Consider the following 144179-nt stretch of genomic DNA (forward strand, 5'->3'; position numbering starts at 1 on the left):
TAATGTAGAGACTACAACCTTAACAAACAAAAATAGCTTCAATTTGCAGTAGCGCTAAAATTTATTGTTGTAGTATCTGCCATTTGAAGAAGAATAAAATTCCTGACAAAGTATGCCAAAAATTTTATAATTTAAGACAAAATAACCCATTTAAAGCTCAAAACAAAGCACCAGGTTTGTATCTGCAACCAGTTTCTTGTTTGCGCTTTCAGAGGAATTATATGTTTTTATGTCTGTGTATAAACCCTAGGTGCTGCTAAACAGTCAACAGGTATAGCAACACAGGTATAGCAACACAGGTATAGCAACACAGGTATAGCAACACAGGTATAGCAACACAGTGGCTAGCTGCAATATTCATTTAAATACCATACCTGCCTGTCTTTAAATTGTCCGTCTCTGCACGGTATCAGCTCAAGTAAGAGCAAAGCGTCAATCGCAATTAAGGTGGTGTCTCAAAAAGTTTTGAATATATATTGCGATACAAATTAATTACAAAAAATACCAAAACTAGAAACGAACAGCTCAGAGTTTAATTCCTTTTCGCACTACTGCTGCGGTCTCTCCCATAGGGATTACCTGTATATAAGATTAGTTTGTGTGGCCTGTTTGTTTCGAAACTAGCAAGCTCCATATGCACTTACACTTGTCATGCAACTCTCTCATACACAGTGCTGGTTTCAACGTATTTACCTTATCGATGTTGCTTTATAAAAACAGAAAACAAAACGCGAGTAAGATGCTTTGTCTACAAACTGTGAAAACTCATTGACTTTGTGTAAGACATGCGTAGCAATAAATTCTCCATTGATGATGCATCTCAGTTTTGGCTCAGATCATGTTAAATCTTTCACAGTTTAGGTTGCAAATTATGTTTTATTATTAACTTGATATAGAAAAGGCTATCAGCATATCGCAACTTGGATATTGGTTAGATAACAACAATGGGTCATATGTGTTTTTGAAGAAAAGTGTTGCACAGAATTCCTCTGTGCCCACACATTCATCAGTGTTAAATTTGCAGCTTATTCCATTTTTGACTAAGTTCAGTTTGTGTGATTTTGTTAGGCTGTATGAACTAATTGGTTAGTATTGGTTCAGCCACTAGCGAAAGTTTCAAATTATAATTAATACTAATATTTACCAGTAAAAGATACGTTCTTATTTTTACAAGTATTACAGGCAAAAAATAGCCAACTAAAGTTACATCTTTTCACCAGTTCTTTGCAGAGCTCCCAGAGTCAGATGATAGTAAAGGAGTGCCGTGACTATCTTAATCCTGTTATCTTTTACAGCGGTTCCTTTTAGTGTAAGAGGTGTTTGGGTACTCAGGGTACTCAGGTTACAGTCGTTGTTGTTAGTTCTTGTAGGTAGATGGCTACAAATGTTGTAAGTAGATGGCTGCTGAACAAAGATCGACTCAAATATGTCAGGTAGCCAAACATAGAGCAAGTTAAGAAGGATTTTGTTCTCTTGGAAATTTTTCCTTTATCTGATAGTCTGGTGCTGGCATATGTGATGAGAGATGCTCTGATCGATGTTCTATAAACGTGTACACTTACATGAATTGGCGTGAAGAAACAGAAGAGTGTCCGTCTTTCATTACATTTCCATATACCCTCCCCATACTGCCTTATACTACCTAATCTACTAGCTTTACCCACTAGCTTTATGCACTCACCGTAATTACCAAGACCACCTGTACAACCTTGAGCTCAGACACCAATATATCCTGAGCCTAACAAATCCCATAATACGACATGCCCTTTCTTTTTTTCTTTTTGTTTTGGACCACTCCATCACTACCAACAAGCAGACGTAGTAACTTACCTTACTTGTGTTGCTCGTTACCTGACTCCGTTAGGGCAGTCTCCATAGGCTATGCCTCTGGCTTGTCTGACCCTGTGCCACCGTCAACAATACTCTCCTCATTACTGCCAGCTCCATTGCCAGTCTGTACTCACTTTTTTATCACCCTGACCTCCGCGCTACCAATACTTTACCCGTGACCACTGTCACTACTTTCACCAACACCTCCAACACTACTTCCACTAACACTGACTAGCCCAGAGTCTTTTGGTTGGGTCAGTAATGATTCCTCAACCTCATCTCCATCTTTTCCGACTTTACCTCGCTCTCCCCAATAAGAGGCAGGCTCGACAGGCATCCTGTAGGAAGTCTCCACCTAGGCCGTAATCGGCTGCACAGGTGGTGGCACCACAGAGCTGAGAGTTGGCATAGGCCCAGATCTATCTAGCTTGACTTCACCTGCCACCAGTGCAGGTCTACTACCAGCAATTCTCCTCTGAACCTCGGTTAACTCCTGCACAGCTACTCTGAATGCCTTGACATTTTCCAACTCCATGACTGCTGCCTCACGTATGGCTTTTAGCTTAGCTAATTTCTCCTTCGACTTCCTTTGCACCTTCTTGTCCTCTCTTTCAATCTCGGCTACCTTTCTCCCATGACTATCTCTGTCTAACATTCCATTGCTGGATACCTCAGCTGAAAAAGAGCAAACCTTTTCCATTACAGATACTGGTTCAGCTACTTTCTTAGCACCTTCGCTTACATCAGCGTGATTGTGTTTCCTGTTATGTCCCATAGACACTTTTATCTCTCTGGTGCTTTGGGCTGTCCTCCCTTGACTACGAATTTCTCCACCACTGTGCTTGAGCTGGTTTTCGGTAAATATTTCTATTACTGCGCATCCACTACTCGTCACTCCCTTGGCTTGACCTGTGTGACCTTTCTTAACTTCGCTCTCTCTGTCAGACTTATTTGTCAGGTTTTGCAACTTGACATCATCTGAAACAGAACTTGACCCAGCAATAATGATTCTCGACGAAAATGGCTTAACTGGCTTAATACTTCTACACTCCTTAACAAGCTCAAACTTGCTTTTGCATCATGCAATTACAACAGCAAATAATTTTAGCTGCTTCAACTCAGTTATGCCCAAAAAGTTCCTTCTCAATCCTTTCACCGCATGAACTTCAGCATCCATGTGCCTGTGTTTACTTTCTAAAGGAACTACCACACTTCCAACCACTTTTAACTCACTACCATCAGCAGTTTCTAAAACTGTCGACGGTTTCTTTAACCGTAGGTTCAACTTATTGGCTGTTGCCTCTGTTACTATTGACACCTCAGCCCCGGTATCAAACGTAAACTCCACATTTACTCCATTAACTTCTAAATACTGCACAAATCTCTGGCCTAGTCATTGATCTTTACCATATTTATCTCTATAGCCAGCAAATCTTGCACTTTTACCCCTGCTACTGTCACTGTACTTTTCATCATGCCTATCCATTTCTCGCTTCTCAAACCAACTGTCTCTCTCATACCTGTTCATACTGTAATCTCTAGGTCTATTCCATTTATCCCTTACATCATGAGGACTTTCTCCGCCCCAATACCTTTCCCTACTGCTATCTCAACTGCCATACCTCACTTCTCTACCCTTATCCCCGCAATATCGGAATACGTGTTTTCGTTGCCCACAAGAAAAACATTTAATGGAGGGACAACTCCGCATCTCATGGCCACTACGCTTGCGACTACACCATCTTCACTACTTTCTCTACTATTTGCTTTATATCTAGAGACATGCCTCTCCCTGCTATTGTCTCTATACTTCCTACTGTCCCTGCTATACTCTCCACTTCTTGCCCATACCTACTGACATCATGTTCACCACTACTATCCCCATAATACTTTTTACCACTCCTAAGACTGCTTCTAGGAGAATATCTACCTTCTGAGTCATATTTTCTATCCCTACAACCACTCCGGTACTGCGCACGGCTGTGGCACTCTGATACCCTTGCTACCTCTTTTTTAATCTCACTTTTTAAATCACTACCCCTACTACCTGCTCTCACAAACCTGTCTGAATGATTCGCCATCTCACGCGCCCTCTATGCCTCATTCAACATCACCCAGGTCAAATTGGCATTCTTCATCAAGTCTCTACTCACTTCTCTATCTCTTAACCTGTTGACTGCCACTATAAGAGCAAACCTTACTCTCTCAGCATTATTTGCTACCCCAGCATATCTGCTTAAACTCTCAACTCGTAACAAGAACTTTCTATCACTTTCACCAAGTGCCTGTCTAGCCATCAAAAACTTATGCCCCTTCACAAGCACGCTTTCCTGTCTACCATAATATTCCTGAAAAATATCCACTGCCTCTTAATAAGTTGAATTTGCACAATCTACATCAAACCCTGCATTTTTTAATACTTCTCTACCACTGTGCCCAATAGCTCTCAGTAATGGCCTCAACTTAGCTCTACCTCTCGCAGGTGAAGGTGGCAATAAGACGTCTATTGCCAACTTCACCTTCGTAACCTTTTTTCTCAACTGCACTATCAATACATAAATTCATTTCCTCTATAAATCTCTCCCACGAACAATCACCATGCTCACCAAACACCAGCTTCGGATAACCAATCTCCATCGCGACACGATATATTTAACACCACCACCCCACTCAACACCTCTCCTTTTATTTTGTTAATTCTCAACTTCTCCTGCCCCTTAACGAATAAGCAATTTCTGAGCCTCTCCAACATCGACACTTCATCGCTCCAACACCTCACAGCCTCACAACTCGTCTGCACGACACTACTCTACCACACGTCACCTCACCTGCACGCCCGTGAAAGGGTCCTATCAAGCATTAAACTTACACCGAAACCAGAAAATTAGCACTTAACAATAACACACAAAAAATCTAGAGCTTCCGTCACCTGCACCATGTTGTATAAACGTGTACACTTAGATGTATTGATGTGAAAAAGCAGAAGAGTGTCTGTCTTTCATTACACTTCCATATATCCTCCCCATACTGCCTTATACTACCTAATCTACTAGCTTTACCCACTAGCTTTATCCAGCTTTATTCACTCACCGTAATTACCAAGACCCCTTGTACTGCCTTGTGCTCAGACACCAATATAGCCTGAGCCTAACAAATCCCATAATACAACAATCGAAGAGGGAAAATTATGTCTTGTTGTTTAATTACACCTGGCTTGGGTTGGTACTGATGGTCTCTAATAGTTTTCAATAAGCTTGGTGTTGTGCTGAGCTCCTCTTGTAATGGATCATTTTTAAGTCTATTTTTATATGCTGTCTTAAAGTTTTAAGACTCTGAAAATGGTATAAGCAATATGTGACTTCTACAGTTCAGGCTCTCTTATCTCTAGTATTAGGTTTTCCTGATACACGCACGTGAATGTATATTATCATGGAAGTAGCTGGCCACACACCGATGCTAGCCAGCCAAGCAAACTACATTCTCAGAGTGCATTGCTGGCCGCACATCAGCCAGCTAAGCAAGGAAATGGGTGAGTGCTTAACACAGGTTGGTTGGTGGAATTCTGCCAGTCCTGTCACCTGTCAAGAGCTAACAGTGCCTGCCTTAAAAGTGTCGGCACAGATTACCCCAGAACTGAGTCGAGCTACTGGCTTACAAAACCAGCCGTCTATTGACCTGAAACTACAAAAGCCATTTTCCATCAAAGCAACTCTCCTAAGATGGCGATAGTGATAGACAAAGCCAGTCAGCCACTCGCCGGCTGGAAATAAGAAAAATCATTCACACCTTCCGGTACGCATTTGCAGGTTTTGCTATGGATCAAATTGCTACAGCCCTCAAAAAGCATAAGGGCTGGTGTGATATCTGCAAATACATGATAAGAGCCACAAGAAAAGCAGGGCACACGTGCAACAGCATTCTCAGCACGTGTTCCGAGGCCAAACCATGCTCTATTTGACCGCATGTCCTGGAGATGGGTATGACCCAGTCATCTACTTGGTGGACTGGACCGAGTAAGTCCCGTTCTTAACTGAGATGAGCCTTTGTAACCCTTCCTCGCGACTATGCATATGTTACAGCAGAGTTAGCAGAAGCGTCCTGCCCCCGCCTCCAATATAGAAAAAGGTGAACTGGCTAGACCCTAATCTATACGACGACCCAAAGCCAGAAGGACAGCCTTTGCTCCTTACCAGATAACTTACGGAGTTACTAGAATGACCGTCTGCCAACATTTGTTTTCAGGAGGGTCGATGTAGAAGAGCGCACCAACTGCAGAGCGACAGCGATATGGACAGTGCGTCACAAGCTACTTGAGACACTGCTAGCCAAACGAGCCTTAGCTCAGCTGATAGGGACATTTTGGCCTAGGAGGTGGTTCAGCTAGAGCATGGCGCCAAGCAACACACTATCTGGTGCAAGCAGACTCTTCCTCTAATAGATGGACCTTGAAGGAGCCAGCCTCCTTAATGGGAGGAAGTGTGCAGTGAAAGTATTCAGGCCACCCCTGAGGCCAGCCAGCCAAGCGGACTGCATTCTCCGAAGTAGCTCTCCGGAGTAACTGTGCTCATGTTTCACTCTGGTGTTTATATTATGAGTAGGCCTATACTTGTATACACATATCTCACAGTACAACTATGACCTGTTATGGCAGTTGAGTTGTTATGGCATATAGAGTTGGTGACAACAAGTAAAGCACTTAGACTTCCAATCGGCCAAATCGCAAACTGGCAAGAATCTAAGCTTCTTTTACAAATCACTTTTAGCAGTTTGGCAATGCTAATGGATAAAAACATAGATATATAAACCTAGATTGGCCAATAGAGAAAAAGCCTGTCAGACTTAAATAGCATGATGTTACGTCATTGTATTGTACCTAATGCTTGACTGCACTGTTGTTTACAATGGAGCTAATAAGGAGAAAGTGACAAAATCACATTTATTTTCACATCAAAACCTTCTTGGATACATAATCCAGTGAACCAAAGCGATTCTGTGATAATATCTAATAACCACCATAGATTAAAACTATAAAATTATAAAATGTTGCACACAAGTCATGAGCCATCAGGGCTTTATTTGCCACCCCCTCTCCTATTCCCCTTCTCACTTTTCCCCTTCCCCTAAGAAAAAGGGAGAAGGGGCAAAGAGAGAAGGGGGGAGGAAGAAGACGGGGGGGGGGGGCAAATAGCCCACCCATCCGAAGAGCTACACCCTGGCTAGGTAAAATATTGATATCATGCTGAACTAAACATGACTAAATATGTGACTAAATATGATGAGCCTGTGAAGTTCTGATCTGATCAGGGAAGTGGAATCAGTGGCTTTTTTAGCTAGAGCTGGAATGAGACCAAGGAATGCAGGGTTGGGCCAGACTCAGGGTCAGCAATGAGCAATGAGGGCCAAGATCGAATCAGACCGGGTCAGCGTGCGCGACTTTTTTATTCATTTAAGGTTAAGAGATAGTTCTATTACAGCCTAATGTTGTGACATCAATAACCTAAGATAAAAGATCCCATTATCACACCAATCATTATATTTTATAGCTTGGTTTATAAATGCAATTTACAATTTATGGCTAGGCATTGGTGGATCAATGCTATTCAATGGGTAATAGATTAATGGCATGATTTGGCTAGTGTTTTTATTACAGATCTTATTTTCAACTGTTATTATAATCAATAAGAAGACATTGTTTAAGAAATACATGTACTTTGCAAATATAGAAATAGATAGCCCAGCATAGTGGAAAGCAAAAATCTATCACTTCCCTAAAACTTCTGGTATTAGTGAAATAAACTAAAAGTAAAATAAATTTGCTGGATTGATGGTCCTTAGACACGCTTTTAAGTTCCTCAGGATGCCCTCGTTGTAAATGCCTCAAAAGAATTGAGGTGAACCCTTCTTTGTAACTTAACTTGCTTTCGCATATTGTACAAATAACTTGGTATTTCCCTTTCTTGACCGGCTTCTTCATGAACTCCCAGACCACCGACATGTTGATTATTTCTTGCCGAAAAACGTTGTGAAACCTATAGTCCAAAGACTATTGTCGCAGACGTAAAAATATAGTCTGAACTCACCTTGTTTTATTTCGCCTGGTCCTTTTGCGCTAGGACTATACGCGACTCTATTTCAATCGCACTTAAAAAGCGATACACAATCGCTCTCATTTAGCCATAAACCTACACGTGTCTTTGTATAAGAAGACATGAGGGTCGGGTGGCCCGACCAGGGCACCTCTGACCCGATGGGTCAAGACCAGACGAGCTACTCGTGCCAGCTCTATTCTTAGCTTCATAATGTGCCCTAATCGAAATATATATTTTTGCTATCTCACGAGCTAGGCTACTAGCATGAAAATTACACTTAAACAATAGCATGATGTTGAACCTCAGCAACCTCTCCATGGTGGCAATTAGTGCTAACCTGGTTTGTCACCAACCCAGCACTACTAAGCAACTCTCATCGCTTTCTCACTGTGGTTGCAAACCTCAATCACCACAGGCGAAGACAAAGTCAAGCCATTCTTAACTGTGATTAGGGAATTCGTTGCTTGGTTGACATCATAGTTGGTAACATCCACGATGCTAGTGATACAATCATTACACTTCAGCTTTAGTGACCGAGATACATAGCCAGTTGTAAAATAATCATTATGTCTCATTTTTGACTTAAGACATACTTGCATACTCATCATATTTAGTCATGTTTAGTTCAGCATGATATTAGCCTATTTACCTAGCCAGGGTCTGGCTCTTCGGGTGAGTGGGCTATTTGCCCCCATCTCTTTTCCCTCTTCTCTCTTTTCCCCTTCCCCCTTCCTCTTGGGAGACAAGGGAAGGCAAAAAGAGAGAAGGGGGATAGGAGAGTGGGTGGCAAATAAAGCCCTGATGGCTCATGACTTGTGTGCAACATTTTATAGTTTTAATCTATGGTGGTTATCAGATATTATCACAGAATCGCTTTGGCTTACTGGATTATGTATCCAAGAAGGTTTTGATGTGAAAATAAATGTGATTTTGTCATTTTCTCCTCATTAGCTCCATTGTAAACAACAGTGCAGTCAAGCATTAGGTACAATACAATGACGTAACGTCATGCTATTTATGTCTGACAAGGCAACCAATGGGAATAGTTATTATTGGCCAATCTAGGTTTATATTTCTATGGATAAAAACCATACATAAAATCATTTTTGACAGAAATGATAAAAATCTAATATTAGAATTTTTTTATCATTGGTGAAACAGCTCTGCAACAAAAGATAACAGGTCTTATCTCTGCTCCAGACCACGGACTATAAGCTTCAATATTGGTGTTGCAGCTAAGCTCAGTAGCCTTTGATTAGCTAACATGCGACTGGTGGCTTAGTTGTCATGGCTGATCCGCTGTATCCTTTAAGTCATGCATGGGCAACCTACGGCCTGCAGGCCAAATCCGGCCCGCAAAGGCTTTTCATCCGGCCCGCGGAGACCTTTGATAAATATAATTTCTATTCTTAAATTAAAAAAGTAAAAAAGAATGATCTCACAAATAAAATTTCCCTTAATGACAATTCTCCCTCTATGAGAATCTCATCAACCTCTGCATTCACGAGAAATAATCATAAATAAATAAAAATCCTCCTTTAGCATCCATATCCTGACGTCAACATGACGTTTTGTTAAGTAATTTTCAGCAGTCAAGGACGATTTAGCGCGAAATCGCTACCAGTTTTCCACAATGAAACAAATCTATATTTCTGATACATTTTTTTGTTTTAAATTTCTTGAATGCATCCAACCCAAAATGTCGTCATCAAAAAAGAGGAAAGTGGATAATGAATCTCGAGTGTTAAAAAAAAGTGGATCAATGACTATTTTTTCGAACAAATCAAAGAAAAACCAATGTGTTTATTGTGTTCAGAGTCAGTTTCTGTCATGAAAGAATATAATGTGAAAAGACACAACATTTCCAAACACTCATCTGTGTACGATAGTTTTCAAGGTGAACGTAGAAAACAAAAAGTCGAAAAACTGATGAAAGAATTGAAAGAGCAGCAGATAATTTTCATCAAGAAACGTGATGATGCTGACAATGTTATTTGTGCTAGTTACTTTGTTAGTGAGAAGATCGCAAAACATTCGAAAAACTATTCCGATGGCGAATTTGTGAAGGAGTGTCTACAAGCAGTAGTTGATATTTTGTGTCTAGGTGGAAAAAAAAAGATAATATTAGTTTGTCTTGTAGAACTGTAACAAGACGGATTGACGAACTTGCTACCAATATAGAAACAAGCTTGAAAGAACTTGCTTCGAAATTTAAGTATTTTTCCTTGGCTATTGATGAAAGTACTGACGTGGCAAACACTGCAGTTTTTGTATGTGGAGTTGATGCCGATTTCAATATCACAGAAGATATGCTTGGTCTTCAAGCAATGAAAGACACTACTACTGGAGAGGATATTTTCTAAGAACTGAAAATATTAATGGCTAAATTTAATCTTCGTTTTGATAAACTTCATGGTATATCAACAGATGGTGCGCACCAGCAATGGTTGGTAATAAAGTTGGCTTAACTTCTAAAATTAAGATGGAGTTAACTTCTATGAACATAGACACAGAAGATTATTATGTGTTTCACTGCATAATTCACTAAAAGAATTTGTGCGCCAAGTCCCTCAAATTTGAGCACATCATGTCTAAAGTAGTTTCGAGTATCAATTTTATTAAATCTCGAGCATTAAACCACCGCCAGTTTAAAGAATTCCTTGAAGATATCGAGGCAGAACATGAAGATCTGGTTTACTACTGTGAGGTGCGATAGTTGAGCAAAGGAAAAATGTTAAAACTATTTTATGATCTGAGTGAAATTTTCACAATTATGGAAATGAAAGGCAAGTCTATGCCTGAGTTAAGCAATGATGGCTGGGTGCGGGATTTCGCTTTTCTTGTTGACTTTACTTCATATCTGAACGAGTTGAATTCAAAACTGCAAGGAAAGGACCAATTTGTTCATCAGTTGTACAGTCATATCAGGTCATTTCAAAACAAAATTCAACTGTGGGAAAAACAGCTGAGAAGTGGTAATACTTTCCATTTTCCTACATTGGCAAATCATTGCAAAGCAGACTGTACTTCCTATGCTGATGAGCTTGTATTAATTCACAAAGAATTCATTAGTAGATTTCAAGATTTCAAATCACTAGAAGCTAATCTACGTATCTTCTCTTCTCCATTTGATGTCAATGTTGAAGCGGCTCCCGAAGAATTGCAGATGGAATTGATTGAACTCCAAGGAAATGAAGACTTAAGACGAGGAATGAGAGATTATTAGTTACTGGAATTTTATAAAAATCTATGTAAAGAAGCTTTCCCCAGGATCACATACTTTGCAAGAAAGAAAATGTCACTATTTGGGAGTACTTACGTATGTGAGCAGCTGTTTACGAAAATGAAACACGCAAAATCAAAAACAAAAACAAGGCTGACAGATAATCACCTTGAAAATAACCATAGGGTATCCGCCTCCAGCATCTCACCAAACATTGAGGCACTGGTGAAAAAAAAACCAAGCCCAAATTTCCCATTAGAATAAGGTTTTGTTACAATTTTTCTCATTCGTAATTACAAGATTAATAAACTATGTGCTTCAATATTTTTTTCTCATTTGTAATTATAAGATTAATAAACTGTGTTTCCATAAATTGTTTTACTAAATAAATAATAAATATTTTAATAAATATTTAGATAATAATAATTTAAACTATTATTTATAATAAATAATAGTTTAATAAATATTTTTAGCTTTTACAATTCTTGTTTCCTTACCCTTTCTATGTAAAGTATTAGATAAATGAATAAAAAAATCAGTAGTTTAATATATGTTTATCTGCATAGTATATATGAAATTATAAGCATATATGTATACATATATTGCAATTCTATAATTAGGACTCCTGGCCCGTGGCCAGTCTTGGAAAACATAATCTGGCCCACATGTGAACAAAGGTTGCCCATGCATGGTTTATTATCATGAAAATTTGAAGTTGTCATCCATTGAAATGTTAAATATGTGAAATTAGTCTCAGATATAACAATCATCACTTGAACGAACATAAAAATATCAAAATCTAAAACTACTTCTGAGGAAACCTAGCTAAGCTTAAAATATGTCTTAATATTTTAAAGTACAATCGAAACTTTATCAAAACTGTCAAAAAGATTTGTGACATTTATAGGGGCTAATGAAATGTCACTGGTTTGAAATTGAACCGATCTAAACCAACTGGTAAAACCTCAACTTGGCCAACTACATCCAAAAATGTCTTCATGGAACTATCAACCAATAAACACATGGGTAATGTAAAAACCCAACTGTGTTATAAAGATTTGCATGTTGGAATTATCCTCTTGTTACGGTCACATGACCAAGATTATCAACCTCTGGTCAAATACTTTTTATCGTCTGCGCTTAGATTAAGAATTGAACAATAAATCTGCTAATGACTAAACTTAAAGGTTGACTTGCAACAAAAATCACATTACAGTTATTTGGTATCAAAATATTCACCAGGTCTTACTCTGTTGTGTTGTAAGTGCCAAATATGTGGAAATGTGATTACAAGCTCTTAAAAGCTCAAAAACGAAAAGCCGCCATATATTAGAATCTCTTTATTTCGATGACGTAACCACGAAATTTGGTTATCGTCTTGTCACGTATGTTCTCACGTGAATTGAAAGGCCAATACAAAGCTCAATATAAAACTTATCATAGTACTAGTTTATGACAAACACTTCGGGTTTTACCGAAGACCCCGCATCAAATATAGATGCTCGCTACTTTACAGTTTTGTTTCGGCCTGGTCTAATTGGCAAGTCGTAATCTGATCATGTGACCCAACACTTCGCAAATAATTTTTGCAGCACTTTTTGATTATCACAGGTGACCAACAGGCTTGTCATGATTATCAGACAATGATATGTACTCCTTCAAGGTAAGGTTAAAATGTTTAATGAATTTTTACGGTAAGTTATAAGATATCACTGCTAAAAGTGACAGCATTACGATGACGATAAAATAGATGCATAAGAACAATAGACATAGTTTTATTGAATGTGTGAAGTATATTTGTGAAAATATTTCAACGAATAAGATTGCATGAAAGTGTAAACAGAAACCATCTCTCACAACTGCATCACATTTGAGCCGTTTTGGAAAGGGAATCCAAACTATGGCGGTCTCGTGGGGCTGCGATTTTCTGTTCACTTTTTAACTTTTAAGAGCTTGTAATCACCTTTCCACATATTTTGCACCTACAACACAACAGAGTAAGACATGGGGAATCTTTTCATATCAAATAACTGTAATGTGAATTTTGTTGCAAGTCAACCTTTAAATCTGGAACTGTGTATTATTAAAAATGACTAGATTTGACACTAATAATAACATAACCAATACAATAAACCAAGTAAGATTTTGAACAGAAACATGTGCGATGAAAATGACTCCAAGTGCAACAGGTAAAAATCTTCGAAGTTGAACACTTTTACACGGCTGTCAACTAATCGAAGCAAAAATAATTTACTTCTCTCCAGAAATGGGCAGAGTTCTCTGTTATTCTCTACATGACATTGAAAGAACTAACCTCTAAAGTACAGCCGTGCTCCTATTATGACAAGCACTGTGTCATTGGTGTGTATGAATTCATGGTCTTTCTGCTGGAACGCTTGCTTTTCCTTGTCAACCTAGTGTCACATCTCTGGCAACCTGCCAGGTTACATTTCTCCACTTTCCATCCACGACCTTCGATTCGCTTTTCACAATGATCTTTAAAATGAATCGAGTATTAGAATCATTCCTGTGATCGTTTACTACTTGGTATACTTCAGAAAATTATTTTATTTTATAAAAACTGAAAATGTTAAAAGGCTGTTTGTAATGACACGTATAGAAACAGTATTTTTATTTAAATAATTTTAAGAGATGTTTATAAACGAATTTGCATGAATGGTCAGAGAAGAACCGGCCGGCGTATCAAGAAAAACTGTTATTACTATCTGCCTAATTAAAAATCACGTTCTTCTCTATTTCAGTAAATACGAGTACTATAGGAAAAGCAGACTTAAAACTCTGTAACACATAAATCTAAAGATAGTTTAGTTTTGTGATGATAAGGTAAACCAGAGACATTTTCTGAGAAAATTGACTATTTTGAACTATGAAACACCGAAATATATATGCATTCATTTGTGCGACAACATTAAATATATAATAAAAATAACTTCATACTTAAATGTAAATATAAAGTGTCTCCTAAATTCTGGTGTAAAATACTTTAGAATGATGTGAACAGGTTTGTAGATGTAATATAAGTGGATACCGCTGTCGTTATGTTACAAGTTGCCATTAGAAACGATTCGACACCAAATCAACAACTGATAAACAGTAATCACAACCATTCATAGTAGCCTTAGGACCAAGTATCACACTTGATATAGCTTAATATTTCTTTGTTGAGACTACACATTTACCCAACTTGGCGAACTTAAATTAAATTTATTTTTTCGAAATCTATGAGTGACAGAGATAGAGTGAGCTCCTCAGAAAGCTATCACCATAAAAAGTATAACATAAAGCTGAAGATACCTGACTGAGAGGAAGACAGGCTAAGTTGAACACTGCCCTCAGAATTTATTTTTATGATTAGAGCGTAGGAGAGTCTATATTGTCCATGGAGAAGTTCTGAACTTCTGGTTCTGAACCTAAGCTTCCCCTCTAACACAACAGGATGGAGAAATGGGTTGATTCCTATTGTCACTGCACTAATCCTTCCATTGAATGTTACTGCCACAGCTGGAGCGATCAATCAAACTCTAGTAACACGTCATAATTAAATTAAGAGACTGTATACATCAGCATTGTATTTGAATACCAACATGTTCCTGAGCTGAAGCTGCCCACTCTTTTTGTCGCACCGTAAGCTCAGCGAAAGACTAGACGCAGACATTTGACAATCAAATGCATGTATCCTGTTCATAATTATATGAACACAAATGATTGCGCACAGATTCTAAAAATAATAACCAACTCTTCGAATAGAAAAACACAGTATAAATGCTTACTAAGATTTGCTATATTTTTGCAACTTTGATAAAACCTGATGAATTATTTTTCAATAACCAGAAAATTATCAACAAAAATCTTTTAAAAACTAAAACAGTGAGCATTTTACAGTTGCAAAAACTTTGTAGCTATGCCAAAAACTAATACAATCAAAGTATGAAGTTATGCTCCAAGTTTCGACAATTTTTTCACGACAATTTGAACTCCAAATTACCAACCATGGCACAGATTACCGGCTTCGAGCTCCTCTAAACAACCAACATGACCATCTGATGGTCACTCTATAGTCATCTACATACCTACTTTATGATGGTTTAACCCAAAACTGCATGAATAAAAATCCTAGATTCTTCCAACAATCTTAATAATTTTCAATAATTTAGTTCTCACTTTCTGAACACGCGTCGCCTGTATAAAGGTCGCTGCAAATACATTCAAATCTATCCCATAAGCCTCTGCAGGATGCACCGTTTTGACATGGACCCAGCATGCATAAATCTTCTCTGGTACAAGGAGACGGAGGTTGAGAACTAAGAGTTCTGGCTTGATGAAAACACTGGAGTTCATCACTGATGGTGAGATTAGTTAAATTCTACTGCAACCATCAAATCCAGACAATAGAATGAAATCAGCTATCAAACAAAAACAAGGCACAGATAAAGCTACATAAGTATGACTAACATGCAAAAGAATTAGAACCATTGCAAGCTGTTAATGCAGTTCGCCTTAGGCCAGTAAGTTTAGGTCAGAAGGTTTGACAACGTGTTCAAGTTACACAACGTCTAGATGAGAGATCTTACATAGTACAGCCAGAGGAAGAAGCTCCTGTTCGAAGGAACATATTGCGCATTAGGAAGATCTCTCATTCAACAATGCCTAGACTAAAAACATCTACTCTTGAAGTAACAACTTCATCAGAACCAGTGAACGAGAACTCAATGTCTACAGATGCCAAAGAAATTAAGGTACAAAATGCAATGCGCATCAGAACCATAGGCTAATAATAGGTGGATAATAGGCTAACAGGTGGATAATCAATGTTGCGCCGTTGGTAGGCTACTGAGTGTTGTGAGCTGTTAATTAACACCATTAACAATCCTACATACTACTTATGATACTTACATAGCTTCATGTTATATCAATACTCACATTCTACCCAATATTTTACTCATTACTCATATGAACAATCAACCATGAACAGTTGTATAACAGTCTATACAATGATATACAGCCCCCCTCCCCCCCCCCCCCCCGCACTGTGGGGCTGTATATCATTGGTCTACATAACAATATGAGTCAACAGATTACAAAGAGATGGATGTTATCAGCTACTATCAACACTGATGTAAACTATATTTTGCAAAAAAGCAAAAGCCCATGCTGAATAACATGTTATACATTAATCAAACTGTTCGAAATGCTTCAACTACATCGACTTGAGGCTTTTTAGCAAGCTTTGTCAAAATTAGTATGTAATTCTTTTTCCATTTTTTTCAGATTTTGCTTTTATTATCAGTATATATTTTGCCATATTATTTATGGTATCTACAATTATTGTAATCTAACTCCAAGATATGTCACCAAGGATTTATTTTTGTTGCAAAAAAGAGCATTTGGACTCATTGCAAATCTACATCATATTCCTGCATATATTATTCCAACGAATGATCTTTCCAAATCTTTGTCTCTTCTTACTCTGCCTATGCTACATGTTTATTTTACTTCAATTCAATGTTTCAAGATTTTTCAGGGTTTGTGTCCTCATTTTTTACATGACAATTACAGGTTCTCAACTCATTTCAACTTACGTGATATGAACAAATTGCATACAATCACTAACAATTATTTTGAAAATATCATTGCCAGCTGCTTTAACAATCGTCTACCTAATATCTGTTTTCTTAGCAGAGAAATGCATTTTAAACACTATTTGTCAGACTGTTTATTCAATTTTTTCCCTTTTTGTTTTACTATTGTTGCATGGCATAATCTATCAAACATTTCTATTTGTGAAATGAAACTATTGCCAATAAAGTACTATATATATATATATATATATATGCTGTAACGCTCTAAATTGTCTTATTACACTTGATTGAGGCTTTTTAGCAAATCCCACTATCATCGCACCCCCTCTCTCTGCCCTCCCTTCCCCACCGCCTCTTCCTCCACCCCTCTCAGTCTTCCCCACCCCTCTCAGTCTTCCCCCACCCCTCTCACATTTTCCACCCCTTACTCCCTCTTTTCCCGCTTTCCCCTCTTCTTCTTCTCCCCCTCTTTCCCCGTTCTGCACCCTTTCCCTTTTGCCCCTTCCTTGCCTCCACCCTCACCCCTTTTTCTCCACTCTCTCTTCCCCTTTTTTTTCATTTCTTCCTCCTCTCCTCTATTTCCTTTTTCACCTCCCCTCTCTCCATTTTCTCCCTCTTCTCTCGCCCTGCTCCCCTCTCTCCTTCCGTCTCCTACTCTCTTGCGAATAACACCTACATTTTTATCAAGTCATCAACAAGCACTTACATAATAATTATGCAAATAATACCTTTAAACCCAATTCTTTTGTGGACTGGGTGTGAAAATAATGGGTGCAGTAAATGATCTCTTCCTTGATACTCTCACTGCTCAACAAGTATCAGAAATCTGCTCTTCTTACAATAAACATGGCGTGTGTTAATGTGTAATGTGCACTTTAATATAGGTTAAAATAAGAAATGCATTATGGAATTACGCAGAGTGTTATGGAGAATCAAACCAGATATGTCATAAGATCAACAGCTGCCAAGGTGATATGAAATGCATATACGCTTTTAAAACAACTAGGAAAGCCTCTCTCCCTAGAAGCTATAAAAAATAAAGTAGTTATGAAAGAATCTAAAAACCAATCAGCAATTGCATCATATGACAGACTTTCAAATTAGTGGCTATTAATATAACAAAAAATTGGTACCAAAAAGAGATTCAAGAACATGATATGATTTGTGACTTCTGGAGAAATTGAAATGTGCATTTGCTGTGATGACCTTACTCAGTAGCCTTGCAGCTCAGGTATGTTTGCGAAGAGATCAAGTGATTGAGGATTGGAAAAAGCAGCTCGATGGGATACAGCTTTTCCAGCTACCACATCCCTGACAGCGAGTTCCACTTTCTTTCCACTTAATGTGTACTGAAATAATTACAAAAGCTTCAAAATATACATGAATATCTGTTTACAGAAGGACAAGACTGCCAAAGTGATCTGTGAAATAATGATTTAGCTTTTTGCGCACTACAGCTAAGGAATGTATAATTAGGTTGAGGCACTGCTATGAACTGTAATATTCACAATGTTGATGTACTGATATAAACTGTAATATTCACAATGTTGATGTACTGTTATGAACTGTAATGTTTACAATGTTCAGGTAATACTATACACTGTACCGTTTGCAATTTTTGTCACATGCAGAATCAAGGTTTTCAAGAATCAACTAGTTCCAATATTTGGAAAACATATGTCACCCTTGATGCGACATGCCAACACCTGCAACGCGTCCATAAAATAGCCCTCCAGCACATAACTTAAGCACTATTGAAATGAACTGCAACATCTTTCCATGTTTCAATGTTTGAAGGCCTTGTCGTATGTTGCAAACAGAGCTGTTACAGTTAACCCTTGGCCTACACGACTTACCATCTTTCCCCATGATATCTTTAATATCTATCAAAAGTTTCAGTAAATATTTCTAATTCCAACATATGTCTAAATTTTCTCAAAAAATCATGACCATAGAAGTACATGTACATAAGATTATAAAAATCATGACCATAGAAGTACATGTACATAAAATTATAAAAATTGTGACTATAGAAGTGCATGTGCATAAGATTATAAAAATCATGACTATAGAAATACATGTACATAAGATTATAAACATCATGACTATAGAAATACATGTACATAAGATTATAAAAATCATGACTATAGAAGTACATGTACATAAGATTATAAAAATCATGACTATAGAAGTACATGTACATAAGATTATAAACATCATGACTATAGAAGTACATGTACATAAGATTATATATAAGGTGTATATGAGCTAAAGTAACAATAAAAACCACTCTTCACTGATTGCTATTTATCCATTTAATTTTCACATATAAATTAGGTTTTCACATCAAGCTTTTTTATAGTGTAAAATAATTCATTTGTTTTAATGCTATATGTATTTACTTTAAGGGTTTATCATTACCCTTTGGTCTCCGAAATAAATATGAACAGTATGTACATGCATGCCGCAAATTGGACTGCGCATAAACAATGAAATCGTGTCAACGGAACCAAGCTTTCCAAAATGTTCGAATGAATTACTGTATGTTTGCCACAAAAAGAAAACTGTCAATAAGAGGATAACTACCGGAATTTCAGCAGTCGAAAGCACGACAGCAGGCACATGTCTAGCAGACAGCTTCTGTCTAATAGTGCTTTGTATCAATTTGACTAGCAGCGCACTGAACTCCACGCCTTTCCAAAGCTTGACAAAGAGGACAACCCTCTCCTCACTATTATCTTTCTTACGCTGTGCTATACAGACACTGTCTTGCACCTCCTTCAATTCTTCAACTAAAATGGAAACGGTAGAATGGAAAACACGGTAAAACTTTCATAGAGAACAGAAAGAATGCTATAAAGCTGACAAACTTTAGAGAAAACTTACTTATAGCAGACTTACTTATAGCAGACTTACTTATAGCAGACTTACTTATAGCAGACTTACTTATAGCAGACTTACTTATAGCAGACTTACTTATAGCAGACTTACTTATAGCAGACTTACTTATAGCAGACTTACTTATAGCAGACTTACTTATAGCAGACTCACTTATAGCAGACTCACTTATAGCAGACTCACTTATAGCAGACTCACTTATAGCAGACTCACTTATAGCAGACTCACTTATAGCAGACTCACTTATAGCAGACTCACTTATAGCAGACTCACTTATAGCAGACTCACTTATAGCAGACTCACTTATAGCAGACTCACTTATAGCAGACTCACTTATAGCAGACTCACTTATAGCAGACTCACTTATAGCAGACTCACTTATAGCAGACTCACTTATAGCAGACTCACTTATAGCAGACTCACTTATAGCAGACTCACTTATAGCAGACTTACTTATAGCAGACTTACTTATAGCAGACTTACTTATAGCAGACTTACGTTACCGACTCACGTTACAATGAAGATAACTTGATGAGTTGGAGGTTTAGAAAGTGATATCTATAATTATTTACGGAGCTGCTCGTCTTTTATGACAATCCAATTCATCGGTTAGATGATGTCAAAGAGAAGAACAGTCTGGCTATATCTTTTTATAGATTTTCTTAAAAGGTTGACTTGCAACAAAATTCACATTACAGTTATTCGGTATCAAAAGGTTCACCATGTCTTACTCTGTTGTGTTGAAAGTGCAAAATATGTGGAAATGTGTTTACAAGCTCTTAAAAGCTCAAAAACGAACAATTAATCGCAGCCATCACGAAAACGCCATAGTTTGGAATATCTTTATTTCGATGGCGTGCTCAAACATTGTGGTTATTGTTTTGACATGTGATGTTATCCTAGGAAATTAAAGGGCAATAAAAGGCTCAATATAAAGCGTTTCGTAGCAATAATTCATGACAAACACTTCGGGTTCTACCGGAAAGCCCTTATCAAATATAGGTGCTTGCTACTTTACAGTTTCGTTTTAGCCTGGTCTAATGATCTAGTCGTAACCTGATCATGTGACCCATACTTCCTGCCAAATATCGCCAACAACTGCTGCAGAATCTTTTGAATATCACAGGTGACCAGCAGGCTTCTCATGCTTATTAGAGAATGATATGCACTCTTCCGAGCTGAGGTTAAAAAATTAAATGAATTTTTATGGTAGGTTATAAGATATCAGTGCTGTAAGTAACAGCATTACAATGATAACGAAAAAGACGCTCGAAAAAATGATGACAATAGACATGGTTTTATTGTATGCGTGAAGTATATTTGTGAAAATATTTTGACGAATGACATTGCATGAAAATGTAAACAGAAGCCATCGTGTTCAAGTATGTCCTATTTGAGCTGTTTTGGAAAGAGATTCCAAACTACGACGGTTTCGTGATGGCTGCGATCAACTGTTCGTTTTTGAGCTTTTAAGAGCTTGTAAACACATTTCCACATATTTTGCACCTACAACACAGCAGAGTAAGACATAGCGAATCTTTTCATATCAAATAACTGTAATGTGAATTTTGTTGCAAATCAACCTTTAAAGAAAACAAAAACCTATTTCATTTTTATTAAATGTTACAGAAGCCGTCAAAGACTCCAAATTTGAAAAAAAATGCTATAGATGAACCAGCCTTCACTATGCTTGAACACCATCAGTATAATGTATACAGCATATGTCCTCACCAATGCTGTAGATTTCTGCACTCCCAAATCGCACTCCATTCGGGTTGAGAATACCATCGCTGCAAGTTCAATGAGAATTTATTATACGACTGGCTTTATTATCCCTGACTGGTTTTATTATCCCTGACTGGCTTTATTATCCCTGACTGGCTTTATTATCCCTGACTGGTTTTATTATCCCTGACTGGCTTTATTATCCCTGACTGGCTTTATTATCCCTGACTGGCTTTATTATCCCTGACTGGCTTTATTATCCCTGACTGGCTTTATTATCCCTGACTGGCTTTATTATCCCTGACTGGCTTTATTATCCCTGACTAGTCTCCCTGCCTGGTTTCCCTGACTGGTCCAATGTGTCAGCACACAAGCCAACATATTGAGAAGCAACGAGAATATTCCTATGATGAGTTCATTCATTGGCCAGAATCAAATTGCAATTGTTGCACTATAGAATTGTAATGGATTATATTACCTGTAATGAGGACACAAATACGAAATACCTACATAAAGAAAGACCGACTTCTATTAAGGCAACACTGGTGACGTAAATTAGATATAATATCTATTTTTTGTAATTAACCCCTTTTGGTAGTTTTATGAGTCATGGAGTAGTTAGTATTGTATGGCTACCTTGGATGAACACGCTCAAGTCTACCTTGGATGAACACACTCAAGTCTACCTTGGATGAACACACTCAAGTCTACCTTGGATGAACAAACTACAAAACTCTCTTAACTGGCAACTGACAGAGCAAAGTCTACACAAATACATAAACCTTCATCGTCACACAAGCTTGATAACAATTCTCAGTTTTTGTTATTTCCTGCAGCAGACTTGAAAGACTCAAACTTATTTTTTTGCTTTTAAAATTCTCCAGTTAATGAAATTATAATTACACTAGATTTGTTCAAGCATGATCGGGCTTTGATTCATCCCTTGGACAGCATTTCCTTGGCAGAACTGCTGGCTGTTGAGATCATAGCAGCGTGTTTGTAAATGGTTCGTATTGTTTTCCGTGTGTGACATTCTGGCCCCCTTTTGAGGTCTGGCCTATGCTGCTTTTGGGAAGTCTTCAAACTGTTGTTTAGTCTTTAGCCTGTTTCCTTTGCAAACTCTCAAGATCTTTTCAAGTTGCCGCATTTATGATCATTATTGCATTTGTTTGAGTTGATCAAATTTGATGAAAGTATTAATTTGTTAATCAAGTGCCAGCGTCTCAATCTTCTTGAGGCAGAGCAATAACAATTTGAGAGTACAAAAACATGGTAATCGTTCCAACATGGCCAATTTTGGAAATAACAAGTTTTCAAGGTGTCCGCAGTGAATGAAGTAAGGAATGCAGCAATTTTACCAATGACCGATATCAATTGAAGAAACAAATGATGAGACAATAATATTATAGAAAGCATGAAGTAAAGAGACCATTAGATTGCAGAATACATGTGGTATTTTACGAATGCTCAATATCTAAACTTATGATTAAATTAATATATCATTAAATTTAATAATAAATCACCCAATTACCTTTTTGGAGAAAAAATGAAAAATTCAACTCAACTATGGCAGAATTACTTGGAAAAGATTCTTTTGCTATTTGAATGTAAACAAAGGCAAGCGGATTGACAGACAATAGCTAATATAAATCAAACTGAGCAAAATAGCTTAGACACTTGACCTAGACACACGCTCAGTTTAGCTCTAAGCTGCGTGTAGTGACTCTGAAATATCTGTCCACATACCTGCGACCTAACATCTTGATTCCTCCTGTTACAGAACTGATCTGACAAAAATCTCCATGGCTCCAGATACCTGTAACACACCAGACACCTGTAACACACCTGTAACACACCAACATTCCAGACACCTGTAACACACCAGACACCTGTAACACACCTGTAACACACCAGACACCTGTAACACACCTGTAACACACCAGACACCTGTAACACACCAACACTCCAGATACCTGTGACACACCAGATACATGTAACACACCTGCCACCTGTAACACACTTGTAACACACCAACTTTGGTGAGCAGAAAAAATTAACTAGCAAAAGCTGTACAAAATTGTTCTGCTCTCCTTAAGAAGCAGCAAATCTGTCGATATCTTACCGGGATACTTTTTGAAGTAAGCGCTCTGGTAACGGGAGCCATCTTGGTCATTCCAGAAAAAGACAGGCATGGAAGGAAATGGTTTGGTAATAACCAACTCCCCACTCTGGTCTAACACGGCCTCCCCTGTGACATTTCAACAATCAACAATCTTTAGCCCGTCTTTAGCCCGCATTAACCATTTATCAGACATGTTGATATATTTTACTCGAGTATTAACAACATAAACAACAACATAAAATTATATAACAGTTTCATTGACAAGTTCTATGGATTCTAAAATGAAATTCTTATCGATTGATCGAAAATTCACATCTCCGGGAACTGAATTGAGAAGGAAAACGAAGTACACGTAGTTTGATAATATTAAATAGATCGAGAACGCTGATAAAATAGACATCTACCATTCTCATCCCAGCATTCCATGGCGCAGCCAAGGTTTCTCGACTGTATCTCTCCTTTATATACAGGCACAGTCCAATTCTGTGCAGCAAAACAGCCAACTATATCAGTGCCACCTGTAAGAGTTGGAAATATAACAGTGTGGAGATGATGACACTTACAGAGTCTTATTATGTAAAACAAGACTACATATATTATATAACAATCTGGAGATGATGACACTCACAGAGTCTTATTATGTAAAACAAGACTACATATATTATATAACAGTCTGGAGATGATGACACTTACAGAGTCTCATTATGTAAAACAAGACTACATATATTATAGAACAATCTGGAGATGATGACCTTTACAGAGTCTTATTATGTAAAACAAGACTACATATATTATATAACAATATGGAGATGATGACACTCACAGAGTCTTATTATGTAAAACAAGACTACATATACTATATAACAATCTGGAGATGATGACACTTACAGAGTCTCATTATGTAAAACAAGACTACATATATTACATAACACTCTAGAGATGATGACACTTACAGAGTCTCATTATGTAAAACAAGACTACATATATTACATAACACTCTAGAGATGATGACACTTACAGAGTCTCATTATGTAAAACAAGACTACATATATTATATAAAAATCTGGAGATGATGACACTAACAGAGTCTTATTATGTAAAACAAGACTACATATATTATATAACAATCTGTAGATGATGACACTTACAGAGTCTCATCATGTAAAACAAGACTACATATATTATATAACAATCTGGAGATGATGACATTTACAGAGTCTTATTATGTAAAACAAGACTACTGTATTATATAACTAACTTACCATGTTACATATAGGGAGTGCATTCGCAAGGCATGCCAGGGCTGCAGCCAGCAGATCTCTGACCAAGTAATAATTAGGAAAAACTTAATAGGATAAAAAAACAACAAAAATCATATAAAGACTCATATAAAGACTACCATATAAAGACTATCATATAAAGACTACCATATAAAGACTACCATATAAAGACTACCATATAAAGACTACCATATAAAGACTATCATATAAAGACTACCATATAAAGATTATCATATAAAGAATATCATATAAAGACTATCATATAAAGACTACCATATAAAGACTATCATATAAAGACTACCACATAAAGACTATCATATAAAGACTATCATATAAAGAATATCATATAAAGACTATCATATAAAGACTATCATATAAAGACTACCACATAAAGACTATCATATAAAGACTATCATTTAAAGAATATCATATAAAGACTATCATATAAAGACTACCATATAAAGACTATCATATAAAGACTATCGTATAAAGACTACCACGTAAAGACTATCATATAAAGACTATCGTATAAAGACTATCATATAAAGACTACCATATAAAGACTATCACATAAAGACTACCATATAAAGACTATCATATAAAGCCTACCATATAAAGACTATTATATAAAGACTATCATATAAAGACTATCATATAAAGACTACCATATAAAGACTACCATATAAAGACTATCATATAAAGACTATCATATAAAGACTACCATATAAAGACTACCATATAAAGACTACCATATAAAGACTACCATATAAAGACTATCATATAAAGACTACCATATAAAGATTATCATATAAAGAATATCATATAAAGACTATCATATAAAGACTACCATATAAAGACTATCATATAAAGAATATCATATAAAGAATATCATATAAAGACTTATATAAAAACTATCATATAAAGACTACCACATAAAGACTATCATATAAAGACTATCATTTAAAGAATATCATATAAAGACTATCATATAAAGACTACCATATAAAGACTATCATATAAAGACTATCGTATAAAGACTACCACATAAAGACTATCATATAAAGACTATCGTATAAAGACTATCATATAAAGACTACCATATAAAGACTATCACATAAAGACTACCATATAAAGACTATCATATAAAGCCTACCATATAAAGACTATTATATAAAGACTATCATATAAAGACTATCATTTAAAGACTACCATATAAAGACTACCATATAAAGACTACCATATAAAGACTATCATATAAAGACTATCATATAAAGACTACCATATAAAGACTATCATATAAAGACTACCATATAAAGACTATCATATAAAGACTATCATATAAAGACTATCATATAAAGACTGTCATATAAAGACTATCATATAAAGACTATCATATAACGATTATCATATAAGCAACATCATATAAAGTCTACCATATTATGACCTGAATGCAGACCTGTAATTGAGCCAAGCAGAACGTCAGATTTAATGTTTCGGTAGACATACTCGTAAGACTCTGGTTTTAGGGGAGATCCTGTGGAAAGGATGCTGTGCAGGCTGGTGAGCTTGTGTGTCTCTTCTTGAAATAAGCAGACAAATACTTAAGTTTTCCTAAGGTAATGAATCAGCTCAAATGAGAAAAGCATCAATTTGTAGCATGGTTAAAGTCAAAACTTTCACTATGTAAAAAGAGAAACAGCTATCTGGTAGAATAAGTAACACGCTTATAGACTGTCTCAATATATATCTAACATAATCTTTAGAAATGTCATAAAAAGTATGGCCCTAAAGCTCTAGTCTGGTCCCTAAACACCTCTAGATAGAGAGCATATGCAGTATATTTAAACACCTTTATATAGAGGGCAAAAAGCGAATCTAGACATCATTAGGTAGAAAGAGCAATAGGTAGATATACCATTAGGTAAAAATACCGTTAGGTAGAGAGACAATTGGGTAGTGAGACCATTAGGTAGATAGACCATTAGGTAGATAGACCATTAGGTAGATAGACCATTAGGTATAGAGACCATTAGATAGATAGACCATTAGGTAGATAGACCATTAGGTAGAGAGACCATTAGGTAGTGAGACCATTAGGTAGAGAGACTATTAGGTAAAGTGACTATTAGGTAAAAATACCGTTAGGTAGTGAGACCATTAGGTAGATAGACCATTAGGTGAAAGACCATTAGGTAGTGAGACCATTAGGTAGAGAGGCCTTTAGGTGAAAGACCATTAGGTAATGAGACCATTAGGTAGAGAGACCATTAGGTAGTGAGACCATTGGGTAAAGAGGCCTTTAGATAGAGAGACCATTAGGTAGAGGCCTTTAGGTAAAGAGACCATCAGGTAGTGAGACCATTAGGTAGTGAGACCAGCAGGTAGATAGACCATTAGGTAGATAGACCATTAGGTAGATAGACCATTAGGTAGTGAGACCTAATATTCGGTAGTGAGACCTAATATTAGGTAGTGAGACCTAATATTAGGTAGTGAGACCTAATATTAGGTAGTGAGGCCTAATATTAGGTAGTGAGACCTAATATTAGGTAGTGAGACCTAATATTAGGTAGTGAGACCTAATATTAGGTAGTGAGACCTAATATTAGGTAGTGAGACCTAATATTAGGTAGTGAGACCTAATATTAGGTAGTGAGACCTAATATTAGGTAGTGAGACCTAATATTAGGTAGTGAGACCTAATATTAGGTAGTGAGACCTAATATTAGGTAGTGAGACCTAATATTAGGTAGTGAGACCTAATATTAGGTAGTGAGACCTAATATTAGGTAGTGAGACCTAATATTAGGTAGAGACCATTAGGTATAGAGACCATTAGGTATAGAGACCATTAGGTATAGAGACCATTAGGTAGTGAGACTATTAGGTAGTGAGACCATTAGGTAGTGAGACCATTAGGTAATGAGACCATTAGGTAGTGAAACCATTAGGTAGTGAGACCATTAGGTAGTGAGACCATTAGGTAGTGAGTCCAATAGGTAGATAAACCATTAGGTAGATAGACCGTTAGGTAGAGAAGAGGCTATAATTTGAATGTGATCAGTAACATAGGAACAAAGGAATAATAAATTATATATAAATATAATAAATTGATATAAAATGCTGTGTTTTGTCATAACATGAGTTCTGTAATAGAGCCCAAAATTACAGTGTTTAGAACTATAATTGATGGAGAGCAAATGGTCCGTTTATCCTTTCCTGAAATCAAGTATTGTAAAACCTTGCACTTTAACTCATTCGCATCCAGGCGCGAGTTAACTCGCTTATTTATAACGTTGCTAGGCACACATCGCGAGTTAACTCGCGCCTGAAATTTATCAACTCCTGGCATCATTATTTTTAAATTATAAAATAATATTTTTGATTAGTTAGAAAGGAAAATTTCTGGCCAATCAGACAAACTTTAAAATATGCCTCTATGACGTCCCTGGCAAAAGTTATAACCAAGTTAGTGCACCCACCTCAATATCTCCCAAAACCGGAAATCATCATGCCGACTTGAAATTTTATCGTTCGCGATAATCTTTTTTCAACTTCAGAAGTAAATGTGCAGATTCAGAAGTGATAAGACATTGAAAGACTGCATAAATCAAATTAAAACATTATTTTCAAGGTTTCAAAGTTTTTATTAACTTTTAATTTTGCCAATTTGAATCATTATGCTCAAATAAAAATGCACTCTTTAGACTGCCAGTTTCGATAGGATCATATTGATTCTTAGAGTTGTCTATGAAGTCTGAAAAGTCAAGAACATAGTTATTGAACATATTTTTATTATTTGAAACATTTTCATGACGTTTTATTTGAGTTATATTGGCATATAGATTTGCTATGCTTTTGTTTGAAGGATGATACTCGTGAGGAAAAGCTCACAGTTAGAGTTTCATGATTTTCATGTTCATGACTAACTGCATATGTATAAATAATATTCATAACTATGTATTGTATGTAATAAATAAGTAATTTCAGTCAAACTTTGTATATTTCACAATTTTTATGATGAAAATCTAACTTTGTTTCAGCAAATGATATTTTTTTCAAAATTGGAAATTTCCTGAAACTACCTTCTTTGAGGCATGGATCTACATAAAAGAGATATGAGTTGTCTATATGGATGTAATATATTTTGAAAGAAGAGACTTGGCTGGTTCTTGTGAAATTTGAATGAGTAAATTATCTAAAGTCTGTCTCCTGTAGTAGTAATTTGAATTATGGCAACTTCCTGAAAAATTAGCGGTATTTGGGGCTAATTGCCTAGAAATTAGTCGGGTGCGAATGAGTTAAACAGTGAATAGAGTGTAGTCTGAAAACTAGGGGTATATTTGTAAGGATATCAGTCTCTATATGAGCTAATGGCCAATTCGTACCATAGTACCTTCAGAGTATCAATCACATACTTGGTCTCACTCCACGATCTTCTAAAACTGACAGCCATTTGGCCCCTGTGCCTAGAACCGTTATCTTTAGTTCATCTACGAGGTTCCAGAGAACATCTGCTGAGGGCACAAGAGGGGATCCATCGTAGAGAACGCATGTTGCACCTACAGGCAACAGCCCCAACAGCCAGTTCCACATCATCCAACCAGTCTACAGTAAACAATGGCACCCGCATACTCCTTGCTTTGAAATGACCTCAGTAAAACGATTCCTTTCTTTTTAATGAGTTTTGGCATAATCAAAACTGATTGACAAACTGGCAATCCTATTATGTCAAGCAGTGCTGGTCATGAAATAAGTCAGATCACGCCAAACAAAAGTTGCTAATGCTAAGCTGCTAACTCCTAACCAAATTTGTACGCGGGCAAACGGAAGCCGTTTTTATTGATACTTGAGGATTAATGTTACTTTAGAGGCCATGATCTATGCTCAATGAGTAAGGATTCGGTTTGTGCGCACGGTGTTTAACACAGGCAAAGAAAGCGAACAACTCTACTCAGGTGAGCTGATGATCAAATCGTTTCCGCTGCATGTATGAATTTTTTTGAGTTCATCTAAACTTTTGCTCACAGCTTTCCAGTTCCCATACCAATAACAAGAACATCAATTTGAACCAATCACACTGCACACGCTCTATGACAAAAGCAAAACAAACCAAAAGTCTAATGCTCAAAGAAAGAGGTAAATGCTGACCGTAGTGTAATAGAGCATGCTGTCCAACCGGGTTGTGTTTCCCTGAAGTACGTGTTCTTCTAGGTGCTTCAACAGAACCCCCTGAAAAACTCAAGAATCTTATTAAAAGGTCAGTGTTGAATTCCTTGCAGTCAACATTTAATCATAACCAACAAATTTAACCTTGGACATTCAGGCATTAGGACATGATTTCAGAACATTCCTTCAGCATAAGAATAAGTGTAAGATCTGGAATGGTGAAGGCAACTGCACTATCAGATTGTAAAATGCGTTGTTAACCTTATGATGGCACGAAAACAGAAAATAATGAAAGACTTTGAAGTTGAGTGAAAATCAACTGATGCTCTTATGCTAGCATATAAAAAACTTTCATAACTACCTTCCTATATGGTATGTCTTATGCAAATCCTATCTTATTGGCTAACTCTGAATATTGTTTCATTAGTTACCTGCCACATACCTGTCTGTGAGTACTGTCTCATTAGTAACCTGCCCACTGTGAGCACTGTCTCATTAGTAACCTGCCCACTGTGAGTATTGTCTCATTAGTTACCTGCCCACTGTGAGTACTGTCTCATTAGTAACCTGCCCACTGTGAGTACTGTCTAATTAGTAACCTGCCCATGGTGAGTACTGTCTCATTAGTTACCTGCCCACTGTGAGTACTGTCTCATTAGTTACCTGCCCACTGTGAGTACTGTCTCATTAGTTATCTACCCACTGTGAGTACTGTCTCATTAGTTACCTGCCCACTGTGAGTACTGTCTCATTAGTTACCTGCCCACTGTGAGTACTGTCTCATTAGTTACCTGCCCACTGTGAGTACTGTCTCATTAGTAACCTGCCCAATGGGAGATTATTTTATTGGGTAAACACCTTTTATAGTTTTTTCATCCACTGCAAGACCTGTATTATTGGTGAGTCATGTCTAATTGCTTTTTGGCCAAAGTTGCCTCTTATTACTTATTGCCTATTCATTTGCAACACGCCCCATCAGACTGGTTATTACCCTCATATTAGCGGTCATCGTTTATTAACACTCTCGGTCATCATTTATTAACACTCACGGTCATCATTTATTAACACTCTCGGTCATCATTTATTAACACTCACGGTCATCATTTATTAACACTCACGGTCATCATTTATTAACACTCACAGTCATCATTTATTAACACTCTCGGTTAATAAATGACGACACATTCAACTCCGACTGACTGAAATTAAAACTATTTTTCTAATGGTTTCACTATAAACAGTCTACGATACACTTATGACGGCGAACATTCACTTCGAGACAGCTGTTTTATGAAGTTTGAGACATGTTATCACTCATATGCTATAGAAATTGTAGTGAAAGCCATTTAAGTGTGATGTTTTTTTTGTTTTGAATATGAAAACTGGTGAGAGCAGCTGTTACCTCAATGCTCTGACCAGCCCCATTAGATTTTAATAGTGAATAATAATAAGATATTTGATTGCAATTTGGGTTATTATAAATGGTAAGAAGATAAGGTAAAACATTCAACTTACACCCTGAGAATGAACAATACACTTGGGAGTCCCTGTGGTACCTGACGAATACATTATAAAAAGTGGATGGGAGAAAGGAAGTTGTTCAAACGTGAGAGGAGTTCCTTCCTCTCCACAATCTATTTTGATAAACTCTTCCAACCAGATGCTGAAATCGGATCAAACATTGGTTACAGCAATAAATAGGAATGAGGAAAAAAAGGAGGTGATTACCACAGTCAAGATTTCACAGTACTATGATAGAACAGAACTAACCAATAAGGTGATGCATAACCAATTTAAATCTCAGCAACTTTGCAGGAAAAAATTGTATGGGACCTAATTTAAGTTCAGCCATGAATTGCATAGAATGTAGGTGAGACAATTTTCACTGGCTAACAACTTACATATGCATTCAAACTTCCTAGAGAAGTTTGCATAACGGAATATAAAATTTTTTTATTATAGAATCATAGAAGTAGACAACCAATAAGCATTCATTTACAACAATGCATATCTATAAGCTGAGGAGTTATCCTCGACTGCGCATTACCATTGCCGCATTGCAGCGCTGCTCAACTGGCAAGGTAATTACTCTACTAATGATCAATAGATGAATCCAGTAAAACACCTTAGCATACATGAAAAGTATTTGTTAAGAGGAAAGCATTCAGTTATTGTAGCCAACAAACAGTAAATACTTATAAATATCCCAGACTACAACTGTTAATCATGCATCTACATCTACGTGTAGATTATCTACTTTAAAGAGCACCTTTACCTTGATAGGGCTACCTTTGTGTAGCACATTCAAAGCAAAAACAACACTAAGTCTCCTAACATTGAAATCGGGTAAAGAATGTGAGAAACTGGGAAACACCTTAATTATCTGATAACGACTGATCCGAGCAAACCAAACATATTGTGTAGCCAATAGATTTAGAACAGTGGAACAACTACTAACCTGTTAGTGATCTGAGAAAGGTCAGCGTGCTCTCCATCAACATAATTGATCACCACAACCTTTTCTACACAAGGGAGCTCTACATATACAAATAGAAAAGAGACTATATCAAGGTTAACTTATGATATTAGTCTGTTAACAATATCATTTGTTATGAGATTGTGGCTCATCGTGCGCAGTAGGTATGGTAATGGGTAATCTAATGTAAGTTGTTTTCTATTATCCAATTAGAAACAAATGATGACATCATCAGAAGGTGTTACAATCTGTCGGTAAAATTAGATAATGCTGCTAAGTGTCCTGTGGTTGTATGATGAAAACGACATGTTTTTTTCTGATTTATTGATGATGAATTACTTTAAGCTATTAACCTATTTAGCAGTGAATAATAACCAAGTGCACATTTTGACCCAAACATTTGCCAGTGCTAGGTTTCATGCAAGAAATTCCTTCATATCTCAAGACAAACATGTGGTCACAGTGTTTATTGTACATCACGTAAGTTGAGATGATCAACATTATGTCATGGTTTGACTTTATCTCATAGCACCTATAAAATGATATTTTAATCAATGAAAGAATAACAAGTTCGCACAGGGGCCTCAGAGGATTTGTTCTAAGATGAAGTGATGTTCATCCAGGCACAAAATGTTCATCATTTCTTGTTGATAGTTTGCCTTTTGTCACAAAGAGCTGTTGAGCTACAGTAACTTCTACAGTGATTATATATCAGTTGAGCTACAGTAACTTCTACAGTGATTATATATCAGTTGTGCTATAGTAACTTCTACAGTGATTATATATCAGTTGAGCTACAGTAACTTCTACAGTGATTATATATCAGTTGAGCTACAGTAACTTCTACAGTGATTATATATCAGTTGAGCTACAGTAACTTCTACAGTGATTATATATCAGTTGAGCTACAGTAACTTCTACAGTGATTATATATCAGTTGAGCTACAGTAACTTCTACAGTGATTATATATCAGTTGAGCTACAGTAACTTCTACAGTGATTATATATCAGTTGAGCTACAGTAACTTCTACAGTGATTATATATCAGTTGTGCTACAGTAACTTCTACAGTGATTATATATCAGTTGAGCTACAGTAACTTCTACAGTGATTATATATCAGTTGAGCTACAGTAACTTCTACAGTGATTATATATCAGTTGAGCTACAGTAACTTCTACAGTGATTATATATCAGTTGAGCTACAGTAACTTCTACAGTGATTATATATCAGTTGAGCTACAGTAACTTCTACAGTGATTATATATCAGTTGTGCTACAGTAACTTCTACAGTGATTATATATCAGTTGAGCTACAGTAACTTCTACAGTGATTATATATCAGTTGAGCTACAGTAACTTCTACAGTGATTATATATCAGTTGAGCTACAGTAACTTCTACAGTGATTATATATCAGTTGTGCTACAGTAACTTCTACAGTGATTATATATCAGTTGAGCTACAGTAACTTCTACAGTGATTATATATCAGTTGAGCTACAGTAACTTCTACAGTGATTATATATCAGTTGTGCTACAGTAACTTCTACAGTGATTATATATCAGTTGAGCTACAGTAACTTCTACAGTGATTATATATCAGTTGAGCTACAGTAACTTCTACAGTGATTATATATCAGTTGAGCTACAGTAACTTCTACAGTGATTATATATCAGTTGAGCTACAGTAACTTCTACAGTGATTATATATCAGTTGAGCTACAGTAACTTCTACAGTGATTATATATCAGTTGAGCTACAGTAACTTCTACAGTGATTATATATCAGTTGAGCTACAGTAACTTCTACAGTGATTATATATCAGTTGTGCTACAGTAACTTCTACAGTGATTATATATCAGTTGAGCTACAGTAACTTCTACAGTGATTATATATCAGTTGAGCTACAGTAACTTCTACAGTGATTATATATCAGTTGAGCTACAGTAACTTCTACAGTGATTATATATCAGTTGTGCTACAGTAACTTCTACAGTGATTATATATCAGTTGTGCTACAGTAACTTCTACAGTGATTATATATCAGTTGTGCTACAGTAACTTCTACAGTGATTATATATCAGTTGTGCTACAGTAACTTCTACAGTGATTATATATCAGTTGTGCTACAGTAACTTCTACAGTGATTATATATCAGTTGAGCTACAGTAACTTCTACAGTGATTATATATCAGTTGTGCTACAGTAACTTCTACAGTGATTATATATCAGTTGTGCTACAGTAACTTCTACAGTGATTATATATCAGTTGTGCTACAGTAACTTCTACAGTGATTATATACCAGTTGAGCTACAGTAACTTCTACAGTGATTATATATCAGTTGAGCTACAGTAACTTCTACAGTGATTATATATCAGTTGAGCTACAGTAACTTCTACAGTGATTATATATCAGTTGTGCTACAGTAACTTCTACAGTGATTATATATCAGTAGTGCTACAGTAACTTCTACAGTGATTATATATCAGTTGAGCTACAGTAACTTCTACAGTGATTATATATCAGTTGTGCTACAGTAACTTCTACAGTGATTATATATCAGTTGAGCTACAGTAACTTCTACAGTGATTATATATCAGTTGAGCTATAGTAACTTCTACAGTGATTATATATCAGTTGAGCTACAGTAACTTCTACAGTGATTATATATCAGTTGAGCTACAGTAACTTCTACAGTGATTATATATCAGTTGAGCTACAGTAACTTCTACAGTGATTATATATCAGTTGAGCTACAGTAACTTCTACAGTGATTATATATCAGTTGAGCTACAGTAACTTCTACAGTGATTATATATCAGTTGAGCTACAGTAACTTCTACAGTGATTATATATCAGTTGAGCTACAGTAACTTCTACAGTGATTATATATCAGTTGTGCTACAGTAACTTCTACAGTGATTATATATCAGTTGAGCTACAGTAACTTCTACAGTGATTATATATCAGTTGAGCTACAGTAACTTCTACAGTGATTATATATCAGTTGAGCTACAGTAACTTCTACAGTGATTATATATCAGTTGTGCTACAGTAACTTCTACAGTGATTATATATCAGTTGAGCTACAGTAACTTCTACAGTGATTATATATCAGTTGTGCTACAGTAACTTCTACAGTGATTATATATCAGTTGAGCTACAGTAACTTCTACAGTGATTATATATCAGTTGAGCTACAGTAACTTCTACAGTGATTATATATCAGTTGAGCTACAGTAACTTCTACAGTGATTATATATCAGTTGAGCTACAGTAACTTCTACAGTGATTATATATCAGTTGAGCTACAGTAACTTCTACAGTGATTATATATCAGTTGAGCTACAGTAACTTCTACAGTGATTATATATCAGTTGAGCTACAGTAACTTCTACAGTGATTATATATCAGTTGTGCTACAGTAACTTCTACAGTGATTATATATCAGTTGAGCTACAGTAACTTCTACAGTGATTATATATCAGTTGAGCTACAGTAACTTCTACAGTGATTATATATCAGTTGAGCTACAGTAACTTCTACAGTGATTATATATCAGTTGTGCTACAGTAACTTCTACAGTGATTATATATCAGTTGAGCTACAGTAACTTCTACAGTGATTATATATCAGTTGTGCTACAGTAACTTCTACAGTGATTATATATCAGTTGTGCTACAGTAACTTCTACAGTGATTATATATCAGTTGAGCTACAGTAACTTCTACAGTGATTATATATCAGTTGAGCTATAGTAACTTCTACAGTGATTATATATCAGTTGAGCTACAGTAACTTCTACAGTGATTATATATCAGTTGAGCTACAGTAACTTCTACAGTGATTATATATCAGTTGTGCTACAGTAACTTCTACAGTGATTATATATCAGTTGAGCTACAGTAACTTCTACAGTGATTATATATCAGTTGAGCTACAGTAACTTCTACAGTGATTATATATCAGTTGAGCTACAGTAACTTCTACAGTGATTATATATCAGTTGAGCTACAGTAACTTCTACAGTGATTATATATCAGTTGAGCTACAGTAACTTCTACAGTGATTATATATCAGTTGTGCTACAGTAACTTCTACAGTGATTATATATCAGTTGTGCTACAGTAACTTCTACAGTGATTATATATCAGTTGTGCTACAGTAACTTCTACAGTGATTATATACCAGTTGAGCTACAGTAACTTCTACAGTGATTATATATCAGTTGAGCTACAGTAACTTCTACAGTGATTATATATCAGTTGAGCTACAGTAACTTCTACAGTGATTATATATCAGTTGTGCTACAGTAACTTCTACAGTGATTATATATCAGTAGTGCTACAGTAACTTCTACAGTGATTATATATCAGTTGAGCTACAGTAACTTCTACAGTGATTATATATCAGTTGTGCTACAGTAACTTCTACAGTGATTATATATCAGTTGAGCTACAGTAACTTCTACAGTGATTATATATCAGTTGAGCTATAGTAACTTCTACAGTGATTATATATCAGTTGAGCTACAGTAACTTCTACAGTGATTATATATCAGTTGAGCTACAGTAACTTCTACAGTGATTATATATCAGTTGAGCTACAGTAACTTCTACAGTGATTATATATCAGTTGAGCTACAGTAACTTCTACAGTGATTATATATCAGTTGAGCTACAGTAACTTCTACAGTGATTATATATCAGTTGAGCTACAGTAACTTCTACAGTGATTATATATCAGTTGAGCTACAGTAACTTCTACAGTGATTATATATCAGTTGTGCTACAGTAACTTCTACAGTGATTATATATCAGTTGAGCTACAGTAACTTCTACAGTGATTATATATCAGTTGAGCTACAGTAACTTCTACAGTGATTATATATCAGTTGAGCTACAGTAACTTCTACAGTGATTATATATCAGTTGTGCTACAGTAACTTCTACAGTGATTATATATCAGTTGAGCTACAGTAACTTCTACAGTGATTATATATCAGTTGAGCTACAGTAACTTCTACAGTGATTATATATCAGTAGTGCTACAGTAACTTCTACAGTGATTATATATCAGTTGAGCTACAGTAACTTCTACAGTGATTATATATCAGTTGTGCTACAGTAACTTCTACAGTGATTATATATCAGTTGAGCTACAGTAACTTCTACAGTGATTATATATCAGTTGAGCTATAGTAACTTCTACAGTGATTATATATCAGTTGAGCTACAGTAACTTCTACAGTGATTATATATCAGTTGAGCTACAGTAACTTCTACAGTGATTATATATCAGTTGAGCTACAGTAACTTCTACAGTGATTATATATCAGTTGAGCTACAGTAACTTCTACAGTGATTATATATCAGTTGAGCTACAGTAACTTCTACAGTGATTATATATCAGTTGTGCTACAGTAACTTCTACAGTGATTATATATCAGTTGTGCTACAGTAACTTCTACAGTGATTATATATCAGTTGTGCTACAGTAACTTCTACAGTGATTATATACCAGTTGAGCTACAGTAACTTCTACAGTGATTATATATCAGTTGAGCTACAGTAACTTCTACAGTGATTATATATCAGTTGAGCTACAGTAACTTCTACAGTGATTATATATCAGTTGAGCTACAGTAACTTCTACAGTGATTATATATCAGTTGAGCTACAGTAACTTCTACAGTGATTATATATCAGTTGAGCTACAGTAACTTCTACAGTGATTATATATCAGTTGTGCTACAGTAACTTCTACAGTGATTATATATCAGTTGAGCTACAGTAACTTCTACAGTGATTATATATCAGTTGAGCTACAGTAACTTCTACAGTGATTATATATCAGTTGAGCTACAGTAACTTCTACAGTGATTATATATCAGTTGTGCTACAGTAACTTCTACAGTGATTATATATCAGTTGAGCTACAGTAACTTCTACAGTGATTATATATCAGTTGAGCTACAGTAACTTCTACAGTGATTATATATCAGTAGTGCTACAGTAACTTCTACAGTGATTATATATCAGTTGAGCTACAGTAACTTCTACAGTGATTATATATCAGTTGTGCTACAGTAACTTCTACAGTGATTATATATCAGTTGAGCTACAGTAACTTCTACAGTGATTATATATCAGTTGAGCTATAGTAACTTCTACAGTGACTATATATCAGTTGAGCTACAGTAACTTCTACAGTGATTATATATCAGTTGAGCTACAGTAACTTCTACAGTGATTATATATCAGTTGAGCTACAGTAACTTCTACAGTGATTATATATCAGTTGAGCTACAGTAACTTCTACAGTGATTATATATCAGTTGAGCTACAGTAACTTCTACAGTGATTATATATCAGTTGAGCTACAGTAACTTCTACAGTGATTATATATCAGTTGAGCTACAGTAACTTCTACAGTGATTATATATCAGTTGAGCTACAGTAACTTCTACAGTGATTATATATCAGTTGTGCTACAGTAACTTCTACAGTGATTATATATCAGTTGAGCTACAGTAACTTCTACAGTGATTATATATCAGTTGAGCTACAGTAACTTCTACAGTGATTATATATCAGTTGAGCTACAGTAACTTCTACAGTGATTATATATCAGTTGTGCTACAGTAACTTCTACAGTGATTATATATCAGTTGAGCTACAGTAACTTCTACAGTGATTATATATCAGTTGAGCTACAGTAACTTCTACAGTGATTATATATCAGTTGTGCTACAGTAACTTCTACAGTGATTATATATCAGTTGTGCTACAGTAACTTCTACAGTGATTATATATCAGTTGAGCTACAGTAACTTCTACAGTGATTATATATCAGTTGAGCTACAGTAACTTCTACAGTGATTATATATCAGTTGTGCTACAGTAACTTCTACAGTGATTATATATCAGTTGAGCTACAGTAACTTCTACAGTGATTATATATCAGTTGTGCTACAGTAACTTCTACAGTGATTATATATCAGTTGAGCTACAGTAACTTCTACAGTGATTATATATCAGTTGAGCTACAGTAACTTCTACAGTGATTATATATCAGTTGAGCTACAGTAACTTCTACAGTGATTATATATCAGTTGTGCTACAGTAACTTCTACAGTGATTATATATCAGTTGAGCTACAGTAACTTCTACAGTGATTATATATCAGTTGAGCTACAGTAACTTCTACAGTGATTATATATCAGTTGTGCTACAGTAACTTCTACAGTGATTATATATCAGTTGTGCTACAGTAACTTCTACAGTGATTATATATCAGTTGAGCTACAGTAACTTCTACAGTGATTATATATCAGTTGTGCTACAGTAACTTCTACAGTGATTATATATCAGTTGAGCTACAGTAACTTCTACAGTGATTATATACCAGTTGTGCTACAGTAACTTCTACAGTGATTATATATCAGTTGTGCTACAGTAACTTCTACAGTGATTATATATCAGTTGTGCTAGAGTAACTTCTACAGTGATTATATATCAGTCGAGCTACAGTAACTTCTACAGTGATTATATATCAGTTGTGCTACAGTAACTTCTACAGTGATTATATATCAGTTGAGCTACAGTAACTTCTACAGTGATTATATACCAGTTGTGCTACAGTAACTTCTACAGTGATTATATATCAGTTGTGCTACAGTAACTTCTACAGTGATTATATATCAGTTGTGCTACAGTAACTTCTACAGTGATTATATATCAGTTGTGCTACAGTAACTTCTACAGTGATTATATATCAGTTGAGCTACAGTAACTTCTACAGTGATTATATATCAGTTGAGCTACAGTAACTTCTACAGTGATTATATATCAGTCGAGCTACAGTAACTTCTACAGTGATTATATATCAGTTGTGCTACAGTAACTTCTACAGTGATTATATATCAGTTGAGCTACAGTAACTTCTACAGTGATTATATATCAGTTGAGCTACAGTAACTTCTACAGTGATTATATATCAGTTGAGCTACAGTAACTTCTACAGTGATTATATATCAGTTGAGCTACAGTAACTTCTACAGTGATTATATATCAGTTGAGCTACAGTAACTTCTACAGTGATTATATATCAGTTGTGCTACAGTAACTTCTACAGTGATTATATATCAGTTGAGCTACAGTAACTTCTACAGTGATTATATATCAGTTGAGCTACAGTAACTTCTACAGTGATTATATACCAGTTGAGCTACAGTAACTTCTACAGTGATTATATATCAGTTGAGCTACAGTAACTTCTACAGTGATTATATATCAGTTGTGCTACAGTAACTTCTACAGTGATTATATATCAGTTGTGCTACAGTAACTTCTACAGTGATTATATATCAGTTGTGCTACAGTAACTTCTACAGTGATTATATATCAGTTGTGCTACAGTAACTTCTACAGTGATTATATACCAGTTGAGCTACAGTAACTTCTACAGAGATTATATATCAGTTGGGCTACAGTAACTTCTACAGTGATTATATATCAGTTGTGCTACAGTAACTTCTACAGTGATTATATATCAGTTGTGCTACAGTAACTTCTACAGTGATTATATATCAGTTGTGCTACAGTAACTTCTACAGTGATTATATATCAGTTGTGCTACAGTAACTTCTACAGTGATTATATATCAGTTGTGCTACAGTAACTTCTACAGTGATTATATATCAGTTGTGCTACAGTAACTTCTACAGTGATTATATATCAGTTGTGCTACAGTAACTTCTACAGTGATTATATATCAGTTGAGCTACAGTAACTTCTACAGTGATTATATATCAGTTGTGCTACAGTAACTTCTACAGTGATTATATATCAGTTGAGCTACAGTAACTTCTACAGTGATTATATATCAGTTGAGCTACAGTAACTTCTACAGTGATTATATATCAGTTGAGCTACAGTAACTTCTACAGTGATTATATATCAGTTGTGCTACAGTAACTTCTACAGTGATTATATATCAGTTGAGCTACAGTAACTTCTACAGTGATTATATATCAGTTGAGCTACAGTAACTTCTACAGTGATTATATATCAGTTGAGCTACAGTAACTTCTACAGTGATTATATATCAGTTGTGCTACAGTAACTTCTACAGTGATTATATATCAGTTGTGCTACAGTAACTTCTACAGTGATTATATATCAGTTGAGCTACAGTAACTTCTACAGTGATTATATATCAGTTGAGCTACAGTAACTTCTACAGTGATTATATATCAGTTGTGCTACAGTAACTTCTACAGTGATTATATATCAGTTGAGCTACAGTAACTTCTACAGTGATTATATATCAGTTGTGCTACAGTAACTTCTACAGTGATTATATATCAGTTGAGCTACAGTAACTTCTACAGTGATTATATATCAGTTGTGCTACAGTAACTTCTACAGTGATTATATATCAGTTGAGCTACAGTAACTTCTACAGTGATTATATATCAGTTGTGCTACAGTAACTTCTACAGTGATTATATATCAGTTGAGCTACAGTAACTTCTACAGTGATTATATATCAGTTGAGCTACAGTAACTTCTACAGTGATTATATATCAGTTGAGCTACAGTAACTTCTACAGTGATTATATATCAGTTGTGCTACAGTAACTTCTACAGTGATTATATATCAGTTGTGCTACAGTAACTTCTACAGTGATTATATATCAGTTGTGCTACAGTAACTTCTACAGTGATTATATATCAGTTGTGCTACAGTAACTTCTACAGTGATTATATATCAGTTGTGCTACAGTAACTTCTACAGTGATTATATATCAGTTGTGCTACAGTAACTTCTACAGTGATTATATATCAGTTGTGCTACAGTAACTTCTACAGTGATTATATATCAGTTGAGCTACAGTAACTTCTACAGTGATTATATATCAGTTGAGCTACAGTAACTTCTACAGTGATTATATATCAGTTGAGCTACAGTAACTTCTACAGTGATTATATATCAGTTGAGCTACAGTAACTTCTACAGTGATTATATATCAGTTGTGCTACAGTAACTTCTACAGTGATTATATACCAGTTGAGCTACAGTAACTTCTACAGTGATTATATATCAGTTGAGCTACAGTAACTTCTACAGTGATTATATATCAGTTGTGCTACAGTAACTTCTACAGTGATTATATATCAGTTGTGCTACAGTAACTTCTACAGTGATTATATATCAGTTGTGCTACAGTAACTTCTACAGTGATTATATATCAGTTGTGCTACAGTATCTTCTACAGTGATTATATACCAGTTGAGCTACAGTAACTTCTACAGAGATTATATATCAGTTGAGCTACAGTAACTTCTACAGTGATTATATATCAGTTGTGCTACAGTAACTTCTACAGTGATTATATATCAGTTGTGCTACAGTAACTTCTACAGTGATTATATATCAGTTGTGCTACAGTAACTTCTACAGTGATTATATATCAGTTGTGCTACAGTAACTTCTACAGTGATTATATATCAGTTGAGCTACAGTAACTTCTACAGTGATTATATATCAGTTGAGCTACAGTAACTTCTACAGTGATTATATATCAGTTGTGCTACAGTAACTTCTACAGTGATTATATATCAGTTGAGCTACAGTAACTTCTACAGTGATTATATATCAGTTGTGCTACAGTAACTTCTACAGTGATTATATATCAGTTGTGCTACAGTAACTTCTACAGTGATTATATATCAGTTGAGCTACAGTAACTTCTACAGTGATTATATATCAGTTGAGCTACAGTAACTTCTACAGTGATTATATATCAGTTGTGCTACAGTAACTTCTACAGTGATTATATATCAGTTGAGCTACAGTAACTTCTACAGTGATTATATATCAGTTGTGCTACAGTAACTTCTACAGTGATTATATATCAGTTGAGCTACAGTAACTTCTACAGTGATTATATATCAGTTGTGCTACAGTAACTTCTACAGTGATTATATATCAGTTGAGCTACAGTAACTTCTACAGTGATTATATATCAGTTGTGCTACAGTAACTTCTACAGTGATTATATATCAGTTGAGCTACAGTAACTTCTACAGTGATTATATATCAGTTGAGCTACAGTAACTTCTACAGTGATTATATATCAGTTGAGCTACAGTAACTTCTACAGTGATTATATATCAGTTGTGCTACAGTAACTTCTACAGTGATTATATATCAGTTGTGCTACAGTAACTTCTACAGTGATTATATATCAGTTGTGCTACAGTAACTTCTACAGTGATTATATATCAGTTGTGCTACAGTAACTTCTACAGTGATTATATATCAGTTGTGCTACAGTAACTTCTACAGTGATTATATATCAGTTGAGCTACAGTAACTTCTACAGTGATTATATATCAGTTGTGCTACAGTAACTTCTACAGTGATTATATATCAGTTGTGCTACAGTAACTTCTACAGTGATTATATATCAGTTGAGCTACAGTAACTTCTACAGTGATTATATATCAGTTGAGCTACAGTAACTTCTACAGTGATTATATATCAGTTGAGCTACAGTAACTTCTACAGTGATTATATATCAGTTGTGCTACAGTAACTTCTACAGTGATTATATATCAGTTGAGCTACAGTAACTTCTACAGTGATTATATATCAGTTGAGCTACAGTAACTTCTACAGTGATTATATATCAGTTGAGCTACAGTAACTTCTACAGTGATTATATATCAGTTGTGCTACAGTAACTTCTACAGTGATTATATATCAGTTGTGCTACAGTAACTTCTACAGTGATTATATATCAGTTGAGCTACAGTAACTTCTACAGTGATTATATATCAGTTGAGCTACAGTAACTTCTACAGTGATTATATATCAGTTGTGCTACAGTAACTTCTACAGTGATTATATATCAGTTGAGCTACAGTAACTTCTACAGTGATTATATATCAGTTGTGCTACAGTAACTTCTACAGTGATTATATATCAGTTGAGCTACAGTAACTTCTACAGTGATTATATATCAGTTGTGCTACAGTAACTTCTACAGTGATTATATATCAGTTGAGCTACAGTAACTTCTACAGTGATTATATATCAGTTGTGCTACAGTAACTTCTACAGTGATTATATATCAGTTGAGCTACAGTAACTTCTACAGTGATTATATATCAGTTGAGCTACAGTAACTTCTACAGTGATTATATATCAGTTGAGCTACAGTAACTTCTACAGTGATTATATATCAGTTGAGCTACAGTAACTTCTACAGTGATTATATATCAGTTGTGCTACAGTAACTTCTACAGTGATTATATATCAGTTGTGCTACAGTAACTTCTACAGTGATTATATATCAGTTGTGCTACAGTAACTTCTACAGTGATTATATATCAGTTGTGCTACAGTAACTTCTACAGAGATTATATATCAGTTGAGCTACAGTAACTTCTACAGTGATTATATATCAGTTGTGCTACAGTAACTTCTACAGTGATTATATATCAGTTGTGCTACAGTAACTTCTACAGTGATTATATATTAGTTGTGCTACAGTAACTTCTACAGTGATTATATACCAGTTGAGCTACAGTAACTTCTACAGTGATTATATATCAGTTGAGCTACAGTAACTTCTACAGTGATTATATATCAGTTGAGCTACAGTAACTTCTACAGTGATTATATATCAGTTGAGCTACAGTAACTTCTACAGTGATTATATATCAGTTGTGCTACAGTAACTTCTACAGTGATTATATATCAGTTGTGCTACAGTAACTTCTACAGTGATTATATACCAGTTGTGCTACAGTAACTTCTACAGTGATTATATATCAGTTGAGCTACAGTAACTTCTACAGTGATTATATATCAGTTGAGCTACAGTAACTTCTACAGTGATTATATATCAGTTGAGCTACAGTAACTTCTACAGTGATTATATATCAGTTGAGCTACAGTAACTTCTACAGTGATTATATATCAGTTGAGCTACAGTAACTTCTACAGTGATTATATATCAGTTGAGCTACAGTAACTTCTACAGTGATTATATATCAGTTGAGCTACAGTAACTTCTACAGTGATTATATATCAGTTGAGCTACAGTAACTTCTACAGTGATTATATATCAGTTGTGCTACAGTAACTTCTACAGTGATTATATATCAGTTGTGCTACAGTAACTTCTACAGTGATTATATATCAGTTGAGCTACAGTAACTTCTACAGTGATTATATATCAGTTGTGCTACAGTAACTTCTACAGTGATTATATATCAGTTGAGCTACAGTAACTTCTACAGTGATTATATATCAGTTGTGCTACAGTAACTTCTACAGTGATTATATATCAGTTGAGCTACAGTAACTTCTACAGTGATTATATATCAGTTGTGCTACAGTAACTTCTACAGTGATTATATATCAGTTGAGCTACAGTAACTTCTACAGTGATTATATATCAGTTGTGCTACAGTAACTTCTACAGTGATTATATATCAGTTGTGCTACAGTAACTTCTACAGTGATTATATACCAGTTGTGCTACAGTAACTTCTACAGTGATTATATATCAGTTGAGCTACAGTAACTTCTACAGTGATTATATATCAGTTGTGCTACAGTAATTTCTACAGTGATTATATATCAGTTGAGCTACAGTAACTTCTACAGTGATTATATATCAGTTGAGCTACAGTAACTTCTACAGTGATTATATATCAGTTGTGCTACAGTAACTTCTACAGTGATTATATATCAGTTGAGCTACAGTAACTTCTACAGTGATTATATATCAGTTGAGCTACAGTAACTTCTACAGTGATTATATATCAGTTGAGCTACAGTAACTTCTACAGTGATTATATATCAGTTGTGCTACAGTAACTTCTACAGTGATTATATATCAGTTGTGCTACAGTAACTTCTACAGTGATTATATATCAGTTGAGCTACAGTAACTTCTACAGTGATTATATATCAGTTGTGCTACAGTAACTTCTACAGTGATTATATATCAGTTGAGCTACAGTAACTTCTACAGTGATTATATATCAGTTGTGCTACAGTAACTTCTACAGTGATTATATATCAGTTGAGCTACAGTAACTTCTACAGTGATTATATATCAGTTGAGCTACAGTAACTTCTACAGTGATTATATATCAGTTGTGCTACAGTAACTTCTACAGTGATTATATATCAGTTGTGCTACAGTAACTTCTACAGTGATTATATATCAGTTGAGCTACAGTAACTTCTACAGTGATTATATATCAGTTGAGCTACAGTAACTTCTACAGTGATTATATATCAGTTGAGCTACAGTAACTTCTACAGTGATTATATATCAGTTGTGCTACAGTAACTTCTACAGTGATTATATATCAGTTGAGCTACAGTAACTTCTACAGTGATTATATATCAGTTGTGCTACAGTAACTTCTCCAGTGATTATATATCAGTTGAGCTACAGTAACTTCTACAGTGATTATATATCAGTTGTGCTACAGTAACTTCTACAGTGATTATATATCAGTTGTGCTACAGTAACTTCTACAGTGATTATATATCAGTTGTGCTACAGTAACTTCTACAGTGATTATATACCAGTTGAGCTACAGTAACTTCTACAGTGATTATATATCAGTTGAGCTACAGTAACTTCTACAGTGATTATATATCAGTTGAGCTACAGTAACTTCTACAGTGATTATATATCAGTTGAGCTACAGTAACTTCTACAGTGATTATATATCAGTTGTGCTACAGTAACTTCTACAGTGATTATATATCAGTTGTGCTACAGTAACTTCTACAGTGATTATATACCAGTTGTGCTACAGTAACTTCTACAGTGATTATATATCAGTTGAGCTACAGTAACTTCTACAGTGATTATATATCAGTTGAGCTACAGTAACTTCTACAGTGATTATATATCAGTTGAGCTACAGTAACTTCTACAGTGATTATATATCAGTTGAGCTACAGTAACTTCTACAGTGATTATATATCAGTTGAGCTACAGTAACTTCTACAGTGATTATATATCAGTTGAGCTACAGTAACTTCTACAGTGATTATATATCAGTTGAGCTACAGTAACTTCTACAGTGATTATATATCAGTTGAGCTACAGTAACGGTGCGTTTACACTGGCCAACACCGACTCCGATTAGGTGCCAATACCCTGACTCAGACAGGTACCTCAGACATTTCACATATGGGTGCCGACACCGACTCCCCCTTTACATTGCAACGATCGAACTATTTTTGTCAGTACCAACAGCCAATCACAGCGCTTCGCCGTTCTGACCTTCACCCGACCACGCGAAGACGAGTACACATAAAAATCAAGAACTGTACATACAGTTCTTTCGTCCGAGTAATTATAATAAATAAAATGAATAATGAAGAAGATTGAATGGTGAATGTATATTAGTGGTAGTAGTAGTGTGGTGGATGCCGGGCCAATACTTTACACTTCTTGTAATTATATGTTTGTATATATTTTATATGTCTGTAAATATTTTATTATATGTGTTGTCCTTTTTATTATAGCCTTGTTACTCGTCATGCTATCAATTGTCGTCATTTATGTTGTCATATCAACGCACTAGCGGGCCTAATTATTGGCCATTTAAACATTGTTAGCCGGTGTTCCTACTCGGTCCCGTTAGCCGGAACGGGCAATTTTATTGTATATAAGAGAGCAACGCTCACTTAGTAGTCAGAGCAAATGGCCGTACGCTCCTCGGCTAGTGAATTTCCTTCGCTAATAAAACATTGAATGAAATCACACGCAATTTATTTCTGTATGAAATAATCTAGATCGTGCCAAGTAAGGGCCGGCAAATTCCTTTACAGTAGTACTAGTAGTAGAACTAGTAGTAGTACTAGTAGTAGTCATACAACTGGCTATTCACTTTTAATTAATTTAAATTAAAGAACTAACTTCATTTTTTGGTACTCTCGCGTTTACATCGTTGCTAGCCATGCTGGTTCACTATCAGAAAGAGCACGAGGGAAAGTTTAATGACAGTCTCCTAGCCTCTCATTAAACCTAGCCCTTTCGTTTCATAAACTTAGCACTGTCATTAAAGCCTAGGCTCATTTAATCAGAGGCTCCTAGCTTCTGATTGGCTGATGAGCGTCCGATTTGTTGGTGCAACTGGGCACTGCTGGGTTTCACCGACACCGACTTTCAGATCGGTGCCGACCCCGATCTCTCTGTTCACACCTACCGACCCCGACTCATCAAATTTGTCTGTGCTCGACAAAATCGGTGACAAAATCGGCCAGTGTAAACGCACCATTACTATTACAGCGATTATATAACAGGGACGTCTTGGTCTTGTTATGTAACCATAATTTCTTCAAGTACACATTGCTAAGGGATTTAGGTCTATCATGCGCTGTTGCTAATCATCCCTACTAATATTATCTCATTACCAAACACGAGTGAAGCGATTGTTTGGGAGCTTTATGATAAATCCATATGCACACACAACTCCCGAAAAATTATCCGTCACGGCCGTAGCCAAACCTTTGTACTGAAAACCCATCAAAACATTTAACCATTTTTGTGTAGAGTCGTTTAAGTATAATAATGATATAAAACACATATAAACCTATTTAAATATGTTACCAAGTCTTTGAAAAGTTGAGACAACATCTTAAAACTTACCCATCTGATCGGACGATACATAACTAAACAGATTAATTTGGCCTATAATCGCCATTAAAACCTGACAAGCCCTTTTTAATCAAAATTAAAACCGACAAACAAAACGCCAATAAAGCCATGGGAGAGAGAGTAGAACTATTAAGTCGTGCGCATTTCACGAGAAAAACGTGCACATTTCACCAGTCTATGACATTGTCCAATTGCCGAAGGTTTTTGTAATAAACGTACAAGTACTGAAAAGTAATCGTTTCTTTTTTGCCGATTCTACTGGACTCTGACATTTTGGACACTTATAATAATGAGTACTTTGGTATTCCAACTGATGTCCAAAGCAGTGAAAGTAAAAGAAATGACGATGATATTTTTCTTACGGTTCTTATAAGATTATTACAGTATTTCATTGTAAGAATAATTATTCGATTTTAAAAGATTATTATAAGATTTAGTTATAAGAATAATCATTCGAATTTACAAGATCGAAGTACGTAGTGACCGATGGTGTGCAATATGTTACTGTTATTATTTTTCTAAAGATTTTGTTGATGATACTGCGGCTGTGCCAAATATCGCGGCACTGCCAAGCCGTTTTCAATATCTGCAAGATTAAGTAATAGGCCTACATTTTCTTATAGATTTACATATATGTCTATGACAACCAGCTAAAATCGGTTTAGATTTTTAAATTCAGCATAATTTTTTAGATAGAAATACAAGAATCTAGATACATATCACAACTTCTTGATATTGGTTGCTATGACCATGATATACAGACCCCCCAGCCTGTGTATATTACACAGCAGCTTGCCATTGTCCATTTTACTTCTAATATTGCATTTCTCCTATTGCAGGGGAGAGAAATAAACATATAATATTCTCCTTTCATTATTACTGTTGTACATAATAACACCCATTACATTACAGCTACCATTGCAGCTACCATTGCAGTTCTCCTATTGCACTGCAGTGCCATTTGACTGCTAATATTGCATTTCTCAACCAGCAGTACCGTTTATTTTTCCATTATCACTTTGGTCATGGACTGTATGACAGGGGAATTTCTAGCAATATAATACTAATCATTAATACTAATACTATATAATAGTTAATGCCATATTTTATAAGTCACCAAGCTTCACCTATAATGATATTTCGTAAGAAAATTTAAATCTCATAAAAGAAAGTACAAAAGTTTGTAGTTTTCGCTGCATTAGAAATCATACATTGTTCAATATACACTGATATCTGTTCAAGCTTGCTGAGGGCAGAAGGGAGACAAGTATAAAATAGCTGCTTCTGCAATGCTTGGGCCATCTTCAAACCAAGGAGAAAGCCGGATATAATACATCATAAGATATGGCTGGCTCCTACTAGTATATAAATAGCTGGCAGTTAGGCTAAGTACCTTGCACAACTTGCTGTAACTTATCGAGGTGGTTGAAGAGTTTCCCATTGTATCGAATGGCATTCACAGAGAAGAGAACTTTAGGCGAAATTTGTCTGAATCTGTCAAGAACACCCTGCAAGATGATTGTACATTAATCATGTACAGTCTACTATACATACGGCGTTAATAATCTATATACATTCCAATTCCTTGTACTATTAATAATCAATATATATTCCAATCCCTTGTATTGTTAATAAACTATATATATTCCAATTCCTTGTACTGTTAATAAACTATATATATATTCTAATTCCTTATACTTAATAATCTATATATATTCCAATTCCTTGTACTGTTAATAAACTATATATATATTCTAATTCCTCATACTTAATAATCTATATATATTCCAATTCTTTGTACTGTTAATAATCTATATATATTCCAGTTCCTTGTACTGTTAATAAACTATATACATGTATATTCCAATTCCTTATAATGTTAATAAACTATATATATATTCCAATTCCTTATAATGTTAATAAACTATATATATTCCAATCCCTTGTACTGTTAATAAACTATATATATTCCAATCCCTTGTACTGTTAATAAACTATATATATTCCAATTCCTTATAATGTTAATAATCTATATATATATTCTAATTCCTTATACTTAATAATCTATATATATTCCAATTCTTTGTACTGTTAATAATCTATATATATTCCAATTCTTTGTACTGTTAATTAACTATATATATTCCAATTCCTTATAATGTTAATAAACTATATATATATTCCAATTCCTTATAATGTTAATAAACTATACATATTCCAATCCCTTGTACTGTTAATAAACTATATATATTCCAATTCCTTATAATGTTAATAATCTACATATATATATTCTAATTCCTTATACTTAATAATCTATATATATTCCAATTCTTTGTACTGTTAATAATCTATATATATTCCAGTTCCTTGTACTGCTAATAAACTATATATATTCCAATTCCTTATAATGTTAATAAACTAAATATATATTCCAATTCCTTATAATGTTAATAAACTATATATATTCCAATCCCTTGTACTGTTAATAAACTATATATATTCCAATTCCTTATACTGTTAATAATCTATATATATTCCAATTCCTTGTACTGTTAATAAACTATATATATTCCAATTCCTTATAATGTTAATAGACTATATATATTTTCCAATTCCTTATAATGTTACTAAACTATACATATTCCAATTCCTTGTACTGTTAATAATCTATATATATTCCAATTCCTTGTACTGTTAATAAACTATATATATTCCAATTCCTTATAATGTTAATAATCTATATATATATTCCAATTCCGTATACTGTTAATAATCTATATATATTCCAATTCTTTGTACTGTTAATAATCTATATATATTCCAGTTCCTTGTACTGTTAATAAACTATATATATTCCAATTCCTTGTACTGTTAATAAACTATATATATATTCCAATTCCTTATACTGTTAATAATCTATATATATTCCAATTTTTTGTACTGTTAATAATCTATATATATTCCAATTCCTTGTACTGTTAATAAACTAAATATATTCCAATTCCTTATGATGTTAATAAACTATATATATATTCCAATTCCTTATAATGTTAATAAACTATACATATTCCAATTCCTTGTACTGTTAATAATCTATATATATATATTCCAATTCCTTGTACTGTTAATAAACTATATATATTCCAATTCCTTATACTGTTAATAATCTATATATATTCCAATTCCTTGTACTGTTAATAAACCAGAGCTGTATTGTTCATTTTTAGGATACCTCTGCCAATATTTTGAGTAGACCCCTTAGGCGACTTGTGAGGGCTGTAGGCCCGAGCTGCCGGCGGGGTGGGTTCGAGAGGGGTGCAAAACCCTTCCGAATATCAAAAAAATTTTACAGAGCACACACAAGAAACCCTATCTGAGAACAGTTTTAATTGTATTACTGCAACTTATACAAGCAAGCATAATACTAAAAAAATCTCTCAAAAATCATGAAGATCGCTGTGTATCACCATCCGTGCGAATTATTGAATACATGTCATGTGTTATATAAACTTGTGCCAGGGGTAAGAAAGAAAAATATTATGATTATTGATTAAGATTTGATAATAAACTCTAACCATCAAATTTATAAATAAAAAACTAAAGATTATTTAAAATTGAATATTAGAAGGTTTGTTATTTTGCTGAAAAGAATTAACGGTAGAACAATAAAACTAACTTATACCATCTAGATCTATAATAAGAGCACCAGTCACTGAGTGACTCAAAGTTCAATGTGATATCAGAGTACTTTCCTAAAGATTATTTAAATTTGAAGATGGTAGATTTTGAATTTAACAAAGTTAGAGATTCTTCTCACGTTTTGGGTGATCAGGTTCGGAGCTGATGGTACTACCCTTACCCGTTGATAAACAGGTTCAACGAGTGGCCTTAAAATAAAAACTATACAAAAAATATTTCTATGCAAATATAGATAACATAGCTCATTAAACAAACAAATTATAGACATATAATACGTGATTAAAGCTTGCCAAGCAGATATTAAAAATAGAAAAACACAAAATTACGAAAAGTTTAAATCGGCTGTTACGTGCATGCAGCCTGAGTTGATTTCCTTGCAATGAAGTAGATGTTTTCACATGAAGATAGTGTCAAAAATTATCAAGCATACTCGATGTATGAGCAATAAGAAGAAGGCTTGTAGTGGCCATAGGCTTGTAAGTTGTACTAGATTTATTTTCGTAGAACTGCAATAAAAAAAAAGTAGACATAAAGATGGAACAAATATTAAAACTCAAATACAAATACACAGAACAAATAACAAATACACAAAACTTAGTATTCAGGAGTTAACAAACACAAATATTAAACAAATCTATAATAAACAAATTGCTAACCTTATTGGACTGGTAGCCTACTCCACTAATACAACTGTCTATCAGACACCGAGGATTTGAACTGACCACTTGGTCCAGTCCTGGATGCAACGCAAGGCAAGCTGACGGCTAATCCTCAAAGCCCATAAGCGTCAGTCCAGCCCTAAGCTGTTGGCTATCCAAGCCGCAACACTCCTCCCCCCAAACCGCCAGTCGAAAGCTACCACCAGAACAAGACAACAGACAAAACATGAAAACCCAGACAAGACCTAAAACCTATCCAAAAAAAGACAACCCAAGTTAACTGTTGCATTAATTTTCTAACAATAACACCATCTTATGGATTGGTCTCTCCAAGACTGTACCTCCTTGAGAACTGGATTTGGAAACTCGCACATTAGCCTTCCATACTCGACCATCCTTACTCGGTAGGAGTTGGACTATTTTGGCCATACTCCAGTCAGATCGACAGACTGACTCATCTTTGAGCAAGACAATATCTCCTACCTTCAGGTTTCGTTTTGTCTCTTGCCATTTAGACCGGCTCTGCAGAGCCTGCAAATACTCAGATTTCCAGCGAAACTAAAATAGGTCGGCCAAGTGTTGTACACGTCTCCAACGTTTTCGAGCATACATGTCAGCACTAGTGAACACCCCTGGTGGGGGTTGCACCATTTTCGGCTTAATCATAAGTGGATGGTTTGGTGTGAGAGGTTCAACATCCTCTTCAATGCTAGAAATAGGACAACTGTTCACAATGGACATGGCCTCATAAAATAGGGTCCTAATTGATGCACTATCTAGCTTGTCGTGACTCTGCAGAAGAGTTCCACTGATTACATTTCTGAACACCCTGATCAGTTTTTCCTAGACTCCACTCATATGACTTGCACTAGGAGAATTGAAGACAAAGTCACAGCATCTGTCAAGAAGGACGCTCTTAATATGATCTTGGCTCATTTTTTTGAAAGCTTTGGCTAGCTCATTTGCCGCTCCAACAAAGTTTGAGCCTCTATCACATCGTATATGAGATACATTGCCACGTAAAGCAATAAAGCATCTTAAAGAGTTAATAAAGGCATCTGTCGACATATCATCCACTAATTCCACGTGCACTGCACGACTCTGAAGACAAACAAATATGACACCATACTTCTTCAGAGACTTCCTGCCTTCCTTTACAAGAAAGGGACCAAAGCAGTCCAGTCCTACCTGCATGAAGGGTGAAGATGGGTCTGTTCTGTCAGAGGGCAGGCAAATATGCCATCTTTTGCACTTCAGTGTTTCGTCTAAGACGACGACATGCGACACAATTGTGAATGACCGCCGAGACTACCGATCTGCTGGAGATTGTCCAGTATCCAGCAGACCGGATGGCTGCCATTGTTGTAGTCCTAGTGTGCAGTAATTAGTTTGGTAATATGTCCTTCTCTTGGTAAAACAATAGGATGTTTCTCTCCATAGAGCGTAGAAGAGAATTTCATTCTACCACCAACACAAATGACTCCATTCTCATCAATGAAAGGATCTAATCTCCACATTGAGCCTGATCATTCGACCATCTAATCCATTGCTAGTTTGTCATAGTCCTTTTGCATGGTAACTCGTTGCACTGAACTTATCAGCCATATTTTGGTACGTTCCAGTAACTCAACATTGAGATGAACACGATATTTAAATCTACTTTTAATGGTACCATAAACTAAGGCAGCACAGCGAACCACTAAGTCCATCATGAGAATTTCTCAACAGTGTTGAGCATGGCAGGTTGAGTGTCAGAGTTGATCACATGAAGGTATACTGGATTTTTTAACTTTACTTCCAGATCATCATCATGAACCAAGAACTCTGCAGGATTCTTGCTGAAAAATTTTCTCGCAATAGGAATTCCGGCCCCGACAACCAGAAAGACCTTAGAAATGAAGAGGCTTCAAGACCTCGAGAAGCAAAATCAGCAGGGTTGAATTGGCTTTCAACCCAGTTCCATTGAGTGGTAGGGGTAAGTTGTCAGATTTGGGCGATTCTGTTTGCAACAAAAACATGGAAGCGCTTTGACTCATTCGTTAGGTAACCTAATACAATCTTAGAGTCAGTCCACAAAAAACCCTCACAGCGCAAAACATCAAGCTCTGCCTGAAGATATGCATGTTGCTTGGCAGCAAGCAGTGCTGCTTGTAGCTCAAGGCGTGGTATGGTGGTTACCTTGAGAGGTGCTACTCTAGATTTGCCCATGAGAAAGGAACAGCAGACAATTTTAAACCTGTCCTTCTGCCTCAAATAGGAACAAGCGCCATGCCCAATAGAACTAACATCTGCAAATGTGTGTATTTGAGACAAAATGACACTCCCGCTGAGACTGGCTGGTTTGAGACACCTGGGAATTGAGATTCCGGATACAGAGTTGAACTGACCTCTCCATTTCTTCCAGTTATCTTCAAGAGTTTTAGGTAACTCTTGATCCCATCCCAGCTTTTCTTTGCAAGCTAGCTGGAGAATGTACTTTCCTTTTAACAATAATGGAGAGAGAACACCAATGGGGTCAAAGATAGTCGCAATGCTGGATAGGACATTCCGTCTAGTGCAAGAACAGTCATCAATTTTGAAGTCAAATTGAAATGTTTCTGTGTCTGGACACCATTGAATACCAAAGGTTCTCTTTATTGCAGGAAGCAGTGAGTATGATGAATTGGGTTCACTGGCCCAATCTTCCTTGGGAAAGGCATGCATCACCTGTCTCTCATTTGAAAGAAGTTTATGAACTCGAACGTTTCCCTTCGAGCAAATAGACTGAGTTGCCTTGACTAGGTTGATGGCTTCAGAAATAGTGGGTACACTTATCAAGCCATCGTCTACATAGAAGTTTCTATGAATGAAAGATCCAGCAGAAGAGTCTTTTCCTGCATAGTCAGAAGATAATTGCTTAAGAGAAAATTTGGCTACTGCAGGGGAGGAACGTGCTCCAAATAAGTGCACACACATTCTGTAGACTACTATCTTGGTAGGATCAGTGGGACTAAACCGCAGGAATATCAAATAGTCCCGATACTTATGCAACACCCTGAAACGATGATACATTTTCTCTATATCACAAGCTACAGCCACGTGTTCTAACCTAAATCTTGTTAGTACTCCGAGTAGATCATTGTTCAAGTCAGGGCCCTGCAAAAGGTACTCATTCAAGCTGATACCTTGATACTCCGCACTACAGTCAAATACTACGCGTAGTTTGTTTTTCTTTTTGTGATATACACCATGATGTGGTATATACCAGCATGGACCAGCTGCAGAACTCGGAGCGATTTCAGCTTCCCCATGAGAAATTATGCCGTTCATGAACTCTTTGTATTCTCTTTCGAAGGACGCTGATTTGGCAAATTTTGGACTGAAGACAGTTGAGTCTGCGCAGAACGACCTTGTAGTTATGGGAACTAAATTAACCCCTTGTTTTAAGGGAAGGGGTAAGTAGTAGTAGCCATCGTTAAGCTGCACCACTTCTTCATTTATTATCGACAGAAAAGCCATATCTTCCTGTGAAACAAAATCATCTTTGACAGGCACCCTGAAATCACCCTCTAATTTCTTCAGAAGAAGTTAATTCCTCCGAGCTTATTCGGTGTGAGAGGGTCGAGTGAATGGACTTTGGTTGTTTCCGAGTGCTGGGTGTAAAGGAACCTACTAAGCACCAACCTAGGGCTGTCTTTAATGCATATGGTAAATTTCCTTTGGCTGGTATGAATTCAACTGGAGATAGAGCTCTGCTACAATTATAGCCTATCAGTAAACCAACACCGCAATCTAGAAGTGGTGGTATTTGATCTGCAATGCGATGTAGGTGTGGTATCCCTTGAGCTAATTCATTAGTTGGTATGTGATCAATGTTATGTGGAATTGAATCCCTAGTGTAACATGTAGAGATATCAATGCTTTCTTTAGAGGTATATCCTCTGATAATTATATCAGTAAGTTTGTTACATTTTACATTTGAGCCTTGGCTTGTCATAGTTGATATTTTCAAAGTCGTAGGAGTAATACTGTTTGATTTGAGCTGCCTAGCGACTTCATTCGTTACAAATGTAACATCAGATTTAGTGTCTAACAATGCATATGTCAGATGTTTTTTGCTGGGGTTTGAAAGTGTGGAAACCCACATTGGAATTATCATGGTACAGAGTCCTGTGTTTTGCATGCTGCTTGCGGCTGAAATGCAGTGTGCATTATTAACATGCTGATTGTTGTTCACAATTTCCTGAGTTTTTGTCGTGCTTCTATGTAGTATGGTCGCATGCCTTCCACCACATTGGTCGCATAACCTATTTACTCTGCACTGGTTAGCAAAGTGATTCTGTGCCAAACTCACAAAGCATAATCTTTTGCTAGTCACTAAAGAATACTTGTCATCTATCGGCAGTCGCTCAAACTTGGGACACTGTGCCAATTTGTGAGATTTTGAGTTGCACATTGCACATGGTTCGGCATCTGGCAGACTGTTGTCCCGGTGGGTCACGGCAGCAGATGCCAGAGCACGGTGACACCTTTGATCAGTATTGTGGCCTCTTGGTTGTGGTGCTGGCCTGAGAGACTGTAGTGAGGTAACAGGATTGCAGGCTATATCTGCTTCTAACCTAATGAAATTTTCAAACTCCGAAAATGGAGGAAAACAATTGTGTGCAATCTGGTATTTTGAAGCGTTACGATTCCACAAATTAACAAGCCAATCTGGCAGTAGACACAACATCTTTCGGTTTTCTCGGTTGTCATCTAGAGGTTTTAGCTCAAGTATCTCAAACATAGCAGCTTTACACTGTCCAAGGAAGTCAGAAAATCTGCAAAGTGCTGTAGCGTCTCGTGCAGAAATCTTTGGCCAGTTTTCCAGCCTTGTACGGAAAGCCTCCGATATAACAAAGCTATTCCCATAGCGCCTATCTAGCACTGCCTGGGCATCTGAGCATGCACTTCTTGAATCTAAGGTAAAATAACCGCTGATAGCCTCAGCAGCTTCACCTGAGACATACTTTTGAAATTAGAATAGGTTTTCACTGTCTGACAAACCTCTATCCACAATCATAGCATTAAAAGCCTTTTTCCGGTCCTTGTATTTAATGGTTTCTCCTATGAAAACAGGTGGTTCGGGGGTGGGCAATTTTGACATTGCTAGCGACTGAGTAAAGGCTTTAATCATATCACTAAGCTATATATTAGTGGCTTCTGTACCACTATTATTGATGCAATTGGAAGAATAACAACTTATTGCTTGACTGTTCTGATCATTATCTGGTACATTTCTGTTGTTTGAAAGGTCATGACCTAATTGACTGCTAAATCTAGTTAATGACTTTCTAGGAGCCGGTTTTTGTGCTACATTAGGTGAACTAGACTTATGAGAGTTGTCAGAACTAGTTATAGGCAAGTACACACTTTGTCTAGGGACAGGCGTTGGTTTGTTTATTTTGCCATGGTCAGCAAGAGTAAGTTCCATTGGAATGTTTGTCATGCTGTTTTCACTTTCCCTTATGAGATCGCTATCAGTAGTAGACTGTGTTAAGAATTTGACTGATGGTTGTTCGATTTTTCTAACAAATATACCACTAGGTGTCTTATTTGGCTGCGCACCACGCTGCGGTGTTGATGTCATATTTTTTGTGGGTTTAATATTGCTGTGTAGTCTAGTCATTTCAAGTTCAATTTTTGATATTTCAATTTTAGCAGTTTTAATTTGGTTATCAATTTCACATTTGGTATTATAAAGAGCTATCCTTTGTATTCCTTTGACAAAGTTCTTTTTTTCTTGAAAGTTTCAAGATAATTTTAAATTCTAATTCTGTTTCGCGCAGCGTCGATATAAAATAATAATAAAGAAAATATTTCAAATATCATTTGCAAATTGTAATCAGTCAAGTGTCTAGCGTCAGAATAGTTCGTAAAACTGCAATAAGGCTAGTAAAACCAACCAAGAGTTATTCTACATGATTCCGTAAATAATTGGCTTCCCATAACTATCAAAATATTCATCTTGAGTGGAAGTAAATGTTTTGAAAGTTCAGAATTTATGGTAGTAGTCTGCAGCACTTTTCGATTATCACAAGTGACCAACAGGCTCGTCATGATTATCAGACAATGATATGTAATCCTTCGAGCTAAGGCTAAAAAATTAAATGAATTTTTATGGTAAGTTATAAGATATCACTGCTAAGAGTGACAGCTTACGATGACGATAAAACAGACGCGTAAGAACAATAGACACGGTTTTATTGAATGCGTGAAGTATATTTGTGAAAATATTTCAACGAATAAGGTTGAATGAAAGTGTAAACAGAAGCCATCTCTCACAACCACGTCACATTTGAGCCGTTTTGGAAAGAGAATCCAAACTACAGCGGTCTCGTGTGGCTGCGATTAACTGTTCGTTTTTGAGCTTTGAAAAGCTTGTAATCACCTTTCCACATATTTTGCACCTACAATACAACAGAGTAAGACATGGCGAATCTTTTCATATCAAATAACTGTAATGTGAATTTTGCTGCAAGTCAACCTTAAATAATTATCATTAAATATGTGAATCCAGAACAGACAAAACCGAAACGTCTGTTTTCCATTCGTTCCTCAGCGGTAAAAAAATGGTGTTGAAATGGATTCGCTAGGTTTGTAACCACCAGTAATATCCTGAAAACGGGCTCTGCACGATACGTTCGCACCTTTCGTCCGAGCATTGTCGACACTAAACAACAAGAAAGTCACCGTTTGGCTGTTCTGGGTGTTGAAATTTTGCCTCTGCACAGGAGAGGCTGCCTCATAGAACAATACGGTCCTGTAATAAGCTATATATATTCCAATTCCTTGTACTGTTAATAAACTATATATTTATATTCCAATTCCTTGTACTGTTAATAAACTATATATATTCCAATCCCTTGTACTGTTAATAAACTATATATATTCCAATCCCTTGTACTGTTAATAAACTATATATATTCCAATCCCTTGTACTGTTAATAAACTATATATATTCCAATCCCTTGTACTGTTAATAAACTATATATATTCCAATCCCTTGTACTGTTAATAAACTATATATATTTCAATCCCTTGTACTGTTAATAAACTATATATATTCCAATCCCTTGTACTGTTAATAAACTATGTATATTCCAATTCATTGTACTGTTAATAAACTATATATATTCCAATTCTTTGTACTGTTAATAATCTATATATATTCCAATTCCTTGTACTGTTAATAAACTATATATATTCCAATCCCTTATAATGTTAATAATCTAAGGAGATTTATTTTATCCTTTCTTGGCAAGGAAACATATCTACGAGTATTAGGCCTACCAATGGCCGCATTTTTGATTAACAGAACTTCCTCGATCGGAACTCCCTAATATTATTTTTTCTAGAGGTTTGAACAAGCCCTTGTAATATGGTGGCCCTGAAGATAGCTGTTGGGGTCAGGAAATCAGATTTTAGGATTTAGTGGGCTAATCCTACAGCGCGTGACTTTTGGCAACCTTCTTAAAATTTGATTTACAATTAGCAATACGAATCGTTTTCCTTATAGTCTAAGCATTCCATAGATAAATAAATATCCAGTGTATTTGGATGAGAGACAACAAATATGTTGAGAGAATAAATTTGGTCTGAATTGCATCCCAAATGATTTGGCCCGCACTGTATGTAAACGATTAGATTTATGAAATAATCGTCAATGGGCAGAGCAGTCAACTTCTACTTTATTTTAGAGATTTGTCAAGCCAATTACTTATTGCATTTTGAAAACGCAGAATTTAAAAAGTTTTTATATGCAGGTTGCACATAGTTCGCAACAAAATATTTTAAAATGATTTTGATAAAATCAATTAGTAGATTTGAAAGCCTGCTTAAGACCATTTGTCCAACAGACTAAGCAGAATGAGTCTGACACGCAATCCTAACTGGCTAAGCATTCAACCTCTGAGACTGAGAAGCCACATGGGAAGCTACATGGGAACTTTTTACATAATTAATAAAATATTTCACATTTTTAGCCTATGAAGTTACGAGAGCCAATCACATTTGAAAGGGGCACTAAAGAAGGTCTCCGTAACATCTGTAGCATCCACGCGCTATGGACTGAGTAGTCTCACTATAAAACACCCAGAAGGTGTACACATGAGAAATATCGTGCATATAATAAAATACAGTTGGGTACCCCAAGAGCACCCTTCACCATGAACATGTTCTGCGTAACCACACTCCCTGATAGGAAGTTGTACAATGATATTGATCTATTTATTAATCCAAACTACAATCAAACTAGGTCCTGTCTCCATCACTGGTAAACAGAACGTGACAGAAAACCTATTAAAAATTTTTTAACATTTGTTGGCTTGGAACTGCAATAACTGCCATCATTGATTACCAACGACTTGATGAGCAAGAGAACACAAATCATACAATCTCGCACAAATTCTGAAGGTTATATAAACATCAAAAGCAATAACTAAAGACAATAGCTAGTAGGTGATTCTAAAGACGGAACTTTATTTAAGTTCAAATAGCAGGGCTGGCAAGTGGCAGGGCTGGCAAGTGACACATGAAGTTAAGATAGCAGGAACAAGTGGCAGGCCTGGCAAGTGACACATGAAGTTAAGATAGCAGGAACAAGTGGCAGACCTGGCAAGTGAAACATAAAGTTAAGATAGCAGGAACAAGTGGCAGGCCTGGCAAGTGAAACATGAAGTTAAGATAGCAGGAACAAGTGGCAGGCCTGGCAAGTGAAACATGAAGTTAAGATAGCAGGAACAAGTGGCAGGCCTGGCAAGTGACACATGAAGTTAAGATGTGAAAAATATGGAGATGCAAAAAAATTTATAATGCTGTAGAGAACCACAAACAAAGTGTGAAGATTAAGTGCTAAATTAAGTGAGGCCATTTTGACAAACAACATTCTAAAAACCTACCGAAGCACCGAAATCAGGTGATGCGCAGCTCCAGATTGCTCCAATACTAGACGCTGACAACATAGCTGCCACAGCTTCAACACAGTTTGGAATGTAACCTTCAAGTAAGGCAGATGATGTAGCAGCAAGAGCCAGGACAGAATAACATATAAAAAGTAGTGAGCCTGACCCCAAGGTCAGACAGCCAAACCAAATATTATAACTGTCATATAATATTTGGTTTGGCTGGACATCATTATGTAAGCAAGGGCATTGGAAAGATTAATGGCTTTATATACAAGTATATGCACTGAGTGACTTTGAGTTCAAGGATGGTAGCAGAATGTGAAAAAAAAACAAACATAGGGAGCGAACCGATGAAACTCACCTACAACCCTGTCCCCTGTTATTACCCCAGCCTTTCTCAACGCTGACGCATACTTCCGCACGAGTCTCCTCAGCTCAGCATATGTGACCCTCTCAACCGCTCCTACGCCCTCTCCTATAACACCGATATAATAAACTGTACATGTACAACCACTGCTTCAATGCCCTCTCCTATCACACCAATATAATATACTTTTCATGCAATGATTTGCTTCCAAACTAGCGAAGTAAAGGAAGCTGTTTCAACTATATTATTGTATGACCAAAGTGGAGCTTACAGCAAGTGCTCTAAGTGTCCACTTCTAGAGTTGACCTTAGAACACTTAGTATGTAAGAGAGCAAAGCTTGCAAAGTTGTTTTTGTGAGACTGTAAATTCTTATCAACCTTCTCTAAACATCCCCTACAAGCTCCATCCACAATTTATGTTGTCATTCAAAACCATTTTATTATTGCTACTTCGTCTAGCATTTGGTGACAAGTTACCAGTTGGACAACCAATAAAACCTTTCCATATAGAAGACAATCAGCTATAAAAGCTAATCAATTATAAACTAGAAATTCCCCTGTCATACAGCCCATGACCAAAGTGATAATGGAAAAAGAAAGGGTACTGCTCATTGAGAAATGCAATATTAGCAGTCAAATGACACTGCAGTGCAATAGGAGAACTGCAATGGTAGTGGTAATGTACTGGGTGTTATAATGTACAACAAACAGCAAGAATGAAAGGAAAAGATGATGCTTAATTTAAAAATCTAAACAGATTTTAGGTGGTCATCATAGAAATAGATGTATATCTATAAGAAAATGTAGGCCTATTACTTAATTTTGCAGATATCAAAAACGGCTTGGCAGTGCAGCGATATTGGGCACAGCCGAAGTATCATCAATAAGATCTTTAGAAAAATAACAACAGTGCCAACAGTAACATATTGCACACCATTGGTCACTATATACTTCAATATTGTAAATTCGAATGAATATTCTTATAATTAAATTTTACAATAATCTTATAAAATTGAATAATTATTCTTATAATTAAATTTATATTTTTGCAAGATATTAAAAACGGTTTGGCAATACCGCGATATTGGGCACTGCCATAGGCAAGCATCAATTAGGTTACATATTAGGTTACATATTAGGTTACATATTAGGTTATATATTAGGCTATATAATAGGCTATACATTAGGTTATATATTAGGTTATACAATGTATATTAGGCTATATATTAGGCTATATATTAGGTTATATATTAGGTTATATATTAGTTATATATAAGGCTATATATTAGGTTACATACTTTTATACAGCAAGCTTTATAAAATTACTTGGTGTTTCGATAGGCAAGATTCTTACTGGCATAGCTGAACACTCTCACAGCCATAAACGGTCTACTACCATTACTGTTATTGTACATACTCTGGCAGCAACAAGAACACTTACTGGCAAAGTAGAGAGCCACGTGATCATCATTCCAGTGCAGAGCATTCTCAGCATAGTTGAGCCTGCTGCCTTCAAACCACCGTGGAAGGCTAGTGATGGGTGCCTCTGGTGGCAGCACCTACCATGACACAAATCCTTGTAGGCAGCTTGTATTCTGTCCAACTACCTTGTGATAATGTCTACTGTCTCACAAGCTGTTTTACCTTACTTTGTGATCATGCCTACAGTCTCACAAGCTGTCCTACATGACCTTGTGATCGTGTCTATGGTCTCCCAAGCTTTCCTTCCGTACCTTGTGATCACGTCTACGTGGTCACAAGCTTTCTAACCTTACCTTGTGATCATGTCTACAGTCTCACATCACCTTGTGATCACGTCTATGGTCTCCCAAGCTCTACCTTACCTTGCGATCATGTCTATGGTATCACAAGCTCTCCTACCTTACCTTGGGATCATGTCTACAGTCGAAATTGTTGGACAAGAAGTAATTCAATGGACAATAACTGACTCATAGATGAGGTCAATGTTTACATGAGCCACAAGTCATCAATGTGGTTTCTTGACTTTACTTGAACCCAGGTTAATCTGTTATTGTCAAACTATTGTTTTTACATCCGATGTGTATATATATTCTGGTAGAATTGCAAATAAATCAGTTAGTCAGCATATACCTGAGAAGATATTTCCAACAGGTTATGGGCCCAGTCATAGTGGCTTATTAAATTTACTACTTTACTATTTATTACTGAACTGCATCAAGCATGGCGACTGGTGAAGAAAAGTTAAGTTTGGACAAGCTGACAAGGAACAATTCCAGCACATGGAAGTTTAAACTAAGACACCTGCTGATAGCTAAAGAGCTATGGGAATAAGTGGATGGGTCTGCTGAAGAACCGACAGAAGCAACAGCCAAAGCAACCTTTGTGAAAAAGACTAATCAGGCTATGTCGCTGATGGTGCTCTCGGTAAGCGATGATCTGCTATACTTAATCACTACCTGTGATGAGCCAAAACAAGTGTGGGACACCCTACAAAAACATTTTGCGCGGGATACTTTAGCAAACAAACTATTCCTCAAAAAACAATACTTTCGAGCGTTAATGAAAGAGCGCTCTGTTATGATGTGCACCTGTTTTATGTGCATCTGTTTTATATGTATCTGTATTATGTGCACCTGTTTGAGAGCACTTGTTTGAGTGCAGGACAATTGTATATTTGTCATATTGCATAATGTCCATATCTTCAGTTCAGCTTCAGCTGCCAATAAAGCAAGTCACAATTCGTAAGCCTAAAGCAAACCAGTGTTTCAAATGCTCAACATATAACAATTTGGCGATGAGGATTAAAGGAACTTTGTAATGGCTTCTGCTTCTGACAGTACTGTTAAACCGTTTTTTGTGTCTACTGAGCCCTTGGTTGTTGGTTCGAGGTGGAAGAAATGGAGGAGATCTCTGCAGTATCACATTGAGGCGCGTGGTGTAACAAATGCCGAGCGAAAGCGTGCCATTCTGTTGGACTGTGCTGGGGAGGAAGTACAGGATATATACGATACTCTCCAGGTAGGAACAGACGGTGATGCATATACTAAGGCTATGGCAGCTCTTGACTTATATTCCACACCGAAGACGAACATACCGTATGAACGGTCTGGATTTAACTCCGGTGAAACTGTTGCCTCATGTCACTAGGTTGAAACAATTACCTGTTACCTGTGAGTTTCAAGAAAGAGACACGATGATTAGGGACCAGGTAATTGAGAAATGCTCTTCGCTAACGCTTCGGAGAAAGTTGTTGAAGAGAGGATCAACACTAGACTTGGACACTGTATTAGCTTTAGCAAGCACGGAAGAGTCTGTAGTTAAACAGGCAGATGAAATCCAGGCACAAAAAAATAGTGCTATTTCCAGTAGTGGTGGTAACAATACTGTGAATAGAATTTTTAGTAAATCTGGTAAAAACCATAAAAAGCGTGTTCAATCTCGACAACAATTTTCTGGTTCGGCTAGTAGTGATGGTAACAGAATATGCTACAGATGCAAGTCTCCAAAGCATCTTGCATCATCGAAAGACTGTCCAGCGAGAGACCGAATTTGCAAGACGTGCAAAAAGAAAGGACATTACACCGGCTCTAAATTTTGTGGGCAAGAGAAAAAAAGATTGTAAATAGCATTTCTGAGGAATCGTCTACACAACAAGAAGAAAATTATTATACAGAAACTTTGTTTGCTGTTACTGACACTAATATCAACACAACTGGTGAGGTGTTTCCACTTAATTCTGTGTCTGGTAAGGTTTCAGTCAAATTAAATGTGGCTGTGCAAGCACTTGTAGACTCGGGTGCTTCTTGTAACCTGATGGACCAATGCACAGCAAAGTCAGTAAATGCTAAGACAGTTCAGACAAACAAGAAACTGTACGCTTATGGTAGTAGTTCTAAGCATCTTGATTTACTTGGTCAGGCTAACATTGATGTTTTTGTTCCTGCTAATGGCAATTTTACTCTTGCTGTATTTTACATTTTCAATGGTAATGCTGCCACACTAATAAGCAAACGCTCAGCTGAATGTTTGGGCTTGTTGAGAGTTGGTCCTTTGGCTGGTGGGGTGAACAGTTGCAGTTCAGGCGGCTCTACTGGCCTGGGTGTAGAGCCATAGATTAACAGGTACCCTCAATGTTTTGCGAGTGTTGGTTGTCTAAGGGATTTTAAGGTTTCATTGCACATAGACACAACGGTGAAACCTGTTGCACAACCTGTAAGGCGCATGCCATTTGGACATAGAGATTTAGCCCGAGTTAAGATAGATGAGCTTTTGGCTTCTGATATTATTGAGAGGGTAGAAGGTCCCATTCTCTGGGTTATTCTTATTGTCACAGTGCCAAAAGACAACAATGACATTCGTTTGTGTGTAGACATGAGGCAAGCCAACAAGGCAATTGTGAGGGAAAGGCATCCTATTCCAACCATACAAGAGTTACTGTTTAATATTAATGGGGCTAAAGTGTTCAGTAAGGCTGATTTGAAATTGGCCTTTCATCAGTTTGAACTAGATGACCAGTCTAAAAGTATCACCACATTTGTCACTCCTTTTGGTTTGTTCCGGTATAAAAGACTAATGTTTAGAATTACCTCAGCCCCGGAAATAGATCAGTATCAAATACAAAAAGCTATATCTGGCTTGGCAGGCTGCCAGAACTACGCTGATGATAATATAATTTATGACTAGGGTAAAGAAGAACATGATGAGCGGTTACACAAATTCTTGCAGAGAGTAAAGCAACTTGAGTTGACTTTAAATGCTAGCAAATGTCAGTTTGGCTTAGACGAAGCTTCCTATGTAGGTTATAATATTTCAAGCCAAGGTGTGAAAATTTGCCCAAAGAAATTGAAATCTATTGCAGATGCTAGAGTGCCTAAAGATGTATCTGAGCTAAGAAGCTTTCTAGGGCTAGCCAATTTTGTGGAGAAATTTGTGCTACAGCTATCTACACATGCCGAACCTTTGCTGCGGTTGACCATGAAAAATACAGCTGTTATTTGGGGAAAAGAGCAAAATGCTGCCTTTTGCAAGATTAAAGCACTTATGGCTGACAGCAAAACACTTGCTTTCTTTGATGCTAATGCTAAGACCAGCATAACTGCTGATGTGAGTCCTTATGGCCTGGAGGCAGTTCTCAGTCAAAATGTAGATGGAATGGAAAGGGTAATTGCTTATGGTCCCAGAAGTCTCACAAAAACAGAGAGACGCTATTTACAAACAGAGCGCAAAGCCCTGGCGCTGGTTTGGGCTTGTGAACATTTTGCATTGTATTTACTTGGCATCAAATTTTGTCTCATAACGGATCATAAGCCTTTGCAATTTATTTTTAACAGATCTACATCTCAGCCTACTCCGCGCATAGAGAGATGGGTTCTTAGGTTACAAGCGTTCAATTATGAAGTGGTGTATAAACCAGGTAGTCAGAACATAGCTGACCCCCTTTCTAGACTGTCTGTAGGTATAGACAATGAGCATTCCGTTGCTAAAGTTGCTGACTTGTACATAATGATGATGGCTAACGAATCAGTTCCAGTGGCATTGACTTTTTATCAAATTAAAGCAAAGCTAATGAGTGTCCTCAAACGAAATTAGTAAGGCAGGCTTTGCTAGATGGTCGCTGGGACAAATGTTTACCTATATACAAAGCAGTGTCACCAGAGCTAAGCCAGTGTGATGGAGTCATTTTGCATGGTAATAGGCTTGTGATTCCAACAACAATGAGAACTTCGGTAGTTAGCTTAGCTCATGAAGGTCACCTAGGCTTGACTAAGACAAAAGCAGCGCTTGCGGTCCAAAGTTTGGTGGCCATCTATGGATAAGGATGTGGAAAAGATTTGTAATCAATGTTTTGAATGCTTGTTGGTGTCCATGCCGAATAAACCTGTGCCAATTTCTTGTACTAAATTGTCTGACCAACCGTGACAACACACTGCATGTGATCTTCTAGGGCCATTACCCAATGGTGAAAGTATATTTGTTATTGTCGACTATTACAGCAGGTATTTTGAGATCTGCTTCTTGATGTCTACCACTGCAGCCAAGATTATAGAGGCATGTGAGGACATATTTAGCAGGTGGGGTCTTCCTTTATCTGTGAGAACCGACAATGGCCCACAGTTTGGTAGCGAGTTTCAAACATATTTGAAACAGAATGGAGTGTTCTGGGTTTCAACTACTCCAAACTGGCTTGCTGCTAATGGGAGGTAGAAAGGCAAAACCGTTCTCTTTTGAAGTCTCTTAAAATTGCTCAAAATTCTGGCCATAATTTCAAGAGCTTCGAAAATTTCTCATGGCTTACAGATCAACGCCTCACTCTGTTACCGGTGTGTCACTAGCAGAACTAATGACTGGTAGGCAAATGCGTACTAAAGTTCCATGCTTAGAGCGTTGTGAACCTAATCTAGATGGAGAAGTCCGGGATAGGCAGGTTTTGGCTAAAATGAAATCTAGAGAGTACATAGATGCTAAACGCCGTGCTCAGAATAATGACATTGCTGTCGGTGATACTGTCTTGGTAAAAGCCGAGATAACAAACAAGCTCAGTCCAACTTTCAGCCCAGAAAGGTATCAAATTGTGTCTAGACAGGAGTCAGAGGTTGTTGTGAACAGTGAGAAAAATGGAAGACAGTTTCGTAGAAATGTAACTGAGGTTACAAAATTCCCTAAATCACAAACAGAATCTGACATAACCCAACATCAAGAGTGTGAGAATGACGAGAGAAATGTAACTGATGCTAATTTGAAGGCAGAGAGATCCATAAGGGAGAAAAAGCCTCCTTTGAGGTTTGGCTGTCCTGTTGCCCACTAAATGGTCCTTAGCCAGTAGCTCAGTAATTTGAACTCTTTGAAATAAGTATTGTCTTGCTTAGTGGTGGAGCAGGGGATTCTTTGTTCATGTGCTAGAGTTTATGCTAGAGAATGCTTTGTGCATTCAAAGAGTTTACCGAGTTTGGAAAGCCTCAGAAGGTAAGCCTTGGAGACGGCCATCAGCTGGATGCAGTCGGCATTGGTAAGGTGGAGGTCTACACCACGGTAAGTCGTACTAAGTCTAAACCAAATACTATGCATGATGTACTTTTCATCCCTGCAATGAAGGTGAGCCTGTTCTCTGTGCATTCAGCAGCATCTCATGGTGTTATCGTGCAATTCGGCCACTCTCGCTGGCTGAAGAACAAGAGTGGCAAGGTCAGAGCCACTGGAACTTTGATTGACAAACTCTATTATCTAGACACATGTTTCAATAAAGAACATGCTTCTGTAGTTTCAGAGTTATGGCATCAACGCTTAGGGCATGCAAGTGCATCTGTCATGGCAAATGCTAGGGACTTAGTGACAGGAGCTGATTTGTCTACTGTCAAAATAGATGTGTGTGAACCCTGTATTTTAGGAAAAATGTCTAGGAAACCTTTTCCTAAAGATGGTATTGTTAAGTCTAGTAGGTGACTAGAAATAGTACATACTGATGTGTGTGGCCCGATGAAAACAAAATCCATCGGTGGTAACCAGTATTTTGTTTCTTTTATTGACGATTATACTAGACATGCTTTCCTCTATTTCATGCGTGAAAAATCTGAGGTACTTTCTAAGTTCAAGGAATTTCAGGCTTTTGCTAGCAATCAGGCTGGCCAGAGTATTAAGATTTTACGTAGTGATAATGGTGGTGAATATATTGGAAAAGATTTTGAAAACTCTCTCGTCTTGTGGCATTCTACATCAGCTTACTGTGCGGTACTCGGCTGAGCAAAATGGGGTAGCGGAGCGCTATAACCGAACCGTGTGCGAATCTGCTAGGGCTATGGTAGCGCAAGCGAGGCTGCCAAAGCGTTTCTGGGCAGAGGCCATCGCTAATGCTGCTTATATTAAAAATAGATTACCTACTAAGACTACTAGTAAAACTCCTTATGAGCTGTGGTGCAAGCGCAGGCCTGACATTAGTCACCTTAGGGTGTTTGGATGTGCAGCGTTTGCCCATATTCCAAATCAGCTGAGAAGCAAACTTGATGTCAAAGCCGAGTGCATGGTCTGTATTGGATATAGTGTCAGAAGCAAGGGGTATAGGCTGTAAAACTCCACAATTGACACAGTAGTGGTGCGTCGCGACATTGTGTTTGATGAGTCAAAGTTAGGGTTGCCCAGTCAAACTGATCTATCTGATCAACCACAGTCATGTGATGTAGATGCAAGCCCAGACCCAATTGAAAATGGCATTGAAAATCCAATGAGCAACCCGCGTCGTTCTACTCGTGTTCACAAGCCACCTGTGAGATTTAGTATTGATGAGTACACAAGTGCTTGTGCTGATTATACAGTTCTGAAAGCATGTGACATAATTGAACCCCGCAGTTATTCTGAAGCTATCTCAGGTTCTCAGTCTAAGGAATGGCAGGCAGCTGCTGATGCTGAGTATAAGTCATTAATTCAAAATGAAACTTGGGATTTGGTGGAGCTACCAAAAGGGTGTAAAGTGATAGACTGTAAATGGGTTTTTAAAATAAAATATGATAGTGAAGGCAGGGTAGACAGGTTTAAGGGTAGAGTAATGGCTAAGGGTTTTGAGCAAAAGTATGGCATCGACTATGAGGAAACTTTTGCCCCGGTGGTCAATTTCCCTTTTCTACGAGCACTGATTTCACATGCTGCCTCCCACAACATGCTCATACACCAAATGGATGTTGTTGCCACTTTCCTTAATGGCAGACTTGAGGAAGAAATATACATGAAGCAACTGGAAGGGTTTAGTCAAAAGGGCTCTGAAAAATTGGTATGTAAGTTACGGAAAAGCATATACGGGTTGAAACAAGCACCTAGGTGCTGGAATGCAGTTTTAGATGAGTTTTTAAAACAGCAGGGTTTTTGTCAGTCAGGTGGAGATCAGTGTGTATACATCAGAACGCATGATGTTGAGAAAACTATAATTGCCGTATATGTCGATGACTTGGTTATTGCAAGCAGTTCTGAATCTGAAATGTGTGCAGTAAAAGAGTCCCTGGCTGCTAGATTTAAAATGAAAGACATGGGAAGTCTGCAGTATGTACTAGGTATCAATGATGTGCAAAATAAAAATGCTGTATGCCTGAATCAAGTAACATACATTGAGCAAATCTTGAAGAGATTTGGGATGGAAGCTTGTAAACCGGTAGCTACACCAGCAGCAGTAGATGTTAGGCTAATTAAGGACGATGGGAGAAAGCCAGTGGATCAAACTCTATATCAATCCATGATAGGCAGTTTGTTGTACTTAGCTGCCGCATCCCGGCCTGACATATCATATTCAGTGGGAGCACTTTCAAAGTACAATAGCTGCCCAACAGAGACACCTCACAGCTACTAAACGTGTATTTCGCTATTTGAAGGGTACAAGCAACTTCACACTTAGGTATTCCAGACTGAGGCCTGAGGTAGTAGGATATTGTGATGCTAGTTGGGGGGACAATGAAGATAGACATTCAACCAGTGGAGTTGTGTTTACCTGAGCAGATAGCCCCATAGTTTGGCTAAGCAAGCGTCAGTCGACTGTTGCGCTATCGACTGCGGAATCAGAATACATTGCGTTGTTTTCAGCGACAAAAGAAGCTGAGTGGCTTAGACAACTGTTTTCTGATTTTGGTGTGAAGCAATCAAATCTCACTACAATCAATATTGATAATGTTGCGGCAGCAGCAATCGCGAAAAACAGTAAAAGCAGTAAAATCATCAAGCACATGGAAATTAAGTACCATTGTGTTCGAGAGATGGTAGCAAAGAAAGCTGTTGCAACAGCCTATTGCCCAACAGAGGTTATGTTGGCTGACCTACTAACAAAGCCATTGCCACGGCAACGATTTGAGGCTCTGCGCTCTAAGCTTGGTATCGTGTGCGGTACATCAGCTGTGTAGGATGCCACGAGTTTGGAATTAATAAAAGAGTAATTCTTTTTGTATGCATAAACACTTGATACTTCGACAACAGATTTTATGTAATAAAAGGTGTGAGGAGGAAAATCATGCTAGAAGTAGGGAAAGCATGTACTTAGGTCAAATTTCTGTTTATGTATCATTATATACTTGTATTACTCATGGAAATCTTTTTCTTTTCTGTGATGGTTATGTACTGAATATTGTATTGAAATTTGTGCTTGTTTTATTTTTATGACCATATGAAGAGTGGGAGTGTTGGACAGGAAGTAATTTAATGGACATTAACTAACTCATAGATGAGGTCAATGTTTACATGAGCCACAAGTCATCAATGTGGTTTCTTGACCTTACTTGAACCCAGGTTAATCTGTTATTGTCAAACTATTGTTTTTACATCCGATGTGTATATAACTATATGAGGAGTTCATTTCCAAAACCAGTTATTTCCATTTTTTGCACTTTTTGACATTTTAATCTTAAATTATACTCTAATAATATGAGTACATTGATCAATAGATTTTTTGTTCCTAAACACGTTATTTCTCATACATTTCACCCGCTAAAATCTTTGTTTTGTTCCAAAACCAGTTATTTCCTATTGGGTTTCATTCCAAAAGCAGTTATTTTTGTGCTTGCTTTTCAATTGGTTGTTGTAAAACTAGGTCAGCTTTTTGATTCGTTGACTTAGTTTTGTAAGCTATCTCTCCACTTCCTGTGGTTTCATGATGGATGCATCTTCAACAAACAATTCTACTTTAGTAACATTTAATGAATTTTTTGAAAGAACCTGTGCAAATAACACGAGCAAAAGTAAAAAGAACAAAGCGAATGTAGAAGGTAATCAATTTAAAACTTTTTACTGCTAAATTGGTTTGAAACCAAAATTTAACTAAATTGCAGAAGGCAAAGAAAAATGAAATAATCACATCAAACACAATGCATGTTTGTTTGTGTTTAGTACAAAAGTTAACTGGTGCTAGTAGTAGTAATCTACTACTATTTTTGCTATTAACTCTTTCGCAAGCCAATGTATCGACTTGCACAGTAATAAAAGTACAGACGGTAAATCGATGGATCGCCTTATCAATAGGGTGTCACTTTTCTTTTCATTATAAGACCCAAACATTAGCTAGACTAATCAAATGATGTCTGAAACAACCTTACTGCCAATCACGTGCAACCAATAAAAAAATTTTGGCTTAACAATTTCAATTTTAATTATTTTTCAAAACGGCAAACCAGATCGTTACTTTCATAGATATAAGAAACACACCCCGTTTGTTCAACACAAAAAATAGTTGCGAGGGTGAGATTTACTAAACTATTTTATACATATCTTGTAGAGAATTTCTTTCTAAATAAGATGCATTTTACAGTAAAACGATATACGGTATGTTTTTATTTTCGAGATATTATTGTATATAACATGTTGGTTCGCTGCTTGTAACTAGTCCGCATTAATTATTAGTTCACCTAAAGCTGTGGTTAAAGTCAGACTATTATCTAAGACTTATTGTTTAAATCACTGGTTGCTGATTCTTTCATGTCAAAAGCAGTTATTTCTGAAAATAACTGCTTTTGGAAAAAATGCAGAAATCTGTTGGCTGTTTACCATGCTTCTTGACAAAATTGTTGAACAAAAAGAAAGTATAAGCTTGCTTTGTCATCTGTCTTGAGTATTAACTAAAAACTATGCCAATTACATTGAACAATATTGAGTATACAAAATTTTCTTGTTTATGAAAAATGCTAAAATCGGAAATAACTGGTTTTGGAAATGAACTCCTCATATATATTCTGGTAGAATTGCAAATAAATCAGTTAGTCAGCATATGCCTGAGAAGATATTTCCAACAACAATGTAAGGTAGGCTCAAGTTCTCTTACTCACCCTGTCATATGTTCTGCTTGCCTTTACACCGCAGAACTTCCAGACAGCTCCCCAGAAATCAGCCATGTTGTCTAGAGACCACTTATAGAGATCATTGTAACATGCTGCAACACCCAGAGCTGTTGTGAAATATTTGAATTTTGAATGCTCAATGTTTGCCATAAGTTTTAAATCACTGCTATAGACATTCGTCTACCAGTAAGCTTTACTCCTGGAAAACTGGGCTTCACTCTCAGAAAGATCAAAGAGAACCCAGCTGGATACAAGAGAATTTAGAGTGCTTTTGGATTCGTTATTCCTTATGAGGTAAGAGTGTATGGATGTGTATGCGCGGCGTACGGCAACTATTTTCATTGTAGCATACACATTCATTGTGTAATCGTACATCTCTCATAATCGCTGAAGAAATTTGGTATCTTTCTCCATGATTGAAGTGCATGATGGCATGTAAATGCACACTCCTCGGTGCATCATAAAAAACTGGTGTGAGGTCAAGGTGAATAGGCTATGTTTCAGACTAAGATAACTAACTGTGTAATAAATCAGTTGGTGAAAGCACAAAAAAACTACTGGATTTGTTAGCAGACCAGCCTCTAGTTGATAGAGTAATTAAAAAAATCATTATATATAATTGAAATAGTTGATAGGGTAATTACAACGCTCATTACGTTTACATGTAGTTGAAATCGGCATAACAACGGGTAACTTTACATTCATAGGTAGACCTACACTATTGCTTCCCGCGTACCACCATTTACCAAAAGGTATTTTAACTAGTACACCAGAAGGTCATGCTAAAAGAAACTGAAAGCGCTCTAAATATTTCACATCAAAGCATGGCATATATTTCATAACTTATTATAATTTAGCATGGCAACAATCTGCTGAGAATTGTTTAGATTACGTTATATGATTGCACTTAGCGGATACAAATACAGCCGATACAAATACTCTCAGTAGCATATACACAATATCCAATAGAGCTTAAACACTCATCAGTACACAAGTTACTTTTGTAGTATAAAATTAAACATGCCAGGGCTGAAATTAGGTACATGTAGGTTTATTTAAGAATTAAATAAAGATTCGATTCAAGATGTGATTGCGTCAAATTTTAGTTGATTTTAAAAGAAAATATTTTTTGTCTATCAGTTGATATGTTGTTTGTTGTGTTAGGTGATCTCATTGTCAAGATATTTGAAGATAAAAATCGAAAAAAATCGATCGCGGTAAAAACGCTCAGGCCAAACAAACATGCTCAGACTTGCCCAAAATGATGTAACGAGTGATACAATCTGCCTCTATCTCTCGTATTCACATCGGCTATTGCAATAAAAGTCCAGTCCTACATGGCTCTATTGGTATATATTTTATTTTGTATTTGCTCATGTTGGCTAGAATAAAGTTTTAAATCCAACTACAGATACATTATTGTGAATGTCTCAAACGCCTCAAATAAGAGAAATTAAAAAATTGTCATCAGCTTCCTCTAAGTGCTGTGTAAACAGCTGAGTATCGACTACGATTCTGCCGATCTACGGTAATTAGGTCGTCAAGTTAGCTTATTTCATCACGGCCTCTGTATCAGCTAAGTTCTGTTGCTACACGCACACCAGAAACTAGCTATTAAATAAAATAAGCACACCGCTATCTTTGAAAAGAATATGTTCGAATACATGACGAAACCAACTGCAACCCAAAAAATCATGTATAGTCAATGTTATCTAGCCAATATCATTATCAATTTGTACAAACAATTTACTGGTCCCATTCGATTAGTCGATTCAAGTACAAAACAAATGGTTTTGTGAGTTGACTGAAATAGTGAACGCAAATCAACATCAATTTCATTGAAATCAATAAACCCACAGGTTCTGGCAACGGATTACTAAAGCTATTCTTGCACCTGGTTGGTGGTTTGTAGACTCACCTGTTTTCACTTAGTAGGGTGGCGCATAATATTTTTGAACTTATTATTTGGTCCATTGGAATTGAGTCGAGCTATGCAGAAGTACCTGCCAATACAGCTCTGATTAGAGGTGGAACGAGACAGGTTTTTTAAGTTCGAGACGAGACTCAGACACTGTCTTGTAAAAATTCGAGACTCAAGACACGAGACAGTAAAATAATGAGCATTTGGTGATGATTTCACTACACAAGTACTAGCGTACTTGGTATATATAAAATTGATGAAAGTCTTTTTAAATTGGATTTTCACCTGGTGTAAACGATTTAAATACAACATTTTAATAGTGATATGCATGTAGTTTTTGTAAACAAAAGTGACACAAACAGCTCTAAAATACCGAAGTTATATATTGTAAGAATTTTGAGCTTGATTGATCATAATTATTATAAACATATTGCTTTGTACATGTATATTTTTAGCATCTATTGAATAGGTCTTACTTTTTAATGTAATGTGTGATGAAACCGATAGCCGTCGCTCTACAGAGAAATACCGCAACTAAAAGAACACACGATAACATTTTCACTCTTATCGTTTCATTAATGTTAAGTTTTGTTTGTGTATTAACTGTAGTATGTGAATTATATTTAAATTGTACTCATGAAATTATATGAATTACTGTATATATGTACATGTATATTCTTATATTGAACTAACAATAATGTCATTGTTAACCGAACAGGGACTATGGTCGACACGGCCTTTCGTTCGTTTCTCCGTGTCCGGGCAAGTTTTACCCGCGATTGATAGTATATAAAAGAGGCTCGAATTTTATGAAGGGCAGTTGGTGTTTAGACACGATACGATAAAATACAGACATTTTAATCTTTTTTCAACCTCCAACTGTGGCTTCAGTCAGACAGACACGGCTCTTATTATAGTAAAAATTAGATGAATGCCCGGTGTTGCCTTGGTAATAAAAAGTCCTTGCACACAAAAAATTTTTTATTTAACATATACAACATTTACCACCATAACTTTTAGACTTCATATTATGAAAAAAGTATTTTGGGCACTTCAAATAAACTGAGAGAAAAAATAAAACAACTGTAAAGGTGCTTAACCTTTTGAACTCTGGCCGTCTTGTCAATGTGCATCAGTAACCCTGGGAAATTTGTCCAACGATCTGAAGTTCTCTAACTTTTATTAAATATATCTAAATATGCTCATAATACAATGATATTTGGCGAAACACTAGTAAAAAATTTTTTGCAAAAAAGCAAATATTCAAACAATAGTAATAATACAATAATTCAAACATATTCAACAAAGTAGAAAATAAAGCATTTCACAGTTATTCGGGCTAAAACCATAAAAATTTGCACAATTTTAAAAACTCATAAAAGTCTTTACAGTAGCATCATACCCATTGAGCACATGTTCATTATCGTTTGACGATTAAAAAAACTAGAGAATTATAGTTGGCATCATATAATTCTTTATTTGCAACACAATCATCCATGACCAGCCAACAAATGGGTCGTATCAATTTTTTCGCAACATCGTTCCAATAAAAATTGTCATTATAACAAAGGAAGTGGATGAAGATATTTGAAAACAATTGCAAATGGAAGAGAAATTTCTGTTCTAATGCCCCGTGAGTGTGCCAGTGTGCCAACCAATCATCTAATGCCCTGTGCCAGAATTAATTTGATTGGTTAATGATATTACTTAGAAACAGCATTTGTAAACAGAGCCATGTGAATGCCGGTATTCCGGCCAGTAATGTTTCTGACACCTCCTTTGCAAAGATGGAATACCGAGTGTTAGAGTTCAAAGAGTTAAATGTGAAATAATTACCAATCAATGGCTAGATAGCTTGTTTTGCTATGACTATAGTGAAAAAAATTTGATATTGATAAAATTCCTACAGAAAACAAACAAAAACATGAACATGTTGAATTAGCAATAGCAATTACTACACAGAAGTGTATGTATAAAAAAAGTTACTGTTGCAGCAGAAGCTCGTTGTATTGAGAGTCTTGATGAATGATACCCCTCAATACTGGTGAAAATGTAATATGAGATACTAGACTGTCTTTGTCTGATACTTTGTCTGATCGAACGGAGAAAGAATGAAGAGGCAATATTCTCGAGATAATACTATTGTCCACGTTAAAATTTTTCAGCCTTCACAGATGTTTTAGAGATCGAATCTTAGGAAAAGCCGGAAATATGAATGTAACGAGACATTTAAAATTGAAACAGCACATTCAAAAATTACAAATTAAAAACATAGGCAAAGAGTGATAGTAGAAAGCTTATAAAAAGATTTCTAAATAATAACAAGCGTAAAACATAGTAAAACAAGTAGTTCAGTTTGTCCCACTATAGCTATTAAAATATTGGAATGAAGAGCCTGCATCGCAAAAGATTTGCTCTCGGAAACTCTAGCCTGTCTTGACAAACTGTTGTTGTTGTGGAGTTGTCCCCCATCAAGCAGAGCAAGCAAACCAACAGCTTGTCACAGTACGCACTGCACCTGATGCATCAGCTGCGCTGAAAGGGAGTTGTTCTCGTCTGTCTATGCAGCTTGATTGCGATGTTATATCGCAATCATTGGTAATCGTAGCGGATTTAGCCCAAAAATTCAAGTGGAAAAATTAAGATAAAAACGTTTAACCAGCGACCAGTCTCTGCGGTAAACTTTAGTAGAACTTGAGAACCTAAGCAATAACAGCAACTAAACATGTTGTTATTTGTGCACTCAGTCAGTTTTATTCATACTTTTGTCTCAGTCAGTTTTATTTGTTTTTATTAATTTTGTTTTTAATTTATTTTATTCTTAAAGGTTGACTTGCAACAAAATTCACATTACAGTTATTTGGTATCAAAAGATTCACTATGTCTTACTCTGCTGTGTTGTAAGTGCCAAATATGTGGAAATGGGATTACAAGTTCTTAAAAGCTCAAAGAAAAACAGTTAATCGCAGCCATCACGAAACCGCTGTAGATAGGAATCAGTTTATTTCTCTGACGTAGTCATTAAATTTGGTAATTATTTTGTTACGTGATGTTCTCAGGTAAATTTAAAGGCCAATAAAAGGCTCAATATAAAACTTCTCGTAGCACTAGTTTACGACAAACAATTCGGGTTTTACCGAAGACCCCTCATCAAATACAGATGCTCGTTACTTTACAGTTATGTTTCGGCTTGGTCTAATCGTAATCTGATCATGTGACCTATACTTTGCGAAAAATTTCTGCAGCGTTTTCCGATTATCACAGTTGACCAACAGGCTCGTCATGTTTATCAGACAATGATATGTACTCCTTCGAGCTAAGGTTGAAAAATTGAACGAATTTTCACAGTAGGCTATAAGATATCAGTGCTGAAAGTGACAGCATTACAATGATGATGAATTAGACGGGTAAGAACAATAGACATGGTTTTATTGAATGCGCGAAGTATATTTGTGAAAAGGTTTTGACGAATGACATTGCATGAAAGTGTAAACAGAAGCCATCTTGTACAGCTACGTCCCATTTGGGTCGTTTTGGAAAAAGACTAAACTACGGCGGTCTCGTGATGGGGGCGATTAACTGTTCGTTTTTGAGCTTTCAAGAGCTTGTAATCACATTTCCACATTTTTTGCACCTACAACACAACAGAGTAAGACATAGTGAATCTTTTGATACTAAATAACTTTAATGTGAATTTTGTAGCAAGTCAACCTTTAAGTTCTACTAAAGTTGACTGCAGAGACTGATCTCTGATTAAGCGTTTTTATCTTATTTTTTTCTACATAAAGTTTTAGCTATATCCGATACGATTACCAAAGGAGTGACCAAAATAACATCGCAGCCAAGCCGCATAAACGGAAGAGAACAACTCCCTTTCAGTGCAGCGGATGCATCCAGTGCAGTACATATTATGACAAGCTGTTGTTTTGCTCGCTCCGCTCACCGAAGGACAACTCCGAAAAAACAACAGTTTTTCAACAAGACAGGCTAGGAATCTCTCATTTGCTTGGAAATTGCCTTACCAATTTAGCTATGCAAGATTGATGGAATCTTCGGGCGATATATGTCACAATGTGGGTGAAAATACGCTACCGCTCTCTATCACGACGCAACATAATTTAATGCTTGCATTCCAGTAAGAGCAAGTAGTCAGCTCTTATTAGCAAGCTCACTCAAATTAGCCATTGGTAATGTGCCAGGTTAATGGCAGGCAACTCTCATTACCTCTCATTGTTTATAAGCTAATTTTTAATACTTGTGCAATGCCTAGCATTGCGCTAATTTATAATAAAGAGTACATGTTTAGCGCGTGCAATTGCAGATAGAGGATAGAGTTGAAAATGCTAAGACTGACTTAGCCTAGTTGTTACATGCTTGTTAGTTGACTGGTGATATGAATGTTGCAAGTTCAAATCCTCAGTAAAATTGATTTTTCGGACTAAAACTTGGTCACTATAACTAGACAGACGAACGACAGACAAACACTGAAATATATATACATACACATATATATATACACATATATATACATATATACACATATATATATATACACACATATATATATATACATATATATATATATATATATACAGATTAGCAAACAATGATTATGTTTTTAGTCACCATAATAAAAAATATTAAACTTAATGTAAAATTGACTTATTGGGTTATCCAAGTCTACACACCGGAAAACACGGATTGCAAAATTAAAGTTCCAAAATGCCAACACCTTTCTAACACAAAAGTAGGCCTTCGTCGTGTTGCCACATGTTACAGTTGGTAAAGAATGATCCTATAAAATTATTGAATAATACTTCTCTCATTGATAAGTTAATTGTAAATTGTATAGAAATTTTTGGTGCATTGCCCATCAGTAATTGAGAATAGTCGAACACTATCACTCAATTGCTAAAAAGTAAGAGTACTCCATCTTATTTGCTTTACCAAAACGATAAACATTGTTAAAAGATCAAAGAGACGAAGAGTTTTAGATAACTCAACACCCACCAATCTTGGTGCTAGATTCGTTGCACAGGCTGGCGGGACTCTCCAAGAATTTTACAAATTCTCCAATGAGTGTGTCTTTAAACTTCTTGGGATGCCACATCAACTTGTCATTGCCAGCATCGCCCATTCTTTACTAAATCCAAATTCTACACAGAAAAATATTTCAGCTACTGGTAGATGAAGATAATCAAGTTATCAAACACAATCCTACATCATTTTAGGACAAAATTCTCTGGCCTATTTGACTAAATAATTGACAAAATTTGACTGTCAAGAAACCTAAAAGACCAAACATAAGTTCGTACTGTTCGAACCTAAAAAATCATGATGGAACAGGCTTATAAACGCATAGAAAAGTTATGAATTAATGCAAATGCAAGATGCAATAATCCAATGAAGGTTGAAACAAGGCTTGCTATGTTATGTTCACATTTTCTCAGGAGTGCACACCGGCGCATATCCACATGTGCACGGACAGTTGAATACAAGAAATAGTAGTATTCTATCTTAAGCATGTCAACCAAAGACATAGACAAGCAGCCATAGAGAAAGTTTTACCCTGGTTTATTTGTAAAATCTTGCACAGAAAATATACACACCTTGTCAAAAAGAAATACAATATTTATGAACATTTCATAATAAAGTTATACGTAGCTCATGCTAACTATTTGATTGGAACGGGTAAAAAGTTGTATGCAGAACGCGATTTGTTTATATGTTCTTTAATAGACATAGCATGGTTTATCTATGCTGAGCGAGAGCAAAAAAGTAACAATTGTTTTGTTTATTGTTTAATACAAAAGAATCTGCTAAAGGTGTGCCGACAGAGCAGCGCTACATCTAACTTTAACAGAAGAGTTGAACAAATTATTAGTGTATTGAAAAACAGAGATAGCCAGAAATGGCAGTGGGTGCATCACCAAAGAATCGTGTCAACGCTGCACAATACATATTATTTAGAGACCAAATAACTAAATACCTTAGCTAGTAAGCTGTCTTGTATAAATTACAACAGCGCTACTAGTTTGCAAAAGTGGTTCCGCTAAGTTGCTGGCATAAATTGTAATTGCCCAAAATGATTAATAAGGCAGCGTCTCAGCTTAAATGGTAATTGGTAATGATAAACAGTAATTACTTAACTGTAATGTTTAAACAGGAATCACGACCACCCACCACAACACTTTTCCTTTTGAACAACAATGACGAATGCAGCCATTGAAAATTGGCAAAGCTGACTATGATGATGGCTTCGACATATGTCAATATACTCTCACAGCAAATGTCTCAACACAAATGTTGCAAAATGGAGTCATTTGCATTCAGATTTTACCTTTTCCGTGATTCTGAGTAGAAGAAACTTTAAATCCATTTGAAAAATAGAAATGCAGTGAAAATAGAATTTACAGTACTACAACACTCATCCATCAATTCTAACAAAATGCTATAACATCTATCAACAAAATGACAATATAGTATAGTTAAAGATGTCTGTGGGGCACCTTTAATAGCTCTGCACCTAGCTAGCGAAAACAAGGCCGTCTGTTTCCATCAATAAGTGTATATATGCTTTACTTAAAATACACAATATGTATAATCAAGAAGGTTGTTGCATCAAGGTCAAGAGTAATAGTGTAGGTTTTTGGCAACTAGTTTTATTATTCCAAAATTCTGTGCCCTGTAACATTGAATGATGTTAGCATTAGACTTTTTACAAAGATATATCTGTATAACACTAAGAGGGAAAAATTATTAAAAAACAATATTACAGAAGTAAACAGATTAGCATCAAGTTACACATACAAAAGCCATGTTGCATATAAATTCAAATGAAACCACATAGTATATAGCTCCTCTACTTACGAAAATTCGAGTTACGAACAACGGTACATACGAGCATGTCTGCGAGCATTATCATTTTGCCAATATAATCCTATTCATACTTTAACAAAGGTGCAAAGCAACTCTGCTGGTCAGTGCTTTCTGCCTAGCTTTTTTATCACTTAACAATGGCTCCACCTTCTTCCGAGTTGGTCCCGGATTGGTGGTAGTTCTGAGTCAATTCGAATTGGGTCGACTACATGTCGTTGTTACCCTGCCTTCCTCCAGTCTTTTCTTTTTTATATATGTGGCTTCTCATGTGAAAATCAACCAAAATGAGGGATTTTCAGATTTTGAGTTAGTAACACAGCCAGATCCATAATTTTGTGGAGAACTTAAAGCATTTCGAATTTTTGAGTTAGCTTGAGTAGTTAATGAGATATTACAAATTTTTGGAAGGCATGTCAGCCAAAACTCTCAAAATCTGAAACGGAGAAAATCACGAATAAAGACGCGACGCTCAGAAATAGGTTGTTTATGTTAGGTTCTCCTTGGATACAGCCATTTGTATTTCAATGACTGAGGTGAAACTTGGTCTTTAGGGTAAGTAAGCATGCTAAAACAGCTGGTGTACACCATTTCAAGGTTAGGACAACAGAAGACTGATACACCCTGCTCTCAAATTGAAAAAAAATTGGACATTTCTACGCATCCGTAGTTTACACTAACCGCACATTAGAAATAAGATGAGAAGCTCCTAGGTATATCACCACTAACTGATAGGCTTCAGGATTTAACATCACATCTAAAATCCATACTGAGGTTTATTTTGCCAAAACAGTGAGTGTAAAAAACACAAGAGGTATCAGACCCAAAACCACGATTACATTCCTACTCACATCTGACTCAAAAAAAGGCTAAAATTCATGCTATGGTTGCGTTTTACGTCCTTTACCATGAGGTTTTGGGCAAACTAAATCCTCAGTGCCAAGACGGCAAAATTCTCGAATGTTAGTATGCAAGTATTCTTGGCGGTCATAGTCTAAACCTTCAGGTTTTATCACATTCGGCAGTCCATTGATACCTTTGAGTCTTACATTATACATCATGGCAGGGAGTCTAGATACGTCTGAACTTTTACTTTTCCTAAACAAAACAAAAACATGGCTGTGCATCAAAGTGACCCTGGTAACATGGTTAGCAAACAGTACACACAACAATCTAGGAGAATAACCTGTCATCGTACCGGAGTAAGCTTGGCTGAATGAAAACTTGTGAAAGCTCTTAATTCCTTTAATTTAGAATTAAATCCTTGAATTCCTTAAAATTAAATTCCTTTAATTTAGAATTTCCTTTAATTCCTAATTAATTTAGAAAAAAATCTAAAGAATGAGCTAATGAGGTGATTGGCAACGGATTCTGACTCTGAGACACTTTTACGAGTAATAGACTTGGTGGCCTAGTGATCGTGTGACCAAGGGATTGATTGCTCATGCCATAGAGTTAATGTCAGCAGGCAAAAAAATAAACACACAAGCATTGACACATTGAATAAATCATGTGGCAACTGGCAATCAATTATGAGTGAAAACACACCTAACTCAGGCCAGTGAGTACGACTGATCACTGGGTCATGTAATGTATGATGTAATTTTATGTGACTCAGGGAGGCATACACTGGGCCAGCAACCAGTACGCTACTACACCCATACTATTACTACCAAAAATAAACATGGTAGATCAGAAAAAATTTAATAAGACTCACCATGATATTTAAAGTTGCATCTTGACCTTTTTCTGATCTTCTCATAATGCTCAAAAGGTTTTGTGGTGTTCCCATCATCCACACAAATAGAAATTAATCCCATGATAACCAAATCTAACTCTGTCTTTGAAATTCCTTTATTGTAAGTCAGCTGACTGATAATCAGAGTTCTATCAAATTTGTTGACGCAGTCACACTTGCAACTGAAGTTAATAGGTTCATCAGACACCATAGGATGAGTTGGTAAGCTGGCAGCAGGTGATTCTGAGTCATTAACCGGAGTACTATACGAGTGAATAACAGTTAATCCTTCGGTAGGTTCAACATCGTCTTCTTCATCGTTAATAAATTCGGGCATCCGAGCTTGTAGGTCATCAGTAACATGAAAACCTGGATTTCTAGACATTGTTTCTCCATATTCAGCATCAATTTCATCGAGCAATGGGCCAAGTTCCTCAGATTCATCAGATTAAAAAAGTTTTTCGAAGTTTTAAAATCTTCACGAGTCGCCATTTTGATGACGTCACGATCGCATAGCAACGACTACGATCGAAATATTTCAGCAAAAGGAGCCAATGAAATCAGCTTTTGACTTCAGAAATGAATTCCTCACGCTCTGATTGGTCTAGGGTAAAATAATAAACAAAGGAGCCATGTGCTCTCAATAAACATAATGCAAACTTCGAAGCTCCATTACTAACGATAGTGAATGCCGACTTTTGGTCGATTTTCATGCGAGAGGTCACATATACATTTCTCAAAGTCTGTCCATGTGTCGTCGTAGGAAATCCGGCTATAGATCTTAAAATCTTGGAATAAATATTCCGTACCGAAGAGGATGCGATCTCGGACCAAGCCGTTCACCAGTCTGACACCGCTGTTCACCAGTCTGATGCCTTGCCACTAGACTACGGATGTCGAATTGCTAGCCTGCCAATATAAGTCATTATATCAGAACAAAACGTAACTGCTTTGCGTATGACACGGGTCATAGCATAATGTCACGAGTAGCTGTTCGCTCACACTATTAAACTGGCTAATGGCAAAACTCTTACTACTTCTCATTGTTTCTAAGACAAAAAACATTTCTCATGATATGTAGTTTAAAAGTTAGAATGGCAAAAGTTGTTATATGTTAAATACAAATCAATTTTCTGTCCAAATACTCTTCTATTACACGGGCAACGCCGGATGGCACAGATAGTATTAATATAAAAATAGAATGAGGTTGTGAATATACAGTTCCTTCAGACAAGAAAGATCTCCCAAGTAATATTACTAAATCTTACTCGCCATCGGCTGCAGCAACAAAAATTTTGACATTGAACGTCGATTCGTAACGGTTACGATCACCGCAGATAAGTAATAACTGAATACTTATTTTACCTTGTTACTGATACGGTACCAAAATTATCAATGAATAAATTTTGTCAAATTGCAGAAACATTTTTAAGCAATAGAGTTAACCCATCACATGTGTACACCATGCGTTTAGGTTTCTATTTACCGTAGCTTACAACTACGAGTCGATCATGCGAAGCTATAAATTTCTTGCTGCGTTTAGAGATTTTTACGAATATTCATCAATTTGGATGCCTTTGATGAACCAACAACTTGTGGTAAGTAATGAATTTTTTCAAAACCATTTACTAAATTAATAATTGAATTTTACTTTGGTTCTTTGGTAAAACGCAATATTTATTATTTCCATCCCTACCGCTTCGCTATTTCTTTTAGTGTGAGAAAGAACCCAATAATCTGCACGGCCCATTTGCAGTAAAACTAGTGAGCGGAGACTGCGCAACGGTTGGTCAGCTACCCCGTGAACTAAGCAGAGTAAGCAGCTTTTTCATCATACACGGAGACACAATGACTGTAAGGGTGGTAGGTGTCATTCCTAGAAGATCACCAATCATTCAGAGAGGTCTTGAAATTGAAGTAGAAGTGACCGCAGCTGCTAACGAGGAGAATATATATATGTTTCAAAAAAGGAACAAAAATGCCTTTACGATCACAAATCATTGGCCAACCGGCAGAACGTTACAACAGTAAGCCACAAGGAGAGTTTTGATGATAACTGCCTTACCAGTCATGTAGTAGCAAAAGAATCAATCGCCTTAACCATCTACCGAAGACACTGACAATGATACAGAGCTGCTATTACCAAAATAACTAGTCAGAGAGCACCATTACACGCGAGTACTTACTTATCAAGAGTATCAGTTTAATTTTATTGCCAGACGACCGCTATATGGGCCAAACTGTTTTTATTTACTCAATTCATTGTTTGTAAAATTTTATTTGTATTTGAAGCGTTTTATTTGTACACTAAAGTTTGTAATAAATTATATGGTAATATATCTATACTCATATTAATTTATGCATATAATATAATCATGTTTGCTGCAGCGATATCAAGGAGTTGTTGTTGAAGGGGTCTAGGTTGACTGGTTGCTTCTCTGTCAATATTCCTGCCTTGGTGAATATTACTACTTGTCTCTAGTTTTCGGACTAGGCTCTGCTTCATTCTCAATCTGCAGTTAACACAAAATAAAAATATTACCAAGTGTTAAAAAAGTACAAAAACAATAGCTTAAGTATTGAATGAAAGCGATCAGTTTTTAAACAAGAGAATGAACTAACGCAATTAAATATGGAAAAACGAATCTGCACTGCAAATCAAATACATACCATAATGTCCAGATCAGAATTATTATCATCATAAACTTCGGTATTAGAGGTTGATTTCAATATAAAAACTGTAGGAGAGATGATGATGCCATGCTGATGCGATGATGATGCCATGCTGAATAACTTGTGAAAACCTTGAATAATTTTGTAAAAAAGCGTGCTGCGTTGGCAATGGGGTTACCTTGAAGCCGGGCGATGATTTTAAAAAAATTTGAAAGTCGGTTACGTTTAGTACTTCTGCCTAGCGGCTAGTTTTTAGTTTGAAGCAGTAGTTATTCTCCCTCGTGTTTAAAAATAGAACTAATTATTCGCGGAAGTTAATAAGTCGCAGAATTGACTGTTCGTGAATTATTAAATCGATCGAATATTTTCATCCTGTAGGGTATCTATTAATTCGCCACCTGTCCACAAGCTAGCCTGTTCAGCCTTTGCTCTGAATAGAAGTTGTTCACCTACACAAATGTTGTTGGGTAGCTCCTGTGCAAAACAAGCTTAGAAATAGATAAACTTTGATTGTTGCAGTTCATTCTAACATATATCATTTGCCAGTTTCTCAATGTGCTTGATGGCTACATTTACAAAATCTAGGATTTGTTAAAGTTGCTAGGGTTATTCTTTATCTATGGGACGCATGATGAGGCCCCATTGTTAAATATGCGCTCCACCGGGGCACTGGTTGCAGGCAGGGTGCATTGAACCTTCGTAATTTCAGCCAATTTGAGCATCTGCCTCTTGTGTTTACTCCACCACTCTATACGTTTATACAGGGGCCTGTGTAAAGGTTTTCCTTGATGACAATCAAATTTCTTTCTACAGTTTGTCGAGAATGGGTATTGAACAGCACCGGAGCATGACATTTTTCATTTATTGAAACTTGCTACCAGATTTGCATCATCACCAACACTCAAGTGATATCACATCGGATAGTCAACACATCACTGCACATTGTTTACAGTTACGGCAGCAAAAACAACAACCAATAAAACAATAATTTCTGCCAGCTGACATACACCAACAATCAAAATATAATAACACAGATGAAATTATCTTCATGTGTAGCAGCCAAATCATGATATTTAAGTAGTTCACCATCCAAGCCAATATCCCACACTGAAGGAACAATGGCTCTTTTTTTCAGTTTGTTGAAGAGGCCTACTCTAAGCTTCTCTGGCTCTTTGACGACAACAAGTGTCACTAGCACCTGTTGCCGTCAAGGAAGTGCCACTGGCAATAGGTGCAAAGAAATAGGTGGCACAATCCAAACTAAGCAAAGCTGCTATTTATCATCTGCAGGGCAAAATATTTGGATAGACCAAATGACATAAGCACGTTTGCTGCAACACACATTCGAACATTTTCTAAAAAAAAAAGCTTACCCAACAGCGAACAGTAAAGTTAACAGTAACTGTTTGTCAGCTTTGAAAAGATAAAAAAACTACTAACAAACGTCACCAAACAACTAGTCAAATATGAAACTGTCCAAAACCTAATTTAATTTGTGTAACATTAAAACATATTTAATGGTACATAGATTAATATAACTACAGCAGTTATATTATCAATGGGACACCTGATTACTAATATATTTGGAAAGACTAGACGATAGCTTATACTGCACTTGCGATAATAAACTGAGCTGATGGCGATAGCGTGCAAAGTGTTCTATGATAGGATTACCAGTTCAGTAAATATCTACCAAAAATAATTACGGATCAACGGCTTCACAATACGGCTTTCTACACTAACCATTCTACAAGAACCAAATGTAACAACTATACTTTCTTTCGTTGCAGCCAATGCAGTGTTTTGCGCTAGTCGCTAGGAACTAGTTTGGCTTGAACGATCTAGCAACGCACAAAATCTTGTACATATAGTATATGTATATTGGAACCGATTCCGGGTGCAAGCCAAATCGTCGAGTAAACTAAAACTAGGATTTAGATTAAACACCGCAAACAAGTTTATTGGTTAACGCACCAACTGACGACGATACGTTGGCAAATAGCGTTAGCTAGCTCGGCTAAATGACTGCCGTAGCTCAAAGTGGCGCCACCAAAGCCAAAATTAGAACGTTAGTTTCAAAACAAACAAGCAAACCATTAATATTATTTCTATATAACCTTTAATAGAAAGACCACTGAATTAGGGTAAAATTTAAAAGTTTTAAACTATTTGTGAGTTTCTAGTCCGCAGTTCCTACCTCGGTTGTGAAATGTTATACAAATGCTGTACGAATTATGAAAATACATGTAGTGTATATGGTCTTACTTGATTATCCGTACGTAACACGCTCTTTCTCCGTAAGCCACGCCCAGAATCATCCCTATCGTCGTAGCCTCTGGTCGTCCCTTTTCATCTAGCTCTTCCCACTAAAAACCTTTCCTTCCCTCTTTTGTCATTGATCTCCTCCGCGTGTGATGTCGTTAATACAGACAGTAGTTCCGGACCGGTACAGAGTCCTTAAGCGATTACGTCACGTTGCTATGGCGAAAAAACTCGGTTCTAAACAAACTCGCTTTTCGATCAAAATGGCCACGCTATCTATCGCATCGCTACTTGCTTTCTTTCTTCTCGGATAAAAATAAATCGATTAAAAGGGGAGGGGAGAAAATCACTTTCACTCTGATCATGTGAAAGCATTTAATTACTGGCAAGGAGTTTTACAAAGAGAAATCCATGCAAGTATAAAAAGAAGGTTTATAAAGTCACGGTGAGTGAACGTTACGATTTATCAACTAAGGAAGCATACTGTGTTGTTTTGATCTGAAAATTTCGTTGTATTTATTTCAGATGGTCTAAGCAGAAATGTCTCAATTTTCTTAAAAGACACAATGTTTGTAGATCGAAAATAAAAGAACAATTTTGCGTATTTTTTGTTTGTTCACAAAATTACCAAAACAGTGCGAGTTTAGCCAATTCAAACATATTTCTGATGATATATTGTAATTTATTTTTTATGCCTTTAATATTGAAAATTGCAGATTTCCTTTGATACCGAACAGACGTTGAATGCCAGTGGAGAAAAAGGAAGGTTACAACTATGCTGTCAAATCAAGTGGTTTCAGAGCTATTTCCTCGACCAAAAAGGCACTGTGCTCTCTCGAGGAACCCAACGCAAGCCGATCGTTCCGCATTGTTTGAGGATCTAAAGGGATATGGAAAGTTTACAGGACTCTGCTGGCTGCTCAGCCTTGAGCCACCTGTTGCTACTAAGCTGCCCATGCCTTCCATCGAAGAAATTATTTTATTTGTTGAGTTTCTTTGAGCAAAAGGCAGTCAAGAACAGCTAGATCGCTTGATTGGCCGTTCCAAATTAAATGTGAATAAAATTGCAAAGATTAGCTAGTTAACTGTGGGCCAAAAAATAACCCTGTTTGGCATTTGGCCAGAAGGGGTCGACTTACTGCCAGTAACTTTGACTCTGTCCTCAAAGCTAAAACAGTCACTCCTTCACTAGTAAAACGTGTCCTTGGGGAATATGATTTATCAAGAGTCAAAGCAGTCCAGTAGGGAGTTAACAATGAAAAAGAAGCCATTACAGCGTCCACCTTAAAAATGGGGAAAATTGTTAAGGATACTGACATCTGGTTTGATTCAGCTGGGATTCTTGGTGCTTCACCTGATGGCATTGTCCACGAAGAAACTGTCCTGGAGGCAAAGTGTCCATATACTGAACGAAACCTAACAATAGCAGAGGCTTTAAATTCAACATCATTCTGCCTTAAAAAAATTGAAAGTTGGAAAGGTTACACCTTGAGAGAAGACTATGTGTGCTGGAATCAAGTCCAGGGACAAATGTATTTATTTTGTAGAACGTTTTGTTTTTCATTGCCTGGACTACAACATATGTAACAGTTATGAAAATAGAAAGGGATAACTCATGGTCTGCAAACATCTCACAATTAATTAAGTTTTATTGTGATTAAATTTTCCCCAAAATCGTGAAGGGAGAATTGTGAGTTATTTTATTTGTAACCTTCCATGTGACTGTATCTATGAAACGTTAAAGATTGACACGCAACAAAATCCACATTACAGTTATTTGGTATTAAAAGATTCACCATGTCTTACTTTGTTGTGTGGTAGGTGCAAAATGTGTGGAAATGGGATTAAAAACTCTTAAAAGCTCAAAAACTAAAAGTTAATTGCCGCTATCACGAAACTGCAATCAATAGATTAGAATCTCTTTTCAAAGTGGGTCAAATGGGATGTACTTGAACAAGATGGTTTCTGTTTATGCAACTTTCATGCAACCTCATTTGTCGAAACATTTTCACAAATATACTTTACCATTCAATAAAATCATGTCTATTGTGATGGATTTACTAAGCAGAGCTGCTTTAATTATCATAAGTGTTCAGCTATTCTCAGATTAGCCCTGTAATTTAAAAGCCAGCTTGCCGTGTGAGGCTCGTAGATTAACACTCAGCCTTTGCTATATAAGCAAATGTGCTTCTGTGTTAAGGGAGAAAACAAAGAGCACAGAGCAAGTAATACAGACTATGAATGATAGAACTAAAGACTGAGAATTACATTCTTAATCTGCATTAAGAACAATGTGGTAACATTAACCTATCTCTGTGCAGCTTTGTGTATACATATATACAACTTGAAATTCTTACATTTACAAGTGTAAATGTTTGAGTATTTATTATTAGTAATTCATTTCAGCATTACGCTTGATTGTAATGAATTGTATCTAATTGTTCTACCTTTTCATGCTTATAGAGATTGTGTAAATAAAGAGCCACTATTTACCAGACACCTTGCTTGTAACGATTACAGCTGTGCATGAGAGCTATTACTCATTCGGTATAAGACAACTTGTACGCAGAACCCACTTGCAAGTGGCTAGTCAGTGCTGACTTCCACAACATTGATAGCAGCAGTGGGATATCTGTAATCCTGTTGCTACTGAAAGTTTAGCTGTACACACAACCTACATGTAGTAATTGTTAAACAGCTCTCCGGAAAGAGATGGCTCAAGGCGGAGACTCCAGAATGTCTACTAATCCATTCCTGCCGATCAGTAACCCATTCTTAGACGCGACTATTCCATTTACTGATACTGATGAGAAACAGCCAAAGCAAGTCATGCACTCCGATACATCAGTACATGTTGATGGGGTAACCTTCATCGATGATATGTACCAGAAAAATGTGTTGGAACTGCAGGACAGACAGGCTGCCAGCAATCGCATATCTTCGCCACCAGAAGAAGGACTCCACAATTTGGCATGTTTTACTGTCTGCACTCCCTGACCAACAGAGCAGCTGCATTCAACTAGATTGGTCGAGCCTGCTTTAGAGAAATGTAATAGCTGTTGGTCTACCCAAGATTTGTTGCGCACACTCACAAAACAACTAGACCAAGTCTCTAATAAAAAGGCTGAGCTTCCAAATTCTACACTCAGTGGTCAAGTGGATCGCAGGTTACCACAATCTGATGGGCATAGAGATGTAAACTTGTTTATACGTACAACAGTTTACTGAAATTTGTGAAGTAAGCCGATGGGATGACCGAGTCGCACTAATACATCTAAGATCTTGCTTAGAGCAAACAGCCAAAGAGTGTGGAAGAGCTGATCCAGTTGCTGACGTAAATAGGAAGCTGCTACAGATGTTCAAACTGTCTGTGTCTGAAGCAAAAGAACAGCTGCACTATTTACACCAATGAGCAGGAGAAGATTACCTATAATTGGGTAACAGAATAAAAAGGCTGTCGAAGTTATCATTTGATGGTCTTGGACGTGTTGTTGAGAATGAGATGGCCTTAGAACACTTCCAGCGAGCCATGGATGACCCTGCACTTTGGCGGAATCTGCTGCTGGTCATTATGCAGCAAAACATCATGAAATAGCTGGGCCTCAACCAGTACAACCATCAAGGACTAGAAGTTTTCCGAGAGTTACCCAAATAGATGAACTAATTGATACTAGCTGCAAAGCTGCAGAAGGCAACTCTGACAGCACTGAAACAGATTTGACTGAGGCTCTACTCTCTGTCATTGAAAATGGAAAAACAGACAGAGCTGATAAAAGATCAGGCTGCCCGTACTGCTGCCCTAAAGCAAAAGAGTGTTGACAAAACCAATGTCAAGCCTCATAGAGTCAGACGTTGCTTCACAAATGGAGACTCTTCCCACTTGATGAGGAGTTGTACAGTATGGAAGAAATGGTCCCCACCATCCACGAACCCTAATAAAAAAAACTAGCAAGGTTCACTCGCAAACTAGCAAAAAACTAGCAAGATTAGGGGTAAACTGGGAGGACCGGTGTCATATACCCGTTACAAAAAGCCAAATAAACTGGGCGGCAGAAGAAAAACGAGGGTGAACCAAGCAGACAGTCCTGGTGAGATTTCACAATTAAAACCAATCATTAGGAAATTTGATTTGCTTCCCTTGCCTCTTCATTGCTCTGGCGATGCTGCGAACCTTCCTGTAGATCAATCTAATTGCAGTACTAGGGTTGATGCAGAGCATCCTTGTATGAATTTTGCAGCCACTGTTTCTGCACTCTATATTCCAGGAAAAATTGAAGGCTGTTCAGTAAACTATTTAGTAAACAGTGAATGTACTTTCAACTTGCTGGCAAGGAGAATGTATGATAGGTATATACATGTATATATAATATATGATTGCGAGCATTTGAACACACGACAGGCACGCTGGCAGATGGATCTGGTTTGAGATTTGATGGACAGATGAAATTAGCTGGCCGATTAAGGTCAGAACCAATCGAATTAGATTTCGTGGCCGCTGATATTGAGCCAGATGCTATACTTGGAATGCCCTATTTAGTAAACCACAGTTCCTTAGTTAGTTGTTTAGACTCTACTGTTGTGATGAATGGCAAACACCTTAGATGCACCAACCAGCGTGATATAGATTTTGTTAGTAGAGTACAGGTCATTGCTAATGAATTTATTTCTGCTAGATCTGAACAGTTGATCATGTGTCAGTTGTTAAATAACATTTGTACCCCTGTTGGCATAGGGGAAGGCACAGGGGTTGCGGCTAAGCATCGCATAGCTATTGCTGCTGGTGCAAGTGAATGAGTGAGGAAAGGAAATTTTTTGTTAGATGCATTAATCCTGCAATGCAAGTATGTCATCTTAATGCTCGATCTAGTATAGGGCAGTGTGTCAGCTTGGAGAAGGAACAGATTTTCATCAGTTGATATGATAAATGGGGAACCCCAGGAATCTTGTGTCAGATGAAAATATTTCTGCTATTCCATCTCACTTGGAGAGCCTATATGAAGAGGCGACTGAAGCATGTTCTCAGCTTTCGCAATGCAAAGCAATTGCCAAGTTGTTGCATAGCTTCAGTGATGTCTTTTTGAAAGGTGACTCTGATCAAGGACTTACTTCTTTAATGAAACATTATATCTCTGTAAAGGCGATTTCAAAGCCAATTAAACAGACCCTAAGACATCTAGGGGTGGAGAAAGAAGCTGAGGTCAGCAAGCAAGTTCATGAGTTGCCAAAGCAAGGTCTTATTGCGCCTGCATATGGAGCATGGAGCTCTCCTGTTGTACTCTTAAAAAAGAAAGATGGCAGCTGAAGGTTTAGCATTGACGATCGCAGATTAAATGCTATTAAAGTTCATGATGCTCACCCCCTGCCTCATATAGATGAACGCTTGGAGGCTTTGGCTGGCAGCAAACTCTTCTCCACACTGGATCTCATGAGCAACTATTGGCAAATTCCGTTAGATGAAGATGCTAAAGATAAGTCGGCATTTTGCGCTAGAGAAGGCCTGTGGAGATGGAAAGTCTTGCCATTTGGTTTGACAGCAGCTTCGGCAACATTTCAACGAACGATGGAGCAAGTGTTACAAGGAATGCATTGGAAGACTCTGCTGCTGACAATGTGATAGTCATGGGTGACAGCTTTGAAAATCACTACCACAACCTTAAAGAGGTCCTACTTCGGCTTCGATTGACCAAACTCAAGCTTAAGCCATCTAAATGCCATTGTTTTCAAGAAGTGGCATATTTGGGACATGTAGTTAGTAATAATAATGTCGCAACTGATTCAAAAAAAAATATCCGCTGTTGCTACTTGGCCATCTAGGAAGAATGTGACCGAGCTACAATCTTTGCTTGAGACTGTTGGTTACTATCGTCAGTTGTCCAGGACTTTGCCAACAAAGTCCGACTGCTGACAAAACTAACAAGTAAAACAGCCAAGTTTGAATGGACTGAGGAGTGCCATGCAGTTTTCAACTCATTGAAGCAATCGTTACTGATGGCACCAGTTCTGGGTTAGCCAAACCTAGCTCCTGATTATATCCTGGATGCATATGCTTCTCTTAATGGGGTTGGTGCAGTCTTGTCTCAAATCCAAGATGGCCAGGAATGGGTAATATCTTATTATAGTCATGCTTTGTCACCTGCTCAGCAAAAATATTGTGTGACTAGAAGAGAACTGTTAGCTGTTGTTAAAGCTGTTGCTCATTTTCGTTCAGGTAAAGAGTTTAAAATTCGTACTGATCATGCTTCACTTTTATGGCTATGCAGGAGTACTACGCCTTCTGCCCAAGTTGCAAGGTGGTTAGAGATCTTGAGCAAATTCACTTTTGCCATAGAGCATTGACCAGGGAGCAAACATGGAAACGCTGACGGATTATCAAAGAGGCCATGCCATGACTGCACAAAGTGTGACAGGGTCACTAAACAATGTGGAGGACCAAGCATGGGCCAAATTTAACATGAACTATCAAAGAGGTCACAAAATGAAAACCATGTGTGTACTAGGATTACTGGAGAGAAATTGATTGCACAAGAGTGTGTTGATGATTTATTGGAGGAAAATCGCATCCATCAAGTTGTTGGTACAGACTGTAAAGTATCAGCTAGGAGTGGACAAGAGTCCTCACAAGCTGCCAGCTTAATCGTAACTATAGATATAGTAAACCTTAGATTGGCGAATAGCTATCATTACAATGGAGCAAAAGTAAGGCCTATAATTAGCTGTTGTTCTCACGACGTCACATCGCAGTGATGTGCATCATTGCAACAGAGCCTTCAGCTGAACAATGAGTTCAGTAGTGAAAGCATGCTTGTCCAACTAGTTTGTAAGTCATAAACGTTACAATAAGACCAAATTCTTGGTGAAATGTCATCAGAGAAGACTACAACACCCCAGGTATGTGAACCAACAATACAAATTTTAAATACTTGGTAAACCTAACCTTTGCATGTGTACTATATCATTGATTCACGTTGTAAGAAACTACTAAAAACAAACCAACTACCAACTCAAATGAACTTACTTGTCTTATCATGGTCTCATAATAACGAACATACCTTTCTAGGATTATTCTGAATTGAAAGTGACGTGAATGAATGCTTGGGACTATCAAAAGAAAGAATGTCTAGACTGATTACAACAACACATATTACAAACTTGTCTCTCAGCTGATAAGGTTGTAATCTAGCTTGGCATGATTGATCGAATGCCTTTTTTGTCTCATTCCAAGTAATGTAATGATATTCATTCTACTACATATATGTATTGTTAATGTTTAGACTAAGAAAAAGTCAAGCCGCAGCTGGTACTGTGCCTAGGCCTATGGATGTTCAAGCAATCTTGAAAAATGCCCAGATCTGGTGTTTCATCGCTTTCCAAACGAAAAACGAGCTGAAACCCGTAATGCTTAGATAAAGGTGGTGCGAAGACAGGATTGGACTTCAACATCAAGCTCTGTATTATGCAGTGAACATGTTGAGAAAGACTGCTACATGATTCCACTAGGTATTGGAAGAAAACTAATGCTAAAATCTGACGCAATACCTTCAGTCAAACGCTGTGAAAATACAGACACCAACCATGAGAACAGAAAGCCTGCTGAAACGTGGAAGAACATCTCAGACAGCAGTCAGCACCATAATACCTGACCCTGAAAATACTACACCTGGTGATACTACTATCCATGATGATGAGCAACCTGCAGCTTCTAGCAATCAGGACACACCTACAGCCTCGACAACGAGCTGCCGATGCGGTGGTAGACCTAAACAGCCTGCTGTGACACATCTCAATATTAAAAAGAAGAATCAAAACTCTACAGCAGAGATTGGATACACCTAGCTCTGATGAACTGTGTCAGGATCAGGTGCTTCCAAGTGACATTTCGACTATCTACAATGCTGTCAAGAATCAACAATTTCTGGATCCAGCTATAGTCAACCTTGGCAGTACAGAATTAGGAAAGCTTAGCACCATGCTCTCTTTAATGCAAATAAGAAAGGATCAAATGCTGGTAACTTGTATGCTTGTTGAGAAAAGATCTCGGGGGTGATACTTTGTCCTATGAACATGCGAACGCAGGTTGTGTGGAACACGCATACCCTTTCTCATGCCAGGATAATGTGGACTCTCTGGAGACTTAGACTGATATAGTACTAGCCTGGAATGACTTCTGATGTTCGACGTATAGTGAACAGCTGCGAAATATGCCAGTGAGCGAAGTCTGGAAGATTGCATCATTCTTCGAGTCATGGACATCTTTGGGTTGGCCGTCCTTGGCAAAAGGTTGCGAATGACCTAGTTGGACCGCTGCCTTTGACCCCTCAAAAAACATGGATTTTAGTGTTGACAGATCATTTTACTCATTGGCAGAATACTATACTTCTACCTGATGTTACCGCTCCTATAATCGCTGAGGCTTTAGATAGTCGTGTCTTTTGCTACTTCGAATTTCCCGAAAAACTTCATAGTGGCTGAGGAACACAGTTCGAAGGTGACCTTATGACAGAACTTTGCACCATTTGGAGGATCACTAAAACTAGGACAACTGCCTATCGTCCTCAATCTAATGGGGTGGTGGAGCATGGAAATATAACTTTGAGCGATTCTCTTTGCTATCTTTTACTTAGTCAGATGGAAGCTCAAGAAAACTGGGACATGCTACCACAGATTATGAGGGCCGTTAGAGCAACCCCACATGCAGCATCAGAGGAAACCGCGGACAATTTGATGCTAGGGCGAGAATGTAGGCTACCTGACCAGTTAATGGATGGTACACATGATGTTGATGAGTGAAGTGAATAGCCTCACATATGCAACATCAGTTAGATACTGCTTACTAGTTGATTCGCGCTCGACAAACACTACCTCCTAGATTAAATGATCAGGAAGATGCAATCTTCAAAGAAGGTGACCTGGTGTTAGTGCAAAACAAACAGAGATGAAAACGAATCCACCCAAAACTACTACCAAGGTTTAATGGGCCATACATTGTGAAGAAGGTACTTGACAACCGCACTTACAAAGTTGCTGGTCAAGGAACCGTCAATGAATGTCGTCTCAGGCTGTTTACACCAGCATCTGATCCAGCTGGACAACTAAGAAGGATCAGGGCCATATTGGGACTGAAGAGTCCAGCATCAGCAGATGCTGCACTCGATCAACATTTTGATGATCTCAACATGTTTGGGGAGCAACAAGTTCTGCCTCCTGAACGGCCAAGACGCGCCTTGAGAAAACCTCCTGACTTTCTGAAAAACTGACTTCCACAACACTATTGTTTTTACGCGTCTATTTTATCATCATTGTAATGCTGTCATTTTGAGCACTGATATCTCAAAACCTACCGTGAAAACCGTTTAATTTTTTAACCTTAATTTGAAGAAGTGCATATCCTTCTCTGATAAACATGAGAAGCCTGCTGGTCACTTGCAATTGCCGAAAATCTCTGCAGCAGTGGTTCGCACTGTTTGGCAAGAAGTATGGGTCACATGATCAGATTACGACTAGACAGTTCGACCAAGCCGAAACAAAACTGTAAAGTAACGAGCATTTATATTTGGTAAGGGCTCTTTGGTAAAACCTGAAGTGTTTGCCATAAACTAGTGTTACGAGAAGATTTATATTGAGCCTTTTATTGGCTTTTCAATTCACGTGAGAACATCACATGTCAAAACATTAACAAAATGGATTGATTACATCAAAGAAATAAACTGATTCCGATCTATGGCGTTATTGTGATGGCTGCGATTAACTGTTCGTTTTTGAGATTTTAAGAGCTTGTGATCACATTTCCACATGTTTTGCACCTACAACACAGCAGAGTAAGACCTGGTAAATCTTTTGATACCAAGTAACTGTAATGTGATATTTGTTGCAAGTAAACCTTTAAAGACGTCGCCACATCATGGGGGAAAACAAAAACTCGAAATTAGTAGAATAGCAATGTTAACCAAATAAAAGTCAGTGAGTATAAAGACATAGACACTATTTACAAAACAAGGAATAATCCATTACAGGTTGAGTCTATCCGGAGGTTTTACAACTCTCCCGGCCCATGTCTGATGGGTATGTACACTCTGATGATGAGTATTAGAGGAGGTGAGTGCTGGCTGAGACTGATGGTTGAGACCGTTTGATCCACTACCCTCTTTGTGCTTTTGAGTGGGAGCCGCAGTCAGTGCATGCGGAGAACAACCGCTTCTTGAGGGAGGTGACCGCCCAACAGTCTTCTTTACTTAAAGAGTCTGCAACTGCAGAGGTGTAAAAGCAGGCACATCCGGCACTGGCAACTGCCAAGGTCCAATCTCTGTAAAGTTTTTTCTCCCAGGTTAAATGGTTACCTGACTGGTGCTTGCTTCAGTTCTAGTGTTCAGTGTAGGATGGGAGCTGTCTTCTCTTGATATACATATCTTCTCAGAAGGAGACGACTCAGTGGGGTTATCAACCTGCACTAGTTTTCTGTTCCTGTGCAGCATGGCTTCATTGTCAGTTTTCAACGCAACTTCTCTGCCAGAAGACGCCATCACAACGGCCCTCAACGTTTTGGCTGAGGGGTCATTGAGAACCACCCAAGTTCCGACAGGCATTTGGTCCCATTCAACGGCCCTGTGCCATTGATTGAAAGTATGAGCCTGCCTACCTCTGTGGTCAGCTTCATAAGCATGGAACTTCTTTACATCTACTGGACTGTTGACGAGATAGCCCATTGAATTCAGCCCTTTTCCCATGAGCAGCTGGGTCGGGTATAGCCATTCTGCAAAGGACTGTCGTTATAGCACATAATAGCAGATTCAATCTCAACATTTTTCGCCACAAGCTTTTTGAATGTTTGCACTCCTCTTTCTGCATGACCATTTGCTTGGGGGTTTCTAGCGGAACCGGTTCAATGAACAATATCTCATTTCTTTATCAGTTGAGCGAAATTTTCAGAAATAAACTGTAGACCAATGATCCTCACATTATCTGATACAATGATGTGAGGTACCCCTAATGTACATATAACCTTGTTGACAGTTCTACACAGATCTGCAGCAGTGGCTCGGGGAAAGTTTTCACCAACTATGAATAGGCTATGATTGTCACTAATAACTAAATACTCATTGCCTCTATTATCGCCTGTGCAGCGATCTATTGCAAGCTGCCACCAGGGTCTCTCAGGGAGAGGAGTAGGAATCAATGGCTCAGTGGGTACTTTCCTAAAGCAAAGGCATGTGTTGCAGTGGTTTACCATCGCTCTGATGTCCTCAGATATCCCTGGTTACCAAAGTACATTCTGGGTTTTTCTGAGGCAGCGGTTCTCCCCTAGATGCTCACTATGAATGTCCTGCAGAACTCTCTCTCGTTCGCTCAGGGAAATATACAATCTGATGTAATAAAACAGCAATCATCCAACAATAGTCAATTCCTTTTTGAACGAATTGTACTTTTTCAGACATTGAGGCAGATCATGGTAGTTTGGCCAACTCTTTTAAATATAGATCATCAATTGATTAGGTATGGGGTCTGTTGAGAGAGCAGTTTCGAGTAACTCTCTTCTGGTTCGAGATATCGAGAGCTTTTCCATCATTTATCAATGAGTAAAGGCTCCGGTTCTGACACTTTTTTTGTTCCTGCTGAGGCTCTGCTCAAAGCATCAGCAACTATCAACTTCTCTCCAGGGAGGTATAAGGACATCATATGAAAACCGCATCATGCACAGACGAAATCTCTGAACACGAATGGGGAGTTTAAACAGTTCTTTTTTCACCATAATTGATACCAGAGGTTTGCGGTCAGTTTCGATTTTGAAGTCGCGGCCAGTTAGATAGTAGTAGAACCTTTTTGCTGCCCAACACATGGCCAAAGCTTCTTTTTTTATTTACGCGTACCGCTTTTTTGTGTCCGTAAGGGCCCGTGAGGCCAATGCTATAGGCTGAAAGCCATCAGCAGTTTTCTGGAAATAGCCGCTCCCAAACTATAGGAGGAAGCGTGGGTAGAAAACCAAGCTTCACCGTCCATATCAAATGGGACTAACACTGGGAATGAGATCTTTTGCTTCAGCACCTCAAACTCTCCGGTCATTTCAGATGTCCTATGCCAATCATTATCTTTCAGCTTGAAAAGAGATCTCATTTTGACAATGTCACTTGTTAGGATGGACATAAACTTACCGAAATAATTGACCATACCAAGGAATCTCTTTAAGCCTTTCCTGTTTTTTGGGATAGGGAAATCATGTATGGTTGATACTTTTTCTGGGTCTGCATGTCAACCATGCCTGATTGGTCTCTTACATGATTCAAAAAAGTGACACGAGTCTGGAAGAACTCACACTTTTCTTCACTTAGAGTAATGCCTGCAGAAGCCAGATGATACATATTATGGTTTGCTCTGATGAGGCGTATATACACATATATAGTTTAACTGTCACACATATCATGGTTTTTTCTGATGAGGCCTATATACGCGTATATACTTTAATTGTCATACATATCAGGGTTTTCTCTGAGGAGGCCTATTATATACATGTATACACTTTAACTGTCATACATATTATGGTTTGCAGTGATGAGGCCTATCTATATCTACTATATAAACGGCAATCATTGTCTGTCTGCCTTATAGGGTACCGTACTTTTCGGACTATCAGCCGCTAATTTTTTCTGATGGGTTGAGTTACGTGGCTTATATAAGGGTGTGGCTATTCTGTGGCTTTTTTTCGCTGCTAAAGTGCATTACCAGGAATCTCCGGTTAATGCGCCAACTGAATTAATATGAGTAGTATAAATAGATTATAGAGCGGTCTTTCCTTTCTTCGATTCAGTCGTATAAAGCAAACTTAATTAAATTAATATGAGTAAGTAGTAAAATTGAATTAGTAGTAAATGTTGGTAGTGAATTAAATAAAATTTACTACTCATTAATTAAATTAATGAGTAGTAAATTATTCATTAATTAAATTAATGAGAAGGAAAGGTCACGTGAACGTTTGTTTCTTGCGGCCACTGAACAAACGCTATTCTCACATCTGTTCTCTGTTTCTACATCGAAAAAGGTTAGTACTTCTTATTACAATATTTTGCAATTTGAAACTCTATCTAGAACGTTTGTTTTGGTTTTATCATTTATATATGTTTTGCCAACATGTTAACAAACACTGTTATGCAAAAAATTCATTGTATCTATACTTTGTGCATTAATAAAGCGATGTGAAGCTACGAAGCTAAAACGATCCTCTACAATGTTCCTTATTCTTACAAAACCAATACCTTCACCACCATCAGAGTCAGTGCTGCTATTGCTATTTTAATTATCTGTGTTATCACAAAAATCTGAATCGGCTATAATGTCATCAACATAAGTAATTATTTGTTTTCTAACTCGGTGGCATTTTCAAAACTTACACAAAATATGTTTGTTTTCAAGTTAGAAATTCTCAAACAAAAATTTAAAATTAAATTTTAGGCCAATTTTATTGAGAAATCTTCGGACAACACTGTGACTACCAGAAAAGCCCTAAAGATCATTGGTTATGTTATCAACAAATAATAAAATTCAGTTACTAGCAATTGCTGGGAAAGTCACAAATATGCGTCTACGCCGGTCGACCATAGAAAACGCATGAGTCTACTGCAGTGGAAGGGTTAAAAACGTTGCAGTTGCCACTGTTTGTGATAGTAAGCATGTTCTTTTCATTCTGCAGCTGAGTTACTTTTACTTTTTATCAGCTATGAGTAATACAGCTACTACAGAACTTGCATGGGTACTGCTAGTCTGCTACTGCGTTTTACCTACTAAATTTCTATATCAAAAAGGTAAACACTACTCATTCAATGTTGTATCTTTTATGAATTGCTACACATCCACCACTTAAAAACGTTGGGTTTGCCACTTTTCGTGATAGTAACCATGTTCATTTCCTTCCGCAGCTGACTTACTTTTACTTTTTTTCCAGCTACGAGTACTACAGAACTACAGCTACTACAAAACTTGCACGGGCACTCTGAGCGTTGCGATAAGCGACGGTGAGAAGAAAGCGAGCAGCGTATATTACAAAAAAGCGCACCATCTTATTCACTTTTAGAAACGCTTGAAGCAGTACAATGCCTTCCAAAAAGCCTACTGCCCAAACGCAAGAACAGATTGATTCCCGTAAAGAAAGAGACAGAATTCGCAAAGCAGCAGCTAGACGAGCAGAAACTGCAGAGCAATCACAACTATGCCTACAACGAGACAGAATAGCTACTGCATCTGCTAGAAGTGCAGAAACTGCAGAGCAAACACAGCTACGTCTACAACGAAACAGAATAGCAGCTGCTAGAAGAGCAAAAACCGCTGAACAAACACAGCTACATCAAGAGCCGGCCAGAATAGATGCTGCAGCTGCTAGAAGTGCAGTGACTGCTGAGCTGACTTACTGCTGCTGCAGCAGCAGCAGTGGGTCAGCTGCTTGGCTGCCACAACCTACCAGGCGCCGTGCATGGGCAGAAAACTTTGCACTTGACTACAATCCTGCTACACAGTATAGGGCCAATCAGAGATATTTTATGGGACGAATGTCTAAAAAATGTTCCAGATGTAATGAGAAGAATGTTCCAGAGTTCTGTTACGTTGGAAAGACGAAAGGCCAGGCATTTGTTGCAACAATGGGAAAGTTTGCCTACGACCACTCTCTGAGGATATTCCACCTGTATTGACTTACCTATTCTTAGGCGACAATCCTGATTCTGAACATTTTTGGGAATATACGAAAGTATAACAGCTGTTTTCAAATGACATCATTTAGAGCTAAAACTATTGATGAGCCTAGATTTAACCCAAATTTCAAGGTTCAGGGTCAAGTCTACCATTTGATTGGATCCTTGCTTTCGATACCAGGTGAGCAACCACAGTTCTTGCAAATCTATTTCATGGGTGACTAGCGGGCAGAGGCAGAACGTCGGCGTGGTATTGTTGAAGGAATGCGATTAAACGTAATCTGTGAACTGCAGGATGTTCTAAACGAGCTAGCTAAATACATGCGTGATTTCAAAATTGCTCAAGAGAGAGAGAGGCTGCCTGAAAACATGGATGACTTGTGAATTGTCATTCATGCTGACAACACTCTGTTGGAGAGCATGAAAGGAGATTCAATGCTCCTGTCATCGATGAAGTTGCCGTTCAAATAGTTGGACAGCAGTTTGAAAAATGGGGTATTGTTCTGCAGTTACGTAGCAATGAACTGCAGAGGATATCTGAGACGCACAGAGCATATGACGCCCTGCAGTATCCACTCATGTTCTGGTGAGGGGATGATGGCTACAACTTTCAGCTGCGACAGACTGATATTCGCACAGGAGAGCCAGGTACACGAAAGGTTTCTGCTATAGACTTTTATGCTAGCAGACTGATGGTTCGGGACGGTAGCTTCAACTACATTCACAGGTGCCAAAAGCTGTTTTTGCAGTTTGCAGTTGACATGTACGCTAAAGTTGAAACTGAAAGACTTAGCTTTATCCGCCACAATGAAACACGGCTGAGCTGATGACTACATTCACCTGCGTGATGCAGTGGCTGATGATTGCAATGCAAACCAACTAGGTCACATGGTGATTTTACCGTCATCTTTTACTGGTGGCCCGCGCTACATGCGCGAGCATACACAGGATGCAATGACATATGTGCGAGATTATGGCAAACCAGACCTCTTCATCATATTTAGCTGCAACAGCAAATGGGATGAGATTTCCAATGAATTGCTGCCTGGTCAGCAAAGCTATAATGGACACGATGTGGTTGCAAGAGTGTTTCACCTAAGTCTAAAGCAACTAGTGGATTACATCACTACCGGTGCAATATTTGGCGCTGTGCGATGCCATATGTACACCATTGAATAGCAGAAATGTGGACTCCCTCATGCACACATTCTAATTTGGTTATGCAATCGCATCAGGCCAGAACAGGTTGATTGTGTCATTTCTGTGGAAAAACCAAATCGAGTGGAAGACCCTCAGCTATTCGAAATTGTCACCAAGCACATGGTACATGGTCCATGTGGTCAGCTAAACTCCGGTTCACCCTGCATGAAAGATGGCACATGTACCAAGAAGTACCTTAAGGCTCTCATTAAAGACACAGTTACTGGCATAGATGGGTATCCATTGTATCGTCATCGTTCCGTTGATGATGGAGGTTTCACCAAACAACACACATTGAGAGCTGCTGGAAAGGCCTACGTCCATCTATTGTCCAAAGATATGTCGTAGGGCCTACGACATCACTTTGGACAATAGATGGATAGTGCCTTACTGCCCTTTGCTGTCCAAAGTATTCGATGCACACATCAATGTCAATTTTGGCAACTCAGTGAAGTCCATCAAATATATTTGCAAATATGTCAATAAGGGTAGTGATCAAGCAGTGTTCGGTTTGGAAAGAGATGGAGCACAGGTTGATGAAGTAGCTCACTATGAAAGTGAGAGGTACATCAGTGCAAATGAAGCAATGTGGGGCATCTTCAGTTTTCCCATTCAGTCACGACACCTGACTGTCCAGCATCTGAGTGTCCATCTCGAGAATGGCCAGAGAGTGTATTTCACTGAAGTAAATTTTCGGCAACAACTTCAAGAACCACGTTACACTACCCTTACAACCTTTTTCAAGCTTTGTACACTTGATGATTTTGCCAAGACGCTTTTCTACTGCCAATTGCCAGCCTATTACACCTTGGACGCATCCACAAAATGCTTGAAGAGATGAGTTCAAGGAGCTGCAGTGCCTGATCATCCTGGTATATATCGAACTGATGCCCTAGCACGGGTATACACTGTTCACCCCAACAATCATGAATGTTTCTTTCTTCGAATCATACTGCATCACGTGGGGTGCCCAGTGTCATTTCAGCATTTAAGAACTGTTCAAGGTCATGTCTGTGCCACTTTCCATGAAGCATGCAGGCGTTTAGGGCTATTGGAAGATGATGCACAGTGGAGGGAGGCCTTGGAAGAAGCTGCAACTGCACAGTCACCTGCCCGACTGCGCAAGTTGTTTGCTATTATGTTGAGCACCTGCCAGCTTTCTGGCCCTCTTCAGCTGTGGCAAAAGTTTAAGGAACATTTGGTTGAAAACACCCTGTTTCATGAGCAACAACTGCTTCAGGATCAACAACTGCAGGTCACTGATGGAATGTTCAATATTGCTCTTATATTTATTGAGGACCAAGTGCTCGAGGTCATAAACAACAACCTCTCAGTTTATGAACTTCCCAGGCCTGTTAGAGTGGAGCAAACTGTTGTGTGCAGGGAAATATTACGTGAAACAGCATATGACCGTGAAGAGCTCCGTCGCCATGTTGAAACCAATGAACCGCTGCTGCTGAAAAAGAAAAGAGGTGCATATCACACTGTTTTGGAGAAAATTGAACAAAGCAGTGGCGGCATGGTGTTTCTTCACGCACCAGGCGAGACCGGCAAAACCTTCGTCACTAATCTTATATTGGCGAAAGTACGAGAGTGTGGAAAAGTTGCTTTGGCTGTAGCTTCATCTGGCATTGCAGCTACCTTACTCCCTGGTGGCCGCAATGTGCATTCAGCACTAAAACTGCCTCTTAATTTGGCCAGAACTAAGAATCCTGTATGCATTATCAAAAATAACCGCAGAACTGCCCAACTTCTGCAACGATGCATTCTTGTTGTGTGGGATGAGTGCACAATGTTGCACAAGCTTGCATTTGAAGCTCTAAACCTTACACTAAAGGGCTTGCTTGGAAATAATAGACTTTTTGGTGGGGTAACTCTTTTACTTTCTAGAGATTTCCACCAAACATTGCCTGTCATACAAAGAGGCACACCCGCTGATGAGATAAATGAATGTATCAAATCATCATTTTTGTGGCCGTCTGTTGTGTGACTGCATTTAACAGAAACATGCGTGCCGCTATTCTTGGCGGTGAAACAAGCGCACATGTTGCTGCTGGACTGCTGCGTATTGGTGAAGGGCATTTGCCAGTCAGTGCTGAGGATGGTTTGGTGGCACTTGATGGCTATGGCACTTTTGTGGATTTAACCAAGGAACTTCAAGAGAAAGTTTACCCTAATCTGCGACAGAGGTTCCAAGATTTTGGTTGGTTATTTGAGCGAGCTATTCTTTGCTCCCAAAATGATGCAGCTGCTGCCATAAACTCACAGCTTTTAGCCCAACTACCTGGCAATTCTGATGACGCTGCTGTAGAATATCCAGTGAAATTCTTAAACTAACTGGACTTGCCCGGACTTCCTGCTCATAAATTGCAGCTAAAGATAGGAACACCAATCATGCTTTTTCGCAACCTCAATTCTCCAAAGTTGTGTAATGGCACTCAGCTAATTGTTACGCAAATGTTTTCGCACATAATTTAGGTCAAAATCATTTCAGCATCTGGTAGATGAAAATCTGTTTTTATTCCAAGGATCCCAATTATTCCGACGGATCTACCATTTGAATTTAAAAGGATTCAGTTCCCCATCAGAGTCTGCTTCGCTATGACCATCAACAAGTCGCAAGGTCAGTCCCTCAAAGTAACTGGTATCGACTTACTGTCCCCCTACTTTAGCCATGGCCAGCTGTACGTTGCATGCTCAAAAGTAGGCACAAGCCTAAAGCTGTTTGTTCATGCACCCGACAAAAAAACAAAAATGTTGTCTATCCACAAGTGTTGCGTTGATTAACATTGTGTTATTGTTATGTCATGCTTGCATTAAATTAACATGTTATTATTGTGTCATGCTATGTTTTTCATGTATTGCTATATGTACATATTATCCACATGCAGCATTTTCTAGTATATTTTACATTATATATATATTTTCATGCATTTGTTTTCCTTATTGTGTCTCATAAAAAGGCTATCATGTTGGCGTTATGTTTTATTATTATAAGGTGCTAATGCTGTATCTGCCATGACATCATACTGTCTGTTCTGTTATACATGTAAATTTTACTGATAATAAGTTTTATTAACACAACCACATTACTGTAGCACTGTTTGTATATACCATGTCAAAACACAGGCTATAGATGAAGAACTGGTGAGCCAGGATTAGTGTTAGAAGTCTCCATTCAATGTAGAACTGTAGAAGTCATGTATAGTGCATGTAGATGTTTCCATTCAATAAATGCTGGTGATAGCTCAGCAGTGCAACAACAAAATATTTTGTAGAATTTCTTAAAACATGCACAATTTTTCAATACTGCCAGTTTGAACAACTTCAGTTTGCCTAGCAATGTCAATTTCATTATCAGTTCTCTGTACAAAAAGAGGACAACTCCCATTTTAGTGGTTTGAGACTGATACATTGTAAACTAGCTGTAAAACACATTGCAGATTTCCATTGTTCTCCCCAAAATGATTGACATGTATGACTGCATATGTGTATGCAGTATGATCGGCTCAACAGTTTCAGTAGACTGCATATTTGGAGTTACTTTACAGTATGAAAGACAACTCTCAATAAAGTTCTCGCTGTACGTGAATCTGTTCTCGTTGACGAGTAGTGCAGCTAGTATACATGTATATACTTTAACTGCCATACACACTATGGTTTTCTCCGATGAGGCCTATATACACATATATACTTTAACTGTCATACCTTTCATGGTTTGCTCTGTGGAGGCCAATATACATGTATATACTTTAACTGTGATACATATCATGGTTTGCTCTGATGAAGCCTTTATATGTATATATACTTTGACTGCCATACATACTATGGTTTGCTTTGTTGTGGCCTTTATACATGTATATACTTTAACTGTCATACATACTATGATTTTCTCTGATGAGGCCTATATACACATATATACTTTAACTGTCACACATATCATGGTTTGCTCTGTTGAGGCCAATATACATGTCAATACTTTAACTGTCATACATATCAGGGTTTGCTCTGATGAAGCCTTTATACGTATATATACTTTGACTGCCATACATACTATGGTTTGCTTTGTTGTGGCCTTTATACATGTATATACTTCAACTGTCATACATGTCATGGTTTTCTCTGATGAGGCCTTTATACATGTATATACTTTAACTGTCATACATATCATGGTTTGCGCTGATGAGGCCTTTATACATGTAGCCTACTGTATACACTTTAACTGCCGTACATATCATTGTTTGTTTTGATGAGGTCTATATACATGTATATTTTAACTGTCATACATATCATTGTTTGCTCTGATGAGATCTATATACATATATATCTGAATCCTTTAATTACCTTACACTAGATATATACTCTTTGTTACTCATGAAATGACTTCCTGCATTTTAGGAGAAATGGAGTAATTTGTATGGAAGGAACTGTAAGGCAAGGAACTTGTTGTGAACATCCACAAATGGTCAGACATATTAAAGTCCACTACTCTTTCTTAATTATGAATAACTATTCTGGTATCTGAACGCAATTCGGCATCTGAATGCATATGCATACATATAAAAATAGGAAAGAGAAGGTTAGTTCAAAGCAAAATATTATATTTTATTTACCTACTACTGGCAGTATAAGATATTAGTATAGGGTAAGATAGTTTTGCACTTTGTGTAAAAGATGATATGAGGCATGTTTATTGTTTGACAAAAGGTCCAGAGAGCAAGCTCTAGTATCATTGAATGAAAACACAACCAGCCTACGTGGCCTTACTATGCCTGTCAAACCTCAAATTCAAATTTTAAAAGTCTCCTAATTGTATATAATTCATAAATTAGTTGAAAAAAAGAATGAATCAGAGCACGTAAATATTCTAGAACATTCCGCTCTATCTTGAAAAGGAAAAAGCATAAGAAATAAAAATGTTTAGGTAGCTGGCACTGGCTTGCAAGTAGCTGTTTCATTCACGAGGTGAAGTTTCATGTGAAGTTCAAGTGCTGCCGCTGATGGTAGTTCTTTATTGCAAATGTGGCAAGTCGGTTGCCAGGCCCAGGGCTTTGCAAGTTCTTCATTAGTTTGGTTCTGCAGGCTGGCGGAAGCGAGAAACATGCTGGGGTAACTTCCTAACAGACGTGAAGGCCCACCAGGAAAAGGGGGTTTTGTTAATGGGTTTTGATTGAAGGGATTCCAGCCAAGGTTGTTATTGTTCATAAGGCTGCCTCTATTTGGACTCGTTACACGTATTATCTCATCATCGTTTTTAGCCTCGGAGCCCTCATTGACCTCTAGCCTATTGCTGCCAGTTGCCGCTGACCCATTCCACATGTGGGTGCCCATGTGGACCTTCAGGTTTCCTTTTGTAGTAAAGGCTTTGCCACACATTCCACACTTGAATGGGCGAACTCCAGTATGAGTACGAAAATGTATTTGCACTGCAGAGGCACTAGAAAAATATTTTAAACAAACCGAACACTGATGCCTTCCTCCTGATCGTTTCAAATCCTCATTGTTATGCGAAGCATCAGAATTTGGAGACGTCGCAGCTTGTGGCACAACTGGCTTGTCACCTCCACCGCTCCACGGCATGTCATCAGTCTTGTGTGTGAGAACGTGCTGCTTCATGTTGCCTCTCGTCGTGAACGCTTTGTCACACATGTTGCATTTGAAGGGTCGATGCTTCGTGTGGCTACGATAATGAATTTCCAGCGCGCTTCGACATGCAAAAGTTTTCAAGCAAATATCACAAGTAGTTCCTGGAGGAGGGTCAAATTTAACGGTTCCGTTAGCGCCGTTAGCGCCGTTAGCGCCGCTGCTCGTTTCACAGCTTCCCCATGACTGTTCACTCTTAGGAGAATTATTAGAGAGCATTATCGGTTCTGAAGTAGATCTGTCATTTTGTGAAGTTTCAGATAGTTTATCTTCCAAATCAGCATCCTACAGTATAAATATATAATATAGTACATCCTACAATGAATATAACAGCATCCCATATGCTCCTTATTCTTTATAAAACAATATCCGAGTGTAATAACCCTACATATGAACACATAATCATTACAGGCTAGCTGCGTTATGACAGTTGCGGTGAGGTTAGTTGATTACATGCGAGACGCTTGTCATTTGTTCATCCCACAATCCAATGATACATAAATAGAAGTACCGGAAGGCATGCTGTGTATGGGTTGGTTTGCTGGTACTTTCCATTAAAAGTCTCACCTGTTGCTTTGGTTTATCTGTAGGTTGGACAAACTCTTCACTGTTTAGGAAGTTGCCTTTGCCTTTGCTGCCTGTATTGGAGAGAAATCCAGTTCCAAGTGAAAACGGTCCTAGACCAGGAGGGCCAGGCATAGCGAGAGAACTCGAAAAAATAGGCGTCTTCACTGGTGTCATCGGGTTGAACACCGAATATTGACTGAACTGTTCCCATTGTCTGTAAAGTATAGACGGTTATACTTTATATGTCTGTCTGCATGTCTGCAAATTTTTTTTCATTTGCTGCATTTGTTCTAGCAACAAATATCGTCTTAACTCGCAATATGTCTGAGGTCACTTCCTCTAGTCTGACCTAAGATATAATATTAATCTGATTTAGCACATAATAAAACTGAGATTTATCTACACTAAAGTGACACAATTGCACAACGGGTCACTTATAGTTGAAGGTTACCAATTTGTAACAGCGTAATAATTTACAATGTGACTTTCATAGCTGTAATAGTCAGTGTTAAGGTTAGTTAACTGAAGGAAGAGGTAGAGAAGTTCTAGAAATGTCAAAAAGATGGTTATGATAACCATTAAATCAGCATTCAGAATATTGTAAACACCTTGTTTTGCTTAGTCATCATCTGTAGCGATTTTTCATATAATTGCTGAGAAATCAGGCTATGAAGAGACCCTTCAAATGCCTGGCTGGTACATATTTATAAAAGCTACCATTAATGCTCAATCATTTAAACACAATCTAACCTGTCCGCATAATTGTTTTCTCCAGGCAGCAATTTTACATTACGCAATGGAAATATTTAGGCTAAAAGTGACAGCTGAGGTATGTCAATTGCAAAGTCATTTTGCTGTCGCTGCTGAGAGCTGCTTATCAGCAGCATCTTATTGACATCGTGCTGATTATTTATACAGCAAAATATTTAGTATAATAAAATGGCCATTATCTACAACAATAGGAAAAATCATCTCAATAATTTATAACTCCCAGTTTGGCTGTCATCAATTTATGTCAAAAGGATTCTTCACAGGAACTATGCAGCCGTAACCTCCTTGATGTGTTGAGACAGGTGGTTAGTGAGTGAGTATTTTTAGAGACAAAGACTTGTGAGTAATGCTTGAGATGAAACAAGATATAGTATGTATGAATGTAGTATGTCTTTAGTAACGACTTTCAAGATATACTATGTATGAATGTAGTATGTCTTTAGTAACGACTTTCAAGATATACTATGTATGAATGTAGTATGTCGCAGTAACGACTTTCAAGATATAGTATATATGAATGTAGTATGTTGCAGTAACGACTTTCAAGAGATAGTCATTTCAGAGCAAAATGAACAAGAGAGCATGATGCAGCGAGGTGAGCTGATGTCATGAGGCAAGGATTGCTGATACTGTTTTGAAAAAGCGTTTCAAATATACTATCAGTGTGTTGCTGCAACACAATGCAATTCAGCATTCAATACAATTTCAAATTCTCAACATAATGAGCAGAGATGGAAAGACTGAGAAATACTCATATTTATATATGTACACGTAACTTGTGAGAATATCAGGGCATCAGCCTAGCGAATATACCATACTCATGTGTACAGTGCCATACCAATATGTACAGTACCATACTTATGTGTACAGTGCCATACCAATGCGTACAGTGCTATACCGATGTGTACAGTGCCATACTCATGTGTACAGTGCTATACCGATGTGTACAGTGCCATACCGATGTGTACAATGCCATACTCATGTGTACAGTGCTATACCGATGTGTACAGTGCCATACCGATGTGTACAGTGCCATACCAATATGGCCTACAGGTGCCATACTGGTATGTACAATGCCATACAAATGTGTACAGTGACATACCGATATGCTCACTGCCATACCAGTATGTGCAGTGCCATACCGATATGTATGTTGCCATACCGACATGTACAATGCCATAACGATATGTGCAGTGTCATACCCATGTATACTGTGCCATACCGATGGGAATAGTGCCATACCGATACGCATAATGCCACAACGATATGTGCAGTGTCATACCGATATGTGCAGTGCCATACCGTATGCACTGTGTTATACTGTATACACTGTGTTATACCGCACACACTGTGTTATACCACATGTACTGTTTTATACTGTATGCACTGTGTTATACCAATGTGTACAGCATACAGTTTTTTGACAATGAACTTTAAAAAAGGAAGCGCATCTGTGAAATGAAGAGAATGCAAAGCTGAGGGGCTAAACATATCACTTTTATGTTTCAGAGTGCTGACTTGGTCTGCCAGCACATTTACCTTGCGAGCAGCTCAGCATATCTAAGAGGATCAGGAATGGATGGCATCCCTCCGAATTCATATGGGAAACCTGGAGCAGAGGTAGGAGCTAACGAGGTTAATGGGTGGAAGTCAGGCAAAGGCAGAGCTTTTTTGACGAGGTCAAAAGAGATGTCAGCCGGCTCATCCTTGTAGCCAGAGTCAGCAGTGATCGTGAGCCTTTGTCTTTTGTTTTCCTCAGAACCTATTGAGCTTTGAACATCTGGTGAAAGAAGAAAAACACCACAATTAAAATAAAATTTAAATTAATAAATGAACGCCATTCAAATTTTGACAAAAAATATGACGTTTCGGTGAAAATCTATTAACTAAAAAAGCAATATATTACAGTAACTGCCAATATTCTGGCTATGCGTTACATAAGCTAATTTAAGGAACAACCAACTTCCAAATGTGGGAAAGCCACAAGTTATGCAGATGTCAACCTTGCTGATTCAAGATTTGATATTTTTATCATTACATAACCAATTTTTGAGGTCTGATAGCATCCTTGAATACTAATGACTCATTGAGTTTCCAAACCTCTGATTGAATGTCAGAGATTCCCTAAATATGTCAACCCTGGTAGAACTGACATATATTGATGAGAACAGAACTGTGTAAAATCTTGAGAATTCATGGTTGTACTCCAGGTAGACCTGGTGACCAGATCATTCAGTTTAAACACAATATGTATTTCAACTTTTCAACCTTTACTGGTCAACTAAATCCTTGCCCTTTTTCAAGGAGCACAGGCTGTAATTATTAATAATAATAACATAGTTTTATAGCCTCAATTGTGAGTCCTCGAGAAACTAACTTATGAATTGACTATAGATAAAATTTAATTAAAGCTAATGTTACTGAATCATATCAGCATGTCTTATTAAATTGTTAACAAATTGTAATAGAATATCGGTCAACACATGTACATGTACACATATCAGCTCAGTATACATAGAGGTGTATACATCTACCTCGTTATTTACCCTTTGTAAATTTAATCCCAGTTTAGATCTGATAATGTATGTAAACACGCTTACGAATATGTATAAGTGAGTAGCAAGCGTGAAAGTTTCTCATCAGCATTTAAATAGAGGAGAATGAGTCATAAATGTTAACTTCTCTGTCCTGTTAAAATACGATGTTGCCAAAAAATTGCCTTGTAGATAGATTCAGCAAGGGCAACATTTTACTTGATTATTACTAGCTGTTACTAACAACTACCTAGAATTTGACTCTCACATTGTTGACTGTTACTAGCAGCTTCCTAGTATTAAACTGTCACATTGTTGACTGTTACTAACAACTACCTAGTATTAAACTCTCACATTGTTGACTGTTACTAACAACTACCTAGTATTAAACACTCACTTTGTTGACTGTTACTAACAACTTCCTAGTATAAAACTGTCACATTGTTGACTGTTACTAACAACTACCTAGTATTTAACTCTCCCATTGTTGACTGTTACTAACAACTACTTAGTATTTAACTCTCACATTGTTGAGTGTTACTAACAACTACCTAGTGTTATACTCTCACATTGTTGACTGTTACTAACAATTACCTAGTATTAAGCTGTCACATTGTTGACTGTTACTAACAACTATCTAGTATTTAACTCTCACATTGTTGACTGTTACTAACAACTTCCTAGTATTAAACCTTCTCATTGTTTACTGTTACTAGCAACTTCCTAGTATTAAACTGTCACATTGTTGACTGTTACTAACAACTACCTAGTATCTAACTCTCACATTGTTGACTGTTACTAACAACTATTTAGTATTAAACTGTCACATTGTTGACTGTTACTAACAACTATCTAGTATTAAACTCTCACATTGTTGACTGTTACTAACAACTACCTAGTATCAAACTGTCACATTGTTGACTGTTACTAACAACTTCCTAGTATTAAACTGTCACATTGTTGACTGTTATTAACAACTTCTTAGTATTAAACTGTCACATTGTTGACTGTTACTAACAACTTCCTAGTATTAAATTGTCACATTGTTGACTGCTACTAACAACTATCTAGTATTTAACTCTCACATTGTTGAATGTTACTAACAACTACCTAGTGTTATACTCTCATATTGTTGACTGTTACTAACAACTACCTAGTATTAAACTGTCACATTGTTGACTGTTACTAACAACTATCTAGTATTAAACTGTCACATTGTTGACTGTTACTAACAACTATCTAGTATTTAACTCTCACATTGTTGACTGTTACTAACAACTATCTAGTATTTAACTCTCACATTGTTGACTGTTACTAACAACTTCTCACTACTTGGTACTCACCTAAAGTTCTCTTTCTAGAAGGTTCTTCTGAATGTATTTTCATGTGCTGATTGAGAACAAGAGCATTGGTAAATTGTTTGTTGCAGACAATGCAAGTATGTAAAAGTTTAAGAGGAGGTTTGGCTCTGTGCACTCCCATATGTGTCTTCAAGTTACCTACAAATACATAAACAGTTTGTCTAGGCAGTTGTAGTCTTATAGATAGAGATATATTTATCTTCTCTGAATGTAGATGCGGTATAGTGAATAGTTATGTACATAAACATACAGTAGTACTTTAGACTTGTGACCCGCATAAACATGGCATTGTAGAGTTATCGCCTACATTTACATAAGAGTTGCTACCTATATAGACATACATGTAGTATTGAGAAGCTGTTACCTTTATAGACATAAAAATTTGGTGATAAATTTAGCAGAAAATAACTTATTTGATATATGTAACAAAATAAAATTAATGCACTAGATATAATATTACATTTGAAAGTAATCTCTGTATTAATGGCACATTATTAGACACATGACTTGAGATTAACCAAAGACGGTGTGATAGGGGTGAGCAATTGCCCATTCAAACCTTAAAAAATAACGGCTAATCATTATTAATTGGCACAGATGCAGCGTTACTTCAAAGATATATTAAACATATTGCCAAAATTATTGCGCAAAATTTATTATTAATTAAGTGACACCAGCGAAAAACAATTTGCAGGTGTTACATAAATATTGTCAGTGTATCATGTCTGGCCCTTTGAGATTCTATTACATTTGACAGTACCTTTGGTCGTGAATGCTCGGCTGCATAGCTTGCATTTGAAAGGTCTCTCTCCGGTATGTGTTCTGTAGTGCATCTAAAATTGTGTATACAAATTAGCCGATATCATACAGTGAAGATATGTTGAATCAAAAACTATAAACCCTTTCAAGTTCAGTAATTTGATTAGCAATATAGATATACTATTTGGCTATCTGTTAGTCAATTGAGGTGGGTGCGAAGTCTCATCTCCAGAAGATGTGTTTACAATAACTGTCAGTCTAAGACGTTTTTGTTGCTGTTGTGTTGGTTGTTCAAATGAAATGCGAAACTCCTAGCATTGTGTTATTAATTCAGAATTCAAAACATCGAGATTAGAAGCGTGAGTAGAAAGATCAAAGATCGAGGTTAAACTTCCTGCCATGTTGTAAATCACTAAAATACAGCATTTTTACCTCATGATTTGTAGGTTGTTTAGAAGAAGGTTTATTAAACACGCAAAACAGAGACTTTAGCTTTGCTTGTTAAACTTTACTGTTTAAAAAACTTTACAGCAAAAAGTACAATAGATTGCAATTAAAGGTGTATTTCCTGAGCCCTCTAAAAATGCATGCGCAAACTTTTTAGAGCTCCCGACACTGACCAACATCAAGAAAAGACAATGCGGTCAGTTGCATCACTGCCATGACATAAACCTTGCGCTCCCAGGAAAAGGCATGACTGTCAATTACATGCAGGCAGCTAGTAGAAACACAAGCTCAGATTTATTGGAAAGAAAGGCTGATTGCTGCCAAAAGGTCTTGCGTAGGTAAATATTGAATGAAGGACTGGAGTGGAGACTATATCTAATAATAATTACGTGCCATATCAGTCAAGGCATGGGAAAGGTTTCAGGTTCATCTGACATACATTGTAACAATAAACTCACCCGTGTTATTCTCTCTAAATAATTATTAACATTTTCCTTGGACATGAAATAGTGCATAGCTTATCAATTGAAGAGCCTTGAGATACTCTTTGAAGAATGTAGGTATGTCTATGATTGACAGAGGGCACACGATGAACAATGCTAGGCCTATGTGCGCGTAAACTTCTAGCCCTACACTAAACACAGTTTTTAATAATAAGCAATTGGCATGGTAATTACTCTATTAGTCTAATAGAGTAGGAGACGGATTAGAGGACACTTTCAGACGAATCTAATAGCAAAATTTCTAGCTTCTACGGAATATCTCCCTTACACAGTTATCCTTGCCTTATCAAGTTATCTCCCTTACACAGTTATCCTTGCCTGTAGATATTAAATATGAATTAAAGATTTCAAGCCTTGTTTTAATGGTTTATGTTTATATAATAGCAAGCAATGTTAGCAATAGTAGCAACGTTTTATAATACCCATTGTCAATAAGGTTTCTACGACTTGATACTTGCGTACCAAAGCGTTCCCGATCATCGCAACATTACTGTAATTTTTCTACAATTGTTACAGTCCGAGATTGAAATCCAAATGCCACACAAATACCTCCTCATATTCTCTAGAAGTAGAGATTCCTAACGCACCCTTATTATATGTTAGCATTTTTGGTAGCTATTCAAGGTCTGTTTAAGTGCTTCAAACCTATCACCTGTTTGAAATCCTTCATTTGTCACATTTGGTTACAATAAAAAACTGTTTTGTAGCCTTAACTGAGACGTGTGCAGTTTTTGTTTCTATTTATGAGTGAGATGGCCTTCACCTTCACATGTGAACTTCAAATAATCAATCTACTTTCTTTGTCATTAGATGGTCCGTATTTATCATTTTGTCACTCGCTTGCGTCAGTAGCCACAGCTGACTTCAAACGAATATTGCCAGATTATTTGATTTCAACTCCCTCTCGCACTATAACTATGGAGACCAATTGCGAGTCCAAAAATGAATGCGAGTTGCCATAATCATAAAGTTGAGGGTACAAATTGCAGGCTCCGCATCGGCTCCGCCTCTACTGATTCAGCCATGGATGTATACAAGTGGCCGGCTAGTTTATTATGGTAGGCCTAATGCCTAACCAGTCGGTTTGGGTATTTACATATTGCGTGTCAAGGGAAAATAATATTATATCTGGCTTTAGACTTCAACTTTGAGAGCATTTTTTAATATGATGGCTTAATGACTTTAAGATGCCCTCCAATCTCATAGGTAAAGAGGTAATATTTGCAAACAACGTAAGGTTTTATTGGAGTAAGGAAGAGAATATTTCCATACTCCAATAATTAGCTTTGCTTGAGCTAGTCTTTGCATCAAAATTAGCCTTTCAAGATAGCTATGTTCTAATAATTAGATGTGACTTCATCAATCAAAGCAAAAAGCATGTATTTCCTTTTAAATGTTGTAAAAAGCTCAAGAATTTACCTCAAGTACCATTTTAGCAGACCTTAATATGTCTAGATTACCATGACCTCTTAACCGCCATTTGCCAGTACCAAAAACAAAAAATATGTATTTCCTTTAAATTTTGTGCAAAAGGCAACAAAAAATGCTCCTTTAATGCGATGGTTAACCTCAACTCTTATTTTCTTGATTTTTTCTAACAATTCTCTAACAAACATCTGTAAGCTGTCTTTGAAATTATGCAATAAGTATATTTGTGGCGGGTATTTGTCAATTTTTAGGCAGAAGAGCAGTTATTAAGCATTTTTGGTTGTTTGCTATGATAAAAAGAGGAATCTCCGCCATAGATTTAGCATTATTGGTTGATCTATAGCACTAACAGTACTTACCATTAGAGCACTCTTGCAGCTGAGTATCCGCTTGCAGATAAGACATTGGTTAGGGTCCGTAACCGTGCCATCCATATTTTTGACGAGATGCTCCAGATGAGTATTCTCAGGCTTCTGAATTTCCATATATTCTTCAAGACTATCATTGCTGAGGTCATTGATGACTGACTGGTAAGACGGAGGCAGCGACCCAAACGAACTTGACCCTAGAATGCATGACTTCGTTATTTTCGCTAAATATTCTTTACGCTTATTAACTTTAAGCTTTCACCAGCAAACATAAAAACATATGCTAATAATACAGGGTGAGGCAATTGTTTTCTTTAGTTGCCTTTACAGATAAAAAAACATGAGAAATGACAGTTCTAGGCAGTGTTCAAACTTATCAGTTTTGAATGCTTCTGAACATCCAAAAGTGATTGCGAAGTTAAAAACATGAATAAAGAGCTTTAGGGGGTCCATCAGTTCACCTGTCCATCACCTGCCCTGTTCACACTGCCTCATTACGCATGCCAATAGTTTTTACAATGCTATTGTATCTATTGTAAGTTCACCGGTGAAATATTGTCAGATGAAAATGATTGCACAATACTATTTTCAAGAATCAGTTCCTTCCTTCAGGCGCAACGAATATATGATTTATTATTTTCAGAAACTTTTTAAAATGTAGAAACTCCTATAGAAAAGCATATGAAATATTATATATATGATATATAATATTTGATATATATTATATACCATATATATGGTATATATTATATATGATATATAATATACATCTTATATGGTCAGACCATATATATATTATATATGACATATAATATATATCATATATAATGTATATGGTATATACTTATAATGTAAAAGCAATGGCAGCTACGATGTTCATTGTTGCATGTATAGTAATTCTGATTTTGTCACACAAATTCTTTCTTCACCGTTCATTGAAGCTAGTCTAACGGCTGAGTAAGTCTCCCAGCATAGACCAGCATACATCTGTATATGATTGAACAATTTCAAACATAAACTGCTCCAAGATAAAGATGAAACAGTTATAACTCATAACATTTGTTACGAGCAGCCGTGAAAGAATGGGCTTGCCTAATGAATACCAATTGAAAAACTCTAAAACAGTCAAACAATTTACTACAGCTAAGGACATTATTAGTATCCAATTATGGACTTTTACCTCTTTTCTATGGTTTCAATTACATTCATTAAAGCATGGGAGAAGGGCATTTGCCTACGTTTGTCAACTCTCTGATGGTATGATTTATGTGAGCAGTCACAAGAGACTCTATAAAATTACCCTCTCTGCCTTCATAACATTTGCTATTTCTAGGCCTACCCTGTTACATCATTTAGGTTACAAACACAGTTCATCTATTTGCAATAAGGCAAATTTGGGAGGTTCGCGATAAACTCAAATCCATGATAATAAGATTTAGCAATATTTTCTTATCAAAAGACTTTTTTGTATTGCTTTTATGTAATGTTTCTCAAAAGAAAATTTTATCTATTGATTTAGAAGCCATCGATGACTCGAGTCGTCAGTCCAGAAGCAAGATTGTTTTCATCCGTCAGCAAAATATGAAAGCATTCATTTTGACAGCATTTAATCTGAGATAGAATGGTAGAATGTCGTTACATAACAGCACAAATTAATTGTTGTCAAAAACAACAAGTGGCATCTTTGTCTCGGCAAATCTAACATTTTTTATGTTATCATAGGAAATGATTTAGCAAATCATATCATTGACTTGCTTTGAATGCAAAGATGCCTCAAGCTTCAAGTAGGGTCAAAAGATGTATAAATAATTGCGTGGCACTGAGCTTCCCGATCTATGCCATATTTGCTTTGATCAAAGTGTGGGTGGTGAATCGTTCAGTATCTCCAAATGTCAGAGAAAGCATTATATCAAACAAAGAAATGAATGGCCATTGTCGAGAGTCAGCCTCTTCATTATATGATATACATAATAAGCCGCGGCATACAAGGCCTGTGTTAACAAGCCCCTTGACAGTACACATAACCCAGAAGATATTATAGATATTATAGATATGATATAGGCCTATATATATATAGTGGCGTGTAAGCGGCAATGTGGAGTCAGCTACCTACGTCAGCAGACCAGACAGACTACTAAATTGGAGAGCTATCCAACATTCAGCCATACAGAACTCAGTTGCTTGTTCGCTGTTTGTCTAAAACATTGTTCTGCTAGCTAGTACCAAATTTTTGAGAATTATATTTGTTCAATTTTAAAAGTATGACAAAAGTGAGTTTTTTTCATACATATGGAGATATTTTTGCCAGTTGCGTAAACAAGCACGCGGAGAATGGGCATATTAGTCAGTATATTATTGCCTAGGGCTTAATCATATTCAGACAAATGGCTCTTTTGCGTCAATTTGTTCGGTAAAAGTGACCGTAACACAAAGTAGCTAAAGAGGTGATATATTACAGCGGCTGGAGAGGCCAGGTGCGAAGCATTGGAAAAAAAGCATAATTCAATAGATGATAAATAACTTTAATGAGCCCACCCTTGCTAACCTGCGGTTGCCAAATTTATGGAATGCCATTATAGAGCGTATTCAGTTTGAATAAGCAACCTGAATTACGACTGCCATGTTTGCCTCACCTGGTCAAGCTAGAAATTATCATTTCTAAATCATCAATAAAGTAAAAAGAAATCTGAGTGAAGGTGATAATTAAAGATTTAGTGTGCCAGACGGTGACCTCAGTGAAATATCATACGTAAAGTGCTAGTAAAACATAAATGAAATACAGTATAATGCTTTGAAGGACGCCAGAGGTAAAGCTATCCTCATACTTGGTGTGATCTACACTCTCCCTATGAACTTAGCTGTCAAGTGTCACAGGAAATGTTTCCAAACTCACTACGCATGCGTGGAAAATATAGAACAAACATCCATCATGGATAGATCCTATATTAGGCTTGCGCGATAGGCATTAGATTAGTCCCGCGTGTCCCTATAAACATAGAGTTATCTTCTACTCGCCATGGGAGTTATTGGTTGGTTACCTACGAATGAATCCAGTAGGCCTACCCCATTTTAGCATGCTCTGAACGAGTTTGTTATAGAGCAAACATTTGGTTCTCACAGCCTAAAATCCTTTATAAAGATTTATTCACAGTTTTGTATTGTCACGCATGCATGTATCTACTGCCAACAGACTTTATGCGTTTTGATTATTCTGGTCCCTTGTGTATATCAAGGTAAAGACTACCATAAGTCTCTTAAAATAGTGAAGAGGAGATAATTAGAGTGACATGTGCTCCCATCATGTAACCTACACTTAGGGAACCTGATAGCACCCGCAGCTGAATAGACAGACCTGAGGTTTACGCAGCAGCAACACAACAGCAACGCAGCAGCAACGTAACGCAACGGCAACGGCAACGCAACAGCAACGCAACAGCAACGCAACAGCAACGCAACAGCAACGCAACAGCAACGCAACAGCAACGCAACAGCAACACAACAGCAACACAACAGCGGGTTGAAGTTGAAGCTACTTAGACTGACCTGGTGCAGATGCCCCGGCATCTTTATCGGTCGAACTAATCCTTTCAGAAGTTACCTCTCTTTTCTCATGGCTGAACATGTGAAGCCCAAGAAGTTCAGGAGATGGTAAAACAGCCGAGCATCTAGTGCAGTCAAAACTTGCTGGTTCTGCTAAAAAAGAAGTAGCCAGCTCGAAGCTATGGCACTAAAGAAAGGTTGAAAATGCCAGTCAATGGAGCCTTATAACTACATCCCCTTGATGTTTTACGAGGAGTAGGCACACCGCTCACCTAGAATAATTCACAACAATGTAGATACGTAGATAATCTCTCCCTAAAAATCTGAGCTTTATACTGGCAGATGGATGATTCAACAGTAAATCTCACTGAGCTGATATAGTATGCATGGCTCTGTTTGAGCAAATACATGTATGTCAAGGCTTTGGCTCTTTCTACAGCAAATGAATGTTTTTGTTTTATAGTCCTACATGTAAGTAGGGAGATGAGTTTTACAATTCCCTTACCTTCATCATCATTATCAAGTGTGCCAAGGTCAGCATCAAAAGAACCATCTATCTCGACATTGGGAGAACTAGCTGTCTTTTTTTCTTCATCTTCTAGAATAAAAGAGAGTGCTCTATGATGTAGCTTCTGTATGTAAAAAATAATTTTTAAAGGGTTAGAAAGCCTTAAACCGCTTTAAATAAATTTATTAAGTTAAAAAATGAAAAAAAATTGATACTAGACACTCAAACTGCTTTTTCTTAATTCAACCAAAAATGTTTTTGTCATTTTCATGGTGAATAGAAGCGTTGAAAGACTTGTAGCGAGATGTTAGCTCTGTATTGAAAGAGCCCTTGACTGGCCCACAGGTGAGTGAAGTAATGATACACCTCTGTCTGGAAATCATCTCAATGGGCGCAACCAGTGGCTTTATATAATAAAAATTTGACAACAATCTGACTCGGCTTATGAATTGAAAGACTTATTAATCTGAGGGGTTATTATGCTGACAAAGTATTATTTCCTTATGACATAGATAGACATCTTTAATATCAGGTGTCCTTTGAACGACTCGTTTCACAAATGCTTTCCTAATAGCAATGATTATGAGCTATGCTCAATATTTATAGTCAAAGACTCTTACAAATTAGTTGTGGTCGTATCTGTCATTTGATCTAGGTTATATTGTCCTTTATTAAATCGCAACAACAATGAGTGACTCGTCGTGCAACAGGACGATAATCTAAAGTCGTGTCTATTCGTTATCTCATTTTTAAAACCTGCTTGTCAGGCGCAAAACGACAAATTACTGGAGCAAGTCGATGCACAGTCTGATTGGCAGAGGCATCTAGACAGTTTCCATGTTCAAATTGTGAAACTGTCTACATAAGGTCTAAAGTGTATGCTTGGCTGCCTTTGACTGATACTTAATCTTACAGCAAAAACGCTTCCACCTTTGAAAGAGCCTGATTAGGTAATCTAAATGAAAAACAGAGAAATTGATCATATTTACATGCAATTAATAAAATCACATAAAATTCATTACAAATAATAGTAAAGGCATCACTTGGAATTTAGAACAAACAAACCTGCAGCTATATCATCAGCTTTTAGTTCCGTTTCTGATTTTTCTGCTTGCTCATTTATGACTGAAACTTGGCAGGATGCTGATTTTACTGTTTGACCTCGCTGACATTGACTGTCTACACAGTCCGCCTTCACAGAATTTGAAGAGCCTAAAAAAGTATGTTTATTATATGTATGTATTTTATATAAATACTCGCATCTACTTGACCTGATCAAGCACAAACTGTCTTGAAGTGTTGAAATCTAGCTGTGCTATCAGCCGTCTTGTATTACATAACACCCGTATTAATCATCTGTGAGTTCGAATGTTTTCAACTTTTAAAAACCTGATAAATTTAAAGATGAACTTACACAGAGTTTTACTAGATTTTATCAGAAAGTATCGACATCTTTCTATCATTTCAGAAAGTATCGGCATCTTTCTATCATTTCAGAAAGTATCGGCATCTTTCTATCATTTCAGAAAGTATCGGCATCTTTCTATCATTTCAGAAAGTATCGACATCTTTCTATCATTTCAGAAAGTATCGACATCTTTCTATCATTTCAGAAAGTATCGACATCTTTCTATCATTTCAGAAAGTATCGGCATCTTTTTATCATTTCAGAAAGTATCGGCATCTTTCTATCATATCAGAAAGTATCGGCATCTTTCTATCATATCAGAAAGTATCGGCATCTTTCTATCATATCAGAAAGTATCGGCATCTTTTTAACATTTCAGAAAGTATCGGCATCTTTCTATCATTTCAGAAAGTATCGGCATCTTTCTATCATTTCAGAAAGTATCGGCATCTTTCTATCATTTCAGAAAGTATCGGCATCTTTCTATCATTTCAGAAAGTATCGGCATCTTTCTATCATTTCAGAAAGTATCGGCATCTTTCTATCATTTCAGAAAGTATCGGCATCTTTCTATCATTTCAGAAAGTATCGGCATCTTTCTATCATTTCAGAAAGTATCGGCATCTTTTTATCATTTCAGAAAGTATCGGCATCTTTCTATCATTTCAGAAAGTATCGGCATCTTTCTATCATTTCAGAAAGTATCGGCATCTTTCTATCATTTCAGAAAGTATCGGCATCTTTCTATCATTTCAGAAAGTATCGGCATCTTTCTATCATTTCAGAAAGTATCGGCATCTTTCTATCATTTCAGAAAGTATCGGCATCTTTCTATCATTTCAGAAAGTATCGGCATCTTTCTATTATTTCAGAAAGTATTGGCATCTTTCTATTATTTCCCATTGTTGATGTTTGGGGTGATCCGACTGCCCGAGTGTTTCAAGATTAAAATCGACAAAACTTGATCGCAGTTAAACGCGTCGAAAAAATGTAGGCCTATCGAAAAGAGGTCACTAATTGTTATCGTTGCCATAGTTAATAGCGGCTAATGCATTCAAGTTGCGATATTACTTGTCTTCGTTCTGTTTGCCTTTTCGCAACAAAAACGTCATAATAGCGCTTTCACTTGATCTGAGAGTTTAATTGCAGTCAAGTTTTATCGATTTTAACCTTGAGACATCTCGGCAGTCAGATAACCACAAACATCAACAAATGATAATGAAACGATAGAATAATACCGATACTTTCTGATAAAATCTACGAAAATTTGGTGTAAGTTCAACTTTTAGTATTAACTACTCAAGACCAAGCACTTTTATTAACTACTCAAGACCAAGCACTTTTATTAACTACTCAAGACCAAGCAATTGTATGGTAAAACAAAAGGTGCCAGTATTATTTCAAATGACGAGTAACAGGAAAGTTGTATTTTATGTATGTAAAGTTATCTACCACAATCGGTCGACACAGGAGAGTTGCTATCTTGATTCTGTGATGCGAGAAGCTGCATAAGCTGGTACTGCTGATGTTGGAGCAGCAGTAGCTGCTGTTGGATTGAGTCAAGATTAGATTGTACATTCAGCCAATCACGGCTACTGATAGCCGCCGGTGCCTCATCATCAACTCCGGATGACGGTCGTGTTTCTTCACTAGATTCTAAGGTAAAGAAGGAAAAAAATGAGTGTACGTGGATGAGTCGACTGTAAATTGAGCCCAGAGCAACAGCTAGCAATTAAACTGATGTATCCCAACTATCTGTAACATTTTTGCGTGCTAGAACGTCATCTGGATAGCCTTACAGGTAAACTCAGATATTAGATCTCTTCAAAACCTTAAAGCTGTTACATGGTGTTCTATTTGTAGATAAAGCAATATGCAGATATATTGTTTTAACAAATTTTTACCCTTTCATATTTGATTTGGTTTCACATTAGGTTGAGTGAGACTTGTATTCTTAAAAAAGCTGTAAGAATAGAATTAATTAGATCTTTTTAGTAAAATTGCTTTATTTATTAAAAACAAGGATTGGCCTTGTGAAGACAATTGGCCCTATCATATTAGTTGACACTGGTTATAGCTTGCAGGCGTCTATCGCTCTTGGCATACAAGCGCGCAGATGGCAGCTTCACGGGTGCCTCTATAACAACTCAGACAAGCTTATTACAAGCTGCCTTTAATTAGATAATTTTGCTCTAGTTTTTATAACATTATCAACTCAGACACAAATCCTAATACAATATCATTCATGCCAGTCTCTCTTTGTGCCGGCATAAAAATGTTAGGAAAACAGTGTCAGGTGCGCACCCAACGAGCTAAAATTAGATGTCACTGTGAGCAATTATTTTTCAAAATATCAATTTAGTAACAAGCCCTCAGCATGAGATTAAAAAAGGAACATTTTCTTGTAATGGATTAAATGCTCCTGTTTTGAGTGATGCAACATCTAAAAGTTGGCGTTTAATGAGCCGTCTGACTAATCGTACACACTACATTATAAAAACTCGCATTAATCGCATCCATCATAAATTTCAGCGAGCTTACATTAATTTCATGCCAATCAAAAAAGGTGTTATAGGAAATAAATGTAAAAGATTTGAATGTTAAAACTAAAAATTGGCAATAAGACCATATTAATTAGAAAGTCTAGTATATGACAAATCATCCACTCATCGCGTTAAAGTCAACTCGTCCACTCATCGTGTTGATGACAAATCGTCCATTCATCGCGTTAAAGACAACTCGTCCACTCATCGCGTTGATGACAAATCGTCCATTCATCGCGTTAAAGACAACTCGTCCACTCATCGCGCTGATGACAAATCGTCCATTCATCGCGTTAAAGACAACTCGTCCACTCATCGTGTTGATGACAAATCGCCCATTCATCGCGTTAAAGACAACTCGTCCACTCGTAGTGTTGATGACAAATCGTCCATTCATCGCGTTAAAGACAACTCGTCCACTCATCGTGTTGATGACAAATCATCCATTCATCGCGTTAAAGACAACTCGTCCACTCATCGTGTTGATGACACATCGTCCATTCATCGCATTAAAGACAACTCGTCCACTCGTAGTGGTGATGACAAATCGTCCATTCATCGCGTTAAAGACAACTCGTCCACTCGTAGTGTTGATGACTAATCGTCCATTCATCGTGGTAATGGGGTAGGTAATTCATTTAATATAGCGGTAATTTAGCGTTTAGAATGAATAAAATCAAAATTTACTTTAATGTAGAGCATTATATAGGCCTATATATATAATATATAATATATATATAATATATATTGTAACAACTTATAACTGAAAAAAAGTCTTTATGAGAGGGAGCAAAGATCTAATTGTTACATTACAATCATTCGCTGCTCATGCCGTGTGTGGTATTCTTCTAGTATTGTTTCAATGATATCTTGTCTTTCAGCAAATATTTATTGACTAGCTATAACATTCAATTCAAATAGATTGTAAATATTCAATGTAGTTTTGATAAATGTGAACATAGCATGGCTATAACGTTAATACAAATATTGACACAAAGACACTAGAACAGTACCCTAAACTAACTGTAAACCTATTCTTTACAAATATCAGCTTTGCATGCTATGGCTGAGATTTGTTTGGTGCTCACAACACTATGATATGTTATTTTTCCAATTGTTAGTTTACATTTCAATCAAACAGTACATTAACTATATTGAATGTAAACTCAAATATTGTCAAGACTAGAAAATTTAATAATGTCAAATATTATTTTATTATTTCAATCGTGCTTGCATAGCAGACTGACATATTGACAGGGGAATGCAAAATGAAAATGATATTTCTCTGCATGTAGTAAAGAGCCTAGGCTAGCCGAGGGCCAACATCAAATCTAAAATCGCTATCAATTGTCTATATTACCGAATATTTGATTAGTGAAAAGAAAATGTCATCTTTTACAATTATAACAGCTCGGTGTGAAAAGGGCCTCATAGTGTCTGGCATATTGTTTATCACCTGACTTGCTATTAAATTTATTTCGGTTGTATGCAGGAAACTAGTATTTTGACACTGCATTATTAATAAGACTTTGCTCGCAACAAGCATTGAATATCACGCATATATTTGTTGTAACTTCATTTGTCTTCACACCATACCTGACAGGTCCTATGTTTGGCTATGAGCGATGTCTTTGGATAGGGCTTAATTCTCACGCTTGTAGTTTTGGCTCAATATTTGCGATAGGCGTAGTTATTAAAATTCATATTCTCAGATCAATATATCGGACTCCATGATTATCATTGTCCAATTATCATTCAAATTTAGCTGATTACAACTTATAACTTTATTGTGTAAAGAAAATAAAGACAGACATAGCGTGTCAACTGCAATGGTCTTCTGGGGACTACCAGCATAATTTCATTTTACCATGCAGATTTTGACAGCTTAGCTAAACACCATGCGTGCTGCTTGTTTGGAACAATCGCAACACGCAAAATGAGCTCCATAAGTTGTATAATCTTTGAAGATGAAAGGTTTTGGTTTGAGTGTTCTACACAAATAGGTAGTTGCTAGTAGCCAGGTAGAAGACTCTAGTACTAGTAAAAACATATCAATGGTGTAGCAAAGTTCTGGCTAGTGTATTGTAGTTACAACACATCCTTGACACATCCTCGTAATTAAACTAGGAAACCTTGTGTGGCCAACCAGAAATGATAATATAGCAAAACTTCAATCAACAAGTCAGCTGACAAAAGTTATTCTGTTTTGATGAGAGGGTGATTTTATAAGCGATAAGGGCAAATGTCAAAAATGTTCAAGTATTTATTTTTTTACATATCAGCTGGCATCTTTGGATAGCAAGCTACTGCTGCTGCTGTCAAAATCATTTTACACTTGGCTCTGGGTTTACTAGAGTAGAGTTGAGTCTTCACATTATTGGAACAATAGCCAAGCAATTGTGTGAACTTTGGTTATTTTATTCTAGGGATATAATGTCAATAGCGCTCTACCATTTTCATATTTGTAAATTGGCAAACCTAAAAGTTTGCCAATTTATAAGTTAGCTAAGAAATGCGTAGCATAAAAAGATGAAAAACAACCTAAGTTTTAATCCTTAAAGCAGTATGATAAGTGATATTTTCGCTTCTACTAAGACATACCTCCTACTCCATTGCAACCATCTTCCTTAGCGAGTAAAAAATCAGAAAACTCCCTCTTGTCTTCTTTCTCTAGCTGTTTTCCTATTCGCATATTCTCTACGCAATCTCTCACCGCCCCACTGCTTAATTGTTCAAGTTTCATGTCTTCTTCTAAATGCTGAGGTTTATCCTGTTTTCTTCTTGGCATCTCTCAATATGAGAAAACAGCAGACGCTGTCAGTTCCTCCCGACCCTAACACTTGTCAATATTGAGTGAATCGTTGAAATACACTAAAAGGGTTAATTAGCTAGACAGCCTCTGTGTGTGACTCCATCACTTTCGGTACACTAAATAAATCCATGCCGTACAAAAACCTCCATATACATACAAGCCAAGGAATCACATTATTATTATTATATTCAATTATAACCAGGTTCCTAGCCAATAACCCAATAGCGCGGGCTCTGACCTAAACCCTTCTCATAAGCGTATGAGATTAATTTCTGACCCGACCAATCAGGCGCAGCAAAGGAGATAGGAATTGACGTGCTTCGTAGTTGACTAACTGATCAACTGGATTTGAGAGATTTTATGTTGAGTACAAGACACAGTCAATGGTCAGCTGCACAGCTTGTTAGTGATGGGGATGTCGAGGACTGTAGCTAGTTTTGTTGCAAATTACTCGCAAGTGTCCTACATCACTTTTTCAAAAAATTTAACTAATATGGGCAAACCAAACATACATAGGTGAACACAAATACACGGGTAAACACATATATGCAGGTAAATACACATACATGAGTAAACACACATATACAGGTAAACACGCATATGCAGGTAAACACACATATGCAGGTAAACACACATATGCAGGTAAACACACAGGTGGATAGCGCTAGTTTATGAAACTCATTTATGTATTAGTTAAATCTAAATATGCAGAAATAGCGTAAGTGGAGGGAATAATATCTCTGCATATGCATCGGTAGTGTTTAGGCTCACTATACCTAAACAAACTGGCAGGTTGTCATGGATACAGCTAACAGATTCTTACAATATCTGGAAACTGCTTCCGGCCATGACTTGCTCTGAATGGTAGGTTCATCAACAAATAATGTCAGCAAACAAGAATGACAAGGATGTATCCAACTCTGTGCAAAATACTGTTTTAATATTAGTAAAAAAATATAGTTGTAGTTTAGACCTTATCAGCTAATTCAAATGTATGATGATATCTGTGCCAGTTTGGGTCATCAGTACCACCCCTCAAGCATCAGTACCCTCAAGCTATAACATATAATTTTAAAGGTTGACTTGCAACAAAATTCGCACTACAGTTATTTGGAATCAAAAAATTCACCATGTCTTACTCTGCTGTGTTGTAGGTGCAAAATATGTGGAAATGTGATTACAAGCTCTTAAAAGCTCAAAACTGATCAGTTAATCGTCGCCATCACAAAACCGCTGTAGATTGGAATCAATTTATTTCTCTGATGAAGTCAAACGATTTGGTTAATGTTTTGACACGGGATGTTCTCGTGTGAATTGAAAGGCCAATAAAAGGCTCAATATAAAACTTTTCGTATCACTAGTTTATTACAAATACTTCGGATTTTGCCGAAGAGCCCGTATCAAATATAGATGCTTGCCAGTTTACAGTTTTGTTTCGGCTTGGTCTAATTGTCTAGCCGTAATCTGATCATGTGACCCATACTTCCTGCCGAACAGCGCGAATAATTTCTGCAGCATTTTTCGACTATCACAGGTGAAAAACAGGCTCGTTATGTTTATCAGAGGATAATATGCACTACGGTTAAAAAATTAAACTAATCTTTACAGTGGCTTTTGAGATATCAGGGCTCAAAATGACAGCATTACGATGATGATGACATAGACGCGTAAGGACAATAGACATGGTTTTATTGAATGCATGAAGTATATTCGTGAAAATATTTCGACAAATTAGGTTGCATGAAAGTGTAAAAAGAAACCATCTTGTTCAGTTACATCCCATTTGAGCTGTTTTGGAAAGGGATTCTAATCTACGACAGTTTTGGGATGGCTGCGATCAACTGTTCGTTTATGAGCTTTCAAGAGCTTGTAATCACGTTTCCACATATTTTTCACTTACAGCAGATTAAGACATGGTGAATCTTTTGATACCAAATAATTGTAATGTGAATTTTGTTGCAAGTCAACCTTTAAGACTTTTGAATGTATTTTGTTATTGCTGACAATGTTTGCTCTGCTGTCAACATTCTTAGCAATGAAACTGCAGTTCAAGATCAGTTTTTACCAAAGTTGACATCTCATCTATGCAAAATGAATGTTCATAACAATGTCGACAGTATCAAAGATCAAACCTAAGAATTCTAGTAGATACAAGTGTGTATCGTGTTACGGCGGAAGGTGTGTAAATAGCTAACTTTAACCACACAGATTTCCAGAAAAGCATAAAGAAGGATGACTCAGTGGGTAGTCATACATATTAATTACATAACATGCCGTGAGACTAGTAGGCCGAGGGAGATTGAGTCTTTTTAGCAGCAATAAAGATCTACTTAATTCATGATTAAACTGCATGCCAATTTGATTGAAAAGATATTCAGATTACAAAGGAAAGAAAGTAGTAAACTTCAAGAAACTTTAGGAGAGTAGCAATTGGTGTAAACATCACAAATATATGTTAGCATTATAACTAAACTGTAAGTTTTAGTTTTTTAAGAGATATTATTAGTTCTTCTAGCCGTCACCTCCGCAGCTAAACTTGACACCAAAACCAAAAGAACTTAGGCTATCACCAGACCATGGTCAGATCTGACGTTTGATGGTTTTGTTTAGCCGAGAAATGCTTGAGGTTAATAGCTTAGCTCCGCTACTGGTTAGAGCTTGTATTCGCTTGGATTACCGCATCATGTAACTAGGTGGTCATGGCAGTTCATGGCTGTTTATGGCTGTTTATACAGGATACAGCATATGCAGGGCTACAGCTACTGTATATAGTTAGAGAAAAATGATAGACCTGTCAGCATAGCCATAGCTTAGAAAAGACTAGTGCAAGTACTACAAGTACCTGCTGTACTTCAAGACACAGAAATGCACAGCCAATCACCAAAAAATGGAAGGTCGAAAACATTTCTAGTTATTTAGATAGATAAGATTTGAATTTCTAGAGCTTGTGTACACCAGAGGATTATTCATTCATGGATGCTAAAAATATAGTATTAGTTCAACAACCCTTTTGCTCGGAAATCATTGTTAGTGTTGGGGAAATTCTATAAATAAATTAGTTATGATTTACAATTCAAAGGCGATGGCATATGATCAAATGCAATGGCATATGATCAAATGCAATGGCATATGATCAAATGCAATGGCATATGATCAAATGCAATGGCATATGATCAAATGCAATGGCATATGATCAAATGCAATGGCATATGATCAAATGCAATGGCATATGATCAAATGCAATGGCATATGATCAAATGCAATGGCATATGATCAAATGCAATGGCATATGATCAAATGCAATGGCATATGATCAAATGCAATGGCATATGATCAAATGCAATGGCATATGATCAAATGCAATGGCATATGATCAAATGCAATGGCATATGATCAAATGCAATGGCATATGATCAAATGCAATGGCATATGATCAAATGCAATGGCATATGATCAAATGCAATGGCATATGATCAAATGCAATGGCATATGATCAAATGTCATTGCATATGATCATATGCCATTGCATACGATCATCTGCCATTGCATATGATCAGATGCAATGGCATATGATCAAATGCCATTGCATATGATCATATGCAATGGCATATGATCAAATGCGAAAGACTATTACTTCTGGTGGGCAAGTACAGAATCTTTTCGCTTGTACATAATAACTAATTATTGACTATCATAAATGACTTTGCAGCTCTAATTGGCTAGTGTTATTTTTGTTCCATTCTTAGTCTTGTCGACAACCTTTTATCAGCTGGTTGACTTATAAATGTACATATGAGTTGTAAGTCCTTGTCAACTAAATGTACAGATGAGTTGTAAGTCCATGTCAACTAAATGTACAGATGAGTTGTAAATCCATGTCAACTAAATGTACAGATGAGTTGTAAGTACATGTCAACTAAATGTACAGATGAGTGGTAAGTCCATGTCAACTAAATGTACAGTAAGAGCTGTAAGTCCATGTCAACTAAATGTACAGATGAGTTGTAAGTCCTTGTCAACTAAATGTACAGATGAGCTATAAGTCCATGTCAACTAAATGTACAGATGAGTGGTAAGTCCATGTCAACTAGATGTACAGATGAGCTGTAAGTCCATGTCAACTAAATGTACAGATGAGTTGTAAGTCCTTGTCAACTAAATGTACAGATGAGCTATAAGTCCATGTCAACTAAATGTACAGATGAGCTATAAGTCCATGTCAACTAAATGTACAGATGAGTGGTAAGTCCATGTCAACTAAATGTACATGTGAGCTGTAAGTCCATGTCAACTAAATGTACAGATGAGTGGTAAGTACATGTCAACTATATGTACATATGAGTGGTAAATTTCATGTCAACTCAAAACAAAGTAGGAAGGCTAGCAGCTATACTCTCGGGTCATCCACAACACCTTGCTACAGATGTTAGTCCTACTTTTGTAATAGCCTCTGTCTGATATGACTGATAGAATTCTATAGAAATGACAAGCATCTTTAGAGGTATTTTTAGGTTTGGAGGCTTTGTTGCGCTACATGGAAGCGAGGCTTGGTAACAAGTAAGCTACTAATCTGTCTAAAATATGTGATGTAAATTATTAGCATCGATAAAGCCCCTGTGTTTATCTCGGATTTACTCCTCTACCCTTAGTCTTCTGCCCATACTCGCTTGTCCAACCTACGTAACGCAACTCAAAGGTATTACTTAACAGAAGCAGGATCTATGCGCAAATGAAGAGAAGACAATCTAGATTTCACTACCCACCAAAACCTATTCAATATTTAAAAACATGATTTTTTAACACTGTAAAAGCCCTTGCAGTTATTTGAATTATGGAGTACTTCCTGAAATTGATTAATGACTTGGTTATTACTAGAGCTCAATACTTTTAGCGAGTTAGATGTTTTGCACTATCCATAAGAAAGCAAGACTAAAAGTTTATTGTTGTGAATTGAACTTAATTCACTTTACGTAATATGTCTATGTGTCTATGTCTATGGGTTGAACAGCAGACTTAAACAGCTGACTTGTCCTGAGCGGTCTCGAGCTTTCAAGCTCAAACCTTTTCGCAGAACATTCTTCATGAAAAGTGAATATCTTAAAAAATCATTATACTGTCATGAAAGGATAAATTAGCCACAAACACAGGTGTTGTTTTCACTTGACTGATTTTCTAACATACTCTTTTGTATATTACAGACCACAAGTTTTGACAATAAATTTTGACTGCTTGCCGCTGCGAGATAACTTTACTATGTAAGTGGCAGTAAAATACATATTTATGCGTCTGTTGAAGATGAATTGGTCAAAGACCAGCTGGTTACGAGTGAGTGCGCTTTTCGCTTAACCAACTTGTGGTATGATCTCAATACTCTCTGTGTTCTGCTATGATATGCAGTGTTTACATTAACTTTTGCAGCTTCAACATCAGACAAACCTGCCATAAACTAGACAATAGAAGTTAATTGTAAGATTGAGCTGAGAAAGACATGCCTATTCTATAATAAGATCTGAGCTCTGTTTATTTTTGGTTAGTGGTGGACTAGTTGGTCACTGAATGACGAATAAAAGCCTAGTTATAGAATGCAGGTGTTTGTTTGTACAAGAAGAAGCAAAGATACTTTTATTTACCTATACATATATTCATGAGCAAGAACATTTCATTTCACACAGCAGATTTCCAGCTCCTCTAGGCATTAATGGGCAGACGTTTTTAATACTTTCATTATAGAACCTGATTTCCATTACAATAATGGTAATAATAATAATAATAATAATAATGGTAATGAAGTTTCTGAATCCATTCTAAATTATCTGAAGTATTTTTACCAAAATATGGCTGTTTTTGCATCACCTATCATCAGCTCTCTTTTCACTGTTTATTGTTATCTTCTCACAATCCCTGGTTGCTTTTACACCAACTCTAGCTTCTTTGTACTGTCTAACACTGTCTTCTAAACATTTGTATCTCACTTCACCGTATCACTATGTCCTTTCTAACCTACTGTATCTGTAGATATTTTCAGCGTATCTATACTTCTATGTCAACTGTCACACCATGTATGTATTTTTGTGCAATTCTTTTAGCTTTTTAAGACTTTTCTTGCACTGCTCATAGAATTCTTCACACTTTCCACATCTTGCTATGATTAATCATTACTCTAATACACTTAATAGTCTGATACGTTTGCTGATAATCTCTCTTTTCCTTACCTTTTCCTTACCTAGCTTACATACTGGTCTCTTTTCCTTACCTAGCTTACATACTGGTCTCTTTTCCTTACCTAGCTTACATACTGGTCAAGCTTGCATCTTGATCAGTATTCTCTATTGAACTGCTATCAGCATAATTCTAACTTTCTTGGGTAACTTTCATGCTCTGAAGGTTTTTATTAACTATCGATCTCGTCAATACAGCTCTATCTGTTCCATTCCGTAAACAATATGATATTAGATCATTGTTGTGTTGCGGTTCTTGCATTTTAATGACAGATTATGTAAGGAAAACATTTGAGAACGTTTGCTCATAACTACATAGCTGGAGTAGTATACTTGTTGCTCACTGTTATCTCTCCAAGTCTTAAGCCTGGTTTCCATATAACAGCGCAAGGCGCGCAACAAGGCGCATGACGTCGTGCGTAGGCCAGCTGTGATATGGAAACGTCAGCGCACGATGATCGCGCGACGTGCGTACGCTGATCGCAAGGATCCGACAGAATGGATCCTTGCGATGGGCGCGCGCGATGATGTATCCCATAATACATCACTAGACCTTTTCAACCTATCCCACAATTCCAACAGAGGGCTGTGGCTCCGAAGAAATCGGTCTCCCGTACGAAAGAGTAAGCCTGGTTTTCATATGACATCGCAATTTCGCAACGGAGGGCTGTTTTTTCCGAAGAAATATGTCTCTCCTACGAAAAAGTAAGAAAATTATCCACCCTGTCCAATGCAAGCATGGCGCCTACGCGCGATATGGAAACACTGCATCGCGACCCAACAAAATGCATTGTGCACGATCACTGGGCCGCGCACGATCATTGCGCTGTTATATGGAAACCAGGCTTTATAGATAACACGGATGGCCTCAGTTTTAGCGTTGGCCTCGAGCTGATACTCGCGCATTCATGCAGCTGCGAGAGGCCAAAATGAAATGTAGTCAAGATGAATTCTTGGTATTTTATACTAAAATTTTTCAACGAGAGCTCAATTGATACAAACATGATACTATCATGCTGATAGTATTTAAATTTTATAGTGTACATTGACTAGCCTTTTGCGGATGCTTCATTTAAAGACTTTCATAGAATATCACACTGTCTCCCATAATCACCATGTCTCACATAGTTAACATGTTTCCCTTGTGTGAATTATGAGGATTTGGAATTGTGTACACGTTGAGTTACTGTGCAATAAGTGGTTCAATGAACGTCTGCAAAATGCAAAAAAAGGAATTCTAGGTCATCAGAGATCATCAGAGGTCATCAGAGATCATCAGAGGTCATCAGAGGTCATCAGAGATCGTCAGAGGTCATCAGAGATCATCAGAGGTCATCAGAGGTCATCAGAGATCATCAGAGGTCATAGCTTCGCACTACTGTCTTGCTTAGCAGCACCATTTCGAGAAAAAAAAGACTGAAGGGTGGAAAATGTTTAAAATGAAATAGCTTGGATGAAATTTTTTCGCACCATTTCCATCTTTTGCAAGCATGAAATACTTGTTAAAAATTTGCGAATAACAAAACTCACTTGACTTGCGGGTTTTTTCATATACATCTGGCGGATAACTTGCACAAATGCAAGTTATCTGGTTCATGGAAATATAATGTATGTCATGAGTTGAAATTATCAGACTGTTTGGATTAGTTGATCAAGTGCTTGCCTTGAAAAACTAATCCAAACAGAATCATCATGCATATCTCATTATAATGGTGACATTCAGCGATGATTGGTATATTCAGGCATACTATGGTTAACAGGGTTCATCATTGCATACCTACATGTAGGTTGTTGCCAGAAGACAAGAGTATATACTGACTCAACCTATTAACACTTTCATTTGCTGTTTTATGAGTCATCTTAGCTCGAGGTTTTAGAATCCGCTAACTCATAAAACACTAATTACTTCAAACCCTTTAAAAATTATATATGTACAGCTGGTTAAGCTACCATAGATAGTGACGCATGAAAATAAACCAATAATTACTTTAGATTTGTTATGCTGAAAGGTTGGCAGTGAGCGAGTGTATTCTAGTGTATTCTAGCGTGTTCTAGTGTACTCACTAGAACACGGCATTAATAAGCATTAAAGCTTAAAAGAACCCAGCCATGAGTTTTTTCGTTTTTCAAAATTCGTGAATATTCTTCATGATTACAAGCTGGGATCAATAACGTTCGCATTGATAGCAAAACATGTAATTGACAGACATTGGCAGGTTTTCAAGTGTGAGTGAGCAAAAGGTGCGAAGATGTTGAACAATTTTTAGCAGCACAGTGTATAAATAAATCGAGAAAGAGCCATTATGAATGCTTCACAAGCATTGGCATACTCGACCACGATAATCATATCCAGTAGATACCAACGGTGTACATGAGCAACGTCAACCAGCTACGCATGAGTTATTTATAAGTGCACAGATATGCAGTTATAACATGTATATGAACTATCTTGCAGTTAAGAGCTCTGCACTCTAGAAAGATATGATTGTGTTCAGATAAAGCAAGGTGAGATCTGTCAGGTTTACAGCTTTTTGCGGGTTCATATAATTCTTACCAACCAGAAAAGCGTATAAAAAAGCGAGTTATTTTTAAGACTAAATAATAGATGATACGGAATGCAACAAATTTATTTTTAACAACAATTTACCACAGTGCACTTGTGTTGCCTTGATCTTAATCAGTTTTATATCTATAAGAATAAATAACAGCCAAATTGATATTTTTAATTCTCGCAGATAGTCATAACAGATTTATTAATCTGTGCCGTATGTAAAGTTTTTTGTCAGTGCTGACAAAAGTACAGAATATAATTTGGTTTTATATATTTAAAGTTGACTGTCACGCATAAATGTTAAAAAATATTTATAAATTGATGATGTTCTAACAAAGTCTTCCATTCCAATTGTCACTTCGATAACAATATATCTCAAATGTTTGAAATATAACAATATATTCACGATTGTATGAGACTTGGACCAATCAGACAGCATATAGATAGCATACAGACAATATATAGATAGCATACAGACAACATATAGATAGCATACAGACAACATTTAGATAGCATACAGACAACATATAGATAGCACACAGATAGCATACACATAGCATACATATAGCATACAGATAGCATACAGACAGAATACAGATAGCACCGTAATTTACTCATTTAGTGGAACATTGACACAACAAGCAAGTACAAGATTATAGATACAGTAATAGGGAAAAATTGTCTTTTCTGTTTCAAGACCATTAAGAGTTTGTTAAAAGGCTGTAAGACTATAGCCCTAGTTAATCATTAATGATATTGCACCATGCTGCTATCTAATTGTAGAATAATATACATCTCTATAACGTTCGTTGGCCTATTGAATATGATTTTACAAGTAGCAGATTTAATGTCACTTTGACAGCATTATGTTATTTTTAAAAGACTAGATTTACACATTCAATTATTGCTGGCTTCGGTGCCGGAGCCTCGAAGCTAAAAGACACGAGTGAACAAATGTACTCATGACAATTGTAGCGGTATCGAGTAACAATTTTAAGTGCAACCCGGTTAAAATCAATTTAATATTCACATGTTCTCACAAAGGAAGCTATAACTTTAATGGGCTTCATTCTGTCAATATCTTTATTGATCCGGATGGATTGTGAGCATGTCTAGCACAACACGCTTGACTGCTAATCAAACAGCGACATGACGCCGCTATAAACATGATCATCGGTAGTAAGTCAGTTTTTTCTTAGACTCAAGCTGCTCACTCGCCGATGATTGGGCAGATTCGGCCAGCCTCTTGATAGTCCGATAAACTTGAAAAAATTATATTCCGCTGACAAAATGCTTCAAAAAACTGGCTGAACTTGTTCAATTTGCAAACGATTGACCCCTTCGACCACTGAGGAGTTGTGACACCAGACAGATGTGTAGGCTCTTTAATACCGTTCATAGTCTTCATGTTCCTCATTATCATTATCATGTTGTTGTTGTTATTATTATCATTATTACTGGTTTTATCACAGCTTCAGCTGGTGTGATTTGTCATTGACCTAGTTTCACTAGGCTGGGATGGACAGGACTTTTCTGATGTTAGACGATCCTAAATAGCTGGATGGTGTACCAATGGGTATTTCTTCACATCAACTCTCAGTAGAGCGATTCAATCAGTAACCCGATGTCTGGCACCGAGAGCTCCGACCACTACCATCATTATTATTATAATAATAGTTATTATTATATTATAACTATATATATAATTATTTATTTATTATCATGTGCTCAGTTCTACTCTCATTCTCATTTTTATTATGTTGTGTGTAATTTTGTCTGCTTTTTCACCCTTTAGCGGATGTATTTTTAGTCATTTTGCAAAAAAACACACATTAGTTTTGAAAAAGAGTAAACATATTTGCGCTTGATTTATTATAGTTGAACTTTATCTATAGATCATCATATCTTTGCTATAACCTATCTATAGATCATCACATCTTAGCTATGACCTATCTATAGATCATCACATCTTAACTATAGCCCAAGTCAGAAACAACTTTACACAAAACATGTTGCACTACTGGCATGCACAGGTTTATAAAGATAAAATACTACCAAATTTTTATATCATCACATAGAAAGTAGAATTAAATAAATATCTATTTAGTTTCAACTGTTCTGCAGTGTCTAAATGTGATTAATTACGTTTAAGTATAGAAATGGCTGCATGACGCTACCAAGTGAAGAATAACGGTATCTGTTGGTTTGAATGCCGAAGCTCGTGACTTTACTTGAACTGAAATTAAAAACTACTGTTTCTCATTTTAAATGCCTTAGTTTAAAAATTTTGACCTATTAATCCAAAAAAAGTTCTTTAAAAGTTATAATACATAGCCATTTGGATGATCAAATAAAATTAATATTATTTCAAAGATCATAACACTATATTGTGCTATTGAAGTACAACGAGTCAGCATTGCACTTCAAAAACAATGTCTAGAGGGTTTGCTATGAACAAGTGGTCTAAACACTGTTGCAAGAGTAGCCTAAAGTTTGTTAGCTACAGCACTGTGTCTGTCAAGTGTGACCTTCAGAACAAACATAATTACTAATAGCTTACCTAGGCATTCTGTACCTTTGCTTTGACAGAGTCCCGCTATCACCTCTAAAGATTATAAACAACATGCGCCAACCGAATACCATTATCTGCCAAAATTAATTCTCGTCATTCATTTTGGCAAATAAATTAACTTTTTCTGCTCATAGATAAAATTAATATGAATGTCCACAAGACACTGTTCCAATATTTTGGTGCATAGAAGTTCAAATCAATTTTGAATGTCCAACACCTAAACTTCTTGTAAAAAAGACACTAATAAATTTTGCATTTGTTTGTACAACTTCAAATTAAAAATGTAGCATTACAGGAAAACCTCCAACATTTGAGCAAAAACGTGACAGAGTAAGGGTAATGCTGATGCGCGAGGAGACAACTCTGCATATTGTTGCATAGATCTTGGGTAGCAACATATGCAATGGTCAGCATCTCCGGACTACGCAGCTCCTAAGTTAGATCTTAAACAGCCTTTTTGAAGAGTAAGTTCGGTATATGGCTGAGTTCTTAACAGCAAGTAAAGAGCGCAGATGTAACAAAAATACTTTCATTTCCTTCAGTGTTTTTACCAGAGTACTTTTTTTCAGAAGGAAATGTATAAATACACGTTTAAATTTAGTATAGGCCTCAGAAGTAACTTCAGTCTATTTGAATATTTTATTTTATGAATTACTGTTTCAGTTTAATATTGCTGGAATTATATGTATGCAAAATTTGTGTATTACACGATTTTGTTGTTTAGCACAAACATAGTAGACATTAGGCTAGAAAAGGTGGAAAACAGAGCTGCATGGAAATCAGTGATAAAGCCTAAACCATAAGGCAGTCATTGTCAAAACAACTGACTGCAAGAGAGATAGAGCAAACATTAAAATATCTAATAAAACAGTACATTTTGATGAGTTTTTGCAATATTTTGAACAAATTAACAACACACAGATTTAAAAAATACCAAGTAAACACGTGTTAATAGATCAAAAGAAATTAGTATGAATATTAGTCTATCCATGTAATCATAGTTTTGGTAAAAGTTTATGAAGTAGGGAGGTAAAAGTATATAGAGTAGGGAGGTAAAAGTATATAGAGTAGGGAGGTAAAAGTATATAGAGTAGAAAGGTAAAAGTATATAGAGTAGGGAGGTAAAAGTATATAGAGTAGGGAGGTAAAAGTATTGTTACATATTAGCTGTGCAGTCAGCTTTCTTTTAGCTGTGCTATAATTGCATAATTGTCTAATAACCCATAGCTATGGGCTTGCTAACTAAGTCAGTTCCTTTATGTGCTTCTTACCTGTTAGCTGTGTTTTCTGTGATACAAGACTTATTGTGATAATACAATACAACAACTACAATACAACAACTGGTGTCAGGAACGAACATTGTGGACTCACAGCCAGCATTTTTCTATTGTCTTGCTATGGATCCTAACATAAAAGCTTTGATCGATGCTATGCAGAAACAGCAACAACAGTTCCAGCAGCAAAACGCTGATCTACAGAAGCAGTTTATCTCCTTGTTTGAAGCTACCAAAAGTGATAGTGCTGCATCAATACCAGTAGCTGTCGCAATACCCAAGTTTGAAGCATACGACAGGGGTAAAGAAAAATGGAACCAGTACCTTCAACGTTTCAATCAGCACTTTAATGTGTATCGGGTGGTAGATGACAGTCAGAAACGAGCATGCTTACTATCTTGGGTAGGAGCTGAGACATACGACTTGTTGTCAAACTTATTTGGCGCAGAGGATATTACAAGCAAGTCATTTACTGAGTTGTC

General features: G+C 36.9%; 4 protein-coding genes across 9 annotated transcripts; 2 read left to right on the forward strand and 2 right to left on the reverse strand.

Moving 5' to 3' along the window:
* Window positions 1–17604: 17604 nt before the first annotated feature.
* LOC137392037 (acetoacetyl-CoA synthetase-like) lies at window positions 17605–89991 on the reverse strand. 3 transcript variants are annotated; one of them, XM_068078647.1, is made up of 18 exons: window positions 89957–89991; window positions 81483–81628; window positions 74540–74643; window positions 64216–64333; window positions 62769–62882; window positions 62402–62499; window positions 50519–50633; window positions 32395–32473; window positions 31452–31599; window positions 29919–29999; window positions 29186–29375; window positions 26224–26346; window positions 23892–24005; window positions 23488–23613; window positions 23112–23181; window positions 21372–21430; window positions 19329–19534; window positions 17605–18091 (listed from the first exon to the last, which is right to left on the reverse strand). In XM_068078647.1, exons 2-18 carry the CDS (start codon window positions 81607–81609, stop codon window positions 17954–17956), a joined length of 2010 nt encoding a protein of 669 aa, XP_067934748.1. In that variant the 5' UTR covers window positions 81610–81628; window positions 89957–89991; the 3' UTR covers window positions 17605–17953. The 3 variants fall into 3 exon arrangements, with proteins under 3 accessions (XP_067934748.1, XP_067934746.1, XP_067934747.1); XM_068078645.1 differs by lacking the exon at window positions 89957–89991 and adding an exon at window positions 89535–89669; XM_068078646.1 differs by lacking the exon at window positions 89957–89991 and adding an exon at window positions 89503–89570.
* A 4954-nt stretch (window positions 89992–94945) lies between these two features.
* Window positions 94946–95323, forward strand: LOC137390581 (uncharacterized). The gene has a single exon (XM_068076910.1). The coding sequence runs from the start codon at window positions 94946–94948 to the stop codon at window positions 95321–95323; it is 378 nt and encodes a 125-aa protein (XP_067933011.1).
* A 9442-nt stretch (window positions 95324–104765) lies between these two features.
* Window positions 104766–107880, forward strand: LOC137390582 (uncharacterized). Its single transcript, XM_068076911.1, has 5 exons — window positions 104766–104871; window positions 105108–105276; window positions 105926–106126; window positions 106239–106575; window positions 106876–107880. The coding sequence occupies exons 1-5, from the start codon at window positions 104766–104768 to the stop codon at window positions 107878–107880; spliced, it is 1818 nt and encodes a 605-aa protein (XP_067933012.1).
* Window positions 107881–110470: 2590 nt separating this feature from the next.
* On the reverse strand, window positions 110471–131187 carry LOC137390997 (sal-like protein 3). 4 transcript variants are annotated; one of them, XM_068077320.1, is made up of 11 exons: window positions 130872–131187; window positions 127180–127383; window positions 125385–125531; window positions 124317–124406; window positions 123815–123961; window positions 120263–120468; window positions 117527–117599; window positions 116749–116904; window positions 114411–114651; window positions 112101–112314; window positions 110471–111818 (listed from the first exon to the last, which is right to left on the reverse strand). In XM_068077320.1, exons 1-11 carry the CDS (start codon window positions 131056–131058, stop codon window positions 110811–110813), a joined length of 2673 nt encoding a protein of 890 aa, XP_067933421.1. In that variant the 5' UTR covers window positions 131059–131187; the 3' UTR covers window positions 110471–110810. The 4 variants fall into 4 exon arrangements, with proteins under 4 accessions (XP_067933421.1, XP_067933420.1, XP_067933419.1 ...); XM_068077319.1 differs by having other exon boundaries at window positions 123815–123964; XM_068077318.1 differs by having other exon boundaries at window positions 124317–124409.
* Between the last annotated feature and the right edge of the window lie 12992 nt (window positions 131188–144179).

The sequence above is a fragment of the Watersipora subatra genome, chromosome 3 (assembly GCF_963576615.1).
Source record: "Watersipora subatra chromosome 3, tzWatSuba1.1, whole genome shotgun sequence".
In the NCBI taxonomy this organism is placed as follows: Eukaryota; Metazoa; Bryozoa; class Gymnolaemata; order Cheilostomatida; family Watersiporidae; genus Watersipora; species Watersipora subatra.

Bases quoted from the DNA above. Each gene is read 5' to 3' on its own strand.
- LOC137390581 (XM_068076910.1), top strand. From the start codon at position 94,946: ATGGGGAACCCCAGGAATCTTGTGTCAGATGAAAATATTTCTGCTATT.
- LOC137392037 (XM_068078647.1), bottom strand. From the start codon at position 81,609: ATGGGCGATGCTGGCAATGACAAGTTGATGTGGCATCCCAAGAAGTTT. The intron at 29,376-29,918 runs GTCAGCATTTAC...TGTTTACTGTAG, and splicing joins GCATGCTCTATTACACTACG to ACTGGTTGGATGATGTGGAA. The intron at 18,092-19,328 runs GTAGTTATCCTC...TAATTATTTCAG, and splicing joins TTTCGACTGCTGAAATTCCG to TACACATTAAGTGGAAAGAA.
- LOC137390997 (XM_068077317.1), bottom strand. From the start codon at position 131,058: ATGCCAAGAAGAAAACAGGATAAACCTCAGCATTTAGAAGAAGACATG. The intron at 114,652-116,748 runs GTGAGTACCAAG...TTCTTTCACCAG, and splicing joins TTCTAGAAAGAGAACTTTAG to ATGTTCAAAGCTCAATAGGT. The intron at 112,315-114,410 runs GTAAATGTGCTG...TATACTTTACAG, and splicing joins TATGCTGAGCTGCTCGCAAG to ACAATGGGAACAGTTCAGTC.
- LOC137390582 (XM_068076911.1), top strand. From the start codon at position 104,766: ATGACATCATTTAGAGCTAAAACTATTGATGAGCCTAGATTTAACCCA. The intron at 105,277-105,925 runs GTGAGGGGATGA...CAATCGCATCAG, and splicing joins CAGTATCCACTCATGTTCTG to GCCAGAACAGGTTGATTGTG. The intron at 106,576-106,875 runs GTAAATTTTCGG...GTGTCATTTCAG, and splicing joins AGAGAGTGTATTTCACTGAA to CATTTAAGAACTGTTCAAGG.